The sequence below is a fragment of the Malaclemys terrapin genome, chromosome 9, assembly GCF_027887155.1.
Source record: "Malaclemys terrapin pileata isolate rMalTer1 chromosome 9, rMalTer1.hap1, whole genome shotgun sequence".
NCBI classification, from domain to species: Eukaryota; Metazoa; Chordata; order Testudines; family Emydidae; genus Malaclemys; species Malaclemys terrapin.
Genome location: NC_071513.1, coordinates 104,004,359 through 104,148,537, shown reverse-complemented (window position 1 = coordinate 104,148,537; position 144,179 = coordinate 104,004,359). Strand labels below are relative to the sequence as shown.

At 48.0% G+C, this 144,179-nt stretch overlaps 1 protein-coding gene and 1 long non-coding RNA gene across 2 annotated transcripts; both read left to right on the top strand.

Moving 5' to 3' along the window:
• The first annotated feature begins 68,376 nt into the window (after positions 1-68,376).
• MB21D2 (Mab-21 domain containing 2) lies at positions 68,377-141,760 on the top strand. The gene is made up of 2 exons (XM_054040908.1): positions 68,377-68,822; positions 139,699-141,760. Exons 1-2 carry the CDS (start codon positions 68,618-68,620, stop codon positions 140,961-140,963), a joined length of 1,470 nt encoding a protein of 489 aa, XP_053896883.1. The 5' UTR covers positions 68,377-68,617; the 3' UTR covers positions 140,964-141,760.
• LOC128843796 (uncharacterized) lies at positions 117,200-119,480 on the top strand. The gene is made up of 3 exons (XR_008446340.1): positions 117,200-117,299; positions 117,750-117,909; positions 118,719-119,480. It is a non-coding gene; the product is annotated as an uncharacterized LOC128843796 (long non-coding RNA).
• Positions 141,761-144,179: the final 2,419 nt, after the last annotated feature.

Here is a 144,179-nt window from a genome sequence, read left to right as displayed (position 1 = left end):
CCGAGCACCTTCACCACTGACCCGAGCCTGTGGTCTTTCTGGGTAGTGCTATCGAGGGCTGCGGAACCAGCTATCGCGTGGGGCTGGGATGGAGAGAGCACAGGCGCACCAACTAACAACAGTGGGCGGGTCAGTGGGCGGGGAGCGCAGGCCTGCCCACTCCACCAGGCTCCAGCCCAGGGCCCTCATAGGAGCAATAGTTCGGCCTCCAAGGGGGCTCTGAATTACCCTCCCAGGGTCACTTCGTACTGCCACTTTCCCCTCTCAGCTTCTGGTCCCAGGTAAAGATAAAAGGAAAAAGAAACCAAACCATCAGCCCTCTGCAGGCTCAGCGGATAGTTCTGGTCCCTCAGGGAGACTGCTCTGGCGTCTTTGGCAAGATCCTGCAGGGTAGGCCTGCCGTCCTCCCCTTCTGAGCTGGGTTGCTTCCTTTGTTTCAATCTGTCTCCAGTTGGCACATGCCCTGCAGGGCTGTCTGGGGCCAGCACTGTCCTCTAACCCCTTCCAGCACAGGCTGGGGTTTGTATACTCCCATCTCTCTCACACCTTCACTCGGCCAACCTCACAGTTGCTGAAATGTACAAGCTCTTCACCTCCTCTTACAACCCATTCTCTCTCAGCCACAGGATTCCATCAAACACTATTAAAGGACTAAAAGTAAAAAAAGGAGTTTGCTCATGCCACCTTCCCTCTGCCCTCTTTGGGCAATGCCTCAATAAACACAAACATATACTCGCACTTGGTAGTATAAGTTTCTAGGTTCCAGATCCCGGTGTACATTCACACACTTAGCCGGCTCCCCAGAAAGAACATGACACCTGTACAATAGAAGAACCCCTTCACAGCCTCTTACAACTCCCGTACCCTTACTCACAAGCTGCCATCTCAACCTACACTTCCACTTATCCATCACTGAAGCATTAGAATCCTCTCCTATTCCACCTCACTGCTGACAGTATCCTTTGTAATACAAAGGTTCCCTGCTACCGACATAACCTACCAGCGGTTCTCAATCCCCTGGGGGGCTCCGAGCAGCTTTCAGAAGGTCCACCAAGCAGGGCCAGTGTTAGACTCACTGAGGCCCAGGGCAGAAAGCCAAAACTCTGCTGTGCAGGGCTGAAGCCCAGGGCCCTGAGCCCTGCCACCTGGAGCTGAAGCCAAAGCCTGAGCAGCTTAGCTTTGTGAGGCCCCCTGTGGTTTGGGGCCTCAGGCAATTGCCCTGCTTGCTACCCCCTAATGCCAGCCCTGGCTTTTATATGCAGAAAACCAGTTGTGGTGGCACAGGTGGCCCATGGAGTTTGTATAGCATGTTGGAGGGAGCTCAGGAAGAAAAAGGTTGAGAACCCCTGACTACACAATTGTGCACAGAAATGATGCATACTGCATCCTGAAGGTATATGTGCACCTCTTCCCTTTCCTCAGATCCATCAAAGGGTGCAAAACATACATCTCCTCATGCCACAATCACAGCTCTGTCACACTCCTCAAAGTAACCCACAGCTCTCAAACACCTCTACCAAGCAGAGTGCACTACCACCTCCACCATTCAGTACAGCTACAGCTGACACCGACCACATTCCCTTTACTTGGTGTGCATGCAGATAATAAGTGCTTAGACCACTCTCATAGCCCAGCTTGTTACTGACAATGCGTTTGTAATAGAACCCCTGGGCCCTGCTAATCATAACGTACACAATTCTCCAATGAAATGATTCATACTGGATCCTGAAGGTACACATGCAGCTCTTCTCTTTGCTCAGGCACCTCAGAGGGTGCAGAACATACATCTCCTCATATCATCACAGCTCTGTCATACACCTCAAAGTAATCCACACACATTCTCATACCGACGTACCCCTTTACCAAGCAGGCTCAACTGCCTGTACCATTAAGTGTAGTTACACCCAACACCCTGACTGCACCTGGAATGTGTGCAAATAATTACCATTAGCTACTGCAACAGGGGAACAGAAGGAAGGTAGCATGGGCAACATTTTCCTTTTTGTCCTCTAATAAATGTTTAAATCTATGGTGAGAGTGAATGGGTTGAAACAGGATGCGAAGAGCTTGTATATTTCAGCAACTGTTGGGTTGGCAGAGTAAAGATAGGTGTGTCAACGGGACATATTTGGGCATTGCTTAATGGGAGCAGAGTTAAGGTTGCAGGGGCAACCTTAACTGTGCATTTTCTGATTTTCAGACATTTTCAGAACACTGAACTGAGCAAAGCTCAAAGGGGCAATATACCATCAAGCAACCTTAACTCTGCATGAATGTAGTTTTTTGATACTGAATATACAAATTATTCCCAACCCTGTACTCTGTGCCAGCATGTAACAGCATAGTTTGACCCCTGATTACAGCATGAGAATTAGAGGCGAGAAGACAATCTTTCCTGTGACAAGCCAAAATCAGACAAGAGGCATGTCTGGATGGTACAAAGTACATCAGTCCCATGAGCAATCGTGCCAGCTTCAAACAATGAAAAATCATGAGTCAGGCCTCAGAAATCATGAGTGCTTAGCAATCATAACATCTATTTAATGAGGGGCATTCTTTTTCTGTCTGGTTTTTGAGACGTTAGCGTACAGTCAGGCCACATTTTTCAAGTTTTTTTTCTCCACAACCATGAGAGGTAGAAACTTTTTTTTAAAAAGCAAAAATTATTGACAGAGAGTCTCAGATAGTCACTTAACTCCAGGAGTTGGGGCTTGTAAAAAATACCAAATTTCACAAGATACAAGAAGTAGTCAGCAGCACTACAGGAGTATCTGAGTAAATTGTGGGCAAGGGAGGTGGAGAAAGTTCTCTGATTTTTTTAGCTCTATAGGCAAAGCAGGCTGCAGACATGGGACCCTGAAAACCCTCCCTTGATGAAACTCCTGTTGCTTTCAGTGGGAAGCCTATGGATGCAGGGCTTGTAGTTTTTACTGAGAATTCCCTGAAGTCTTGCTAGAGTATTCCTCAAATATTTCATGCTTTATTCTGGGTCTGCTGAAAATTCTGTAGCTTCTGATAAAACTCCATTTGACTTAAAGGACTAAGGTACTTTCACATAGAAGGATGACTAAAAATATGTCCATGATGAGAGAGGAAATGTTCCTGGAGGTCATTTATAAGAAACAGTATTATTTAAAACCAACATCACCACCTCACAAACAGGTGTGGTGATCAGTGAAGGTTGCAATTGAGAAAAAGGGCTTTCATTATAGCCCAAGTTCTTACACTGGATGATGCTAAAACATAAATTAAGAAAAAAAGAAAGCCAAACAATATGATTCCTTAAAATCTTAAGCAAAATTATGAATGTATGCATAACATTTTGCAGATGTACAACAAACAGCTAAATATTATTACTATTAGCACTTACGGTGCAGATGCTCTGCTAGTTCCATTGTCTGTAGTGGAGTTACAATTTACACTAGCTGAGGATCTGGCCATTGTACTATGGCTGTACATCCACGGATCTCAAAGCCATTTACAAGCGTACTTGTACGATCTAAAGAGCATAGTCATCTACATTTGACAGATGAGAACAAAGAAACAATGAGACTAAGGAAGGTCACACACAAGAACATAGCTGGGAAAAGAGCCCAGATCTCCCAACTCTTCTTCCTGTATCTTAACAGCAGGCTACCCCTTCCTGTATTTTCAAAGCACCCTACAAGCATTTATTTCCAATGGCAAACAGTGGTCGTGTTCCTGAGATGGAGAGTGCCTTCATCTCCAATTTACTTCCCTTGAAGCACCCACTAAGACAGACAGCATGTCCTTCCAATGCCCCACAGAAGCAGGAAGCTATTAGCTACATGTCACAGGCTTGGGAGGAAGGAGTTCAGGAGGATTGAGTCAACCTCTTATGGGAATTGGGTGTAGCCCCAGCTGTGACTCATGAGTTGTCTTGCAGGTGGTGAGAAAAGACCAACCAGAGTTCAGCTGGGGTGAAAGCTACTGGCTGGCCAACTTGCTCCTGCAGGAGACCTCCGGCCAGGCGTGTCTGCAGTGCGGTCCCACAAGGAATGATTCTTGGTCCTGCACTATAACATTTTTATCAGTGACCTGGAAGAAAACATGAGATCGCTGACAGTTTGTTCATGACACAAAACTTGGGGGAGTGGTAAATAATGGAAAGGACAGGTCGTTGATAGAACGCAACCTGGGTCGCTTAGTAAGCTGGGTGCAAGCAAACAATATGCGTGTTAATACAACTAAAGACAATTCTGCATATATGACGTTTTCTGTATTTCTATCTCCTAGTTCTTCTTTCTATGACCATTATTTGTGGATTTAAATTGAGGGAGCACCCAAAAGGTGCTAGATTCATTCAAAATACAGATGAAGGCACAGCTCCTGCCCTATAATGTGTACAGTCTAAAACTAGTTAACTTCCCTGTTAGGAAGATTTTGCCTGAAAAAACAGATCTTCATTGCTTAAGAGTTCCTGTATTATAAGTTCTATAACTAACTAACTTGACAGGTCTCTAAATGAAATTGTAAATAGGGAATAGTCATCGAGCAGGTGTGGTTCTACTAGCATTCTGAAGGGATCAGTTCTTGGCTATACACTATTTAACATTATAATGACCTGGACAAAAACATAAAATCATCCCTGATGAAGTTTGCAGATGACACTAGGATGGGGGGAAGTGGTAAATAATGAAGAGGACAAGTAACTGATACTGAGCGATCTGGATCGCTTGGTAAGCTAGGCAGAATAATAATACGTATTTCGATGTGGCCAGATGTAAAGTCAGACAGCTAAAAACAAAGAATTTAGGCCATGCTTACAGGATGGGGGACTCTCTCCTGAGAAGCAGTGACTGTAAAGACGAGGTGGTTATTAGGGAAGTTGTAGATAATCAGCTGAACATGAGCTTCCAGTACAATGCTGCTGCTAAAAAGGCTATTTTGATCTTTGTGTCTATATAAACAGGGGAAAGGTGAGTAGGAGTAGGGAGGTTCTATTACAGCTGTATTTAGCACTGGTGTGACTGCTGTTGGAATACTGTCTCTAGTTTTGCTTCAAGAAGGAAGTTCAAAAACTGGAGAGGTTCAGAGAAGAGCCATGAGAATGATTACATATTTAAATGCTTTAGAAAAAATAGTATGTGATCATATAAAGACTATCATAATATGTACCCAGAAGGGGGACAAGTCAAGTTTGAATAGGCAATCAATTCTGGCATTTTTAAAGTTTCTGAGTGAGTTTGTAACCTTAATAATCTTTTAATGTAATGAAGTTTCTTGTGTGTAATTTCCTGTTTTTTTTTAAGTAAATTAAAATTAACAAAAGGGACTTTCATGTGGTATCATATTGACACCCATTTGGGTCATCAGCAGGACTGGAACCTCTAGATCCACCACCTACAGCTCTGCAAATTGAGATAATGAAGTAACAGATAGCAGTAGTAGGTTGTCATCCTCTGTGTGTTTCACAGCTATCTGTTGACAGCAGAGGAATGTTGGCACTAAGGAATCTCTGGTTCCATGCCAGGCTCTAGAGGGGTGTGTGCTGTAGTGGGCACAGGCTCTTCTGCCCATTTCCCCCCCAAACTTGATCCTTTCTGCCTCTCCCCTACAAACTGCCCCATCCTAATCCTGTCTCTTCCCCACCCCGGCTCCCCGTCCCACTCCCATTCTCCTCACCTAGACATTTCTAGGCTGCACTCCTCAGACTTCTCATCCCAGTCTCAGTTTCCTTACCCATCCAGCCCTAGTCCTTCACTCCAGACTCCACATCCCAGTCTCCCCTCACTCCCAGTCTCCTTGCATAGACATTCCCAGTTACCTCACCAGCCTCAGTTCTATCCTATCTCATCTGCTCTGCCTTTCTCTTTCTAACTTACCTAATGTTGTCTCCCCTCCTCCATATTTCCTGTCCCAGTCCTCCTCTCTCAGATCATTGTTCAGTATCTCCATGTACCCCTGCTCCACTCTCAACCTCCCCTGGCTCTCAGTCTGCTTGCCCAACTAGTCACTCACCCTCTACCTCAACTCCCAGTGCCAGTTTCCCTCTCCCCTCAGCTCCTTTCCTCTGTTTAATCTTCCTGTCCCCTGGAAGGTCCAGCTCTTGTCCCCTCTGCATTTGAATCTGCCACTTCCTCCTCCTTGCTGCCTGGGTGCCAGCAGGAGGGGCAGGGATGTATTGAGAGGGCTGAAAACAGGGTCTTATAATGGGAAGCGTCTGGCAACCTTCATCATAGACAATGATATCAGCTCCCACCTCAGCACAGGGGCCAGGACTTGATGACTTCTCAAGGTCCCATCCAGCCCTACATTTCTGTAATTCTATGGTAATCACCTACATTTTCACCTGTGACTAGTGAGTTTAGACATCTCAGTTTTTAGGTGCTCAGCATGAGACCCCTCAAAGGGACCCGAGTATCAGATACCATTGAGCTCTGAAAATCAGGCTCTTTGAAAGTGATTCACATGGTTGCACGCATAATCACCAGCCCCCTTTGAAAGAGTAAGCCTTTGTATTTATAAAGATCCCCTGTCATCATCTAAACCATCACTACAGCTGGGGAATGGAGCCTTTCAGCATTCATATCTACGTGTGACGTTATTTTGTTAACTCTCCTCATTTGGCTACAGTTTTCTTACACTAGCCCCTGACCAACAGATCCAAACTATCTGAGAGCAGATCTCAGGTCACTAAACCTTTATACACTTACCATCTTTGAAGGTGCCCTTGTACAACTGCACAGCCCTCATTATGAGTCACATTGTTATCTATGAAATCAGTCACGGAAGTTAGAGAAATAAAGGGGATTTCCCCTAGGTGAATGCTACAGTGCACTTGACGCTTCTAAACAATGTCCTTTGAAATCACATGACTTTGAGCCTTGTTATTGAAGACTTGATCAAAATAATGTTAGCCTTATCAACGGGAATGTGAACCAAACACTTAGTTCGTCAATTTATCTGTTTATTGAGTAAGTGGAATGGGGCAGTGGGTCCAACATTCACCCTCTACTCATTTTAATTTCAATAACTTGATTTGGAAATCCATTGTCAAAGCCATATTTTGAGATATAGCCCACACAGGACACAAGCCATATTTTGACACTGACATATGGCAGAATGGCCTGCCGAATACTCATGCATTTCTCAGGTTTCCATGAAGATTCAGCATCAGTTTGTTTAAAAATGGACTCTTTGCTATGAAGGCCACATTAACTGTTGGATCATGCTCTGAGGTAGTATAAGTCCTTGAGAAAAGCAGTTTATTAAAATATAGTTTGAAATAATTAAATTATAGAAACACAGAAGTTGGAAAAGGTAAACACTTGTTACCCAGAAAGTTAGTCCACCCAGTCTCAGGGCATACTGCCTGGGTTTGTGATCCTTATAGGTCTTCAGGTTTAGATAGGGACATATAGGTATAACTTTATGTATCTATAGATATATAAATAAAACACACTGGCCAAAATTTCAAAAGTGACCAGAGGTTTTGGGTGCCCAGCTGAACACACTTTAAGGTGACCTACTTTTCAGATATCAGAGGGGTAGCCGTGTTAGTCTGAATCTGTAAAAAGCAACAGAGGGTCCTGTGGCACCTTTGAGACTAACAGAAGTACTGGGAGCATAAGCTTTCGTGGGTAAGAACCTCACTTCTTCAGATGCAAGTACTGAAGAAGTGAGGTTCTTACCCACGAAAGCTTATGCTCCCAGTACTTCTGTTAGTCTCAAAGGTGCCACAGGACCCTCTGTTGCTTTTTACTTTTCAGATGACAGGTATTCAGCACTATCTGAAAATCAGACCCCTTCAAGGGGTCTACACTGTGGCTTCTTTTTGAAAATCTTGGTCATAACTTATACGTAATGTGAAGGAGACATAGGTGTGCTCTCTGTATGTGTGTATATATATCTCCTCAATATATGTTCCATTCTATATGCATCCGAAGAAGTGGGCTGTAGTCCACGAAAGCTTATGTTCTAATAAATTTGTTAGTCTCTAAGGTGCCACAAGTACTCCTGTTCTTCTTTTTATAGGTGTCTGAAGTGCTTTGAGACACTTCTGGATGAAGGAGGCTATATAACTATAGTAAAGAACAGATAAACACAGTTTGTTGGGGAAGAGTCAACACAGTTTTGGTAAAGGGAACTCATGCCTCAATCTATTAGAATTCTTTGAAGGGGTCAACAAGTAGATGGATAAGGGTAATGTAATCAGTGTAATATACTAGAATTTTCCATAAGCCTTTGACAAGGTCCCTCACCAAAGGCTCTTAAGGACACTAAGATAATCATGAGATAACAGGGAAGGTTCTCTCATATAGCAGAAACTGGCTAAAAGATAAGAAACAAAGGGTAGGAATAAATGGTGTTTTCACAGTGGAGAGGTAAATCACAGGGTTCTCCAGTGAGCTGTACTTGGACCTGCGCTGTTCAACATATTCATTATGATCTGGAAAAGGGAGTGAATAAGGAAGTAGCAAAGTTTTCAGATAATACAAAATTACTCAAGAGAGTTAAATCCAAAGCTAACAAGGAGTCTGGTGGCACCTTGAAGACTAACAGATTTATTTGGGCATAAGCTTTCGTGGATAAAAACCTCACTTCTTCGGATGCATAGAGTGAAAGTTACAGATGCAGGCATTATATACTGACACATGGAGAGCAGGGAGTTACTTTGCAAGTGGAGAACCAGTATTGACAGGGCCAATTCAATCAGGGTGGATGTAGTCCACTCCCAATAATAGATGAGGAGGTGTGAATTCCAGGAGAGGAAAAGCTGCTTCTGTAATGAGCCAGCCACTCCCAGTCCCTATTCAAGCCCAGATTAATGATGTTAAATTTGCAAATGAATTTTAGTTCTGCTGTTTTTCTTTGAAGTCTGTTTCTGAAGTTTTTTTGTTCAATGATAGTGACTTTTAAATCTGTAATAGAATGACCAGGGAGATTGAAGTGTTCACTTACTGGCTTATGTATGTTACCATTCCTGATGTCCGATTTGTGTCCATTTATTCTTTTGCGGAGGGACTGTCCGGTTTGGCAGAGGGGCATTGCTGGCAAAGTCCAAAGCTGACCGCGAAGCGTTACAGAGGGATTACACAAAACTTGGTGACTGGGCAACAAAATGGAAGGTGAAATTCAGCAGTGATAAGTGCCAAGTAACGTGCACTGGAAAAAATAACCCTAACTACAGATAGAAAATGACGGGTTCTAAATGAGCCGTTACCACCCAAGAAAGCGATCTTGACGTCACTGCGGAGTTCTCTGAAAAACTGCAGCTCAACATGCTGCAGCAGCAACCAGAAAGGTTAACTCGAGGTTCTCAACTTTTTTCTTTTGGAGGCCCCCCCACAACAACTCCATAGCCCAGCACAGGACAGGGGGGCTCTGGGCTTCAGCTGCATGGGTTGGGGTTTCTGCCCCACGGGACTGGGAGGACTCAAGGCTTTTGCCCCACAGGGCGGGGGACTTGGGGCTTCTGTCCCATAGGGCACGTCTGCTGGGGTGGGGCTCGGGGCTCCCGCCCTGCAGGGAGCGTCTGCTGGGGTTTGGGGTGCCAGGGCTTGGGGCTTGTGCCCCAAGGGGTTCTGGGGCTTGGGACTCCACGCTTCAGCTGCCGGGGGCTGGAGCTCAGGGCTCTGAGCGGCCCTGCTTCATGGACCCCCTGAAACAATTCATGGTGAGAACTGCTGTGCTATCAAAATGTTATGAATTATCAGGAAAGGGACAGATGATAAAACAGAGAATATCAAATGCCACTATATAGATCTATGGTGCACCCACACTTTGAATATTGTGTCCAGTTCTGGTTGCTCCATCTCAAAAAGGATATAGTAGAATGGGAAGAGGTTCAGAGAAGAGCAACAAAGATGATCAAGGATCTGGAATAGCTTCCACAGGAGGAGAGACTAAAAAGATTAGGGCTATTCGGCTTAGAAAAGAGACATCTAAGGGGGGATATGATAGAAGTCTATAAAGTCACGAATAATGTGGTGAAAGAAAGTGTTGTTTACCTTTTCCCACCATTAAAAAAAAACAGGGGTCACCTGATAAAATTAATAGGCAGCAGGTTTAATACAAACAAGAGGAAGTACTTCTTCACACAAAGGATTAAAAAAGGAACTGGATATGTTCACGGAGGATAGGTCCATTAGTGACGGCAATTAGCCAAGATGGTCAGGAATGCAACCCCATGCTCGGAGTGACCCTAAAGCTCTGACTGCCAGAAGACAGGCGGGGAAGACTGGGGTGGATCACTCCAGCTGCCCTGTTTTGTACACTCCCCATGAATCTCTGGTTTTGGCCTCTGGCAGAGACAGGGTACTGGGCTAGATGGACTATTGGTCTGACCCAGTATGGAATTCCTTATGTTTTTATGGAATGTAAGTTGCCAGAAATACCTTAAGGTCTTTTGGCTCAAAAGATAGATAACTTTTGATCTGAGATCAAGTTTGTTCATCCATTTGCAGCAGGTTACTTAAAGGAGTCTTCATGTTAATGGATCACATTGAGCAAGACATGCTGTCACTGAATTCCTGGATGGCATTTATAGCATTTCAAATTGTTACGGCTATTGTTAGAGCAGAATTACACCTCTGAAAGGTTTTATAAATTAAATAAATAAATTAATGGAGATATCCTATCTCCAAGAACTGGAAGGAACCTTGAAAGGTCATCGAGTCCAGCCCCCTGCCTTCACTAGCAGGACCAAGTACTGATTTTGCCCCAGATCCCTAAGTGGCCCCCTCAAGGATTAAACTCACAACCCTGGGTTTAGCAGGCCAATGCTCAAACCACTGAGCTATCCCTCCCATATAGTCTGGGTATTGCCAGCAGGGCACATTTTTCTTCCCCGTGGCGTAATATGGACTTCTACGAATTGTTTATAAGCAGATCTGTAGGTTCTCAGCCCTAATTGGAGTTCCCAGAATACCGATACATTTCGCCAATAGATGAATACACTTGTCGGCTAACTGGAAGGATTGCCTTGTGGTTAAGGCACTGGATTGCAAGGCAAGAGGTCTGGGTATAAGTCCTGACTGCCACAGACTACCTGTATGACAATAGGCAAGTCACTTAATCTCTCGGTCCCCTATCAATAATGTGGGGCTAATTATCCTTCCTTTCCACCACCCCTGTCTGTTTAGATTGCAAGGGGGTAAGGATCATGTCTTACTATGTATTTATATGACACTTTGGCCAATGGGGGAACCTGATCTCAGCAGAGACACAGGTAGTCTGTATCTGGAAAGAAGGTTGTGACTGCTTCTTCCTGATATAGACCAAGCCTGATTGCTGGAGCATTATGCACTTCTGTAGAATGCATTGGCAAGTGCAGTTTGAATTATTGTCTTTAATTTGGAAAAACCTACATATAGTTTGGATCCATGGTACCTTAAAGATCAACAGGCTCTCTGCCTAAGCACCATCCCAGTGGAGATAAGCCAGGCTGGTCCTGCTAGATCTGGACATCAGGGAACGAGAGTTCTTGCCAGGGAACCCCAACTTGGAATTCAGTTCCTCTGTCAGTACAACAAGATCCCACTGATCTTCAGGGCCGTGTGCATGGATCATCTTTTGAGTTAAGTTTCTGTCCAAAGGTGGGGATTAATGCAGCTGGTTGCGGGTATATATAGGGTTTATTTTTGTCACTGTTGTGTTAATTTTTAATTTGTATTTGCCTTGTATTTATGTACCTGCTCAGAGGTAGGCTAACATTCTATAAACAGACAAAGTAAGTGCCATAAACTAACATTTATCACAGTCCAGGGCAACTGCCCCATATTTCCCTCTACGGTTCAGCCAGGGCTCCCCCGTGGTCAGCTGTGCTGGGTGAAGACCTGCGTCTCTCTCCCTTCTGACCGGGGTATTCCCAGGTTGAACAGTTCCCTCTCTTCACTGTGTTATTCCCAGCAAAAGCCAGTCTGCCTAAACAAGCCTGCTTCACTTCTCCCCTCAGAGATGGCACACCGTGTAATTGCCAACAGCTGTATGTTACCGCACAGCTCTTCCTAGGCAAGCCTGTTTTATTGTAAGGTAACAGTACTATGGAGAAAACGCATTAAAAACATTATAAGAACTAGGGTTGCCATATTTAAACAGTGAAAAAAGAGGACACTCCACGGGGGCCCCAGCCCCGCCCCAACTCCGCCCCTGCCCCAACTCCGCCCCTTGGCCGCCCCTGCCCCAACTCCGCCCCGTCCCCACCCCAACTCTGCCCCTTCCCTGTCCCCATTCCAACCCCCTCCCCAAAGTCCCCGCCCCAACTCCGCCCCCTCCCCTGAGCACCCCGCATTCCCCCTCCTTCCTCCCGCCCCCCGGCTGCTGCTGCACTGGGGAAGTTGCTTCGGCCCCCGCTGCGGTGGAGAGCGGCGGGAGCCGGGAAAGTTGGAGCCCGGGGAGGAGGCAGCTGCGCGCTTGGATGCCGCCGCCGCCTCCGTGCCCCGGCAGATTGGGGGAGTTGTTAGTTTTGGCTTTGCTGCAGGCTGCAGCCACGCGCACTCGCGGTCCCCTTACCATGCCTCCCTATTTTCCCGGACATGTTCGGCTTTTTGGAAATTCCTCCCGGACGGGGATTTGAGGACGAAAAAGCCGGACATGTCCGGGAAAATCCGGACGTATGGTAACCCTACCCACTTGCTACTAAGCTCCCAGTTTCAACAGGGGCTGTGGCAGGTGATTAGTCCTTCATACCTCACAAAGGGGTCTCATTATAGCCTCAGCTCAGAACCCTGAAAGATTTAGTCCCTCCTTTATTCATTGGAGGCCTTTGAGCTGAAGTTTACAGGAGCAGGTAATCAGTAGACAATGGTGTCAAGTATCGGGGGTAGCCGTGTTAGTCTGTATCTACAAAAACAACAAAGAGTCTGGTGGCACCTTAAAGACTAACAGATTTATTTGGGCATAAGCTTTCGTGAGTAAAAACCTCACTTCTTCGGATGCATAGAGTTACAGTTCCTCAGCATTATGCCTGCATCTGTAACTTTCACTCTATGCATCCGAAGAAGTGAGGTTTTTACTCACGAAAGCTTATGCCGAAATAAATCTGTTAGTCTTTAAGGTGCCACCAGAATCCTTGTTGTTTTAGTAGACAATGGGTTTTTTTCCCCTGCTGTAGTTTCCAAAAGATGGATTCAAAGTGAGTCATTTGCATTCCCCTCACCCCCAAGTATTTCCTAGGAAATCCACTTCACACCTATTGTCCAAAAAGGCCTTTGAAGTTCCCAGTATCTCCCAGAGATTGTGTTAATCCTACTTTCCTGCTAATGAAGTTCCAGACAATCCCACAATAGTGCACAAACATTTGCAATTTCAGTACAGTGGACCCTAAAGGTGCTAAACATAATTCCATAAGGTTGAACTTAATCCCATGAGGTTTGCCCAGGATATTGCGAGATACTGTCATATCTGTTACAATAGTGACTTCCCTGTAGCCGAGCAATCCCTGCCTGCCTGCCTGTAGAAAGAGTGTCTATAAAGAAGAAATGAAATGACAAAGAATTCAAAGCCCAAATATGGGATGTTGCCTTAGTGTGCTAAGTGCTGTAGGTACTCCCCACCTTCCTCAGTATTCCCCTCGAGAACCCTAATGACCTCTGACTCCCAAACTGGAGTTCAAGCCAAGAAAAGCAAACATTCTGAGAGGCAGCACGCAAGAATGTGACCCAGCAGGGTGGGGTGGTTTTCTATTTCCTGATTGGTGGGGCTAGCCAGAATTGATCACGATAGTATTTTTCTTCTAAAGTCATGAGTACCTGGTTTCCTCCCCAGCTGACCTCTCTCTCTCTCTGTATAATGACTTCTAATAGATTCCTTTCTGTGAATAAGTGGAAACTCAGATTTCTGTTTGTGTCCAGCAATCCTTCCAATATTCCTGCAATGAGCAATTCAGGCATTGTTTCTGTAACCTGACATTTACTCCCACTACAGAGTTTTTCCCCTGTATAAATACATAACTAAAAGATCAACAAATCTCTCATCCTTCTGGTTTCATGAGTGTTTGTCTCCATTTAGAGAGACTGGGCAAAAATGCACGTTAAACAAATCTAAAAATAAAAAAAGAGTCCTACAAAAAGTGGAAAATAGGTCAAATTACAAAGGATGAATACAAGTATGTAGGCATAAAATTAGAAAGGCCAAGGCACAAAACAAGATCAAACTAGCTAGAGACATAAGGGGTAACAAGAAAATATTCTACAAATGCATTAGAAGCAAGAGGAAGACCAAGGACAGGGTAGACCCATTACTCAATGGGGGTAGGGGGGAAATAATAACAGAAAATGTGGAAATGGCAGAGGTGCTTAATGACTTCTTTGTTTCGGTTTTCACCAAGAAGGTTGGTGGTGATTGGACATCTAACATAGTGAATGCCAGTGAAAATGAGGTAGGATCAGAAGAGGCTAAAATAGAGAAAGAACAAGTTAAAAATTACTTGGACAAATTAGATGTCTTCAAGTCCCCAGGGCCTGATGAAATGCATCCTAGAATACTCAAGGAGCTGACTGAGGAGATATCTGAGCCATTAGCGATTATCTTTGAGAAGTAGTGGAAGACGGGACGGGAGAGATTCCAGAAAACTGGAAAAGGGCAAATCTAGTGCCCATCTATACAAAGGGAAATAAGGACAACCCAGGGAATTACAGACCAGTCAGCTTAAACTTCTGTTCCCAGAAAGATAATGGAGCAAATAATTAAGCAATCAATTTGCAAACATCTAGAAATAATAAGGTGATAAGTAACAGTCAGCATGGATTTGTCAAGAACAAATCGTGTCAATCCAACCTGGTAGCTTTCTTTGACGGGGTAACAAGCCTTGTGGATGGCGGGGAAGTGGTAGATGTGGTATATCTTGATTTTAGTAAAGCTTTTGATACTGTCCCGCATGATCTTCCCATAAATAAACTAGGGAAATGAAACCTAGATGGAGCTACTATAAATTGGGTGCAAAACTGGTTGGAAAACTGTTCCCAGAGAGTAGTTATCAGTGGTTCAGAGTCATGTTGGAAGGGCATAATGAGTGGGATCCCGCAGGGATCAGTTCTGGGTCCAGTTCTGTTCAATATCTTCATCAATGATTTAGATCATGGCATACAGAGTACACTTATAAAGTTTGTGAATGATACCAAGCTGGAAGGGGTTGCAAATGCTTTGGAGGATAGGATTATAATTCAAACTGATTTGGACAAACTGGAGAAATGGTCTGAAGTAAATAGGATTAAATTCAATAAGGACAAATGCAAAGTATTCAACTTAGGAAGGAACAATCAGTTGCACACATACAAAATGGTAAATGACTGCCTAGGAAGGAGTACTGCAGAAAGGGATCTGGGGGTCATAGTGGATCACAAGCTAAATATGAGTCAACAGTGTAACACAGTTGCAAAACACCTGAACATAATTCTGGGCTGTATTAGCAGGAGTGTTGTAAGGAAGACACGAGAAGTAATTCTTCAGCTCTACTCCGCGCTGATTAGGCCTCAGTGGAGTATTGTGTCCAGTTCTGGATGGCACATTTCAGGAAGGGTGTGGGCAAATTGGAGAGAGTCCAGAGAAGAGCAACAAAAATGATTAAAGGTCTAGAAAACATGACCTATGAGGGAAAACTGAAAAAATTGGGTTTAGTCTGGAAAAGAGAAGACTAAGAGGGGACAGTTTTCAAGTGCATAAAAGGTTGTTACAAGGAGGAGGAAGAAAAAATGTTTTTCTTAATCGCTGAGGACAGGACAAGAAGCAATGGGCTTAAATTGCAGCAAGGGAGGTTTAGGTTGGACATTAGGAAAAATTTCCTAACTGTCAGGGTGGTTAAGCACTGGAATACATTACCAAGGGAGGTTGTGGAATCTCCATCATTGGGGATTTTTAAGAGCAGGTTGGACAAACACCTGTCAGGGATGGTCCAGATAATTAGTCCAGCCATGAGTCCAGGGGACTGGACTAGGTGACTTCTTGAGGTCCCTTCCAGTTCTTTGATTCTATGAAAGCTATGAAAGGGAAATGGCTGAATACACCCAACTGAAAACAGACTTGTTTACCTAGCATAAAAGGGCTTCCCTCCCCGTCCCCAGCTTCCCTTATTCCAATACTGCTGTGCAGGTTTATTCTAGAGAGCATTTCCCATCTGCCTGCTAGAATATTTTTTCCCTCTGAAAGCAGTGGCAATTAGGAAGATGTTAGGCCACGTCTACACTATAAAGTTAAGTGGGTACACAGCCACCACAGTTATTATATTGCACATGCTTCTTGTGTCAGTGATGTGCATTCTCACCAGGGGTGCTTATATTGATGCAGAGCGCAGTGCACCATGGATAGGTATAGCACTCTGCAACTCACCTCCATCCAGCACAGGGTGTTTGGGGCAGTTTTTGAAATGCCTGATAGGGCCAAAATGAGTCATGCCGGGGTCAACTTCCCATAATGCAGTGTTCTCGATCCCATAATTTCATCTGCATCCCATAATATTTTGTGCCATCTTTTCAAAATCCCTGCAAGTGGCGGGTCCATGGTGCAGTTCCCCACAGCTGCCCATGCAGCTCTTACCATGGACAGGTTGTGGACCCCCAGCCAGAGCCAGGTCCAGGTCAGAGCTGCGTGCAGGCAGCTGTGGGGAGCTGCAGACCCTCCTGCCCTGGGTGGGGGGCCCGCGAGGAGGGACATAGGCCAGAGGCTGCTCTCAACCAGGAGCGCCGCCAGCTTTTCTGCCACCCTAGGTGGCGGAAGGTCCCACCCCAAAATGCCGCCCCCCACAGAGGCGGCAGAAGGTCCCACCGCCGAAATACCGCCGCTGTCGCTGCCCCCCAGATTGTAGCGCCCTAGGCAACCGCCTAGGTCACCTAATGGGTTGCGCCGGCCCTGCTCTCAACCCCCTCACTCCAGGCAGGTGGAGGGTCCATGGCACGGCTCCCCACAGCTGCTCACGCGACTCTTACCACGGCCAGGCTGCAGCCCCACAGCTGGAGCCGGATCCAGGTAAGAGCCACACACAGGCAGTTGTGGGGAGCCGCAAACCCACCTGCCCTGGGTCCGCAGCTCCCGGCTCACTCTGTCTCCCGGCTTGGCCAGGGGCGGGGCCTCAGGTGGAAGAGGAGGGGTGGGGCGGAGGGCCCTGGCCCCCCCACTTTTGGGCAGGCTCTGCTGCCCTTGCGCAGAGGTACAATTGTCAGTGTATTCATGATGGAAATAGGAAACTAGGATATCAAACTCACTTCTCTGGATCCCCAAAAGGAATAAGCACTATTTCCTCTTGGGACTGATAGAGCACGGCGCCAGTCGCAGTACCAGCCATGCCGAGTATGGCCCTCAGGGAAGGGGGCAAGCTTAGGGAAGTGAGGGGGAATAGGTCACGTGTATTGTTGTATAGGGCAATGGAACTCACTACATTTTTCCACAGTTGGGGGTGATTTTAGCTCATTTCTCATTCCAGAGTGTAGCAGGTGTTATGAAAGAACTGGATTTGACATAACCCACATCCCTATTGGGCACTTAGCCCACATAAACTGGAAGGAAGCACACCGCAGAGTCAGGAAAAATCTGGCCATGGCTTAGGCAGACAGAACAAAAACATCTGCATATTTGCAGTGTTACTAACTAAAACGGATAATGTGAAAGGACAGATTCATGTGAAGGGTGAATAGCGGACCTCTTATGAATAGGAATATGAACGAGAGGCTGCGAGGCAGCTCTCCAACACCACATTCTACAGGCCCTTACCCCCTGATCCCACTGAGGGTTACCAAAAGAAACCACACCATCTGCTCAAGAAACTCCATGAGAAACAAAAGAAAAAAACTGCACAGACTCTCCCCTAGAACTCCGACCAGGGGTATTCTATCTGCTACCCAAGATCCATAAACCTGGAAATTCTGGAGGCCCCATCATCTCAGGCATTGGTACCCTGACAGCAGGATTGTCTGGCTATGTAGACTCTCTCCTCAGGCCCTACTCTCCCAGCGCTCCCAGCTATCTTCGAGACACCACTGACTTCCTGAGGAAACTACAATCCACGGTGATCTTCCAGAAAACACCATCCTGGCCACTATGGACGTAGAAGCCCTCTACACCAACATTCCACACAAAGATGGACTACAAGCTATCAGGAACAGTATCCCCGATAATGTCACGGCAAAGCTGGTGGCTGAACTTTGTGACTTTTTCCTCACCCACAACTATTTCACATTTGGGGACAATATATACCTTCAAGTCAGCAGCACTGCTATGGGTACCCGCATGGCCTCACAGTATGCCAACATTTTTATGACTGACTTAGAACAACGCTTCCTTAGCTCTTGTCCCCTAATGCCCCTACTCTACTTGCGCTAGATTGATGACATCTTCATCATCTGGACCCATGGAAAAGAAGCCCTGGAGGAATTCCACCAGGATTTCAACAATTTCCATCCCACCATCAACCTCAGCCTGGACCAGTCCACACAAGAGATCCACTTCCTGGACACTACAGTGCAAATAAGCAATGGTCACATAAACACCACCCTATACCTGAAACCTACTGACTGCTATACTTACCTACATGCCTCCAGCTTTCATCCAGACCACACCACATGATCCATTGTCTACAGCCAAGCTCTAAGATACAACCGCATTTGCTCCAATCCCGCAGACAGAGACAAACACCTACAAGATCTCTATCAAGCGTTCTTAAAACTACAATATCCACCTGGTGAAGTGAAGAAACAGATTGACAGAGCCAGAAGAGTACCCAGAAGTCACTTACTACAGGACAGGCCCAACAAAGAAAGTAACACAACACCACTAGCCGTCACCTTCAGACCCCAACTAAAACTTTTCCAGCGCATCATCAAGGATCTACAACCTATCCTGAAGAACGATCCCTCATTCTCACAGATCTTGGGAGACAGACCTGTCCTCGCTTACAGACAGTCCCCTAACCTGAAGCAAATACTCACCAGCAACCACACATCAAAAACACTAACCCAGGAACCTATCCTTGCAACAAAGCCGGATGCCAACTCTATCCAGATATCTATTCAAGGGACACCATCAAAGGACCTAATCACATCAGCCACACCATCAGGGGCTCGTTCACCTGCACATCTACCAATGTGATATATGCCATCATGTGCCAGCAATGCCCCTCTGCCATGTACATTGGCCAAACCGGACAGTCTCTACACAATAGAATAAATGGACACAAATCTGACATCAAGAATTATAACATTCAAAAACCAGTTGGAGAACACTTCAATCTCCCTGGACACTCAATTACAGACCTAAAAGTCACAATTCTTCAACAAAAAACTTCAAAAACAGACTCCGACGAGAAACTGAAGGACTGGAATTAATTTGCACCACTAAATTAGTGGACACCACTAAATTAGTCTTGAATAAAGACTGGGAGTAGATGGGTCATTACACAAACTAAAAACTATTTCCCCATGCTAATTTTTCCCCCTACTGTTACTCACACCTTCTTGTCAACTGTTTGAAATGGGCCATCCTGATTATCACTAAAAAAGTTAATTTTCTCCTGCTGATAATAGCCCACCTTAATTGATTTGTCTCATTAGGATTGGTATGGCAAACCCCATCTTTTCATGTTCTCTGTATACCTACTGTATTTTCCACTCCATGCATCTGATGAAGTGGGTTCTAGCCCACAAAAGCTTGTGCCCAAATAAATGTGTTAGTCTCTAAGGTGGCACAAGGACTTCTCGTTCTTTTTGTTGATACGGTCTAACACAGCTATCACTCTGATAGCTGACCTTGGTCTGGGTGCCTGTGTCTGTAAGTTTTTTGTTGAAATTGCTTTGCTGATAAGTAGAATAATGAATTATTATTCACTGTTGCTAGGGAGATTGCTAGCCTATTAGAGGCCATTATGAGTTATTGGTTTGGGAGAAAACCTTTAACGAGTTTAGTTAGAGAGTGTCTTTTGGAGGAGCTTGGGAGAGAAGTTCGAGGGGGTTCTACAAGTAGACTGACATCAAACTCCCCAGTGGCTAGGAGAAACGCTGGCCACCAGAACCCTGCTGCTGAATCATTCAACACCACCTCAGACTTTGGGTAACTATATTCTGGGGTGTTCTAGTCTATTACTAGGTTTTTATATGTGCTTTAGACTCAATAAAAAGGATTTTGGGGTGAAAGCACTCTTGTGTGTACCAATCATTTATCAGACAGAGGAGCTGTGTCCACGTTGGTTTATGTCCTGACATCGCCTGGAAAACACAGATTAGTTTCCAGAGCTTTGGGTGCAGAAAACCCCAGGTAACACAGGCAGAGAGAGCACAACTGTGGCTGGCATCCTGGTGCCACCCAGGCCTGTATGCTGCTAGCCTATGTACTGCAATGGTGCCTGCTGAAATAATTGCTGAGTGGTGTGGGAAAGTGTCCTGCCTCAGAGGAAGAAATAAGGCAGTCTTCCCCAGAAACTTTTGGCAGCGGATTGCAGAGTATCTCCATCGTCGAGATCTCTACAGAGGATTCACAGGACAACCCAGTGCACACAAACAAACTGCTCCATGAGGCCGGCTTCTGTGGGGAATGAAAAGCAGATAGCAACTCTGCCTCTCTTGGTTGTTTCACTACCTCTTCTAGCAGAAGTAAAAAAAAAAAGAGTAAATTAAAAGATGCATCCTGCTACTTTGGGGGTTTCATCCCTGGAATTTCTAAGCAAACTGCATACTTACCAGAAGTTGCCTCCCCTGTGTCAGGCTTGCCCATGTTCAACTGTCAGGACTGGCTGGACTGCGGTGAAGTCTATGAAGGGCCAAAATTCCTATCATATGTATGTAAGATCTTGACCACAGTCTCTGTTAAGAATCTTTCACATAGGCCCAAACTCCACGGCCTGGTCTGAGGCATGAGGCCTAGTTAACAATGGACAATACATGGCTAAAGAAAAGCTGGGATAAGCAGGAAACAACCTTGTGTGTTCAACTATACATAAAATAAGCTGAGACCGCATCATTCCAGGTGGAGAGCAGTAATTGGGAGGCTTATCATGAGTTATAGGCAGATAATTCACTGAGAGGGGCCTTAAACTCTGCTCCCTGGTGCAGGAGGAGATAACTGTACATACTCCCCGAATGCCGACCAGGGTTCAGGGAGAGGCCTAACATGACAGCCTGAGTTATGGCATCCGTCCCTCACAGATGCCAATCCACGTTTGCAGGAACACATTGGTAAACCATACACGAGTGTCATTGCTGTGTACTGTTTACTGTTCTTTTTGCTTTAAGACCTTCCAGAAAAGTACCTGTGGGCCAACCTGTCTGGAAAGAGCCACCATCATTCCTATGGACCTGAAATCAGGATTTAACTTACACATTGCAAGAGGAGAATTTTGAGGGATAACACGTGTGTATTAGCAAACATGTTAACCTGAGCGATGGGCGGAGCCATTATGTAATCTTTTAGACTATTGGTTTATTGTGCTAATTTTGTCTTGCTGCTAGAAGCTATTCAGGGGCTCGGGAACTCCCACTCCATCACTTCTCTCCACCCATTGGCACCCTATATAATCTATTGTAATCAATTGTTTAGCAGTGTCTCACTGAGCCTAACAAGCGAAGTGACACTCCGCCAGTGCTGTGCATAATAAACCCTCGTGCTTGACTCTACACAGTGTCTAACTTCAGTTCCTTCAGTCTAAAACATGTTCGGGGTCACTGTGCACCTTGATCCCCCAGTCACCTGTCATGGTGGAGTAGAGATGGGTGAACCATTAACAGAAGACAGTTTATCAGAAGGATGTAACCCTTCTTTCTGTTCCGAGATTTTCCGGGCATGTATTCATAGCCAGCAGTTTGCCTGTGTAGCTGCCTTGGCTTCTCTAGTGAGTCTGGCAAGAATTAGGCTTCCACCACTACAGAGAATGATAATTCATTAAGGTTTGTTAGTAGCTTTTCTCCAACCTTCAAAATGGTAATAAAATTGAATAATCAAATTCATGATTCCACCAGAAGGTGGCAGTGTTCAATTTGCAAAGCATACACAGTTCCAGCTGGATGGCAGTTATAAGAGGCTGTAATATCGCAAACAGAATAGACCAACCTTTGAATTCACATAATCTGAAAAGCAACAAGGAAATGTACTTGTGGCACCTTAGAGACTAACAAATTTATTAGAGCATAAGCTTTAGTGGACTTATTGTTAGTCTCTAAGGTGCCACAAGTACTCCTGTTCTTTTTGCGGATACAGACTAACACGGCTGCTACTCTGAAACCTGTCATTATGAAAGGAAATGTTCCTATCACCCACAACTGTCCTGCCTGTCTCAAATACAGTGGGACTCTTTTTACCATGCCCAAAGGGCCAAATTTTTAGAGGGGCTCAGCACAGTCTCTGAACTTTCAGGTGCTATTTCGCCTGGGTATGTTTTTTGCATAAAATAGGACTTGCCACACTTTTCTTGCGCAGAACTGCATCTGGGCACCCCAAGCGAGTAGCTAGCGTTCTGCGGGCTCATGAAGGTCCAGGTTGGCCTGTGTGAAATGAACTGAAGGAATCAGGCTTATAAACAAGAGTCCAAATCTCAATAAACACCATTACTATGGGCTCTGTCAGGCCTCCTGGTCAGAAACCTCAGTAAAGAGCCTGTGGATTGAATGGGCCATGGAGTCTGAGCTCCCTTTTGCCTCAAGTGGTGATCCCTCCACAGCGGCAATGAAGCACATTTGCATGGGCATTGTTGTGGAAGCTCACACTGCCATGGCTTGTGCAGAGCCGGCCTGTGGCTAGCTGGAGGAATTAAGTGTCCACCAGCTGTCAAGCCAGCACTTTTCACCACAACTAAATCCATTTACAATAAATGAAAGCAAAAACAGAAGAGAAAAAACGGTGGAACCTTCCTTGACAGCATAGCACCGGTGAGACCTACTGCAGAAATTCATAGCAATGGGCTGTCTGGGGAAACGCCTTCTGGCCATATCCCAGTTACTCCAAGGGATTCTACTGAGTTGTTCCATATTATAGAATCACTGGGCGAAGGAAAAGACCTTTTAGAGATCTAGTCTATTTCCCTGTCAATGCAGGATTGTTCCCGGTAGTACATTTTCCAGGGACGGGTCCAAGATGCAAAATCTTGTTTCAGATCAGATATTGTACACCCCAGATTTAGGGGGGAGAGGGGTTGAACTGGGGTTTATGGTTCATCTCAATATAGATGAGCCATTTGCAAAATGTTGTCCTGGATTCCAGTTCACATTGTGAAACCCACCCACCAGCCAAACTTAGGGGTGTTCAAGTCTGGGCCTCTCTCTGGAATATTCTGCTGTCCTGGCAATACAAATGCCAGGGAATCACACATGGCAGAGAGAGATCATCCTGTCCACATACCCTAGTGAAACCGCCTTCTGCTCCAAACCAGCAGGCCCAGTTTTACACCCAAAGGATAATGATAGAGGGTCTGTAAGAAAATGAGCCAGGAGCAATTAGGCACATCACAATGCATGAATGGCCATGAGAAAGCAAGTGCCTAAAGCTCCGCCATGAAAATGTAAACCTGCCAAGGCAGCTCACGGGCAGGCTCGCTGGATGTGGAACAGAGGATTACGGGCCCAGTGCCTAAAGGTGGGACTTGGCATCTGCATGGCATCTTCTTGCCTTCAGCCTGGCAGGTGCCGAGTCAGGAAACGCTCTGGTCCTAGCAGTTCGAAGAGTTCTCCCCTGAGCCCTTGAAAGCTTTTCCTGCAGCAGAGCTCAATGGCTCTGTCCCCAGGACACTTCGTTTTGCTTGGGGGCATTCGTCTAGCCCAGGGGTCGGCGACCTTTCAGAAGTGGTGTGCCCGGTCTTCCTTTATTCACTCTGAGTTAAGGTTTCGCGTGCCAGTCAGACATTTGAACGTTTTTAGAAGGTCTCTGTCTATAAGTCTATAATCTATAACTAAACTATTGTTGTATGTAAAGTAAATAAGGTTTTTAAAATGTGTAAGAAGCTTCATTTAAAATTAAATTAAAATGCAGAGCCTCCCAGACTGGTGGCCAGGACCCGGGCAGTGTGAGTGCCACAGAAAATCACCTCGCGTGCCGCCTTTGGCACATGTGCCATAGGTTGCCTACCCCTGGTCTAGCCAGTGCCAGGGGTCGCACTCTCACTGGGATGTGCGGTGCCTACTTGAAACAGCTCCATCGCTGATAAGCATGGGACGAGGACTGGGTGCTCATGGGCAGCAATGGCCCTGATGTTACCAAAAGTTCACATCCTTCTCCAGGCAAGGCAGGGCTCTGTACACATCATGGGGAGCGCCTTTCTTACCACCCTTTGGTGCTTTTGCCTCCAGTACCACACAGATATGGTGCTAAACCCTGTATACAATTATTCCTGTGCTGTTAGCAATGATCTTTGAGAACTCCTGGACAATGGGTGGGGTCCCAGAGGTCTGGAGAAGGGCAAACATCGTACCTGTCTTTGAAAAGGGAACAAAGAGGACCCCGGGAATGATAAAGCTGTCAGTCTAACTTTGATACCTTGAAAGAGAGGGGAACAAATTGCTAAACAATCACTTTGTAAACATGGGAACTAGGGGTGCAGCTGGTGGTGCAGCTCTCCCCTACCCCGCAGGTTTCACTGTGAATAATTATTGCTGGTGCTGTAAGAAGGAAGCTGGCATTATTTCATGATTTTTGAGAATCCCGGAGCTGTGCTGCACCTGTGTGGTATGAGCAGGAATTGCACTTTTTCACATTGCTTTTGAACACACATGGTTACAGTTTCATTAGCTGGCTTTCAGCACCCCCATTCTAAACAATGTCCCAGCTCCACTGTAAGCACTTACTGGATCACAGTGTTCTAAGGAGCAACCAGCATGGATTTGTCCTGCCAAACCAACCTAATTTCCTTCTTTGACAGGGTTTATGCCCTTGTGGTGAGGGTTAATCAGTGGTTTAATCAGGCTTTCAACACAGTCCCACAGGACTGTCTCATAAGAAAATGATGGAAATGTGGTCTAGATGGAGTTACTATAAGGTGGATGCACAACTGGTTGCAAGGCTGTACTCAGAGTAATTATCAATGGTTCGCTGTCAGACAAGGAGGGCATATCTAGTGGCATCCTGAAGAGGTCAGTCTTGGGCCCTGTACTAGTCAATATTTTCACTAATGACTTTGCTAATGGAGTGGAGAATACACTTCTAAAGTTTGCAAATGACACCAAGCTGGCGGGGAGGGTTGCAGGTACTTGGGAAGACAGGATTAGAGTTCAAAATGTCCACAAATTGAGAATTGGTCTGTGTGACTGGGTTTACAAACCCCACACTGGAGGACAAGGGGTTAAAGAGCAACCCTGGGCCCATTGGCCCTGCTCAGCCACACCTGCAGGGCCTGCACTAGCTGGAGGCAGGGCTTTAAAAGGGGAGCAGGCTGCTGCCCTGAGGGGAAAGCGCTGCCCAGGAGCGTCATGCCTGAGGCCTTACTATGCAGAGCAGAAAAGAACCTATGAGAGAGAGGCCAGAGGCCGAATGGGCGGCTCAGAGACCTACGAGAAGTGACTTACTCTGAGGCAAGTAAAAGGGACAAGGTAGGAAGTGTCCAGGGAGGGTGGACAACTTAGCACCCCAAGGGACCAAGTGTGGCCACCCACTGTTGGCCCTGGACTGGGGCTTGGTGGAGAGGGCAGGCCTGGGGTTCTTTACACCCTCACTGGGCCCTTCACCTAGGGCAAAGGGCCTGCTGGAATGGGCCTTGACTACTCAGAGACCCAGCTCCTGCTGCCCCTGTGCAGGAGGGGAGGACTGGAAACCCTTGGAGTGGGAGCACTGAAGGGCAGGACTGAACTGCTAACCCCCCCCCCCCACCACTAGGCAGCACTGTGGGTGGTGGTGCATATTCTACAATCTGAAATCAACAAGATGAAATTCAGAAAAAGATAACTAGGAAGTGCATAACTTACGAAGGGAAAAAAAATCAAATGCACAACTACAAAATGGGGACTAGCTGGTGGTACTGCTGAAGAGAGTCTGGGGGTTATAGTGGATCAAATTAAACATGAGCCAACAATGTCATGCAGTGGTGAAAAAGGCTAATATAGTTCTGGGGTGTATTAACAGGAATGTCAGATGCAAAACATGGGATGTAATTGTCCTACTCGACTCAGCACTGGGGAGACCTTAGCTAGAGTACTGTGTCCAGTTTTGTGTGCCACACTTTAAGAAAGATGTGGACAAATTAGAGAGAATCCAGAGGAGAGCAACAAAAGTGATTAAAAAGTTTAGAAAAATCTGACCTATGAGGAAAAATTAAAGAAACTGGGCATGTTGATTCTTGAGAAAAAGACTAAGGGGAGACCTGATGACAGTCTTCAAATATGGTAAGGGCTGTTATAAAGGATGGTGACCAATTGTTCTCCATGTCCATTGAAGGTAGGACAAACAGTAATGGGTTTAATCTGCAAGGGAGATTTAGGTTAGATATTAGGAGGAACTATAATGATAGGTACTGGACTAGGAAGGTTGCGGTATCCCTGTCATTGGAGGTTTTTAATAACAGGTTAGACAAACATCTGTCAGGAATGATCTAGGTATACATGGTACTGCTTTAGCGTGACCTCTGCTCAGCTTCCAAACTGTTGTGCTGAGTCTATTGTAGGCCATGCAGAGGGCTTCACTTTGAACTCCGCTGAAAATGGATTTAATATTTAAAACTAGAGGTAAGCTGAGTTTTGAATTTGGTATTGTCCAAAACTGTATGGAAGCCAGACAACAAATGAGTTCTCAAGCAGCATTTTGCCAAATAAAAGGAGATGGACACAATCCTCCAGGAAAAAGTTTTGGCTCTGTTCCTCCTTTTGTATTCCAGATTCCTGGCAGCAGGCTAACCACGCTGCAAGAAGTGGAATTTGATAATGAAGTACAAGCCAGAACCTCAGTCGGGGTCCTTGGCATTGCCTACCCAGCATGAGTGGGGCAGGGCAAACTCGCCGCTGGGGAGATTCCACTAAACTAAAAGTTACCTGGGGGATTAATTTGTTTCTTAGTCTGTGTTGAGTGTTAAAATCCAGGACAAATTAAATCCTGATGTAAGCAGGCATAAATCCCATGGAATTTGGCAAGGAGACTGAAAGTACTTGGGGCTCTGTATAGACTGAGATATATTGCTGTAGAATATGCCAATTAATCTACTCCTGGCCACGCAATAGAGCTCCAAAAACTAAGGTTTCATTAAAAACTCTGCTGCATAAAGTTGTGAAGACAACCTTAGTAGGAGCAAATGGAGCCGACTCCTCAGGATTCTTTGTATCTAGAACCAAATGATCCTTTGTGCATGAACCAAAGAGCTTTGTATCAATCGTTCTAGGGACTTGGTACACAGGGTGAATGTTGGTGTCTGACCAAATAATGGAATGTGTGTAACAGATTTACCCTAACCCTACTGACCCATGGCAAATCCAGATGGCCTGGAAAAGATCACTTGTCACTGGTGAGGGATACTTGTTATTAACAAGTCTTTCCTGATTGAGAAGCCAAGATCTCTCTTTTTATAGAAAACGCCCTGGGCAACAATTCCTACTAAGGGCTTAGTTACAGGTATTTTTAGCCTATTGATTAGATAAGCTGAGATACCATCGCAGACCGAATACATTACAGATATCTTTAGCTCATTGATTAGGTAAGCTGAGATGTCATAAACGAGCTCTTCATATAGCTCAGTTATGGGAAAGGAAGTTTTCTTAGTCTTAAAGCCGTATATAAGGATGAGAGTTTTGAGGAGTTAGTTAGGAGTGACTGGTGCTGCAGTCACTTCTCCAGCCTCCAGGTGGCTTTGGTAACTGCAGCCTTCCTTCCTGTATTCTGTTTTGGGTTGTATTCATCTGGGGCTAACAATCATCGATTACAAAATACTAACAGTTGAAACATGAGCCGGGTGTAAATTGAGGAGGTGCCTTCACCTTCCTGCGTCTGCAGACTAGCTGGGAGATCTACCCACTATCCCAGCTGTCACAACAGGAGCTAACACAAGAGCAAGGGAGTTCTCAGCTTCATTTCACTGCCAATCAGTCATTTTAGCACAAACATCCAGCTAATTTACTTCTCTGATCACCCCAAACTGCTTTCCACAGCTCCCCAGGGACCAACACCACCAGCTGTGCACCATTAGATTCCTGGCATCTCCATTCTCGCTCCTGACAGTTTCTGCAGTGCGGCTCTGAGTGATCAGCCCAAAGAGTCTCTGGCACATCAACAATTCAGTGTGTGGGACAGAGTCAAGTGAATTGAATTTAACATCGATCTAAAGAGCATAGGCACTGCCCACTGAATTGTTCATGTTCAAGTGGAAACCTACATTTTTGAAGTTACTTGAATTTTTCACAGAATTTTCAACCTGCTACATTGGAGGGATCCAGAAGCCAGGAGCCCTGGTTGCAGGATATAGGTGTGACAGGTTCCCCTGCGGGTGCCACCTGGAACTGGGGTACCACTGAGTCCTCTGACCCACAGCCTGGAGGGCTTTGTAAGCACAACACACACCGGTCAGAACTAGACACACCTAGGGCCTGATTGCACAAGCCCTTACTCATGTGAGTAGTACTTGCTCCTCCACAGGCAGAGGGACTGCTCATGTGAATGACAGACTATAGGTTGTAGAAATCACCTTGTTATACACATCCTTACTGTACAATAGCACAGTAAGGGGGGGAGGGGGGCAAAAGGCTGCTCTTTGTTAGCTCTGCACTGCTTGGGCCATTACTATAATAGAGCAACACTGTAGGTTTTTTTTGTTGTTGTTTTTTTAAAGGGCAGAAATATATGTAAATAATTTGGAATTATTGATGTCCGAGATGGAAAATTCATTGATTCACAAAGTGTGTATTGTACTCAGCTGAGAGACAGATTGTATGGTTGTGAATGATCTTTGAGATTTTGGATTTCAGCAAGAATGTTGTTAAAAAAAAAGACATTATTATCAAAATGGCTGTTCAATAAACTAGCTGGGCAAGAGAGGGGTGGTGAGAAGGTTCTCCGAAGGCGGGGAAATCCAGACGCTAAGGAACATGTAATGAAAAGAATGTGACTGGAATCTAGCCTGGTTCTGATTATTGCCAGATTGGAACAGCACAAAGGAATCAGTGACCTGCTAAAAGAACAGGAGTATTCGTGGCACTTTAGAGGCTAACATTTATTTGAGCATAAGTTTTCGTGGGCTACAGCCCACTTCATTGGATGCATAGAATGGAACATATAGTAAGAAATATATACACATAGAGAACATGAAAAGGTGGAAGTAGCCATACTAACTGCCACATATTACGTCCTTTAATTAGTTGCTGCTGTTTTCCCTGGGCTTCCGTCCACTGGTCACTTTAACTTAGCCTGTTACCTTCGGGGTACAGTTCTCAGGGCCAGTAACTGCGGCCCAGTGAGCCCCTTCGGCCAGAGAGGAGCCCCTTCCTTGCCAGCCACGCATCGACCTGCTCAGCCCCTACAGCTGCTGTTATTTGAGCCAGCTGGCCTCTGATTGGCTGCTTCCATGCCACCTTTCTAGGCAGACCTGGAGAAGCCACCTTCTGGGCTCTTTTTGTGGGGCAGGGAGTAGTAGGACCACAGGCCCTCCAGCAAGGGGCCACAACGGGCCAGGTACCCCCCATCACAACCCATGTGACCTTCTTCCTTGATTGCGAGATTGGGGCTTTTGGGGCTTCTCACAAAGTGTTCTTAATCAAGTCCCAATTACCGTTCACATTTTTCTGATTAAATTCTTCCTCCCAGCTGATCTGGCTCATAATTGTTTTCAGCTATATGAAACTGGCCCTTTTAAAGTACCCAGTATATGTATCACTGGTCTGGGCATTATTCTGTTTGCATATTATAAATGTGATTAAGTCATGATCATTTGTGCCTAAGGTACCATTCATTTTTAATTTGGTGGTCAGTTCCTCGTCATTTGTCAAGACAAGGTCTAATATAGAATTCTCTTGTGGAGGATGCAACACTTTTGAGTTAGGAAATTCTCATCTATAATATTTAGAAATTCCAAAGAAGTTTTATGCTGGAGGGCTCCCGCTGGCAGTACTATGTCTCAGATTGAAGTCCCCCATGATCTCAGTTTTTCTTCCTACGCATTACAGATAGGTGCAAAAGGAGCTGATCCTCCTGTTCCCTAGTGTGATTTGGTGGTTTGTAGCAGCCACCCATTAAAACCCCATCTTGTGTTTTATTTACTACAGCGTTGATCCATAAGCATTCAAGGTAACTTGGAAAAATATTATCAATGACCCAGGTAACGCCATTTTCGACATAGGGTGCCCCCTCTCCTCCCCTTTTGGCCACTCTCCTTCCGAAATAAGTGATAACCAGTGATTTTAACATTCCAATCATGGGAATCGTCCCAATAGGTCTCAGAAATACCAACTAGATCAAATGTAACTGTGGTTACCCCGTTCCTGCCCTGAAAGGCTTAAAACAGCCCTGGGGGAAGGTTGTGGCTGGGAGCTGCTACGCTGGGCTGATTGGGGAAGCGGCTGCAGCTGGGCCACACCCCAATCAGGCCACAGCTGGCCTGGCTAAAAAGGCTGTGAGCCAGGAGCCCAAACAGATTCCTCTAGCTTCTGAGAGGAGGGGACCTGAGCAGAGTACTTGAGTGGAGCACGGCTGGGGAGGCTCTATCCTGGAAAGCCCCAGGCTGCGGCCTAGCAGAGGGCCCATGGGTACTGGGGGTTGTAGAGGGCAGCCTGGGGGTAGGCAAGGCAGCAGGTCCAAACTCAACCTGGCCTGTGATGAGTGGCTGACACTGCAGTCTGCCCCAGGGCACGGGGACTAGATGGTGACTGGCAGTAGCCCATGACTGAGGCAAGGTGGGGATAGAGGGTTGGGGGTTCCCCTGGGTAGGGAGACTGAGAGAAGGAAGGGTTACTACCAGGGGGCAGCACCCCAGAGAACAGGGCACTGTAGTCTAGGGAGGGACACAGGGGGCCAAGCAGCAGCAGGATGTTGGCCTGCAGAGGGTGCTCTGGAGGCTGGAGAAGAGCTAATTCCCGAGATGACCAGCAGGAGGTGCCACCAGGTGAGTCTGCGCACTGCTACAAGCTGCAAAAGTAGAACTCGGAAATGTATCATGCAATTTTTCTCTTTTTTTTCCTTAAAGCTTGAAAAAATATATCCTGTAAATACATTACAGCTGGGGGGGGGGGGGGGGGAACCAGACAGGCAAGATTTCAGCCCCAAAGAAATTAATTTGCCATAACTATGAACAGAAGAATAAAGGAGGTTAGAATTAAACTTCTGCTACTGTACCTGGTATAATAAACACATTCTGGGTCAATATAATTATATTGAATGTTTGGCTGTGAACACTGCTCCTATTTCTTGCCTGTATTCTTCTTCACTAGCTATTTACATTGCATGTAGTATTTTAAAGCATAATCCATAGCCAGGCTTTGGACTTCATGACATTTGGCAACCAGCTGTAGGCAGCTCTGAGCAGTCATTTCCACTCTATCTGAATCATCACTCAATAGGTTAAGGTTCTCAGGCGGCATGCCCCCTAAGCTCAGCAGTTCTCTTAGCAGCCTCCCTAGCCATGAAATCCTCATAGTCACAAATAGAAAATAACAGGTTAGGGAATATCACAATCTCATTATGGGATGCCATCCAACAGTGCAAATAACTGTTCCCAGTGAATGTCCGGAGAGCACAGCCCACGTGGCCGCTCACATGTGACAGATGTACGGGGTCTGGATTTATAGTGAAACATGATCCACACGTCAGGACAGTGGCAAGAACAGACCGCAGAGAACACTAGAAATACTGTTGAGAGTTTCTCCTTCATGGTCTCTTGGGCACAATAATCTGTGTTCTGAAGCAGGAGTGGAAACTGTTCTCTGCTGCTAGTCTGACACAGCAGAATCTGTGGAATAATGATTGCCCTTTGTATTAACGCCTGTGGAGCTCTCAGCTTTGCCTTCCAGCCAGGAGATGAAAAGAATGTTACCAACATTGAGTGAGTGAGCCTTGCAAAATACTTGTGAGACAGTCTGTGGCTTTTGGGAGTGTGTGAGTGGACCCTGCGCTGAAGCCTGGGCTCTCTGAGATGTTTATTTCACTGCCACCTGGGAAAGGATTGATAACCTCCCGAACACCATCTGAGCACTCCGCTCTAGCCAGGCTGGGAGAAATCCATTCCTAGGAGGCATTGGCTCCTACAGTCCAATACTGCATTCCCTGCACACCCAGGAATTTCAGTCCAAAAATTGGCTTCAGCCCTGGCCCTTGGGGATTTGGGGTGTGCAAAAATGCAGGATGAGGGGCTGCTGTAATCTTTGCTGACTGACTGTCCTTTCTCTGTTAACTGGAATGTAAAATACTCTAGTCACGCCTTCCCTAGGCTCCAACATATCCCCTCTGCCAGGGGCTTCTGGGAGTGCGGTGTAGAAGCAGGGTATGCCAGCTGGGGAGGGCACAGAGTGGCTTTCTTCGTGCTGTGATGCAAAGGGAGCCGAAGGGGCTAGGATTAGCCAATGTGCTAGCAGAGACACCTGCGCACTATGAGCTAAAGTAACTAACAGGTGCTAGTGAGGAAACAGGCACTGAGATAATGATTTGTACCTGGACTGGCACTTTCCTGGCATAGGAACAACTTTGTTTAGTACTTTGTCTCTCTGCTAATCATAATCCCAAGCCCTTTACCGAGGTAACTAATATAGCTGTCAGAGTAGCAGCCGTGTTGGTCTGTATCCACAAAAAGAACAGGAGTACTTGTGGCACCTTAGAGACTAACAAATTTATTTGAGCATAAGCTTTCGTGGGCTACAGCCCACTTCTTCGGATGCATATAGTGGGCTGTAGTCCACGAAAGCTTATGCTCTAATAAATGTGTTCGTCTCTAAGGTGCCACAAGTACTCCTGTTCTTAATATAGCTGTGGGATTAATAAATAACTGAATAGCAGCGCTGGGCGACAGAGCAGCCGTAGGCAGTGGAGAACAGGTTTCTTGATACGTGATTTCAAAACAGCTTGAGAGTGGAGGCAGTGAGGGCTATGGGGAAGCTGTTCCATGTGATAGGCGGTGCAGAGGAGAAGGCTCTTACACCAAGGGTGGGGAGCGTGTGAAGGGACTGGGGGGCAGAGGTAAGGGAGCAGAGAGCTGAAAGGGCAGAAGAGCCAGACACACAAATCCCTTTGATTGCTTGTAATGAGTTATTTTATTAGACTGGAGAGTGACGGTGCAAAAAAATACAAACAAAAAAAAACCCCTCCAATAACCCGAGGGGCTGATTCAAACCCAGGAGGAGAGCGGTGTGTTAGGGACCAGGGTACACCCCTCAGCAGGAGATTCCCCTCTCCTGGCCTCCCCAGCTTGCCCCATGGCTCTGGGGGGGCTGGAGTAATCTCCTGGTTGAAGGCCCGTGGAAAGGGTCCCTCAGGCACCCAGCTCCCAAACCATGCTGGGTTTTTACAAGTTAGAGCCTGGACCTGAAGCCCCACTTGGAAACTCCAGTGCCGCTCCTGGGTGGTCAGCATGGCGTGCGCTCATGGGGAGGACTCCATTTCCGGAGGTGCTGCAGTCGCAGAGCAGAGATGCTGAGAGCACTTGGCAGTTTACCAGAGGGTTACACAGCACAAGCCCTACACTTTGCTTGGTTCCCATGCTAAGCCAGCACCAGCGAAAATCCCCAAACCATGGGAAAATAACATCTACCCTTGGCGGAGGGTGGGTGAGCGAAGCACCGAACGCAGTCAGCACCTTTCACCCAAGCTGGTGCAGGAGGGTGTCATTACAACATTCCCATGCTGACACTTCCCCCTGCACAGCAGGGGAATCCACCTCCGGAGAAGGCAGGAGCACAGCTTCCCAGAGAGTCCCTGCGGAGCGGAGGGAACGCTTCCTGGCTGTATTGGTCCCTGCCTCTCCTGAGCCAGTGCCTGGTAGTCTTTGGGCCAGTGCTGATCCCCCTTCAGGGAGTCAAAGCTGCTTTTTAATGCCAACTTCTCTGCTCTGACAGCTTTTCCACCGGCTGCTAGGGCTTTGTCCTGGGTGGGTTCCCAACAGTGGAAACCAGCAACGCCTGGCTCAGTGACAAATAAAGAGGAACAACCCTCCACAGAGAAAAGGCCAGAGCTAAATGGGTAGTGTTAAATCCCCCAAGAAAGGAAACAACAAAACAAAGCCCAAGGAAACCCAGCTCCACCCAGTGCCCAAAATAAAAGAACAGAGCTCCAGGGGTCTGCTGACAGAGGGGAAATGGCAACAGAGAGTCCTGTGGCACCTTAGACTAACAGATGTATTGGAGCATAAGCTTTCGTGGGTGAATGCCCACTTCGTCAGATGCACAGAGGGGAAATGATCTACTCCCGGCTGGAGGGGTACAGCTTAGCTCAGGGGAGGGCATGGATGTCCCTTAAGGGAAAGTTCTCAAAGCATCAGGGGAACATTCACCCGCTGGATGAGCAGAATCGATGGTGCTCTCACATGGTGACTGGAGCAGAGCGAATAATGGCATTTTTGGTGCTCTGGCAATTCCAGACAATCCAAAAGAGTTTCACTTCAGGTCGAACTGAAAACAAAACTTCTTGAAATGTTCAGTGAATCCAAACGCCAGAGAACATTTAAAGTCAGGGAACAAAATGCTTCATTCGACCCAACTCAGAAATGTCCTTTCGATGAGCAGCATTTTAACAAAAGTGAAGGAGGACGAGAGTCACAAGAGGGCTGCGAAGGAGGAGGCAATGACGGTGGTGGTGCTTAGGGGAAACCGGTTACGGTTTTGAAAAACGTTTTGGTTGTGACAAATTGACAGTTGCAGATGAAAAATTGTAGGCAGCTCTAGGCAGGTGTGTGGTTGTGTTATTTGGAAGAGACACGCACAGCTCCCGTTGAATCATTGGGTACGTCTCCACTGCAATAAAAGACCCCTGGCTTGAGCTGCGGGGCTAGAGAAGTGCAGGGTAGATGTTTGAGCTCTGGCTGGAGTCGGGGCTCTGGGACCTTCGTCCCTCGCAGGGCCGTAAAGAATGTGAGAAAAGCACCGGAGCCAAATGCCCCCAGCTCCCAGCACTGTTCCCCAGAAATATACCGTCTTGTACTGCTCAAGATAAGTGCAAATTTATTAATTGATTCACCACTTCATCAATGGAAAGTGGATCTATACCAACCTTTGCAAAACCTGAGCAGATTTGCCACACACTTCATACAAACTCACTGGTAAAGATAACCAGTAAACTAAGTTTATTGACTACATCAGATAGATTTTACGTGAGAGGCAAAAAGTCAGAGTTAGTTACCAAAAGAAATAAAATATAAGCACGCAGTCTAAAGTCTCAACCCTATTAGACTGGGCAACAACTAGACTAAGCAGTGTCTCTCACCCCACTGGGTACTGCAGTCCTTAATGTGCAGATTTCACCCTTTAAATCTGGGCCAGTCCCCTCAGGTGGAGTCTTCAGCGTGTCCTTGTTGCTTGCAGCGTAGGTGGGTGAGGGAGAAAGGCCAAGCATGGGGCCAAGTCTGTTTTTATACCCTCAGTCCACGTGCTTGGAAAACACAAGTCCAGGCATGTCTGGGGCATTGCTGAGTCTCAGGCCAGGTTAGGCAATTCCCCTGGTGTGGCCTCATGCAGGTGAGTCATTGCATTGTAGCTCCCTTGCTGGACCATGGCTGGTGATGGTTGTTTGACACCCTCCCGGGCGTTGGTTATTTTCCTTGCTGCTGCCTTGGGGGAGTTAATATCTGGCTGATTCCCCAACTCACAGCATGTTTTAGTGACAACCACACCTCACAATTCTCATAACTTCATATGCATTAATGATACACATCTATGGATAGAGAAATGACTTTCAGCAGATCATAACCTTTCCCCGATACCTTACAAGGAATGCTTTCTATGTAATATCACAATTGTATACAGATGAGGAAGATGGGGGATTGCAGGGTGCTCCCCCAAGGTACAGAAGGTCACACACCCCAACTCCAGACCCCTACATGAACTCTGGGCAGGGTCCCCACAGCGCAGGGCTTTTGCGCCTCCGTGATGCATCTCAACACAGACTCCAGCCTGTCCCGATTCTGTGTTCACCCAGCCCAGCTCAGGGAAAACAGAGGCACAGCTGGCTCTAGGACAGTCCCCCTCATCCCCCAGCCTGGGGCCCAATTGCCACTTCAAAACCCTGGCCATTTCAAGCAAAAATGGGTCCTTTCTGGCGTTCCAGAGCGAAGCATCCATGAAAGTCAGGGCTTTTCCCATTCAGAGAGCTAGCTTGTGCCACAGCTGGAGTGAGCCTCGAGCTGAGTTTCCAGGCCAGTTTATGTGTTGGTGATAGGCAACCTCAGTGGTTCTGCATGATTTTATCTTGCACTCAAGCAGCCCCTAGTTTTTGGCTGAGTTTCCTTTGAATTCTAGGGATTGTGCAAATCCTACACTCAGAGTCAAGCACAGTGGGTTGGGGGAGGGGGGGCGGGGAGCGTGAACTCTCACGAACTGGGCCTGAAAAAAGGGTTGGGTGAGAAGTGAAAACCCTGAGTTTGGTGCTCTCCACCCCACCTCATCACCGGTGTGAATGGTATTGGCCCTGGGGTGCAATGCAGTTAGGGAGCCAACTGCCCTCCACATTCCATTTCATAGTTTCTTGGCCGACAAGTCTCACTTGAGTGCTGCTTTGCTCGGGTTATTAAGGGGACACAAAATCAGTGAAGGGAGTGAGAGACAAACTACTGAAACACTGAAGAAAAATTTCTGGAAAGGGGAAATCGATAGCATTGCGTAAGCCACTGGCAGCTGACAGCCGTTTATTATAGGTATCACGCACCACTAAATTGCTCCCCTTTTTTACAGCAGAGCAGGCTCACGTTCATTGTAGAATTCAATTGATTTCCTGTCCCAGGGAGACCGTCACATGATCACACAGCTAATGCCAGAGCATCACGAATGATGAGGAAGCTGCAGGTCATGTACAAGAGAGCAGGCTACCCCTTGTGAGATGTCAAGGAGAACCTTGCACCTTCTTAGGGGCGCCCACATTTTGCAAGATTATGGGCCCTGTCTGCACTTTGCAGGCGCTCAAGGGCCACACCTAATTTTATATCAATGTGCATATTTCATAGCAAAACAAAAATTGACCTACACAGCCCCATGACGGAGCTGTAATCCATCTTGTAGAGTGCGCACACGAGAACTGTGCTGTTAGTACTTCACCTCCGTATCTCATCTGCTAGAGAGAGAGAAGTGGGTCTTGAGCTTTGATCATGGGCTTGAAATACAGGCCTTTCTAGTCCAATCCACACGTTACCACTGGCTCCCTCTGAGCCTTGGCACTCCCAGTGCTCGGCCCTCTTGAAATTTAGACCATTTATTGAGGTATCTAAACACAGACTTAGGAGCTTAATTTTATGTATTCTGAGTCAATAAAAAAGACCTATCCAAGGCTCGCCGTGTGTCCTTAACATTACAACAAACCCAGCAGCAGGAACTCCTCCATTGACTTGCAGGAAAGCCCTTTCCACCCTGCCCCATTCCGGGAATAGGCCAGCACCCCACTCCAAAATCCCTTGTCAAACACACATCTCTGGAAGCACTCCGTTCCCACTGACTTCAATAGGAGCCCAGGGGCCTCAGTGAGGTGCAGGATTGAGCTCAAAGTGACACCTGATAAATCCAGAGCCAGGGCCGGCTCCAGGCACCAGCCCTCCAAGCATGTGCTTGGGGCGGCATTTGGAGCGGGGCGGCACTCACCGGGGAGAGCGGGGCGGCGGCCAGGCTCACCGCCCTCCCCCCGGCGCTCCGGCCGGTCGGGGGGAGTGGGGCCCCGGCCGGGCTCGGCACGCTCCCCACTGGGGGGCGGGGGAAGGGTGGGGTGGCGGGAGGCTTTTTTGCCTGCGGCGGCAAAAAAGCCAGAGCCGGCCCTGTCCAGAGCAGAAGAGAATGCAGACCTCCTGCCCCGCGGCCCTGTGCTTTGGCCATAACACCATTCTGCTGGGCCTTTTTACTTGGTTACTTTGATGTAGCACTGCAGATTTCTGGTCCTGCCTCCTGATACCTTATCCAAAGCAAATTGAAATCAGTGGGTTTTGCATCAGGCCCTAAATACACTGGAGACAGTTCCTCAATATCATGTACCTTAATGCCTCCAGGCCAAAATATTCATATCTTGCTGCCTCAGGTTAGGCTCTTCAGTCTATATTTAGGTGTATTAGTGGATCTGACCAGAGTACCCAGAAAGCCATCTGAAGTCAGGGGAGCTCCCCGTGACCAGAACGACTGGAAATCTGCTTACTTCTGCTTAGGTGTCTAAATATCGATTTAGGAGTCTGATTTTGGACATATGCTGGAACATTTTAGGACTAATTCCTGCTCTCCAGGAATACAGCCATGTTGTGGGTTTGGGTTTTCTGGGGAGGGAGCAGTTTATTTTTTTACTATTTCAAGGTTTATAATGCAGGAAAAGGCTGTATTTTATTTATTGGTAAAAAGGCCTATGAATAAATATGATCATTAACTTTCATAATGCTGACACTTTTTTCTGCTCTGCAACAGCAACAAAACATTTTATGTCCCTCTGAAATATGGCCAGGGATATATTGGCCTTCTGAGATCCTGGAAGACTTCCAGTGTGCGAGTATTTTCATTGTCCAAGACCAGAAATTGGCATGGTGTGCTGCAGCCCTCACTGTCTGACTGTACATTTACATTAGAAAAATGTTTGCAGTGACACCTAATCTGTAAAATGGAGCGGATATTACTACCCCACCAAGAAGCTGGGAAGATGAATTGTTAAGTGCCATGGGAGGGGCTCAGATACTGTGGGGAAGGGATGGGGTAGATTTGTTTAAGGCTTCACTGAGGATTGCAGACCTTTCCGCTAAGCCTGGGGACAATGTATGGTCTCACACCCACATTATGTGAAACTAAAGAGACTAAGAAAAGCCTGGTGGGTTTGGCTGAGTTTCATCTCCTGAAAACACTCCTTTTCCCTGATGCCAAAAACATAACTGCTAGGCAGCTGGTATCCCCAGCCCTCTCTCACCGCAGCAGCCTGGGGCAGGGGGAGAGGTGCCTCTCCCCGGCCACGGCAGCTCCGGGGCTGGGGCCAGAAGAGGAGTGCCTCTCCCTGGCCACAGCAGCTCCGGGGCTGGGGCGCCTCTCCCCGGCAGTTCTGAGGCTGTGATGGGGGAAGAGGTGCCTCTCCCCATCTGTGTGGCCCTTGATAGTCTGCTGCATGGCTGTGCAGCTTAGAGGGAACTTAGTTTGCTAGGGTTACCATACGTCCGGATTTTCCCGGACATGTCCGGCTTTTGGGGGCTCAAATCCCCGTCCGGGGGGAAATCTCCAAAAGCCGGGCATGTCCGGGAAAATCGGGAGGGCTCGGCCGGGGCCTCTTTGTCTGGGGTCAGCGGTGTGGGGCCGGGGCCGGTGCGGGGCCGGGAGCCGGGCGCGCGGTGCCGGGCCGGGGGCCAGGCCGGGCCAGGGTCGCAGTGCCGGGCTGGGGGCCAGGCCGGGCCGGGGCCAGGGGCCGGGAGCCGGGGGGTGCGCCGGGCCGCCGGGGGTGGTCGGCCGGGGCCGGCACCCTAGGGCCCGAGCCGACCCAGGCTGGAGCCGCCGGGGGGGGCCAGCCTGGGCCGCGCCTCCTCCCCCACACCCCCCTTACCTGCTTCAGGCTTCCCGCGAATCAAATGTTCGCGGGAAGCAGGGGAGGGGGCGGAGACTTTGGGAGGGGGCGGAGTTGAGGCGTGGGCGTGGCTGGGGGCAGGGCCGGGGCCCCGGGGAGTGTCCTCCATTTGGAGGCACAAAATATGGTAACCCTATAGTTTGCAGTGTAAGCTCCTTGAGACAAGGACCATCGTTTGTTCTGTTTGTACAGCACCTAGGTCTTGGGACTCTTATGCACTACAGTTAAATTATATGTATATCTCCCACTTGGATATCAAAATACAGTTGAAGTGGAACTCAAGTGGTGCCTGGGTATTGTGCTAGACATCTGCATAGGAGTGATTCCACCCTTGGATTGATTTGATCTTTGTTCACATAATCTCCCCCCACCCAGTTTAAGCAGTCTTTGAGCAGCACCCTTTGCTCTCAGGAGATCACAGAATCATCATAGAATATCAGGGTTGGAAGGGAGCTCAGGAGGTATCTAGTCCAACCCCCTGCCCAAAGCAGGACCAATCCCCAACTAAATCATCCCAGCCAGGGCTTTGTCAAGCCGGGCCTTAAAAACCTCCAAGGAAGGAGACTCCACCACCTCCCTAGGTAACCCATTCCAGTGCTTCACCACCCTCCTAGTGAAATAGTGTTTCCTAATATCCAACCTAAACCTCCCTCACTGCAACTTGAGACCATTGCTCCTTGTTCTGTCATCTGCCGCCACTGAGAACAGCCGAGCTCCATCCTCTTTGGAACCCCCCCTTCAGGTTGTTGAAGGCTGCTATCAAATCTCCCCTCACTCTTCACTTCTGCAGACTAAATAAGCCCAGTTCCCTCAGCTTCTCCTCATAAATCATGTGCCCCAGCCCTAGGGTGACCAGATGTCCCAATTTTATAGGGACAGTCCTGATTTTTGGGTCTTTCTTAGGAGTCTATATATTACCCCTCACCCCACCCCAATTTTTCACATTTGCTGTCTGGTCACTCTACCCAGCCCCCTAATCATTTCCGTTGCCCTCTGTTGGACTCTCTCCAATTTGTCCACATCCTTTCTGTAGTGGGGGCCCCAAAACTGGATGCAATACTCCAGATGTGGCCTCACCAGTGCCGAATAGAGGGGAATAATCAATTCCCTCGATCTGCTGGCAATGCTCCTACTAATGCAGCCCAATAGGCCATTAGCCTTCTTGGCAACAAGGGCACGCTGCTGACTCATATCCAGCTTCTCGTCCACTGTACCTTTTCTGCAGAACTGCCGCTTAGCCAGTCGGTCCCCAGCCTGTAGAAGTGCATGGGATTCTTCCATCCTCTGTGCAGGACTCTGCACTTGTCCTTGTTGAACGTCATCAGATTTTTTTTGGCCCAATCCTCCAATTTGTCTAGGTCACTCTGGACCTTATCTACCTCTCCCCCCATCTTAGTGTCATCCATGAACTTGCTGAGGGTGCAATCCATCTCATCATCCAGATCATTAATTAAGATGTTGAACAAAACCGGCCCCAGAACAGACTCCTGGGGCACTCCGCTTGATACCGGCTGCCAACTAGACATCAAGCTGTTGATCACTACTCATTGAGCCTGACGATCTAATCCGCTTTCTATCCACCTTATAGTCCATTCATCCAATCCATATTACTTTAACTTGCTGGCAAGAATACTGTGGGAGACCATATCAAAAGCTTTGCTAAAGTCAAGATATATCACGTCCACTGCTTTCCCCATATCCACAGAGCCAGTTATCTCATCATAGAAGGCAATCAGGTTGGTCAGGCATGACTTGTCCTTGGTGAATCCATGCTGACTGTTCTGATCACCTTCCTCTCCTCCAAGTGCTTCAAAATGGATTCCTTGAGGACCTGCTTCATGATTTTTCCAGGGACTGAGATGAGGCTGACCAGTCTGTAGTTCCCCGGATTCTCCTCCTTCCCTTTTTTAAAAGATGGCCACTATATTTGCCTTTTTCCAATTGTCCAGGACCTACCCCGATCACCACGAGTTTACAAAGATAATGCCCAATGGCTCTGCAATCACATCAGCCAAGGTCCCTCACCAAAGGCTCTTAAGTAAAGTAAGTTGTCATGGGATAAAAGGGAAGGTCCTTTCATGGATTGAGAACTGGTTAAAAGACCGGGAACAAAGGGTAGGAATTAATGGTAAATTCTCACAATGGAGAGGGGTAACTAGTGGTGTTCCCCAAGGGTCAGTGCTCAGACCAATCCTATTCAACTTATTTATAAATGATCTGGAGAAAGGGGTAAACAGTGAGGTGGCAAAGTTTGCAGATGATACTAAAGTGCTCAAGATAGTTAAGACCAAAGCAGACTGTGATGAACTTCAAAAAGGTCTCACAAAACGAAGTGATTGGGCAACAAAATGGCAAATGAAATTTTATGTGGATAAATGTAAAATAATGCACATTGGAAAAAATAACCCCAACTATACATACAATATGATGGGGGCTAATTTAGCTACAACAAGTGAGGAAAAAGATCTTGGAGTCATCGTGGATAGTTCTCTGAAGATGCCCACGCAGTGTGCAGAGGCGGTCAAAAAAGCAAACAGGATGTTAGGGATCATTAAAAAGGGGATAGAGAATAAGACTGAGAATATATTATTGCCCTTATATAAATCGATGGTACGCTCACATCTCGAATACTGTGTACAGATGTGGTCTCCTCATCTAAAAAAAGATATACTGGCACTAGAAAAGGTTCAGAAAAGGGCAACTAGAATGATTAGGGGTTTGGAACAGGTCCCATATGAGGAGAGATTAAAGAGGCTAGGACTCTTCAGCTTGGAAAAGAGGAGACTAAGGGGGGATATGATAGAGGTCTATAAAATCATGAGTGATGTGGAGAAAGTGGATAAGGAAAAGTTATTTACTTATTCCCATAATATAAGAACTAGGGGTCACCAAATGAAATTAATAGGCAGCAGGTTTAAAACAAATACAAGGAAGTTCTTCTTCACACAGCGCACAGTCAACTTGTGGAACTCCTTACCTGAGGAGGTTGTGAAGGCTAGGACTATAACAGTGTTTGAAAGAGAACTGGATAAATTCACGGTGGTTAAGTCCATTAATGGCTATTAGCCAGGATGGGTAAGGAATGGTGTCCCTAGCCTCTGTTTGTCAGAGGATGGAGATGGATGACAGGAGAGAGATCACTTGATCATTGCCTGTTGGTCCACTCCCTCTGGGGCACCTGACATTGGCCACTGTCGGTAGACAGGATACTGGGCTAGATGGATCTTTAGTCTGACCCTGTACAGCCGTCCTTATGTTCTACAGCACTCTCAGATGCATTAAATCTGGCCCCAGGGACTTGTACATGTCCAGCTTTTCTAAACAGTCCTTAACCTGTTCTTTTACCACTGAGGGCTGCTCACCACCTTCTCCCCATACTGTGCTGCCCAGTGCAGCAGTCTGGGAGCTGCTTGGCTGTGAAGACCAAGGCAAACCACCATTGAGTACTTTAGCTTTTTCCACATCCTGTCACTAGGTTGCCTCTAGGGTCCCAAACTTTCCCTGACCTTCTTTTTGTTGCTAACATACCTGAAGAAACCCTTCACATCCCTTGCTAGCTGCAACTCCAAGTGTGCTTTGGCCTTCCTGATTACACCCCTGCATGCTCGAGCAATATTTTTATACTCCCCCCCCCAGTCATCTGTCCAGTCCTTGTAAGCTAAAGAATCAGTCACTCGAGGTAACACTCTGACGTGTATTTTGCCCCAGAGCATCTCAGTCAGATCCGTGGGAGAGGCTGAGTAGCTTTTGTTCTGCCACACTTGAGAGGAGAATTCTCATGTATAGTTGAGAGGCCTACCTAAAAGCCTACGGGTCTAATCCCCCTCTCACTTACACCAGGCTACATCCAGAGCAACTCTGTTGAAGCAAATGGAATTTGCACCAGCGGGAGTGAGCGCAGAATCAGGCCTTACGATCTGTATGTCACGGCAGCAAAACTAATTTCCTTTAACACTGGCATTAGCCACGTTAGCACTCAACCGGCATCACCAAAGTGTTGATACCAGTCTAAACAGCCGTATCCTCCCCTGCTGCCCTGGCTTGATCTGGGCAAAGCTGACATCAGTCCTGGAGAGATTTCACAAGTTTAAGTGCTTGTGACAGAGAGAGGAAATTGCACGAGTCCCTGATAAAGCTGCCATGGGAGAGGGGGCAGAGCGCTGCCAGTAGCAAACATGCACATCCTCAGATCCAGGGAAACAAAAGGAGATGGATGTATTGCTGCTTTTGCAATTAAAGAGCCATTGTAATCATTTAGGCCCCACTTGGACTGATCTTAGCATGATTCCCTACAGGACTGTTTAAGGTCTAGACTCCAAGGCCTCCAATTTCAGACTCAGCTCAGCTGCCACTCTTACACCACACAGGATTTCAGGCTGAAATAATTGCAGGAGCATCTTATTGGACTTATGGGTCTAAACAAGTGATTTGCAGGTACAGTCAGGTAGGTAGTAGTCTGCCTGAGCTATCCAGCTCAGCTTGCCTGCTATGCTCATCGCCGTGTTACGTGAGCACCTTCCAACTGCTTTAAAATTCTCCTGCAAGAACTTGCACCCACAAAAAGTTGCCCTTGAAAAATCTGCCTGAGACTGCCAAGGAGGTTGCCAATTGTGTTCCCCACTGAGCTGAGAGAATCCCCAGGTAGCCAGAAAACCCAACTTAAAACCTGCTTTGCACTTCTGGGGAGTCCTAGATCAATCTTAATGGCCCAAACTGTGATATGGTCCTCTGGCCAAAGAGGTGAAAGGAAGACTATTGCCCTATAGTCCTTTTGCCAATGAAGTTTGTTTAATTTTCGAGTCAACAGAAAACCAATAAATACCAATGCAAGCCCCACTGAATGGGCAGTTTTCTGTTACCACTGAAGTCTGGAAGCACACATCTCATAGTGGGTCTGGACAACACTTCAGGACTGAAGAATGATGCATTTGTTATTTCTTTACTTGAGATTCCCATCTCAGGATCCTGTTGGAAACTACAGTACCATATGTCCTGTGTTTGTGTGACATGCCACCCCTGTCCTGGAGCTTGATCATACGCATCTACTGTCTGATGATAAGACCCAAGAAGGGCAAAGTCTCCAAGATTGATATTCAGCCTGAAATCCTCAGTGGTTTTTGCTTGGGATACAGGCTGGTTGGCCTGATTTATTAGAACATTATCAGTAACATTTTACAATGGATTCCTGGTTTCCTTGATTTATTCTTCTGCCTAGGGATGATCGTGTCTTTCTTCATGCACTGGTTCTGTTCTTATGCACTGGCAGCACCTTGTTCACCAGATCCGGGTAGAAGAACTTGAGACCTGGCTGATTCAGGCTGAGTTTGACTTCTGCTCTTGTCACCTGCCAGACTCTCTTTAAATTTGCCCAGAAATTTGCCCAGGCCTTTTATAATCCACCCCTGACAGTGCTCTGCTCGTTGGCAGGATCAGATCAGGATGCAACCTGGGACCTCTAGGGTCAAAGCCTCTGCTGGTGAAAACTGGCATCACCCACTGAAGTCAATGTAGCGGATTTATACCCGTGGACAATGTAGCCTATAGTCCAGTGGGTCTCAAACCTTTGCACTGGTGACCCCTTTCACATAGCAAGCCTCTGAGTGAGACCCCCCCCCCCCCCAGCCTTATAAATGAAAAACACTTTCTATATTTAACATCATTATAAATGCTGGAGGCAAAGCGGGGGTTGGGGTGGAGGCTGACAGTTCATGGCCCCCCATGTAATAACCTCACGGCCCCCTGAGGGGTCCCAACCCCCAGTGTGAGAACCCCTGCTACTGTCCCTATACCCCCAAAGACAGACACACACAGAGCCAGGCTCATCTCCTCCAGCAGGGGGCAGCAGGCACACAGACAGACAGCCCCAAGAGATAGTGTCAGCCTTTGGCCTGTTCCCCTCCCCTTCACCCTGCTCTGGCAACGTAGCTAGAGACCCCCCCTCTGAGAGCTCCCCCGGCAGGGGGGTCTCCCCAGCAGGTGTCAGTGCTCTGCACCAGCCCTGCTCCCAGCCTGTGGAGCACGGAGTGGATGGCTAGACTCTGATTTCCCGCGGGGGGCCATAGCAGGCCTCTGGATGGCCCTGGGGTATGGGAATCACAACACCCCTCCCCTGCATCCCTGCCCCAAGTACAGGGAGACTTGGGTCCCTGAGCACCCACAGCTCCACCAGAAACCCAGCAGGCTGGCCGCACTCCTGAAAACTCAGACCTTAAATATCGGAGGTGGGCACCCACCCCTGGAACACCCCAAACCAGTGAGATTTGGGGGTAAAAGACATCTCACACCTCAGAGGGGATGAGTATCAGAGCCGGGGCTAGAACTCAGCAATCTTGTCCTGCCCTCAGGCCGCTGGACCATGCCTGGGGGAGTTCAGCCATCTCAAGTGGATGGATTGAACACTTGGCCTGGATTTCAACTAAACTCCCCTCTGGTTTCTTCACAGTCCACAGAATGAGACCCAGAGAGGCCACCAAACGGCCACGGGGATCACTGCGCTAGGTTCAAACTGACAATCTAGAGGTGAAAGGTTTCTCTCCCTTCCCTGCTGGCTGATGAGCCGTTTCCCTGCGCAGTGCCCACAAGGGATCCCGAGCACTCATTCTAGGCTAGTGCATGCATGCTGTGACGCTGAAGGGCTTCCCTTTGCACAGGGCGAGGGGTTAGCGCAGGGGCTGCATTTGCAGTAACAGTGACATGCTAAAGATTTAGCTAAGGATTTAATGCAGCTTGTGAATGCCGTGGTGCTGCTCAGATGAGGAAGGGGGAAGGTTTAGCGAGCAGTTCGATTTGTTCAAACCCACGTGCTGCCTCTTGCCTTCCTACCCCTTTACAACGAGCAACATTGCTTTGATTTTCTCCAGCGTGGTCCAGCAAATGTCGACTGAATGCACAGACAGCCTTAGAGAATGACCCCCCTCTCCAGAGAACAGGTGGGAGTGGTGCGAGCTGCACCTAGAGAGAGCCGCCCATCAAAGTGCTGCCACCAGGATGTTAGAAAAAAGATCATTTCATTTCTGTACCAATCCAGTCCATTTTCCTCTTTAATCCAAAGCTCAGTAAACTCAATGGAAGGTGCAATGGTGGTTTGAGTGACATGCATGCCTGGTCACTACAAACTGGACTGAGACCAGCAACTGGGTCACAATAATCCTCAAGATATGAGTTACCTCACACAGTTTAATCACAAGAAGCCCAGCCCTGCCCCCTTCAATTCCGTACTCCCCACTCAACTCCCTGTGGAGTCCATGGGACTTTTTCTACTAATGCTGATGTCAGCTAGGTTACCCTGCAATGGACACACTCGCCATTAGAGACAGGAGGAGATGTTTATGAAGGCTACCTGGCTATGACCATGAGAAAAGATGGTGCCCAGCTAAATTCCAGCTAGGTAACTTTCTTCTTCCTGCCTAGGTTCCTCCCGTGCCATCGTCCTGGGAAGTTCTCTGGCCTGTGGTATACAGAAGGAAAGGCCAGATGATCACAATGGTCCCTTCTGGCCTTAAAATCTATGTCTCTATGGACCTATAGTTCCAGCATTCTTTCATTATCCTCCCACCACCATTTGAAATCTTGTTGTGTGTAGCTACTGCAATTGCACCCCAGAAGCAGCTGCATTTCACTGGTGGGCAAGGTGATCCATTTACACTTACAGCCTGATGCTGACAGATGCGAAGTTCCAGTGTCTACCCCCTAAATTTGTTGGTTTATTCTGCAGGAGCCAACGGGTGCTCCAGGATCTCAGGATCAGGCTGAGAGGACGAAAAGGGTTTGGAAATGAAGGAAGGGCTACCCCTTTGGACTTGAGTCACTAGCAAAAAATGTGGGGTCATGCAGGGTGTTCCACTTAGGAGGGAAACTGATGATAGTCAGGTACCTTTGCTGCAAATCTTACTTCTTTACAAGGAATGTACAAAGTCCTGTTTCCCTGAACACAGGAGGAACCAAACAACGTTACCTCATAGATCAGGGGTAGGCAGCCTATGGAACTAATGCCGAAGGCGGCATGCCAGCTGATTTTCAGTGGCACTCACACTGCCCAGGTCCTGGCCACTGGTCCGGGGGGCTCTGCATTTTAATTTAAGTTTAAATGAAGCTTCTTAAACATTTAAAAAACTTTATTTACTTTATATACAAAAATAGTTTAGTTATATATAGACTTATAGAAGGAGACCTTCTAAAAACGTTAAAATGTATGACTGGCACGCGAAACCTTAAATTAGAGTGAATAAATGAAGACTCGGCACACCACTTCTGAAAGGTTGCTGACCCCTGCTCTAGCCTGTTCAAAACACTGGAAAGCGTGTTGCAGGAAAGAGGCTGTGATGGGCAAGTGCTTGTCCCACTCTGTGTCCTAGGTTTCTGTGACTACTAATAAAGGAAAAGGCCACATTTCCAAAGACTGGGGTGAAATTCACCCCAGCACAGAGGGCCAGCCCATGTCCTCCCATCCTTTCCCACCCGCCCTGTCCCTCCAAATGGGATGGAGGGGGCACCTAGGCCTGGTGCTGGCTCACCTCATGGTGTGAATCTCACAACCTTGTGTGCGACGTTGACATCTCCCTGCCAGGACAATGGCAGTCCTCCTCCCTCAAATAACTGCCCTTTCTCAAATGACAATGATTCCTAAATTAACACCAGGAAAGGAAAATATTCACATGTCTTTGGGGTCTCAGCCAAAGCCCACTGAAGTCAATGGGAGTCTTTAAATGGGCAGACACCCTTGAAGAGCTCCCAGTGTAGTACAGTAGCCTAAGGCATCAGAGCATTCTTCCGAGAAGGGTTTCATTCTAACCAGGGACTGCGTTCTGGTGCTGATGGGACGAAATAGGGGGGAAGCACACCAATAAAAGTATTTCCCTTAGATGTGGCGTGCAGTCCCTGAGAGAACAATAGCGTCGTTTCTTCTGTGCTATTGTTACAGGACAGCCCACAATCATTTAAGGAATGGCAAGCATCATCTTGAAATGAATTGTGATGCAGGCACTGAGGTGGAGTGGGGTGAGGGTGGGGGCCATGCTGGGATGTAAAACAGCCTGATCTCCAGATATTATTTTGCAAATTATAATAACAGAATGGAAGACATGTATTAAAAAAAAAAACCTATTGTACTCAGTGTATTAGAGCAAAACGTCCACCCCTTTAAACTCTCATTAAAATGCAGCAATTCAGAAATAAGTTGACTATGGAGAAAGGGGAAAGATGTGAATCCTCATCTGCTGGAAATGAAATATTAGAGGATTGAGATACTATTTGCTTACTCAGCACCTGTCATCTGGAGATCCCCAAGTGCCTTATGGTGAAGTACATTCCTGGGCTGATACAAGACTTGTTTGCCACAAAGATGGAACTTAACTCTTCAAAACAAGGCTTAAGTAGGACTCTTCTGGAGCCTTGGCTTTGAGCTGGCGTTCTGCACTGGGAGGAACTTCATCTGTAGGTTACTAAGACTCCTGTTTAGCCACACACTTAAGTTCTTATGTCCTCCGCAGGCTTTAAGCATGGACTTAAAGTTAGGCATAGGCTTAAGTATTTTGCTGAATCAGGGCCAATGCCTCTCACCTCCTCCCCAAGCAGATAACATCTTGTTTTGTAGGTGGGGAAACTGAGGCACAGAGCAGTACAGTGACTTGCCCAGGGTCACACAGCAAGTGAGGGTGGACTGTAGACTAGAACAAAGATCTCCTGACTCCTAGCCCCCTGCTCTAGCCAAACAGGCAGCACTGTCACAGTCTCCCTGACTTTTGGTCTATGAAACAAGTTCTGCTAATTTCATAAAGCATTCAAAAAAGTCTTTAAATGAACAGAAGTGGAAATAGCAATACTCCACATGAGCTCCAGTCTTTGAGGATTTTGGAGCATTATGTTGGCATTTTGTAGTGGTTCTGCCGGGATTTATGGCCTTGCTCCCTTACACAGAGCTACCACGGATGCTTTGCAGCAAAGATTTAGCTTTGTAAGCCATTTGTTTCTGAACTCCTGGTGACCTACTTACTTTAAGTTTCTGTTGCTAAGTGGCTGGGATTAAAGATGGCTGGAGCAATGATGTAATCAATGTCAGACTTTGAGGCTTTGTGGCAAAATGGGACACCAATATCAGCTGTAGGTCGGGGCATTTTGCAATGCCCTGCCAGGTTAAATCAATCACTTTGCAATAAAGATGACGAGGAGCCAGCAGGCAGGTATTTTTCACATGGCTAATTGCTGCAGTAATTCCAGCAGGAAGCCTTGCCATTGACAAGCGTAGGCTACACCTCTCCATAACAACTGGAGACACAGCAGTAATGAGCATCTATGATAGCACATTATCTGCAGCCTTCATTTCTTCAGTAGTGCAAGAGAGTGCTTCTCGAAGATAGCCCAGTTACTAATTAGCTTCACATAGCATCAGGGGGGTTTTATTTCCACATGACTGGTAGGACCAGGAAGCTTCCAGTGGGAGAGGTGTACTAGCAGGAGGTAAATGAACTGGGCAAACAAATATGTACACAAGACAGCACAGAGAGTTATGGAGTCAGAACTCCTGGGTTCTATTCCCAACGCTTCCACTGGCTTTCTTGAGTGAGTTATTTAGCTCCAGCACCTCAAAAGGCCTTAGGCACTGAACTCCCATTGAAATAAATGGGCGCTAGGCCCTAAATCCCTGTGAGTACCTGGACCTTAGCTTTTCTGGGTCTCTGTGAAGCTGGGGCAAGGATATTTAGCCACAGGCTTATAGGTCTGCAGATGGAAAGTGCTACACACTTTTATTAACGTACTATAGATAACACTCAATCCAGGCGATAGGATAGGATGGGGGGAGGGACGGAGGGAGGGTGTTTCGGTTAAATGGACGAGGCTGAAGAGGCAGGCATGACAAAGCACACAAGGCAAGTGTTTCTAGTAACAGAGCGAGGACACCTGCATTTGGCAGTTCTAGTGAGTAATCAGATTTAGAACAGAACTCTGTACCATATGGAGCTGCCATCCATAGTCAGTAGTAATCCTTTGTGCTTTTAGATCACAACCTCTTTACTTCCCAGAGGAGAGAAGTCACAACTCCAGTTTTCTAGCTGGGAAGCGTGAACCCAGAGGGTCTGTCTACTTGCAGTGTGCGCACCGAGAGGCTGAGTGACCTGCCCCATTTCACACAACAGGTTGGCGGTAGAGCCAGGAACAGAATCCAAGGGTGAAATTCTGGCCCCCCCATGACATCAGTGACAGAACTCCCATTGACTTTAATGGGGTCAGGATTTCACCCCAAGAGTCCCGACTCCCAGGTCCAATCTCAATTTGCTAGCCAAGTGTTTAGGTCCCATTCCTCCCAGGTATAAGCCGTGGAATCACTGGACCTTCCTTGGGGCTGTAACTCCAGGGATGAACTTGGCCCTGTATTGCTAAGCATGCTATAGATGTTATTTCAATGTTTTAACGAGGCTCTGTTTATTTTTCATCCCCCATTTGTCCTCTCCCTAAGGCTACCCATCAGGTTTCCTTCAGTGTCTATCAGGGCCACTCCTGGGTCAGCTCAAGGATAAAGCAGCATTTGCTCCCCACAGGGGCTGAGTGCAATGTACTGGAAATATCCGCTCTGCATTGCGGACAAGGTATTCATAACACCTGGAGGAGGGACGGCTCTCTGAAGGGTCCTCCCAGTGCATGCTGGGACAGGGCGCTTCAGGTGTTTCAATTAGTATTCTGGAGGCAAGCCAAGCAAAGTGCCCTTTAATTCTGAGCCATCCCGTGCATTAACAAACAGGGCCTCAGCCAGTGAGTCACTGAGCTTGCACATGGCTCTACTGGAGGGCAGAGTTTGGGGTTTGCTCTAAAAATCAAACCTTGGACCTAATAATCCTGGGGCCCACACTCTAAGTCAAGCTAGAGTCTGGCTAAAATCCAGGGGAGTTTTGCTAAAGGAAAGACTCCTGCAGTCAGCTTTATGGTTTGAAAGTAACAGATTAATGTAAAGGGCTTGGTTTTTCCCATTTGGAAAAGTCCTGTGGAATGTAAGAAGGGAGACGCTGAATAGGCTCTAAAGCAGTTACAGAGCGTAATAGAGGAGGAGATCCTTGCTAAAGATTTTTGGAATGACCCTATGGGCTTTGGTAGCAGGGAGCGAATCCTCTATTGAATTCTATAGAATGGGCATGGGGGGAGCCAATAGATAGTGGTCACTTTCTATTAAAGTCTAGAGGGCTTGCCCATAAAAGGTATTTTAAAAGCTATTTACTTACAAATACTTGCAGGATTCTTTGTAATTAATCCAAAGCTCTCTTTAGAGTGGGAGTTAACCAGAGTAAGGAAAGCAAAACCAGAAAGGGAGGCCAATGGTCAGGTTTCAATGCTAAGTGAGAAAGTCCCCACTTACTCTGGGCCAGCGTGCAAAGCATGAGAGCCCATGTCCATAATCCCTGTACACGTCATCCCATGGCCAGGCTAAACAGAAATAAACTAAGTCCCCAGTGGTGCAGGGGGGCTCTGTGCAGGCAGACCCCTGTGCCCATGGCTTGGAGCACCCCCTTGGCATCACCCCTTGCTGGATTGGGATGTAAATGGATAATATTGAGCCACATCGCTCCTGTGCATGTGCGTGGGGAGGAGCCCTCCTTGCTGCTTCCCTCCGCATCTGTGCAGGAGCGGGGTCAGGTTCATGCACTGCGGCAGTTCCGTGTGAGCCTTGTTGTTCTTCACATTGCTAGTATTAGCACCAAGCATTATTAACAGCAGCAATTAAAACTCTGCATTCCCACGGCACTTTAGCTATGGCTCTCAAAGCGTTTTACAAAAGAAGGGAAGAGTATCCACAGCTTGGAGATGACTAAGTGACTTTCCCAAGTGCAGGCTGTGTTTCAGTGGCAGGACTGGGAATAGAACCTGGTTCTCCTCAAAACCACTGTCCTGGACTACCCTTAGAATCACACACAGTCTCCAGCAGCACCTGGGCCCAGGCCATGGCATCAGAACCTGCAGCCCTTCCTTTGCTTCTGGTAATCTTAAATGTTTAGAGCCAAATTCTTCCCTCAGTTACATGGGTGTAATCAAGTAGCAATCTGCCACCCAGTCAAGAGTGGACAATGACACATGGACACAGGGGATCAGCCTCCAAATACAGGGTAGAGTCTGGCTCAAACCATAAACCATTAGGGACATGGGCCATCTCCTTATAAAGCTCCTAGAACAATGAGACTTTGGTCTCTAGGTGCTATAAATAATAAACCCCCCAACTGGGGCAGGTTGTACCTGCCTCTGGCAGATGCTGCAGGGTCTGTTTCTATATTACACTTTAGTCATGCTAACAACATCTCATTGAATTGGTGCCCCCATGAAACAGAAAGCAATGTTGCTGTGTAACTAACATACCTCCCCTTAGTGGTCTCTTTTCTAAGCTGAACCTCCTATGGAAGCTGTTCCATACCCCTAATCATTTTCCTTGCCCTTCTCTGTACCTTTTCCAATAGATCTTTTCTGAGATGCGGCAACCAGGACTGCACACAGTATTCAAGGTGTGGGTACCATGGATTTATATAGTGGCATTATGGTATTTTCTATCTTATTATCCATCCCTATTCTGGGAGCAGAATTTGGCCCTTATTTGTGCAATGATTTGTGATCTATTCAGTATTAACAGCAAGGTTCTCTCTAATTGAGGCATTTGGAAGCTGCCTAGCATTATCCAATTCCTCACTGAACCCCCTGCATCTTCCCCTCCCTTTCTGGGGAATCTCTTCTGTACCCACCACTTTTCCTACCAGCGTGGGGCACATGCGGTACTCAGCCCTCCAGGTCAGATCCCACTATTATGAACTCCTGGTGCCTTAATGACCTTAGTGCTTCAGGGCATGGCACTTCTGATCGGGAGATACTTTGCAATGTCAAAAAGAACAGGTATCAGAGGGGTAGCCGTGTTAGTCTGAATCTGTAAAAAGCAACAGAGGGTCCTGTGGCACCTTTGAGACTAACAGAAGTACTGGGAGCATAAGCTTTCGTGGGTAAGAACCTCACTTCTTCAGATGCAAGTAATGGAAATCTCCAGAGGCAGGTATAAATCAGTGTGGAGATAACGAGGTTAGTTCAATCAGGGAGGGTGAGGTGCTCTGCTAGCAGTTGAGGTGTGAACAGGAGTACTTGAGGCACATTAGAGACTAACAAATTTATTTGAGCATAAGCTTTCGTGGGCTACAGCCCACTTCTTCGGATGCATAGAATGGAACATATAGTAAGGAGACACACACACACCACACAGAACATGAAAAAGTTGGGAGTTGTCCTACCAACTCTAAGAGGCTAATTAAGAGAAAAAACTTTTGTAGTGATAATCAAGATAGCCCATTACAGACAGTTTGACAAGAGGTGTGAGAATACTTAACATGGGGAAATAGATTCAATGTGTGTAATGGCTCAGCCATTCCCAGTCTCTATTCAAGCCTAACTTGATGGTATCTAATTTGCATATTAATTCAAGTTCAGCAGTTTCTCGCTGGAGTCTGTTTCTGAAGCTTTTCTGTTGCAAAATTGCCACCTTTAGGTCTGTTACTGAGTGGCCAGAGAGGTTGAACTTTTCATGTTCTCTGTAGGTGTATATAGATCTCCTTACTATATGTTCCATTCTATGCATCTGATGAAGTGGGCTGTAGCCTACGAAAGCTTCTGCTCAAATAAATTTGTTAGTCTCTACGGTGCCACAAGTACTCCTGTTCATATTGTGGATACAGAGTAACACAGCTGCTACTCTGAAACCTTTGCAATGTCACTTCTTCAGCTAAATGAATGACAGCAACATCCTATCTCAACATCCTATTTCTGCTCGGTTTTAGTTTCCTGGGCTTTTCTAGGAGTTTCCTGCATTCCGTGGTGTCACGGGGTGCAAGAGCACTGCCAGGTCTCAGTGCCATAAGGGGTTAAGCGCAGCACCTCTTCCCGCTCCCCTTGCACGAGTGCTCAGAGTAAGGGCTAGAAAGTGTCTGCCTGATGCCTATGGGAGGGTCAGGCTCGACAGCTAGGCTCACATGCCCTGGGTCAGGCGGTATTTCTGTTCCCTTTTCTGCATATGTTAATTTATTTTGCTTGCTTGTTATAAATATTATCCCTTGAGGAAAAGACCTTGCTGACTGCAGCTGTTTTCTTTTCAGCTGGCTCATCATTCCACCGGCTGCCGGGGCCACACTGAAACAATGTCGCCTCACTCTAATGTTCTGCCAGAGCTTCTCCGTTTGTTTAGAAACGGCACCTCATGCCAGCAACAGAACCTGGACGTGCTGGTAACGTTCAGAACAATGCAGCTGCCACTAAACTTCCGGCCCTCTTCCCTGTGGCTACAGGAGGGGCTGACGAGGAAGGGGGAAGGCTGAATTTGTGTGTCAGAGGGCTGAGGTTTGGGCTCTTCCGGCCAGGTAATGTCCACATGCCATGCTGGGAGAACAGCAACAACTGGATGCATCTGGCCTGTCAGCTCACTTCTAACATCATGGGAGTCTGGTTTTTGCAAAGATAATTAAACCAGGGAAAATGCTACAAAGTTCATGCTGAACGCCGGACATTCTGTTCCTGTAGACTGAAAACCAGTGTGTCGCAAATGCCTGGCCTTGGATTACAATAGCTTGGAATTATAGAACATCTCTTGTTCCCAAAGGGACTCTTCCAAATGTAGGGAGCTCACCTACCCAACAGCCTGCAGAGACCACTTCATCCAGCACATTCCATAGCCCCTTCTACAGGGCAGCACAGCAACATACATGAAACGGCGTGGCACCCACCTCTTGTGAGCGCCCCCTTCTGGCCAGGTGTGTCTGCACGTCTCTCAGTTTATGGTGAGCCCTTCCAGCAGTTTCTCTGGAAGCTTCTAGTGACTCAGCCCTCTGGCCAAGTCACACACAGTCTGTACAGAGCACAACTCAAACAGACCCCTTCTGGGGGGATTAGTCCAACAAAGTCTTTAAGGACTCCCAGCCCTGGTCGGGAGCTGTGCCCCCAGCACTTCCTTCTTGGAGGCTCTTCACCCACTCTGGTCTGTTCTGGCCCCCGCTCTCCAGTTGGACCTCAACAGTTCAGATTCCCTTCTGGGGGTTTATTGCTGTCCAATTGTAGGCCACTTCCCCAGTGGCCTACGGGGAGTGGGGGAGAAACCTAGGCCCAACCACTATTCTGGGTCACTGCCCAGGGAAAATAGGAATAGTAGCCACACACCACCGTGTCCTTTTAACAAAACTGCTTTCAATGCCCTGGACCACTTCCCCACAGCTCCAGCCTTCACCAGTGCTTCACCCTTTCCTCAGGGCCAATGTTCAGGCCCGGCAGCCAACCAGCCAAGAGCTCCTTCTCGCTCCCCCAGTCCCTGCCAGCACTTACCTGTCCACGATGGTGCAGTTCCCTTTGGCCAGCCAGGAGAACCCTCTGGCGCCAGCAAGGAAATGACTCTGTGAGGCACTGCAGCTCATTTTATACTAGCCTGCAACCCTCTGATTGGCTAGCCCCTTGCAGTCTCCCCTCCCAATTGGCTGCTTCCTGCGCAGTCTCTCTAGGCTGCTTGGAGGACTTAGTTCTACTGCTCCTTTCCTGGGATGGGTGTGACAGAACCCTGAGGCCTCCAGCAGGGGTCCTCTGGGCCTGGTCCACCCCATCACAATATACAATACTTTAGTAAAGGAAGTGGAAAAGATTCCCTTACGTCATTGGAGTTATAATATAAACTGAATTGAAGTACACAGAATGTAACCATACAAATTAGAAGTTTGGCCAGGGTCAGGGCTCTGTAGGCCTACTGTTATGAAAGCATTATGGGCTGGGTATTCCCCTGCTTCGCACCTCGTGTCTTCATTCGCCCCAGTGCAAAGTGAGTGAGAACTGTTCCCAAACCAGAATTTGTCACCCACACAGAGGTCATGCTTGGCATGCACTTTGCACAGGCATGAATAGGGGTAATAACAGGAAGAACTGGAAGTCTTGGTACACAAGCTAAATTATTACTTAATTGGCATCACTGATGGTGGGAGTAGGGGAGTCCAGCTTGTTCAGGAGGAGCAGGAAGGGACAAAAGGGAGGAGGTATTACCTTATACATCATAAGAACACAAGAACGGCCATATTGGGTCAGACCAATGGTTCATCTAGCCAGTACCCTGTCTTCCAATGCCAGGTGCTTCTGAGGGAATGATCGGAACAGGACAATTATCAAGTGATCCATCCCCTATTGCCCACTTCCAGGTTTGAGCGGTCAGATGCTTAGGGACACCTAGAGCATGGCATTGCAACCCTGACCATATTGGCTAGTAGCCATGGATGGACCTATCCTCCAGGAACTTATCTAATTCTTTGTTTAACCCAATTATAGTTTTTGCCTTCACAACATCCCTGGCAACAAGTTTCACAAGGTGGCTGTGCATTGCGTGAAGTACTTCCTTTTGTTTGTTTTAAACCTGCTGCCTATTAATTTAATTGGGTGACCCCTAGTTCTTGTGTTATGTGAAGGAGTAAATAACCTAGGGAGGTGGTGGAGTCTCCTTCCTTGGAGGTTTTTAAGGCCCGGCTTGACAAAGCCCTGGCTGGGATGATTTAGTTGGGAATTGGTCCTGCTTTGAGCAGGGGGTTGGACTAGATGACCTCTTGAGGTCCCTTCCAACCCTGATATTCTATGATTCTATGATAACACTTCCTTATTCACTTTCTCCACACCAGTCATGATTTTACAGACCTCTATCATATCCCCTCTTAGTTGTCTCTTTTTTAAGATAAACAGTCCTAGTCTTTTTAATCTCGCCTCATATGGAAGCTGTTCCATACCCCTAATAATTTTTGTTGCTCTTCTCTGTACTTTTTCCCAGTTCTAATATATCTTTTCTGAGATGGGGCGACCAGAACTGCATGCAGTGTTCAAGGTGTGGGCGTATCATGGATTTATATAGTGGCATTATGGAATTTTCTGTCTTATTATCTAGTCCTTTCCTAATGTTTCCTAATGTTCTGTTCGCTTTTTTCACTGCCGCTGCACACTGGGAAGATGTTTTTGGAGAACTATCCACAATGACTCCAAGATCTCTTTCTTGAGTGGGAACAGCTAATTTAGACCCCATCATTGTGCATATATGGTTGGGATTATGTTTTCCCCTGTCCATTACTTTGCACTTTTCAACAATGAATTTCATCTGCCATTTTGTTGCCCAGTCACCCAGTTTTGTGAGATCCCTTGGTAACTATTTGCAGTCAGCTTTGGACTTAAGTGTCTTGTATAATGTTGTATTGTCTGCAAACTTTGCCACCTCACTGTTTACTCCTTTTTCCAGACCATTAATCAATATGTTGAACAGCACTGGTCCCAATACAGATCCCCAGGCCCGCCGACAGGAGGGGGCAAAGGGGGCAATTGCCCTGGGGCCTGGGCAATTTAAAAGGGCCCGGGGGTCCCCAGCCACCACCACCACCAGCACAGTGGGGCTAAGGCAGGCTTCCTGCCCACCCTTGCTCCGCGCTGCTCGTGGAAGCAGCCAACACAGCCCTGAGGCCCTGGGGAAGAAGGGGGTCTCTGTGCGCTGCCTCCGCCCCGAGTGCCGACTCCGCAGCTCTCATTGGTCAGGAACTGTGGCCAATGGGAGCTGCAGGGGTGATGCCTGCAGGCAGCGGCGCAAGGGGACCCCCTGGCCCTCCCACCTAGGAGCCACTGCCAGAGGGATGTGCCGGTCGCTTTCAGGAACCACCCAAGGTAAGTGCTGACCCCCTCCCACATGCAAACTCCCTCCCAGAGCCCTCACCCCGCAACCCTCCTGCACCCCAAACCCCTTCCCCAGCCCAGAGCCCGAATCCTGCACCCAAACTCCTTCCCAGAGCCTGCACCCCGCACCCACTCCCACACCCAAACTCCCTCCTAGATCCCAACCCCCTCACCTCTCACGCATCTAAACTCCCTCCCTGCACCCCAACCCCCTGCCCCAGCCTGGTGAAAGTGAGTGTGGGGGAAAGCGAGGGAGGGAGGGAGGCGGGATGGAGTGAGCCGGGGGTGGGGCCTCGGAGAAGGGGCAGGACAGTGGTGTGGCCTCAGGGAGGGGACGGGGCAGGGAGCAGGGCAAGGGTCTTTGGGTTTGCACAATTAGACACTTGGCAACCCTACCGGGCAGGCATGTGGAAGCCCTGGCCATGCCAGAAGAGCAGACGGCGTCTGCACAGGTGCAGCTTGTGTGTGCGCATGGGGGCCCATTGACTGTTCTGCCCTGGGGCCCAAAATTGCTGTCAGCGGGCCTGCGGATTCCTGGGGGACCCCACTATTTTCCTCTCTCCATTCTGAACACTGAGCATTTATTCCTACCCTTGATAGGACCTTCCCTCTTCCCCCATGACTGCTTAATTTGCTTAAAAGCCTTTGGTGAGGGTCCTTGTCAAAGGCTTTCTGAAAATCTAAGTATACTATATCCACTGGATCACCCTTGTCCACATCTTCGTTGACCCCCTCAAGGAATTCTAATAGATTGGTGAGGCATGATTTCCCTTTACAAAAGCCATATTGACTCTTCCCCAATAAATCATGTTCATCTATGTGGCTGATAATTCTGTTCTTTACTATAGTTTCAACCAGTTTTCCTGTACAGAGGTTAGGGTTACCAGCTTGTAACTGCCAGAATCGTCTCTAGAGCCTTTAAAAAAAATCAGGATATACAGACTTGTTCTGAGGTCCAGAAGGAGGTGAGAGGCAGACCAGTTGAAAGTCTCTGAGTGAAGATACAAGAGGAAAAACCAGGGGTGACATCATGGTAGCGGTCTACTATAGACCACCAAATCTGGTGGAGGAGGTGTTTCTAGAACAAATAACAGAAATATCCAAAAGACAAGACTGGTAGTAATGTGGGGGACTAACTACCCATAGATCTATTAGAAAAGTAATACGGCAAAACACAAAATGTCCACTACATTCTTGGAATGTGTTGGGGACTTCTTGTTTCAGATGATGGGGGAAGTAACCAGGGGGACAGCCATTTTGACTTGATTGTGACCAACATGGAAGAATTGGTTGCAAATCTGAAGGTGGGAATGGAATTTAGGTGACTCTGAGCATGAAACAATAGATTTCATGATTCTAAGAAAAGGAAGGAGTGAGAACAGCAGAATAAGGACTTCAAAAAAGCGAGCACTGACAAACTCAGAGAACTGGTAGGTAGGTCCCATGGGAAGAAAATGTAAGAGAAAAACGAGTTCAGGAGAGCTGGCAGTTTCTGAAGGAGAAAATATTAAAGGCACAACTGCCAACTATCCTGACGTGAAGGACTGATAGGAAGAAGCCAATATGGCTCTTTACCGACTGAAAATCAAAAAGGAATCCCACAAAAAGTGGAAACATGGACAAAGTGCTACCAAGGAGTACAGAACAATAGCCCAAACATGTAGGGACAAAATCAGAAAGGCACAAAATGAGTTACACCTGGCAAAGGACATAAAAGGCAATAAGAAGAGGTTCCTTAAATGCATTAGGAAGAAGAGAAAGACAAAGGAAAGTGTAGGTGTAGGTCATCTACTTAGTGGGGAAAGAGGGATAATAATAGATGACATCAAAGATGGCTGAGGTGTTTATTGCCTATTTTGTTTTAATCTTCATTGGTTAATGGTTACCAGATACTCCACATGATTAATATTAACAAGCAGGAAGGAACTGCAAGCCAAAATAGGGAAAGACCGGGTTAAAGAATAGTGAAATAAGTTAGATGTATTGAGTCAGCAGGACCTGATGAAATTCATGCGAGGGTACCAGAGGAACTAGCTGAAACAATCTTGGAACTGTTAGCAATGATCTTCAAGAGCTCAGCGAGGACTGGGAAAGGCAAACACAGTCCGATCTTTACAAAGGGAAACAAAGAGAACCCAGGGAATTATAGACCAGTCAGCCTATCTCCTATACCTGAAAAGATACTGGAACAAATTATTAAACAATCCATTTGTAAGCACCTAGAGGATAATAGGGTTATAAGGAGCAGCCAGCATGGATTTATCAAGAACAAATCATGCTGAACCAACCCAATTTCCTTCTCTGACAGGATTACTGGCCTAGTAGATGGGGAAGCAGTACATGTGATAGATCTTGATTTCAGTAAGGCTTCTGACATGACATACTCAGGAGCAATCTAGGGGGCTTTTTGTTTTTATTCATCTCTGAGGCTACCTTCCTGGAGTCTGAACCCCCCTGCTGGGCAATGCCATACTGAATGCAGCCCCTCATTTACCCAAAGCCACAGGCTCTAGATGTCTGCCTAGAGACATGCTGGAGTGGCCCAGAGATGCATCTTGTGCCATCAGAGACTGACAGGTTCTTGGAGAAACAGGGCATTTAAATGCACTAGAGCACCGATTGCTTTTCCTTTTGTGTTTGAAAGCAGAGACACCCAGAGAGCGCTTAGATTTTCATGCTATTAAAAGGGAAAAAGATATAAAAGGCAATGGCTTTACAAGCAATCTGTCACAGGCTAGACAATTTTGAACAGAAGATACATTGGGGAGGGTTTTACTAGACACATACTGGGGAGAAGGTAGAGCTTACAGCCTTTTAGCATTGAAAGCACATCGGAGGACAGTGTCTTATGGCGGTGCCCATGGATGCTGTTAGAATTTCTGGAATGTCAGCACTTCCCTAACCATCCTCCCCACCCCCTTTCCACGCCTTTAGATCAATGTGTTTTGCAAAGCACACATTCAGGACTTCAGGCAACTGGAACTTCAACTTTCTATATTGATGCATCTCCTGTGGTTACACCCCATTACACAACAATTAGGAGACAAAGCTGGGTCCCCTATTAACCTGATGCTGGATTTTATATAACTAATGATGCAGGGATGATTATTTTACAAGGCACTGAAGAAACAGCAGATATGGCTAAATCACAGGAAAAGTTGCCAGCTGTCAGGAGAGTGAAGTGTAACGTTTAAAAATCTGGCCAGGGTCAAGCACCGCAGAATGGTCCCTGGAGCCTGGGGGCTTGGGGACAGAGCCAGCAATATGCGTGTCTCCTTGATTCCATACAGAGCCCATTTGTAGGCTCTGGTCCTTGGATATACATTTCTCCTAGCCTGGGAGTTGAGAGAGGATCTTGGTGGCATTTGGCCTTTGTTCCTAGATTTGTTAATATAAATTAGAAATGCTAATGACAGGCTTTCATTATGTGTCTGTACGGTGCCTAGCACAGCAGGGTCCCAATCCTTGACTTAGTTCCGTGTTACCACTCTACAAATGAATTATAAGATTAATAAATGCTCTCTTGCTCCACATATGTACTGCTGTAAGAGAGCTTATCTTGCTGATTGTAGACCCTCCCGTATGCTACTGGAGTTGTTTTATTATACAGTAACATGGGTGCATACCTAAACACTGGGTCTTTCTGATCTGGGGGAAATTAGGAGATGGATCTAGGTCAGGATTTGAATTTCACGTTGCAGACCAGAAGATCAGCTCCAAAGTGCCTTCAAACCCTGGCAGAGCTCAGTTCTGGATTCAACCTTTGCAGCTTGAGTCATCACAACAGTCAAATAAAAATAAAAATTTACTCAAGTCACAGAAAGAAACTGAGCAGCAGAAATATGTCCTGACATCATTCACGGAGGCCCTGTCCCAGCTCCCATTGAAGTGCACAATATTCCGGCTCACACTGACTGCAATAAGAGTTGGGTCAGGCCCTAACTACCCCTTGCAACACCCCAAAGAGGTAGGCAAGTGAGTAGTATCATTTGCATGTCCCAGATAGGGAAACTGAGCAGAGAGCTGAAGTGACTTGGCTGGGGTCATGCAGTGAGTCGTGGTCAGAGCTGGCTTGAGAAGCAGGAGCTCCTGATTCCCTGGACAGGGCTCAGACTCCTAGCTCACACACCGAGGCTGCTATTTAAAGTTCCTTTAAAAATGCTCTTGCGTGACATTTGCTTTGCTTAGAACATGGACTACGCCTCTACTATTGATTTAAAACCAACTATTTTAAACAGTCCAATTGCTGATGCTCTGAGGTTGGCGACTGCCCATGCAAAGGTGTTTTTCCAAGTGATTTTAACGTCCGCTCTTCAAAGGGGAAGCCAGTTTTTAAATCCCGATCAGCCATTAGGGTCTATTGAGAGGACACCAAGCGCATTTTTAAATATGTCTAAATACCGAGGTGTGAGCTGCAGGCGAATGGCTCCAGAATGAGCCTTTGTGTGGACCAAACAGATGGGTCACAATGGTCTAAAGGCGCATGTACACAGAGTCATGGAGAAGAAGGGTGTTCTGGTGGCTAAGGCACTATGGGGAGCCTACTCCTGACTCTGCCACGGACTTGGGCAAGTCTCTTGGGCTCTTTCCCTGGGTTTCCCCTGGGATCTGGCCTTAGTCTCTCTGGCCCTGATTCTCCAAGGTCTTTAGGAGCCTAACTCCCATGGAAACCAATGAGAGTTAGGTGCCTAAAGGCCTTGGAGGATTTGGGCCTCAGTTTCCTGGGTGTAAAATAGGGATGACGGTACGTCCCTGCCTCATCCATGTGCAGTGAGAATAAGCTAGCTGCTGGCTGGGGAGTGCTCAGAGAAGATGCAAATTGACGCTGTCCTTGCTTGCCGGCTCCTACACCTTCTAGCACCCCCAGCCCCATGATGTCTGACCCCTTACAAACACAGGCAAGCTACGCCTACTGAGTGTGCTACTCTGGCCCCCTCGACTCGAGTGGTTTTTAGGCCAATGCGAGCTCGATGAGCTTGCTACAGCCTTGGCTGAGATAGGTCCGGAGGTCCTATGGTCAAGTCCCACTGCCAACAGCCTTCCCAGGGGTGTCAGTTTAACATCTATCAAAGGAGCATGAGTCAATCTGTGTGTCTCTCTGCTCTCTAGGGTGTCTCTTCGGTATGTGATGTAGGGGCATCGGGGAAGGTTGGTCGAAGCAGTGGATTTTGCCAAAGGCACTGAGGTTTGTAGCTACTCTCCTCTCGTCCAGGTGAGAGTTCCAGTGATGGGACAGTTGCTGTGTCCTGTGCATACGGATCTCATTCCTGAAGCGGACATCTCATGGTTCCAGGGGAACAGAGTGAGGCGAGAGGTCAGGATTATGCAGACTGGGCCAGTGCCAGGGAAGGGGACACCTGGACTTGGTATTCAGCAACTAAAGAAGCAGAGTATTGGGGTGATGGGCTGCTTTATGGGGGAGAGGCAATGTGGTCCAATGCATTGTGCAATGGCCTGGGAGTCAGAGAACTGGCGTCTGTTCCTAGCTCTCCTGTATGACCTTGGGCCACTCAATTCACTTCTCTGAGTCTGTTTCATCTCCCACCCATTGTCTGTTTAGACAGCAAGTTCTCTGTGGCAGGCACAGTCCCTCACTTACAGGTTTGCACAGGGCCTGACACAATGGGCCCCTGATTTCGGTTGCTAGGCGCTATTAGAATATAAATAATAATTCGCAGGCGCTGTGTTTGGAACCAACGGCAGCATTTACAGCCAGTAGTTTAATTCCTAGGAACAGAGCATGGCAGTATCACAGATACTCAGTGCGAGTCTGACAGGAGGGGGCACAGTCTGCTAGCCTGGGCTGTTTGGGGACCCAGGAGCCAAGCTGCACACCAGGCTGTGGGCTGCGTGGTGGCAAAGAGCACAGGCCCTCCATGTTAGGGCGGTGGTAAACAGGTTCTCTGAAGAATGCTCCTCTTCCCACCGCATCACCTCAATGCTTCCTAGATTCAGCTTCAGCCAGGCCCTGGAAGAGCTGGGGATGCTGCTGCTTGTGGCTGTTGTAAGGATTAGAGCTGGTCAGGAATTAAATGCTGATGTCTCCAAACCCCGAACCGTTCCTGGGAAAGGGCCGGCGCCAAACCCGAACATTCGGGGGAAAGGGCCGGCGCCAAACCCGAACATTCGGGGGAAAGGGCCGGCGCCAAACCCGAACCGTTAACGGGAAAGGGCCGGCTCCAAACCCGAACCGTTCACGGGAAAGGATCGGTTCCAAACCCGAACCGTTCATGGGAAAGGGTCGGTTCCGAACCGTTCACGGGAAAGGGCTGATTCCGACAAACGTTTCAAGCACCAACCTCACCTGACCAGCCCAGCAGCCTGGCATAGGCTGGATGGCCCTCAGGCCAGATTCACTCATGTTGGTGCCAGGAGATTCAGGTTGCAGCTTCCTCCTTGAGCTTAGCGAGCTGTGCCCCAGGGAGCGGGATTCACTTGAGGGCAAGCAGGGAGCAAGATCGCAGATCCTGGAGTCAACGTAGCCCTCCGGCTTTGGTACCCAGGCAGTGCACTGGGCCAAATGCATCCTGGGAGTAACGCCAGTTACTTCAGCTGGTACCAGTGCATTGTGCCAGGGATTAATTTGACTCAGCCTGTGTCTGTGATAATCATCTCCAGGGTTGTGCAGCACTTGCCTGGCACAGCAAGGTGTGCTGAGGCGGTTCAGCTCAGAGGGCCAGCTAATCTTCCTCATCTTGCTCCGCTTGTTGCACTCAAACAGGGCATTGGACTGTGAGGGTAGTAGGCAGGGAGCCAGAAGCACCTCTCACTGCCACTGGCGTAAATCAGGAGAAACTCCATTTACGCTAGTGGAGTGACAGTGGTAAAACAAGTTTCAGAGTAACAGCCGTGTTAGTCTGTATCCGCAAAAAGAAGAACAGGAGTACTTGTGGCACCTTAGAGACTAACAAATTTATTAGAGCATAAGCTTTCGTGGACTACAGCCCACTTCTTCGGATGCATATAGAATGGAACATATAATGAGGAGATATATATACACACACATATATATCTCCTCATTATATGTTCCATTCTATATGCATCCGAAGAAGTGGGCTGTAGTCCACGAAAGCTTATGCTCTAATAAATTTGTTAGTCTCTAAGGTGCCACAAGTACTCCTGTTCTTCTTTTAGTGGTAAAACACTAGAACAAGAAGAGATTTAGGCTCTTGGATCATCCAGTCTGACTCCTGTATGCTGGAGTTATTTCTTGTTTGTAGCTGTTGTCCTCAGTTTCCCCGTTGCAAACTGGGGGTGGGGAATTCATACTCACCTGCCACACAGGAAGTTCCAAGTGAGAAAAGCACTTTGAGATCAGGTAATGCTATATACATGCAAAGCGCTATTTTCTTTAGCATCATTGTTCTGCAGGTCATTATATTGCTAACTGCTGTGGTCTCATTTTTGTTTATTTGCTCAGATAATCCCCACTGCTTGGGTTTATGTAAGGGCTGAATTAACAGCGTATTTATTTAGAGATCTTAAATTGCCCTGATGTGATGAGATGAGAATTGCAATCTTATGCAATTGCAGAGGGGATTAACATATACAACATGGTGGTGTAACCACGCCATGCCTGGCAGTATGGTACACCCCATGGCCACTGGGAACTTTGAAGTGCAAGTGGAAACAGGATGCGGTTCTCTTGCAGAAGCCCAGTCTGCTGCTCCTTGAGCTGAAGGAAAATCTGTTAGAACTGCAGGGCCGACATTTCTGATTGAGAAACTGTATAAACTCGAGATGGGCCAAAGCCAAAACCGCAAACCGAACACGTTTGAATATTTTGGGTTTCCAATTCCTGGATCCAAACCTACCTCTGACTTTAATTCTGGTTCCAGATCAAATCCCAAAGGAAAAAGGACCTGTTTCTCAGTTCTGATTAGGCTGAGGCCTGAAAGGCCAGCATTGTTACAAGATCAGCTGTACTTGAGAAATGCTCCCCCTCAGTGTAGACCAGGCCTACGAGTAAAGGTGCAATGTAAATGAATCCAATGTCATAGATTTGTGAATTTCCCAGACAGGAAGGACAATCGGGAGGATTTGATGGGCCAATGGGTGGGCCAAGGTAAAGAGCACAGTCTACAAGGCAGATGATCATACAAACCCCAGGACAGCAGACATACATCCTCAGGCTGAAACATTAGGCATTAAAATATATATATTGAGAAGAGAAGCAGTGGGGTCTAGTGGACAAAGCACTGGACAGGGCGCCAGGAGACCTGGATTTTATTCCCAGTTTGGCCAAAGACCTGCTGTGTGACCTAGGGGCAGTCGCTTCCCCTCTCTGTGTCTCTCTCCTTTTATCTTGTCCTTTCACCTGTGCCTCCCACCTTTCAGCTTGTCTGTTTAGATTGGAAGCATGGCACAATGGGGCCGTGAGCTCAGTTGTCCCTCTAGGCATTATCGTCATACAAATAATAAATAATGTCCTATAGAACAGCAGTTCTCCACCAGTCATTGGAGTCTGCAGACTATGTCTAAGGCGGTGGTGCCCAAACTTTTCCTCTCGCGCCCCCCCCCCTTACCTGTAATGGAATGTGTCTGGGCCCCTCCCCGCCCCCCACCGCAGCTGGGAGTGGAGTCGTGGCTGGGCCAGGGCCAGGAGTGGAGCCACAGCCAGGGGCCGGGGCTAGAGCAGTGCTGGGGGCAGAGTGGGGCTGGGTGGTGCTTTTTCCCTGCCTCCCCATGGGGGCTGGCCCAGGCCCCATCACACCCCTCAAACCTTCTTCCCTAGGGAGGCATGCTCCACAGTTTGGGGACCACTGGTCTAAAGGGTCTGCAAAAAATATAGACTGAAAAGTATTCATTTCTCTGTACCGGGCGTGGCCAAACTGGCTTGTGAACCACATGCAGGTCTTTTAAAGTTAAAGTGCAGATCACGGAGCCCCTCACCTCCTCCCACACCTATTGTATAACGCTGTAGCAAAAAAAGCCAACAACACTCTGGGCTGTATTAGCAGGAGAAGTAATTCTTCCATTCTACTCTGCGCTGATTAGGCCTCAACTGGAGCATTGTGTCCAGTTCTGGGCGCCACATTTCAGGAAAGATCTGGACAAATTGGTGAGAGTCCAGAGAAGAGCAACAAAAATGATGAAAGGTCTAGAAAACATGAGCTATGAGGGAAGATTGAACAAATTGGGTTTGTTTAGTCTGGAAAAGAGAAGACTGAGAGGGGAGATGATAACAGTTTTCAAGTACCTAAAAGGTTGTTACAAGGAGGAAGGAGAAGAATTGTTCTTCTTAACCTCTGAGGACAGGACAAGAAGCAATGGGCTTAAATTGCAGCAAGGGCGGTTTAGGTTGGACATTAGGAAAAACTTCCTAACTGTCAGAGTGGTTAAGCACTGGAATAAATCGCCCAGGGAGGTTGTGAAATCTCCATCATTGGAGGTTTTTAAGAGCAGATTGGACAAACACCTGTCAGGGATGGTCCAGATAATATTTAGTCCTGCCATGAGTGCCGGGGATTGGACTAGACGACCTCTCAAGGTCCCTTCCAGTTAGGGTGACCAGATGTCCCGATTTTATAGGGACAGTCCCGATTTTTGGGTCTTTTTCTTATATAGGCTCCTATTACCCCCCACCCCCTGTCCCGATTTTTCAAATTTGTTGTCTGGTCACCCTACTTCCAGTCCTAGGATTGTCCACCTACCAGACTGGGGGCGGAGGAGCGTGGGGTTTCTGCCTTAGGGCGGGCAGGGCGGTGGGGCTCAGGGCGTCTGCCCACAGGAGGAGCCTGGCCAGGGCTCGGGGCTTCAACCCCACTCCGGCTGAAGCCCTGAGCACCAGCAGGTGCCTCCCCCGAGGCAGAAGCCCGCAGCCCTGTAGCTCGCCCGGCTCTGGGACCGCTAACGGGTATCCCATGCGGCTGGGAGCCCGGCTAGAGACAGCGAGTAGCTTTGGTGGTGAGAAGCGGGAGAGCCCCGCGGCTATCGGCCAGACCGGGGGGAGACCCGGCGATGCTCGCTCTGAGGTTTAATTACGAGCCGTAGCCCGGGCCCCAGGCGAGTCCCTCGGCCAGGGCTAACACCCGGCGGCGGCGAGCTCGGGGCTCGCCAGGGCTGGGGGCGCCAGCTCCGGCTTCCCAGGCCCGGTCCTGGCAGAGGGCGAGGCTTGGAGCGGCACCTACCAGCAGCCGCAGGAGGAGTCGCCCCGCATCACCCCCGCCCCGGGCTGGATTCGGAGCAGGCGCCGCCGTGCACACGGGCCGGGCTCCACTTCGCTCCGCGGCGCGGCCCCTTTAACGGGCTCGCGTCGGCACCAGCAGCCGCTTGTTGCGCGGCGCGCCGGGGACTGTCACATTGTTTCCAGCTCGCCGGCGGGCGGGGGGAGGGAGGCTCGGCTGCCGAGCTCGCCGCCGCGGGGAGAGGCTCGCCGCTGCCGCTCCAGCTCCGCTGGCTCGTGTGCGTGAAGATGGCGGCGCCGATCGGCAGCAAGCCCGGACCCCTGGGCGCTCCCAGCAAGCCCGCCGGCCCCGAGCTCGATTTCAGGTCCGGAGCCCGCACGGAGGAATTGAATAAACTCATCCAGGAATTCACCAAGCACGACCAGCGGGAGTACGACGACCAGCGAGCCCTGGAGATCCACACGGCCAAAGACTTCATCTTCTCCATGCTCGGTGAGCGGGGGGCGTGGGGGGCTCGGCAGAACCGGGGGTCCCGAACCCGCCTGGGCCGGGGGGTGGATTTGTGCCAGGTTGAGGTGTTTGTTTTTCTCCCTCCTTTTTAAATTAAAATTCTCTTTTCTCCCCTTCGTGTGAGTGTCAGGCACACCTTCCTTCCTGGCTGGAGGTGTGCAAACACACAGCTGGTGTGTGCCCGACTCAGACGCACACTCGTGGCCTTGGGCGGGTGGGGGTCTGGCGAGGCCACTGGCACTCTCCGTTATTTATTTATTTATTTTCCTGTATGGAGACTAGTGATATAGTTGCAGATCAGGGGTCGGTCTAGGTGTAGCCAGATGGTTTAGTTGCTAGCACACCAGCACTCCCGTGAGCTGTGTTTCTAGGCTTGGTTGCAAAACTTGTACCCTGTGGAACCAGGCACAGTGGCTGGGCTGGAGAATTCTAGTTTGCGTGTAACTTTGATTCATCACAGGTGTGGGGATCCTGAAACGATACTCCAACAAATGGCAGCCACCCCACTGCATAAATCACCCAGGCTCTTGGGTGACAAAGAGTTAGCACAGATGAAATGCAGGGTGACTAACATTTGAACTCCACCTGCAGTACAGTCACTGATGAATATTTACCCTGCATTGGTTAAAAATTATGAATCTAAGCAGAAATCTTTAATATAGAAAGGATCCTTTGTAATGGATCTTGACATCAAGCTTTTGGGTTTACATCAGCATCACAAGCATTTTTTCATTAAAATAACAGAAGAGTGAAACATATATGTGGCAGGTTCAAAGTTTTATCTGATATTTAAGAGTCTGAGGTCAAGCCATTGAAATGGAATGTAGGGTCAGTAAATAGCTCTGTGCTTCAAGCAGTGTGTCTTTCTTTCTTTCTCTCCAAAGCATATATGTAACGAAACAGGTAAAGTACATATGCATGTGCGGGGCTGCACAGAATCAATTGATTAATAATTAACCTATACCGCATTTTGATATGAAAGCGTGATGCTATCATAGTCCAGAAATCACTAACTGATCACTTCCTCTTTAGTCATAAATGCACAGTACTTACGTTAAACAAGTGACTACCTGCTGAACTCTGGTTATCTAGGATGACTAGCTAGTGGGTAATTGCTTGCTTTGGGATTCAGATAGTCCAATATATATATTTTTTCTTTTTCATATAAGGCTGGAATGGATGTAAGTCACTAACTTTAGCTTGAGAACAAGGGCCAAGTGTTGAAATGTTTAATGGCACTGGTTAGAACTGCGGTTTTTGGGAGGGGGGGTTTCCTTCTTCCTTTTTAAAAAAACAACAACCCTCCCTGCATGGAATTCTGGCCCCACTGAAGTCAATGGGAGTCTTGCCATTCTCGCCAGTGAGGCCAGGGTTCCACCCACTATCCTGATCTGACAAACCTCTCAGTTGGGATTGTGTGGGGAAAACATCAACAGGTAGAAATGAGCGACCGCCTCACGATAGCTTGTCTGCAAAGCTCTTTGGTTTGTAAATAACTACACAGCATCTTTCCAAAGTGCCAGGCAGTGCATTTCTTCACCTGTACGTCTCCCCTCCCCCATGCAGACATTGGGTGTGACGGTGGCACAACACCTTCTGTTTCTTCCGAGCCAGCCTGATGGCCAGCTGCTCAGAATAGATCGGGAACTCTTGGCTACTTGGTGCTTACACAAATTAACAAAGCGTCCTGGCCCGTATAATGCACAAGGGGGACTGCTTCAGCTATAATCGTGGAGTCTGAAATATGTCAGAATATCCATCAGTCTCTTTCTGTCAGAATGCTGTGTGTACAAATCTGCAGGCTGAAGCATGCTGTTAGCATACTGACGTGGGGTGTTCACAGAAGTGATGTTCTCGCCTACGTCGTGTCGGGCGGGTTTTGCTTGAGTCAAAATTAAACCACTTCCAGTAGAAGGAATTTTGCCAGAGAAAAGACTCCAGGCCCAGGCCCCATGGAGGAATACCCTCTCTCACCGGTCTTTAAAAGGTTGAGTTTCGTGCTCCCTGTCTCATACCCTTTTTCTCCCTAGCTATTGGACAGCTGAGCACTGGAAAAGTTAATGAACTGCTGTTCTGTTACCTCAGACCTGGTATCGTGGTCCCAACAGCACGTGTCCCTGAAAGCTAAGGAAGATGTTTGTAGCTGCAACCTTATGACTCTGACCTAGATGGAGCAGGTGTTTGTTTATATAGTTGTTTGGATTGTGGTAGCACAACTAGGCACTCTCCCAAAGAGCTCGCAGTCCTGTTAATGTTGTAGCACTGGAAGTGCGCGTGCTGGGGAGCCCCTACTGGGTACGTTTCCCTGTTTATGCTGAGCGTCACTTGAGGATTGTTTGAAGTTTAGCTGCGTGGTTGTGTCCTCTGTGTGTTAAGTGATGGAGATGGGTGGGGCTTGCATAATTAGGGTCCTAAATGGGGAAAATTGGGGAGGAAGAATGGTCTCGTACTATCGGGACTTTGGAGATCAGGGTCTAACTTTTAGCTCTGCCACTGACTTCTTTGAGACCTTGGACAAGATGCTTGTACTCGCTCTCAGTTCTCTGCTGGTAGGATAAGGAAAGCAATAGTTCCCGACCTCACGGTGCTGCTGTGATGATGAATTCCAAGCGCCTGACAAGTGTCATGGATACTGTTGTGATGGCGACCGTATTAGTATCTAGATAAAATAGTCCTATTGGGGTGTCCATCCAAGGCAGGACTGTTCCCACTTTATCAGGCCGTGAACCCCAGAGAGAAATTAGCTGTGTATCAAGGAAGATTCTACGCAAAGCGTTTAGAACAAAAGAAGAACTGAACTGCTCTGGCTAATGTAGGAGGCGGCGATAGCTGCAGCTCCGGCTGTTCGTGATGCACAGATGTGCTGTGAAATTTTAAAAACCTACACTGGGCTCTTAGGACTAGGCCCTGTGGTTTAGCACTGAGTACTAAACCGACCTCTGAAATTCCCGGCGCTGCTGCTGCTGCCTCAAGCTAGCCTGTGGCTTTCTCTTAGGGGTCCTGACTCTTGGATTCTTTTCTTTTTAGGGGTGCCGACAGCCTTAAGGAAATCTGTAACTGTCCCTTTGTTCCAGGTGGGCTCAGACTTGCTTATAGCCATATAGAGAAGGGGGAGTGGGGGTTATTCATCTTGATCCTTTAGTGAGGCCATTTTCACAAACCTCGACTGTTTTGTTTGTTGCCTAAATAGGTCTAATCTCCACAGGAGTCTCCACAGGAGGGAAGGGACAAAATCTCAGCTCCACACAACCTTTTCGGGGGTGTGCAAGTCCAAACATTGCAGCCTCAGTCCATTGACAATCTCACGGGCGTTCTAAAGGGTGGTGGTTGTTCTGTCCTCTGACACTGGGCAGGTGGTGGGGTGGGTAAGATTTTCCAAAGCAGCTGATGAGTTTGTAGGTTGAGTCCCAGTGACTTTCCGTGAGACCTTTGGCCTTGTCTACATTTACAAGGGCTTACTGGGATAGATGTACTGGGGGAGATATTCCAGAAAACCTCCCCAGGCGGGAGAGAGCTCAGCCAAGCGAAAGGACGCTCCTGCTGGTCCTTTCCTGGTGGTGTGACTGCAGCTACACTAGGGCTTTTGTTGGCATAGCGATATTGGTTAGGGTGGTAGTCTTGCTACACCCTGTGGCCCCGTCCCCCCACTAGCTTCTAACAGGTACAGCTAGGCCAGTAAAATTGTCTCATGTAGATCAGGCCTTAGGCTTCAAGGCACTTCTGTTAGGCACTCTTGGAAATGTTACTCTCTGTCTATGGTAGGTGGAGAGAGACTTTGATTCTGGTGCTGTACTGAGGAGCAGAAATAGCTACGGGAGTAGAATGATCTCTCTGGAGTCAAGATTTTGTCCCTCCCTCTTTTTCAAGAGAGGCCAATCACGATAGGCGTCTCCTTGCTGATGTGCCCCTGTGCAGTTGCATACATACCACACAGCTGTTAAGAACAACCTTATTCTGCATCACAGTATCCTTTGTCTCTGGCTTTTGCTGGGTCCCTCTCCCTGCAGGCCATGAGTGTCTGGGTTTATGTTTGAGGCTCTGCCTTGGGTGCAGAAAATGGTAGCTATCTCAATGCAAAATCCTGATGGAAACAAAGCACAGGTAGCTCATACCTCGATGTAGCTAGTTGAAGTCAACCCTATCCTTATGGCGCCCCCCCGGAGAATACTGGGATGTGGCTAGTCAAGATTTAAAAGCCGTGCCTTTGAATCATAGAATGTCAGGGTTGGAAGGGACCTCAGGAGGTCATCTAGTCCCACCCCCTGCTCAAAGCAGGACCAATCCCCAGATGGATTTTTGCCTCAGATCCCTAAATGGCCCCCTCAAGGATTGAACTCACAACCCTGGGTTTAGCAGGCCAATGCTCAAACCACTGAGCTATCCCTCCCCCCCTTGTCTCCTTTATCTCCATATAAACGCCCCGCACCTTTTGTACAGTGAAGACAGCCTGAGAAGCTTTGTCCTAACGGCCTCTGAGACAGTTGAGCAAACGAGCTGGAGAAGTCACTCAACTACTATTTTGAAACGTTAGGTGGTGACGCAGGCTGTTTAGTTTACTAGCTAAGAACATGTCTTCCGGGCACACAAATTCTCAAGGCGGGATTGTCAAGTACTTACCCAACACCTGTTCTTAAAGGCCGGGGAAATATTTGTAAAGGATTTTGGGAATACTTGCCAAGCCCAATTTTGCTTTAAGGGCAATTTATAATTCTGTTCCTACAGAAGGATGGTAACTAGGATACGAGAATTGGTTTTTTTTCTTCCACATGACTTTGCATGAACACCTAGCGCGAAAGCAGCATAAACAAGACAGATGCGACTACCAGACTTGGAATATTTCTAGCCTGGAAACAAGTTGTTCAGCTTTCTCTTAGCCAGCTGATTAGTTTTATTTAGTAGTTCAAAATCAAAGTGGAAGTAGAAATGAGGAACAATGACACAAGTGGTAGAGTTGCTTAGGAAGGGGAGTTAAAACTTTGCAATTCTAGGAAACACCTCCACTGGAAGATTTTTTTTCTCTAGTATGCAAAAATGTGTTTCTAGGAAAGCTCTGACGCTTAATGGGCATTTCTGGGGGCTCTACTCTGCAGCGTGGCAGTTATTTCTCTTGTTAATCATTGCAGAGGACATGTTTGATTTAATTCTCGCTTTGAAGGTTTTCTTTTCACTCATTCAGACACATGCAGTGTCTCTGCTGGTCCGTACAAGATCTGTCCATGTGCAGGGTTTCCTTCGGGGTCCACGGTTATAATCGCACCCCCCTTCAAAAGTATTTGACGATTGGAAAATGGGGATCTAGCCAAACCACAGCTTGTTTGTCATAGAATCGTAGAACTGGAAGGGACCTGGAGAGGTCTCTGGTCCAGTCCCCTGCACTCCTGGCAGGACTAAGTCGTCAGTTATCAAGTGACCACAACCAGAATGGTCTGTCCCTCCTCAGGCTCTCAAGCCCCGAAACATGGGGGAGGGCTGGGTTATATGGAAGGCAGATTTGAACAAAACTTAATTTTGACTTTGCAGACACCAAACCTCTGCTGGTTTTCCCTATCACAGAACACTGTACCAAGTCCACGGACAAGTGGTATCTAAGCTGTGTCTAAATCTTAACAATTCTGTCTGCATAACATCTCTGAGGCCTTGTCTACACTACAGGGAAAAGTTGATCTAAGCTATGCAAATTGAGTTATGTGAACAGTGTAACTCAAGTCAACGTAGCTTAGATCTTTTTACTGGGGGGTCCACACTATGTGATGTCAACAGGAGACGCTCTCCCGTTGACTCCCCTTACTCTTCTCGATCTTCACTAGACCTGCTAAATCGACTGCTGATGCATTGATCCCCCCGTAAGTATAGACAAGCCCTAAGATACAGCTTTTACTGTCCACACAGCTAAAACTCCTTGTTCTGCCTCTCATCTCCTGTCTTAATTATCACAACATCCTTTTCTCTGGCCTTGACAAATGCAGTCTTGCCCCGCTCATCCATTCAGAATGCAGCTGCAAAGATCGCTTCCGTAGCTTATGGCTTTGAGCATGTCACCCACTAGTTAAATTTTCAAGAAAGCACCATCATGTTTTCTCCCATGTTGACCTGCAAGCTGGTGAGGAGGTCCCTGTAAACATCCACGAAGCTATCTTGTTATCCTCCTTCAGATTCCTCCTGGAAACTCTCCTTGTCCGTGATACCTACAAAAAACACGAGTGATTAGGCTGTTGGTATGCCGAGGCCACGGCCTCACTTGCTGACCACTGCTGTCCCGCTGTTTCCTTGTGCTCCTCCATCCATCTGTATCCATCTGTTGTCTCCTTGCCTTTTACTTAGGTTATAAGCTTTGGGAGAGGGGACTGTCTTTTTCTTCTGTTTTTACAGTGCCTAGCACAGTGGGGTCCTGGGCCACGATGGGGGCAACTATGTAGTACAGTAATACAAAGAGATAGTGACAACGTGTCCACTTGGAACTTCATGGCAGCAGCAGGGGTAAAATCCAGATCCCATTGTTTTTCAAGCACAATCCCTACCCCTTGACCTAAGGAAAGTTACTGTCGTGCAATATAGGGCCTCTGCCCCAGAGTTGAGTGATTCTGATTGTGTCCAGGAGACGGCAGTGATAGATGCTATCCTGCTCTTTGGAATACATAGCTCACAGATTAAAACAAGTCATGGAACTACCAAAATGAGATTAATGGTTTGAGGAGGAAAGGACCATAGCCTTTGCAATTCTTCAGCCCTTCTTTTCAAGCAGGAGGAGATCCTTCCTGAGCTAAACTCCCCTTGATCTGAATTAGGAAGGTGGCGGGGGGAGGGGAATCATGTTGCACACTTTGAAAAAAATGCACCTGAATTCTGCCTCACTCTTCACCACCAGTTGCCAACCGTTCGTCTAATAAGGAGCTAGATCTCTCTCTTCCCCCCCCCCCCTTTAACTCTGGGCAATGCTTTTTTTAAATAGCCTCTGATTAGAAATGAAAATGTAATAATCTTCTGTTTGGTAAAGAAGTTGTGTGCTAGCTTAGTTGAATTATTGGGGCACTCCGCAATCGTACGGGGCCGTGTGGCTGGAGTGGGTTGGGAGGGACAGAGCCAGGCTGCGGCTCGTTCCGAGGCGGCGCTGGGGAGCTGTGATGGGCGTTGCAGCACAGGGGCTATCTTGCAGCATGGATGTGCGCACACCGGAGCTTACTGAGGGAGGGCGAATTGGCCCAGCTGGCTGGTGGATTTGGTGGATGGGAAATGACTCTTGGGCAGATGTGTCAAACCGCCAGCCCAGGACTCAACTTGGGCACTGAAATGTGATATGGGCTACGTGTGAGTTCAAGAGACACTCTGAACACGGACGCTATTGGAATATGTATCTACACTCCCTTCACTGGTCAAACCAATTCAAACGCTTTGGGGATCTTTTCTGAACTGCATAGTTCCTGTGGATGCAGAGGCTGCAGGTTTTAATAATAAAAATCTATTTGTAACCTTAACGTACCAGTCACAGAGATGTGGGCGTTGCTGCTTGTCTGCTAGTGCAACTTGTAACCTGGTTTCTTCCAGGCCTTCAGAATAATTCTTCCAGCAGCTGCTGCTGTTCTGACTGGCGGATGATGGCGTGGTTGCGCTCTCATTAACGGAGAAACTCCTGTGCTGCTCTGACGTGGTGCTTTTGATTGCAAATAGCAAACTGCTCTGCCGTGAGTGGGCAACCGTATCCTTGCCCTCCTTTCAGACCTCTGATCGGCGGGTCTGCGTGCGCAGCGATAGCGAGCTCGTCTGGCCTGATCCCTACACTGCGCGTACTCCTTTGGGATACATCCTCTCTCATTTTCAAAAACCTGTTTCAATGGATCGCCTCTCTCAGACAGTCTTCTGCAGTAGCTTCAATTAGAAGGAACAAACCTTCCTTGAACTGATTTGTTAAACACAGGCGTCAAAGGTACCCTTGATGCTAAGTAAAGTACAGTGGTCTTATTAACGTGCTGTCTTTCATCCGTCCGACAGTATGCTTTAGTCTAATTTAGAGCATTAATTACTATATAGTTCATGCACTTTGTGCTGATTGGGTTGGTGTACAGTGTTCAGAATGAGGGGTGATTACTAATGTTAAGGTGCAGAAACCACGAGGCTGGGATCTGGGCTACCTTTTCTTCCCTTCTGTTCCTTTCCAGGCCTCTTTGGAGAGGAGGCTGCTAATAGTGCTGTGCTGTGCTGCGTGGCTTCTGGGCATCGAACAATGGAGACTGATGAATTTGAATCACAGCCTCATAGATTGTAGTTAAGGCATTGGACTGGGACTCCTCTGACCTGGGCTCAGTGCCCTGCCCTACCCTAGCTGGGCAAGTGCGTGAGTCTATTGACTTTCAATGGGATTGAGGCATTTTTGGAAACTTTACCTGTCTGTGCCTCAATTCCCTGTCTGTAAAATGGGGATAATAATTCTTCCTCTACTTGTGCAACCTGTTTGGCTTGGCAGTGTCGGGCTGGCTTGGTGTGTCTATGTATGGCCTACTGCCAGGGGCTGTCATCTTGGTTGAGGTCTCTGCGGACTGTTGTAATGTCAAAAATGAGGTGTAACTGCAGGAATATGACAGTTGTGGCCCAGAACTGCTAGTGAGCATGTTCCAGGCGATGTTAAAAGGGAATAACATTTTGAAGACTAAGATCATGACCTTTAAGAAGAGTACTTCAGTTTGCTGTAGTATTAGTCTAAAATACAGCAACTCAGCGTTGCATTGCTGCAGGCCTTGAGCACTAGGATGCTGTAGGGCAGTTCTTTCTGCTAAGGCAGGGGTGAGGCCATATCTGAGATAGGGCATGCAAAACTGACCAGCAAGCTTCAGAAAGTATTCAAACAAACACTGTAGGAAGGTACTGATGCGCTCTCCTTGCGTGCTGATCAAGCGGCTTGGCCTCAGAGAGAGGTTATAAAGTGACCTACTTATTAAGGTCTAGCAAATAATTCCCAAAGCTCCTTACAAACTACAGTTAAAAGTACAGTCTGGCTTCAGCCAGAGCTGGTGTGGAATGTATGGTCCAAGCTCACCGAGCAGCAGGGTGCAGCAATCTGGGACAGAAAGTGACAGCTATCCTATATTGTTGAAACCACGGATACCGGTGTGGGTAACCACAAGGACCTAGGAAAGAGTGTAATCACACTGTGTGACACGCACACAGCCTGGGGTTGTGATTTGAGAGATGGAAAGTAGAAGTAGTTGGATGTAGGATTTTTCCTTTCCCAAGTGCATCTTGCTAAGTGGAATACTCCCACCTCTCGACACAGTGGGCGCTCATGAATGAAAGTCAGCTTGTCCAGAATAGCTGAGTATGTACAGAATATTGTTGCTGGATGCAGCTACTGAGACGTACAACGTATGTTCCTGCCACAGAGCAGGAGAGCTTGAACTGAAATGCTAGCCCGTGTGCTTTCGTTCTAAAATGTCTCTTGTCTTAAGCCATGTCTACGCTAGCAATACCGATGCAACTGTGCCACTGTAAGATCGCTCGTGTAGCCGCTCCATGCTGGCGGGAGAGCTCTCCTGCCGACGTAGCGCTGTCCGCACCAGTGCTTCTGTTGGTGTAACTTTTATGTCGCTCGGGGGGAGGGGGGGGTCATACCCCTGAGCGACATAAGTTATACTGACAAAAGTGGTAGTGTAGACATGGCCTTAGCTTTTCCATGCATATGGTGGGACCTTTTGATTAGTAATGAAACACAATCAGTCTCAAAGGTTAAGACAAATGCAATTAACTTCTCTGCTTCTCTTCTGCCCCTTAAATGACTGCTTCTTGGAGCAGCTAGTCCTGGAACCCACAAGAGGAGAGGCAGTTCTTGATTTAGTCCTATGTTGAGCACAGGATCAGGTCCAAGAGGTGAATATAGCTGGACTGCTTGGTAATAGTGACCATAATTTCATTAAATTAACATCCTGTGGCTGGGAAAACCCACATCAGCCCACCACTGTAGCATTTAATTTCAGAAAGGGGAACTACACAAAAATGAGGAGGTTAGTGAAACAGAAATTAGAAGGTACAGCACCAAAAGTGAAATCCCTGCAAGCTGCGTGGAAACCTCTTAAAGACACCATAATAGAGGCTCATGTGTACCCTAAATTAAAAATCATAGTAAGAGAACCAAAAACGAGCCACTGTGGCTAAACAACAAAGTAAAAGAAGTAGTGAGAGGCAAAAAGGCATCCTTTAAAAAGTGGTAGTTAAATCCCAGTGAGGAAAATAGAAAGAAGCATAAAACTCTGGCAAATGAAGTGTAAAAGTATAATTAGGAAGGTCAAAAAAGAATTTGAAGAACAGTTAGCCAAAGATTCAAAAAAATTAATAGCAGATTTTTTTTTAAGTACATCAGAAGCAGGAAGCCTGCTAAACAACCAGTGGGGCCACTGGACGATCGAGATGCTAAAGGAGCATTCAAGGACGATAAGGCCATTGCAGAAAAACTAAATGAATTCTTTGCATTGGTCTTCACGGCTGAGGATGTGAGGGAGATTCTCAAACCTGAGCCATTCTTTTTAGGTGACAAATCTGAGGAACTGTCCCAGATTGAGGTGTCATTAGAGGAGGTTTTGGAACAAATTGACAAACTAAACAGTCACCAGGATCAGATGGTATCACCCAAGAGTTCTGAAGGACTCAAATGTGAAATTGCAGAACTACTAACTGTAGTTTGTAACCTGTCATTTAAATTAGCTTCTGTACCAAATGGCTGCAGGATGGCTAACGTGACGCCAATTAATAAAAAGGGCTCCGGAGGCGATTCCGGCAATTACAGGTGAAATTCAATGTTGATAAAGTAATGCAGATTGGAAAACACAACCCCAACTATACATATAAAATATTGGGGGCTAAATTAGCTGTTATCACTCGGGAAAGAAATCTTGAAGTCATTGTGGATCGTTCTCTGAAAATAGCCAAGCTCCATCCTCTTTGGAACCCCCCTTTAGATAGTTGAAGGCTGCTATCAAATCCCCCCTCGCTCTTCTTTTCTGCAGACTAAATAAGCCCAGTTCCCTCAGCCTCTCCTCATAAGTCACGTGCCCCAGGCCCCTGATCATTTTCGTTGCTCTCCGCTGGACTCTCTCCAATTTGTCCTCATCCTTTCTGTAGTGTGGGGTCCAAAACTGGACACAATGCTTCAGATGCGGCCTCGCCAGTGCCGTATAGAGGGGAATAATCACTTCCCTCGATCTGCTGGCAATGCCCCTACTTATACAGCCCAATATGCCATTGGACTTCTTGGCAACAAGGGCACACTGCTGATTCATATCCAGCTTCTCGTCCACTGTAATCCCCAGGTCCTTTTCTGCAGAACTGCCACTTAACCAATTGGTCCCCAGCCTGTAGCGGTGCATGGGATTCTTCTGTCCTAAGTGCAGGACTCTGCACTTGTCCTTGTTGAACCTCATCAGGTTTCTTTTGGCCCAATCCTCCAATTTGTCTAGGTCACTCTGGACCCTATCCCTACCCTCCAGTGTATCTACCTCTCCAGCTTAGTGTCATCTGCAAACTTGCTGAGGGTGCAATCCATCCCATCATCCAGATCATTAATGAAGATGTTGAACAATGTTGGGAATAATTAACAAAGGGATAGATAATAAGACAGAAAATATCATATTGCCTCTGTATAAATCCATCGTACGCCCACATCTTGAATATTGCGTGCAGAAGTGGTCACCGTATCTAAAAAAAAAAATATTAGAAAAGGTTCAGAAGAGGACAACAGAAATGATTAGGGGTATGGAACGGCTGCCATATGAGGAGAGATTAATAAGACTTGGATTTTTCAGTTTTAAAAAGAGACGACTAAGGGGGGATATGATAGAGGTCTATAAAATCATGACTGGTGTGGGGAAAGTGAATAAGGAAGTGTTGTTTACTCCTTCACATAACACAAGAACTAGAGGTCAACAAATGAAATTAACAGGCAGCAGGTTTAAAACAAAAGGAAGTATTTTTTCACACAATGCACAGTCAACCTGTGGAACTCTTTGCTAGAGGATGTTGTGAGGGCCAAGACTATAACAGGGTTCAAAAAAGAACTAGATAAGTTTGTGGAGGATAAGTCCATCAATGGCTATTACCCAGGATGGGCAGGGAGGGTGTCCCTAGCCCTTGTTTGCCAGAAGCTGGGAGGGGGCGATGGGATGGATCACTTGATGATTCCCTGTTCTGTTCATTCCCTCTGGGGCACCTGGCATTGGCCACTGTTGGAAGACAGGACACTGGGCTGGATGGACCTTTGGTCTGACCCAGTTTGGCCGTTCTTATGTTTTGTATGTAAAACCTGCATTTAAAGCTGCATTTGGCTCTAATACATGAGGCGATGTTTGGAGATGCTTCAGGTTTTTTTTTTTGAGTTCCTTTATTAAATCTGTAACTTAGAAGAGCCGGAGAGCTGCATTTGCTGTCATTTCATGATGTAATGATTTAATCCGTTGTGACACGTTACTGCTGAGCGTCAAAGTTGATAACTCTAATCTCCATCCTTGGCTTAGTGTGGCAGGACCTGAACTACAGGGCACTTTTCAGGAACCTGCAAACTCTCATGTGTGCAGTGAGATTGACATCCATAAACTTGTTTTGCTGCTGCTGCTGACTGAGTTTCTCTACAACACAGCCCAGTGCACTGAAGAATCTGGAGTTTACAGCAAAGAAGAAAGAAGCAATTGAGTGCAAATTAAGTAGGACTTTGTATTTGGGAAATGCCTGAATCTCCTTTTAAATGCACTTCATTTGCCAACATTCAGAGTTATACCATTTCTGTGGCTCAAAGGTGTCTGAATTCACCTCTCTTCCTTTCTCACAATTCTTACAACCACCTCTACTAGACCTGCACATTGGGATAATTGTTGTGCTGCTTCCAGTTTTTTAATTGCTGAAATATTAGAACTCAGACTCGCTATACTGCCTGTACAGATCGTCAGTGCATGGTGAATCACTGCTATTCAAGACTCAAGTAGTTTTTAATAACTTCATATTGTTTGCCATGCACAAAGAGGTGTTTGCATTTATATGGGGAGACAGGTAAGGACTGGCATTCCAACAGCTCTGCAGTCCTTTTTCCCAACTGAGCAGTAGTCTACTTCCCAAATCTTCCTTTCATTCGCTGCATATAGTGCAGTTTTTAAAGATAGTAGGTATCCCTCAGCTCACTGGGCCAAACCTGAAGTTGATGGGGAGGCGCTGCTTGCAGACATCTTCTAGCCAGATGCTAAATGACTTCTAGATTCGAGACAATAACAAGAAAGAACACAAGTCTGAGTGCAGATTGTACAAGCTGCAGCAACTCGGAGAACTAAATGACTGCTTTCTCTGCATGTAGAGGTCTCAGAAACTTAACAGCGCAGTACACAGAAAACAAAGGCGCGAGGATTTCATAGCATTAATCTATCGGAGGGAAGAATTTCACTTGATTACATTTTTTAGAGAAACCTGACCAGAATCGCTCATTAAAGTGTTCAAGTCCTTGATGCTGCATTTCTAATGCGAGTCAGATTCCCTAGTGGCCCTTGTGGATATGTAACGAATGCAAGGTTTCATAAAAGCACATGTTCCCACTGAATATCTTGTTTTGGGAATGCGTACACTTTTAGGGTGTCTGCCCCCCGGATTGACAGCAGCATTGTCAACCTGAAGGCAGCACCAACCCCAAACAGTTACAAATCAGAAGTCAGCTCCCAAAATCATGTGGGGTTTTTTTGTTTCAAAAGGCGGGTATCTTATTTGCCTTCTTCACGTCTTCAAACTTTCTAATGCTCATGTTTGCTAATTCTAATTGGCTTCTTAAGAGCTGTTTTCAGCTTTTAATGCAGGCAGATAAACTTGCTTCTCTTATGATGTATCTATTTTAAGATGACAGTGTTAAGAGGGCACTTCTGTATATTGAATTTTGCACAATGAATTCACTTGATCTTTCCTATTTGATTAAACACACACATCTTGCATCACTTAAAACCAACAAAAGAAATCACTTATTCAGCTGGGGCCTGATCCTACTCCCACTTGACCCGGAGTGGCAGCCCCGGATGAGTCCCTCTGGAAAGGGATGTATTTCTCTGATTTGGGGTCTGAGTGGATGGAAGTGGAGAGGTGTTTGTCCTCAAACAGGCTCAGCCCACCCTGGAACTTCAGCCCCCTTTCCCGCGGCTGCATTTGGAGAGAAGAAAATACAGCTTGTCAAGGGACCTCCTGTTGTTCTTAATTTGCCTCTCTAAATAGCACTGCTTCCGCCCTTGTGCACCAAGACAATAATAAATAACGATCCTCAGCATTTATATAGCACTTTGCCATTTTCAAAGCATGCTACGTACATTAACCAATTTATCTAAGATGCAAATGCTCCCTGAGTGAAGATACTTTTCCTTCTCCCTAAGGGAATCCACTATTAGAGCTGGATCCAGATTCCCCCGCAACCCCCCTTTCTTTAACTGCAGCTGATAGGCACCAAAATTCAGTGAAAGGATGATTGCCACATATGCAGTGCCGTACAGCCCATGATCCATGAGCGTATCCCCACTGTACTGATGGGTAAGCAAGGCGCAGCAATTGAATGACTTACCCAAGGTTGTGCGTGGAGTCAAGGGCACCATTAAGAGTAGAACTCAGGCGTCCGACTCCCAGCCCCACAGCTCTAACCACTGCTAAGCACTCAGTAAATGTGTAAGTGTCTGGTGGGGAGCTGCCAGGGAGAGGCATTGATGAGGGCCTCTGTTCATGCCCAACACCATCTGCCTTTGAGGCCCCGTGGAGCCGGAGGGGATGAGTGTTGGAGGCCCCAAACCAGTGCCCAGGCGCCCAACTTGTGCCACGTGGGTCACTCGTGAGCCAGGCAGCAGTGACTCTGGTCACTACCGTTTTGTGCTGTGAACAGCTCTGTAACCAATCATCAGCCCGCCCAGCAACCATAGGGTCACCAGCTTTTGCAGGACAATGACCCAGTGGGTGTGGTAGTGCCATGTGGAGATCTTGAGCCTTTAGCATGGCTTGGGAATGGTACGGTAATAAACCAACCCCGTTTAAAAAAAAAAAAAAAAAAGTCTGTCCCAGTAGGAGGATAGAGACTCGCCAGGTCCCCAGCAGGACGGAGATGGTTCTGCCACAAGCGAGGTGGGGTATAACTTTAGGATGCCATGGAGGAGGAAAACCAAATTCCTGTATGCTATCAGGCACAGCTCAGTGGGTGCTCCCTGCACCCCAGCACATGGAGGGGGGGAGGAGGTAGAGTGCCTGGGAAGGAGAGATATGGATCAGTGGGTCCATAGCTAGTGTAAGCTGGTCGCTTCCTCACCCCGGGAGGGGGGGGGGGGGGGGCGCGAGGGAGAGGGTGCGGGGCGTGTTAGAGCCGCAGCAGTGTTTACAGCGCTAAGCTGCAATAGTAGCTGCAGCGCCCGGCTTGGGATTCCTTTTCTTCCCAGCTTGGTGCAGAGAATAGAGGTGTCCCCGAATGCACAGAAATCTGGCATTTCCATCCCAACATGCATGGACGCTTCAGGCTCTAGCCACTTGTCTAGTTTGTTCTACCACCAACTTTTTTAATAGCTTTAAATAACATCTGTTAACTAAAGTGAGGTGTTCGATGAACCGTGTGCCTGCAGATCTGCACCGAAATTCCCAGAGACGCTACTGGACCCGAGCTAGTGTCCCACTCTCCTGGGCCAGTGCGCTGTGCAGAGGATACAGTTAAAAAACACAATCGCTGTGTCGGCATGTTTCTAACACACAGGGAGAAGGAGCAAGGAGAAAGTGGGCAGACTATCGGCAGCATTTCCCCATCTGCCAGCGGCTTAGAGTGCTCCCCGTCATGGGCCAGGGGCGTGGATACAGCCAGCTGACTGCAATGAACAGGGAAATGAGGTTGGGGAGGGAATATCTTTTTTGTTGTTGTTGTTGTTATTGGACCAGTTTCTGTTGGTGGGAGAGACAAGGTTTCAAGCTTCACAGAGCTCTTCTTCAGGCCTGGGAAAGGAACTCCCAGTGTCACTGCAAATTGCAAGGTGGAATAGATTGTAGGTAGCACATATTGTAAGGGACCATTCAAGGCAGAGAGGCCCGTTAACACGTCTGCAGTCGTAGGACAAAAAGAGAGGGTTAGTGGGTTACAGATTGTTGTAACGTGTCATAAATCCAGTATCTGTTCAGTGTGTGATTTTTGGTGTCTGGAAGGGTAATGAATTTAAGCTCCCAGGCTTGTCTTTTGGGTGTTGTGCAGGTTTCCTTTGAGGATGAGGACTGATGGGTCAGGTATAGAGTGATGGCTTTAGGAAAAGTGTTCACCCACAGGTGATAGGGTGTTTTTGTCTTTCTATCATTTTCCTGTACGAGTTCATTCGAGAGTGCAGTGATTGTCTGGTTGTATCCACATAGTTCTCGTTGGGGCGTTTAGTGCACCGGAGGAGGAACACCACCCATTGTTATGATAGGCACGTGTAGGATGCCTGGATCTTGAAAGATGTGTTTTGGGGAGGTGTTGATGACTGAAGCAGTGGAGATATGTCTGCAGGGTTTGAGCACAAGAAACCTTGAACAGAGAGAAGCACCATCACAAGTCTTCTCCTGCTCCCATCAGCCAGTGGCAGAACTTCCATCAATGTGAACAGGTCCAACCTGAGCAGCTAGAAGCCGTCCAGAGTTAAGCAAGACAAATCAACATTCGAGTGCTATGGAGGGAGGGAACAGGGGGAGAATGTAGGTTTGTCTCTGCCTTTCCTGCTCCATTCTCCCCACAGACCTTCCCTTTTTACCTCCTTCAACAGAACAATGAGAGCAATCCCCTATTTAAATTACCTCTGTGATTTGGCATTAAAATGTTAACTGCAGCCTCTTCAGTAATTGCACTGACGTCTGAAAGCTTCTAAAACGCCGGGGGTGGGGAAAGAATCTACGTTGTGCTGGGGACGGCGGAGAGGCCTCTAAACCAGCCCTTTGATGCTGGGCCCCTGCTGTTCCAATGCAAATAAATCTTCCATTAAATAACGCTGTAAACAGTGACCATGGGATTTCAGCGCCAAGATCGCTGCCCCATTGAAGCTTTTTACATTTTTCAGTCAGAACGGAGAGACTAGAGGCAGCCCAGGCCACATTCCTCAAATACCACCCCAGAGGAGCTGTGCGGAGAGTGGGGTGTGGGTATATTTAACCCTCTGTTTGTGAGTTAGGACCCCACAAGATGATGGGTTAGTGTGCAAATGCAGGCAAGCTACTCATTGTCTGTTGCCTAAGGCACAAAGCCATGAACTCCTGCTGAGACTCATGCCGCAGGGCTCGGCTCGCTCGCTGGAGCCCGTAGGCTTGGTTCGCGGGCTCTAGAAGTGGGGGCCATCTTTGGTAGATTCATTTGCAGGCCTGAGTTTGAGCCGCCAGAGGGAACAGCCAGTGTGGAAGGATTTCAGGGTAGCAGCCGTGTTAGTCTGTATCCTCAAAAAGAACAGGAGTACTTGTGGCACCTTAGAGACTAACACATTTATTAGAGCATGAGCTTTCATGGGCTACAACCCACTTACTCCCTGGCCACTTTGGCTGAGAGGCCAGCTGGTGTTCCCAGGGTGGCCCATTTCATGGACACGGAACAAGCCAGGGTTCACAAACACATTGTCCCTCAGACTCGGTCTGGGTGCCTTTGATGGGAACATTTTGCACAGGGCAAGAGACTAACCACTTTTCCCAAGACGACTGCTATATTAAAAGGAGCTGAAGGGCCTTCTCCACACTGAGCCAGGCCATCAAAACTTACGGTGCTATTTCAAACTGGTTAAAAAAGGCTGCGTGGAAGTTTTTTTATTTCAGTTTAAACCAGGTTTGTTTCTGTTTAGCTGGAGTCAGCTAGGAACAGGTGTAAGCTAAACCAAAATAAATTGCTCTTAAACCAAAATAAGATTCCCACACAGGGGCCGACACTGGTTTAACTGAACTGCTGCAAAGGCAAGAATGAAATTGCATTGTTCATGGGACCATTTCCGGGCCAGCACACAGCCTCTCTTATCCCCTACAGATAACTCTGCTTTGGCAGGGAACTCAGCAGGAGGGATTGGGGAAAGGAGAGGTCTCAAGGTCTGAGCGCCTTCACACTCCCTCCCTCCCCTCCTTCCCTGTCCCCCCAGGCCACTCAGCTCGTAGGATATTTCTCCTTAGCATGCTCATGAACCGCTCACCAAGCAGCGTCTCCACAGGGATGGCCATAGTCAATACCAACTGGGGCAGAAAACCCCAAGACCCTGCCTTTTTCTGTGCCTGGTGCCGCTAAAATGTGGTCCGTGCAGAATTGCATAGGCCACTGCAACACACTCACAATGGATCCGATTTGGGTTTTTCATTCTTTAAATAATTTTCTAACGTCACTGTGGCAGAGAAAAGCTTGAAAAGTGTGACCTGAGTGCAGCCTAAAGGCTTGAAGAAAAGAGGAGACCTAGAAGAACAATTTTTTTTAAATCTCATAATTTTTTTGAATTTTTGGAGTTGACCATATTGCTTCTCTGACCTTCCAACCTTTGGAGAAGAAATGGGACATGAACCAAGTGGTCAGATAAAACGGCTTGAGTTTGGACTGTCTCTGAAAAGGAAATAAACTAACTCCTGATACATTTCAAATCATTCTGCTCTTTGCGGTTTAGGCATGAGCACGAGAGATGCATAGGACTCCACTCTTAAAGTCAAGAAAAAAAAAAGTGTGAAGTTCCCAATACACCAAGCCTTAAAAACAAATCTAAGAACTATTTTTAACAAGGCATGGAATTGAAAGATGAAATTTGTACAAAATAATTGTGATTAAGAAAGTCTCCAGCAAATTAAATCCCAGCGTTGCAGTTCAAATCACTCAATTCTTTCTTTCTAAGTCACGCTGGTCCAGTGTTTAATGGGAACATTTTTCACTGTCTTCGTCTCCATGCTATATTTGGAAGCTACAAAGCTAATAAGCTAATTTAAAATCCTCTTTCTCCTGCAGTCGACCATCTCCATGAAATGTCACATGTCAGAAGCAAATGTTCTGTTTGGCCAAGGCAAACACGTTACACGCAATACATCATATGCAAAGGCAGCTCAGGCAATTGCATTGTGTGATTGCCTCTAGCAATCTCCATCGGAACCACAAATCTACATATATTTAGAGGGTTAACGTCATTGTCAAAACCTATTTTTCTCTCATGTACAGCTGGACAGAGTTCAGGAAAAGTCATAGCAAACAGAGTTTTGATCTCAAAATTCACTGCTATCTCCCTGTGCGATTATATCACTAAAGGGTTAATAGCATTGCTGCTTGCACAGAGATTTAATTTAAAAATGACTTGTTACTTTGCAAGCTTGAGTCTAAAGTTTAGCAAGACATTTCAGTCTTCTTTTTCCTTCTACCCTTAGTTAAGTGCCAGTGAGGTGCCACTCCGGACAGTAAGGTTGCCAGGTGTCCAGTTTTCGACTGGAACACCTGGTCGAAAAGGGACCCTGGCGGCTCCAGTCAGCACTGCTGACCGGGCCATTAAAAGTCCAGTTGGTGCGGGATTGGCAGAACACTGACTTAGACCACAATTCCCTTTACTGAGGCTTATGGGACAGACCCCTTGTATATTGACAGAGGAACTGGAGAAGAGCAAATGTAATACCTGCCTTTAAAACAGGTGACAAAGACGATCCGGGAGAATTATAGACCAGTCAGCCTAACTTCGATACCTGGGAAGATAGTGGAAGTTATTAAACAATCAATTTGTAAGCACCTAGAGGATAATATGAATAGAAGAATAGCAAGTATAAATTTGTCAAGAACAAAAACATGCCAAACCAACCTAATTTCCTTCTTTGCTGAAGTTACTGGCCTAGTGGATGGGGGAAGCAGTAGACGTGATATATCGTGCTTTATTTATTTTATTTATTTTATTTATTTATTGTGTGGAGTTTGTAGTGCTGGTGGTGTTTTGTTGTTTTAAACTAAGGCTTTTGACTCGATCCCATGTGACATTCTCACAAACAAACTATAGAAATGTGGTCTAGATAAAACTACTATAAGGTGGCTGAAAGACTATACTCAAAAAGTAGTTAGCAGCAGCTTGCTCTCAAACTGGGAGGATGTATCTAGTGGGGTCTCACAAAGGTCAGTTCTGGGTCCAGTAGAATTTATATTTTGATTTAATGACTCGGAGAGTATGTTTAGAAAAATCTCTGGATGACACCAAACTTGGAGGCATTGCCAACACTTTTGCAGGACATGATTCAAATTCAAAATGATCTTGACAAATTGGAGAACTGGTCTGAATTCAACAAGATGAAATTCAGTAAAGCCAAGTGCAAAGAACTTCACTTAGGAAGGAAAAATTAAATGCACAGCTCCAAAATGGGGACTAGCTGGCTAGGTGGTGGTACTGCTGAAAAGGTTCTGGGGGTTGTGGTGCATCATAAACTGAACATGAGCCAACTACGTGATGCCGTTGCAAAAAGGCCTAATATCACTGGGGTGGGAGAGCAGTATTAACAGGACCGTCATCTGTAAGACACCAGAAGTAATTGTCCTGCTCTGCTTGGCGCTGGTGAGGCCTCAGTTAGAGTGCGGTCTCCAATTCTGGGCACTGAACTGTAGGTAGGATGTGGATAAATTGTAGAGAGTCCAGAAGAGAGCAAGAAAAACGGTAAGTTTTAGAGAACCGGACATGTGAGGAAAGATTAAAAAAAAAAAAAAGCAGACTCGGGGGGGGACCTGATGAGTCTTCACCTGTGGTAAGGGCTGTTGTACCGAGGACAGTCTATTGATTTTCTCCATGTCCACTGACAGTGGGACAAGAAGTACTCGGCAGCAAGGGAGATTCAGGTTAGACAGTAGGAAAAGCTTTCTAACTCTAAGGCCTTGGCTACGCTGGCGCTGCACAGCGCTGCAACTTGCTGCGCTCAGGGGTGTGAACCCTCCCCCCCCCCCCCCCCCCCCCCCCCCCCCGCCAAGCGCAGCAAAGCGCCAGTGTAATCAGAGCCTGCAGTGCTGCACGCTACTCCCCTCGGAGAGGTGGAGAGAGCTCCCGCAGTGCTGGCGGTGCGACTACACTCGCGCTTCACAGCGCTGCCCCGGCCTAAGGCTAGTTAAACTCTGGAACAGGCTTCCAAGGGAAGTGGTGGAATCCCCGTCACTGGAGGCTTTTAAGAACCAGCTGGACAAACACCTGTCAAGGCTGGTCTAGGTTTACTTGGTCCTGCCTCAGCACAGGGGGCTGGACTTGATAACCACTTGAGGTCCCTTCCAGTCCTACATTTCTATGGTTCTGTGACACCCCCAAGAGCCCTACCTCCTTTGGACTTGTCCTCGATGGACTCTCTGAGAGCTGATTTGGAGAGCTGAGTGCATCATTTCCCTCAGTCTGTCGATCTGACTTCAGTCAGCTCAGATAAGCCTAGCATCTGCACTGAGCATCCCCCTGGCTCGATGCACGACAATGGCTCCATTTCCTTAGTGGTGGCCAGATAGCAAATATGCACGAGAGGATTGGGCTGAACAGCCAGGGAACCAACTGCTTGGAGAGACGCATCCAATTTTAAGTGTTTCTACTGACTCTCTGATTTTAAACTAGTATGAAGCATCACTGACGTTCTTGGCTCTTTCCTCTGTGTCTGCTAGCCCACTGCACTCCTCCGTATCACTTCACTCACTGCCAGGCAATGCTGGCTTTCTGGGCACTTGTCAGTTAAAGGGGGCAGAAGGGACTCCAGAGATGCTACTGTAGTAACTTTTAACCTGACGTAAGTCACATAATCACAGCGGAAGATGCTTGCAAGATTAAAGCTACAGGGCTCATTCTGAAATTTGGCTAGATTCACATGTTGCAACTCATTCCATCCTGAGCACAGTAAGCTGTCGTTTAGAGCAGGCGAGAACATGTTCATGAAGTTCCTGTTGTATTAATTTAAACGGAATACATGGGCCAAAAGTGTTAACATAACCCAGGCAAAAAGTGATAAACAAGGTTCGGAGTTTTGCATACAGAGACTTCAGCCTGCTTGGCACCATGGCACTCCCATTAAAAATCTTTTTAACCTTTCATTAAAGATCCAGAAAAGAAGGGAAAACAGTTAAAGCATTGAAATGTGCAGTATTAAGGCTTTCATTTTAACTGCATCCCTTGTCCCCTTTCTTTTTAGCTGGAGAGTTTTTTAGAAGGAAAAACCCCCTTGTTTGACAGGCTCTTAGATGGTGTTGGAGATTGTAATAATGGTGCTTTGGGGGAGAAGAGAAGTTAGCTGAGATGGGCCAGAGCTGCAGCTGCTGTTGTTAGTCTGATCCCATCTGGGTACCTCTCTTTTGCCCCTCTGGTCAGGGCATCACTGGAGATCGGGATGATGAAGGCCCAGGGACTCAGGAGATAGTGAAATGTGCTCTAATAGCCACTTTTTCTCCTCAAAGTCTTTCTTTAAGGATCCCCAAAGGGGGTGATGAGTGCAACTGCGAGTCCCCTCATTACTTTGTCCACCAATTCGGCCTAGTTTCCAATACACCAGTTTTGGTTCACGGATTTCGGGTCCCACATGTCTCTTTTCAGGGTAGCAGCTGTGTTAGTCTGTATCAGCAAAAACAACAAGAAGTCCTTGTGGCACCTTAGAGACTAACCAATTTATTTGGGCATAAGCTTTCATGGGCTATGTTATAACTGTAAAGGGAAGGGTAACAGCTGTCCTGTGTACAGTACTATAAAAATCCCTCTTGGCCAGAGACTCCAAAATCCTTTTCCCTGTAAAGGGTTAAGAAGCTCAGGTAACCTGGCTGGCATCTAACCCAAAGGACCAATAAGGGGACAAGATGCTTTCAAATCTTGGGGGGGGGGGGGGGGGGAGGCTTTTGGTTTGTGCTCTTTGTTTGGGAGTTCGTTCACTCTTGGGACTGAGAGGAACCAGACATCAATCCAGGTTCTCCACATCTTTCTAAACAAGTCTCTCCTATTTCAAACTTGTAAGTAAATAGCCAGGCAAGACGTCTTAGTTTTACTTTTTCTCAACTTGTAAATGTACCTTTTACTAGAGTGTTTATCTTTGTTTGCTATACTTTGAACCTGAGGCTAGAGGGAGGTCCTCTGAGCTCTTTAAGTTTGATTACCCTGTAAAGTTATTTTCCATACTGATTTTACAGAGATAATTTTTACCTTTTTTCTTTAATTAAAAGCCTTCTTTTTAAGAACCTGATTGATTTTTCCTTGTTTTAAGATCCAAGGGGGTTGGATCTGTATTCACCAGGGAATTGGTGAAAGGTTTCTCAGGGCTACCCAGGGAAGGGAATTAGTTTTTGGGAATGGTGGCAGTGGACCAGAACTAAGCTGGTAGTTAAGCTTAAAAGTCTTCATGCAGGCCCCGACATTTGTACCCTAAAGTTCAAAGTGGGGAAGCAGCCTTGACAGGCTAAAACCTACTTCATCGGATGCATGCAATGGAAAATACAGTAGGAAGATATATTTACACAGAGAACATGAAAAGATGGGGTTGCCATACCAACTCTTAACGAGACAAATCAGTTAAGGAGGGCTATTATCAGCAGGAGGAAAAGAAGAAAACTTTTGTAGTGATTATCAGGCCTGCGTTAACACAGCCCTTGAGTTCTATCAGGAGGCCTTTTTGTTTGAACTAATTCAGTCTGTCTCGCTTTCGTACCTTTTACCATCAACATTTATTTGTACAGGCTTTGTGACATCTTATGAACTTTCACTCTTCCCAGTTGAGCTCACAATTAGGGTAAATTTGTAGACCCAATTATTGCAACAGTCCTGCCCTCCTAATGTTAATATCCCAGGGTGCCCTGCTTCATCTGCTAAATCCTTAGGTAACAGGAAGAGTTGCCCATTAAAGTAGCTTACCAGATGGGAACCTAGATTTCTTAAAGCACCCAGGAGTTGTGTGCATGAGAGCAAGGGGCTTAAACCAAGAAGGTGCAGTAGCAGACTGTGCAGAGCACTTACCGTAGAGCCTCCGCTGGGCTCGGCTTCCCCGTCAGGAAGTCCTGTGGAATTGAAAATAAAAATAAAAACCACCTACAGAATCTTCAAGAGGGGCTATAACACTAATAGAATTCTCTTTTTGAATCTATAGGCTCTAGTCTATAGGGCACCCTACGTAACTTCTGTAGAGTCCGCCTGCTTTCACCTTTATAGGATGACTTCATACAAAAGTCATTATCTGGCTTCCATGCATACAAAACGTACCTCCCCTGTCAGGATCAGGCCACATACGAGGAGGTGGTAAACGTAGCAAGAGCTAATGCCTAGAATGAACCTTTGGAAAAGCTGCAACATGCGCCCCATCTTTGTTTAGGAAGGAGTTGGGAGCGTTGCATGTGTGACGCTAGGCATCACGAGATGGAAACGCTCGGTGTATCTAGCTATGACCGGGTCGGCAACCTTTCAGAAGTGCTGTGCCGAGTCGTCATTTATTCACTCTGATTTAAGGTTTCACGTGCTCCACTGAGAGAATCTCCACACCCATGTGTTACTCCATCGACTCCACTGGGTTTGGCCTTGGAATTAATCTGGTGCACGGAGGAGTTTTAAGGAAAAAGATTGGGAATCTTGAACCGACATTAATTGAGCTTCCTGTCTCGGACTGATGTAATCAGGGTCAATAACTTGCATTTTAGAAACCGTTGAGTTCTGCTAATCGTCTTTATCCTTGTAAATTAAAAATCTAGAGAATCTACAAAGAAACTGGTTATTTGCCAGTAGATCTCCTGGACACGCCTTGGTCACTAATATCTGATGCTATTAAGGGCATGACTAGAATCCAAGAACTTGCGGCAAATCTTGCGGGAAGTGGACCCCACCTCTCACCAGGAAGATCAGCGGGCTAGGAGCCAGGAGCTTCTGAGTTCTAAAGCTGGCTGGGACAGTGACTCGCTTTGTGACCATCTCTCTGCCTCAGTTCCCTGTCTGTAACCTGGCGGGTGATAGCACTTGGATTAAATTAGGTAACAAATGGCTCTGAAGATGTAAAGTGCAGCGTGATCCTATGAGCACCTCATAGGATGGGGCCTTCACAGGTGTAGCTCTAGGGCCCAGCTGAGTCTGGAGCCATAGGATGTTTGGCACTTGCAAACTCTTCATGAGAGATGGCACTTTATGCCAACAGAGGGTCGGAGAAATGAAATGCTGTTATCCCCACTGTAGGGGGCTAAGGCATGGGGAGATCACAAGACTGTGTCTCTATTGGCATAAATGGGCGATGCTACGCTTGAGCTCCGTGACGCTCGGCTCGTGTACAGCACGAGAGTTAAATCCTGACTTGCAGTTGCTGACAGCCACACAGGGGCGTCTTGTGGAACACCTGGGCACTGGACCCTGATCGCCCGAGTCCCGGTGTGAACCTTCATAGCCGCCTTTGCACTGACCCCAGCATAACCTCCAGCTGCTAATAGAGTAGGTCGGGCGCTTGAGATCACCTTTTCATTCTGAATAGTTTCCCCCAGATTCCACCGCCTGCCCCCACTCCACCCCTCAAATGTTTTTTCTTAGGCGTTCTTTTTGCCCTGTGTTTGATTTGGACCCTTTTGAACATGGAAGGGGTCCTTGAACTTCATTGGGGAGGACACGCTGTGACGCTAGCGGGAGAAGCCACTTCCACTAAAGAAACGTGTTTGTAAAATGTTTATCATCAGGTCAGGAGAAATAGAGGCCGTCGTACTTTATTATTTTCACAACCACCACCAAACAGCGGCAGGAGAACGTTCTAACTGTATTCTGTAGCTTAGTCTCTTGGTAAAGAAGGAGGACAGATGACCGTGGATACCATCTGAAGTGCGTGCCTCTGTCTGTCTTCTTGTCCCATCAATTAACCAGCCGCTGACATAGATATTTGAAGGTCAGCAGTTTTATAACCTAATATTACCATATATTTTTTCCCCTGGGCCTATGATCTCCTTCCAACCTGCGGCTCCGCACCATCTGGTGTGAGCACACAAGGGAGAAAGATTAGAGAGGAGTAAAGCGGCTTTGTTCGTTTCCCCTCACTGGTGCTTGAAGGAGGAATCCGCACTCTTTTATGGGGTGGGGAGGGACTGTAGCCCCTTAGCTGGGGAGGGGGAGTGGTGAATACAGCTAGAGGACCTATCGGCAGTTATTAGTGATCTTCCAGAGAGACTGTGGAGCTCAGTGACTAGGCAGGAGTCTTTCCATAACTACTGAGCACCATCTACAAGCCTTGTTCTGGTGGCCTACTTTACCAATAACTGTCTCTCCCTCCTGTCAGTTGCTGAAGCACTTCTAATTATCAGCGCAGTGGGCTAGTGGTAGCCAGAGCAGACTGCAGTCCTCCTAGGACATGCACCAATGGTCTTTTTAATCCCCTTATACTGGACAAAATCACCCCGACGGGTTCAGTGTAAATGCATTACATTGCATGGGGACATCCGCCTGATGCTGATCACAGCTAGTCCAGGCTTCTAGGGCCAGCTCCTGGGAGACACTTAGCATCTCGGACAGGCTCTTTGCTTTCTAATGTACATATGGGTTTGGATCCAGACTCAACTTTGGACCTTGGTGTAGAGCTGGCAGCAGGGGATCCTCTACATCCAAACTGGGTGGGGTTATGTAAAAACAAATGGCTGTTTCCTTACTCCAAGAATAGAGAGGGGTCAGGAGTGCTTGTCTCCCTGACTTCCAGCACTCGATAAAGAAAAAAACTATCCTCAAACGTTGAGACGCCGGGTGGCAAATCCTGTGTTTGATTGCTCTGTTAAATCAAAACGTCTCTGGCCATAAATAGCTAACTTACATTTAGATACTTAGAATAGCTGATTGCCACATGCATGAAGCCACTGATTTAGACGTCTATTCTGGTGTCTGTTAGAGGTGGGGGTACAAAGAGAGAACACTAGATCCGAACATCCAAGCCAGGTTTTGAGGACTTGCAAATTGGGGATCTAACTCCATGATTTGGGGGGAGTTTGGGTGTGTGTAGCAAATAACACACATTCAGACTCTCTCCATTTATCCTTCACTTCAGTATAGGAAAGAGCCATGTTGCCCGCTGTCCTGATTCTATTGTGAGTGGCAGGATATTTGTTTTATATAAATCCTCAACTCCTAGAGACAAGTACCTACATGAGAATTTCCACTTCCATTTGAAAACAATAAAGTGAGTTTGCAGGGGAAGACAGCTTGAAAAGGCGAGTCAAGTGGAAAAGATTAAAAAAACCAGACAGCAAAGAAAAAGGACTCGACACCACTATTTTGGGGATCACACTCCAGGTTTTTCAACCTCTGGGGCTAGCAGTGCTGAGTATTTTTCTCATGCGATCCTCACAATTGTGCTGTATGCTTAGCAGATCACAAAATGAAAAGTGTATTAGGGTAAGGGGGAAACAAGTCAATTCTGCAGCTGAGGAGAGATACTTAGACCATCTCAAATATGGTGTCTTGTACATGCCCCCACCCCTCAGCAGAAAGGAGCCTTGTGCCTGAAGTACAGTCAGGGAATAGGCTGAACTCTTGTTCCAAACAGTGCGATTTTTCCATCCCATGTGAACGCTCAGCACCTTTTGCTCCCGGGTATAAATACCTGACTTAATGAGTTTTCATGCTTAATTACAGCCCTTAAGATGAGGTGACTTGAAAATGAAACTGGTAAATGCATGCACAGCCTGCCTTTCGATTTGACTACTCTGACTTGATTGCTTTTTTTAGGTCACTCTCTCAAACTCTGCAAGCTGTGTAATACAAACCAGGATAAGAGTAGCCCCAGAAAGGGCAATATGCCAGAGTGTGTGTGTTTTGTCTGCATGACTGTGTGTGGTGCTGCTTATGGAATAAATTATGTTAAGGAAACTTCTAAGGTCAGCTAATTAAGCAGTCGAGTCAGGAAATGTCAGAATTCAGATTTCCATGTACATTCTACATTTTTGCATCCCCCTTTGTGTGTATGCTTTGATACAGCTCCATATGCTGTAATCAACATTATGTCCTTTTAGTTCCTATATACAACAATGGAATATACAGAGTTTTCTTAAATGTTAGATAAATGTGCAGCATCTTTGCAGCATACCATGAGTTCTGAAGATTGTTTGTATTGAAGACACATGATAAATAAGGCAAGAATTCCGAACCTTCCTTACAAGGTTGTAGGAATAAATTGTGCTTTACCAATGGTATATGATCACTTAATAGGACTGTCCCATAAATACAAAGGAGCCGAGTTAAGGGTACAAGTGTATGTTGAGCACTTGCATTTTGTGGATGTGATGTGCTTAACCATGCAGCCATAGCTTTCTAGGAAAGTGAGTGTCTCTTTCTCTTTAAATGGAGCAGAGGGGTTTTGTGTGTGTATGTGTGTGTTCATTACATTCCAGTTTGCAGTTTTAAACCAACATGCACAAACTAGCAAGACGCATCAAAATTTAGAAGAATTGTTTTTTAAATGGTTTTAAAAAGCAACCTTTGATGGAATTCCTTTTCAGGTCTTGCTGCCCACTGTCATCTACATCAGATATCCCATCCTGTTGCTGTCCCTGGTTCAGTTCTATTGCACATTGCTAGTGCAGTATGGGTGAGGGAGTGTACTTAGACACAGTGGAGGAACGCGGGGTCAGAGAACAAGGCGGCTGAAATATTTGTATGTGTGAGCATGTGAGTGTTTAAACAAATCCTGTGAGTTATGCAGGTGTAATTCCTATGGACTGGAATGAAAGTTTTCCATGGGCAAGGACTGGAGAGAGATAAGAGAGTCTGGAGCTCAGGACTGGACCCTTGGGTTGGGTTGTAAAACACTCCCTGGTGTGTTCTTCTGGTAGAACATAGCTGTATAAATGTTGTTCCTTGCTGTGACTCCCCTGGAGAAGGGCTAGATGTGTCATTGTGGTTCCCACACCTGTTTTAGCCGGCAAACCCCTTTTTAAGAGATCCTCTTGTTTCGTAGCCCTCTCCTGTAACTAGGGCATCAGCTTTTCTATCACTGCTTGCCAGGGAGGTTAACCCTAGTGCTCTTTCAGCAAAAGTGGATTCAGCCCAATGACTTCACTATATGTCTAATACGCAGTACGCTTCCCCCCACCCCCGGCTCTCTGACTGTGAGAACGTTGCCAGCCCTTCGAAATTGCCATCAGCAGTCTCCCAGTGGCATTACTGATTTGTCTTTTTCTTTGCATTCAGTTTCTGTTTAAAATGGTGCTTGGTCCTCGTGCCTAGTTCTTTGCCACTGCTGTATTCTTGCCTAGTGCGTGGGTAAACTCCTAACTCGGCAGCGTTCTACGTTACGATTGCTCAGCAAGGAAATGTTACTCTCATGATGATTAATTGGATTAATGGATTTAAATACAACATTAATATTCATCTTGTCTGACTTGTGCTGCTTATACCGTCAGTCAATCCTTTTAGCATATGGTGATTGACATGCTCTGTCTTCAGCAACCGGGTTTGCCTAACTCAAGGCCGTGTTAACTGCTTGCCATACCTAACTTGAATAAAATGGATCAGATTGCAGGTACTCTTCACTTCAGCTGAGATGGGTCCAGTTCCAAGCCCTGGATCTGAACCTCCCCACAACCCACCGTCCCAAATTCTGTAGCACTGATACACCCTTTCTAGTAAAATGTATAACTTCGGGGAGCTGGCCCCAAGCCCCAGGTTTAACAGTGGGATTAGCAATTGGTTTTCTCTGAGCAGATCTTCCAGTCTCTGTTTCAAGGACCGCATGAGATGCTTCTATGGCTGGGGTCTGTGGGGGAAGGGAGGGTCCCATAGCTCCTCATTCATGTTTATCTTTTCAGTCTCTAGTTTTCCTCTTTCCTGCTGTTGAAAGGACTCCGTCAAGGTTGATGGGGACAAAACTTAAGCAATAGCTGTGAGAGACTGAACAAACTGTATGAAATTAAGTTAAATCTTATTGAACTAGGATTAATACTTTGGGGTACATTGTGTTAAAAATGCAGTTGGGTATGTGTTTGTGGCATTGTCTGTATCTTTTCTAGTAGGGAGGGGACGCCAATATATTTCCTCCATGATCAGCCCTTTGCAGCCACCCCCCTCGAGAGGTGTGGATACACTAGTTCAAACTGGATTCTCCAGGGACCAACAGACAAAGGGTTTTTCAGCACATAGCCTGGTTTTAAACTAGCTTGGGGCCTTCTTCCCGATCACACAAATGGACAGGACCCCTGGTCCGTCAAGGGCCCCAGCCCTTAGGGAGTGGTTGGAAGGACTGAGCCCTTTGAGTGCCATGAGACTTCTGAGCTGAAGCGGGGATGAACTTGTAACCACAAGAAAGCCCCTTGGGTGGGGATTTGAAGGACTGCTCCTGCCAGAGCCATGTTTAAAGCAGGGGTGAACTCTGGTAAGCGTATTAGCCTGCGTGTAGGTTCTCTTAGGCTTTTTTTAATACAGTTTCTCTGTCCTGCTTTTTGCCTTAAGGGTAAAGTGGGCTTGTGTAGAAAGTGCTGCGTGGTACCGTATAACTGTAGCAATGACACCTGTTAGCTGTCTCTGACGAAAAAGCAGGGAGGTGTCCTTGGGCAACCTGTCTGTGGTAGGAATAACACCGTGACGGCAGGGGACTGTTCAGCCTGGAGAGTCCCTTCTGGGCAGGGAGAGCGATGCAGGTCTCCACCCCAGAGAGGTGAGGGCCAGGGAGCCCTGGCTGGACCTCTGAGGGGAAATACAGGCACAGTTGCCCTGAACTGTGATGGTGGCCAGTCCCCATTCCAATCTCCTGTTTTTAATTTAGGAGTGGCTGGGAACAGGCAACATTTCTAATTTCGTCCCCAGGCAGCAAGAAGGTTTAATCTGCCTTTGAGGCGAGGGCAGCGTGGTCACTGCACTGAATGGTGTATTGTATCCCTGGCAGTGCTGACGAGAAAGGGTCCTGGGCCACTCTCCTCCAGGCTCCACGTTCTTCCTCTGTCTGGAGGGGAGGGGAATGGATGTTGACTGAGTGTGGTTCCACCAAGACCTTCTGCCAGGGTCTGAGCCCCCTGCAGCTGGGGTCTCATAGACTCCTATGAAGCCCCGGTTCCTGCCCTGAAGATGTTTTTAGAGTGTTGGTAGCGGTCGTTTTTTAAAAAATGGTTCTAACCCTTGTGCCCCTCTGTGAATTCGCTTTTCACTGGTACGGAGCATTAACTCGATGATTCCTCTTTGCCACTCGCATAAAAATCCCCACTGTTTCATCGTTCCTCTTTGTGTCTCACGTAAAACTCCGCACTGTTCCTGTTTCGGGGTCTGTCCTGCTCCTTTCAGGAAGTTCTCCAGTTGTGTTTTGCTGCTGCTAGCAACCACCGTGGTGGCTTTCTGAGTTATGGGAAACAAAGTGAATTGATTTCCCCTTTTGCAACCTGGGATAGAAATTGTGATTTCCTCTGTCTGCTCTGTGCTCGAGGCTACTATCCATTTTACTTGCTCCTCCTCCTGTGCAATGGCTGTAGAAAAGATGTTTTCCAGATCATGTGCGTGGAACTGAGGTGGTTTGTATTACCAGATGAATTAGATAACCTGGGTGCCAAAACATATTCTCGACTGGCTGCCTGGTTGAGTAACTCAGTAATGCGATTTAAAATACTGGCCAATGCTTGGCTCTTGATGTGTCTCTGTAACTGCATGCCTGCCAGTCCCATTCCCTCGTCTAGCCCCAGTCTAACAAAGACGGAAAGAAGTAACCAGAGTGAGGAACACATGCACACGTGGGCTCATGGGTAGCTGTGGCTCACAACAAAGGCTACGTCTACACTACCTGCCTGAATCGGCGGGTACAAATCGATCTCTCGGGGATCGAATTATCGCGTCTCGTCGGGACGCGACAGTCGATCCCCGAATCGACGCGCGTACTCCACCAGCGGAGGTGGGAGTAAGCGCCGTCGACGGGGAGCCGCGGAGGTCGATTTTGCCGCCGTCCTGACAGCGGGGTAAGTCGGCTCCGATAGGTCGAATTCAGCTACGCTATTCGCGTAGCTGAATTTGCGTATCTTAAATGGACCCCCCCCCCCGCGTAGTGAAGACCTGCCCAAATATTGATCGCTTGTTACCACTAAGCACTCATCAGTCTAACCTGTCACTTTTTCTAAGGTGCCTAGTGCTGTCAGTACTTCAGCACTCTGCCAACACTGGTCGAATCCTGAAAAGCTCCCACTGAAATCCATTTGGCGGTGACGGTGGGTGCTCAGCTGCTTGCAGGATCGAGCCCATTATTAATGAAGTCTCGTAACATTTCTGCAAGGCAGGGAAGCGTTATCCGCTCTTTGTACAGCAGGAAGAAAATCAAGGTGAAGCGCTGTAGTGCCTTGTCAAAAACCAGAGAGGACATCGGTGTTGGAGTTGGTGCTCAGCACTTCTGGGCCTCGGTGGCTCAAATGGGGTACCCAAAATGGAACTCTTTGGCCTCTATTTCCCCACCTGTGAAATGGGGATAATAGTCCAGCCTCACCACAACCTTGGGAGGAAGCAAAATTAACTAATGTTTGAGGCCCTTAGCTGTTGTTTAGTTACAGTGTTTTCTGTGTCGCTTATCAGCATAATATCGATGTGTTATTGCAAACACCCTTGGACTGGGCATGTGAGTAATACAGGTGCACACACTCATGTCCAGATCCATACATTGCTTGCTCCTTCCCTCCTCAAAGCATTCATTTATCTGTGAATCTGGGGGAAACACCAGCACCACAGGGGTTAATCAGGGACTCTCCAGCCTACTGCGTTTCCTTCCAGCTTCTGTTCACATGGAGGAAACTGTTTTCATACATGAACATTTGATGAGCTCACTTCTTCCTATCAAGCTGGCAGCCTCCCAGACACCAGCTGGCAGAATCGTTTCTTGGCCTGGGCTCTTGGACAGGCTCCTGCCAACGACGTGAATGTGCAGCTGTTCTGAAAGTCCAGTATTCGAGGGGAAGTGTGTGTGGTTGTGTGGTTGTTTTAAAAGGCCCTTTGATGTTCTCTGGAGTCTGGGGAATGAGTGGAGGTGCAACTGTAGGGTGAAGCTTTCTTCTTAACTTTATTGCTGCTGCTATAAATCAGGGGCACTTTAACCTCAATCCAGGTTAAACTTTTACCCTTACCCCCCAAGGCCCCTGTGTCACCCCCGTTGCTGCCTGAGGGAGTCAAGCTGAATGAACGCTGATTGGCTGCTGGAGCCAGTGATTGCTAAATATTAAGCTGGGATGCTGTGCTCTTGGTTTCTACAGCACAAAGGGCACTTGTGATGGATATGACATTGCAGGGACTTAATTTAGCATTTGGTTAAAGAGACACTGCCAGGCTTTGGGTTTGCAGACTTGCTGTCCGAAATAGTGCTGGTCTGGATGGTGTGTGCCAAGGGGTGGAGAACTATTACTGATTCGCTATCCGCCCTGGGAGCCAGGTCCTGTTAGTCTAACATAGGAGCATAACAGGGCTTGGGTATCTCTGGGATTGCGCTGGGAAATTCATAGGAACATGCAAGCTGTGGCAAAAGTTTAGATTGAGGTTTTTACACTGTTAATAAAGGAAACCTTAGGAAGGGGATAATTTTTGAGCCAGTTATGCATATGGGCATGCTATGTTAGGAGCAGGGTGGGAATGCCACATGTCTACAACACACAGCCCTCTTCCCTTCCCACCCCACCCCTTTTTTTTTTTTAAAGGGATATCCTCTGGTTAAAATGAGATGATTGCTCCGCATCTTGCGGGGCTGGGGTGGGGGGAGGTTTGGCACTCTGTACATGCCAAGGAACTGTTTTTCTGCTACTCTGTATTGCAGCTGTCTCTGGGGTGGAGCATGGTATGTTAGTGCACAGCGACAGTAGCCAGGTTCCTAAGGAGTAGTGACTCTTTTCATGAAGCCAGAGAACTGTCTTACTTTAGAAATCAGAATCACTTCCCACCCCAACCCTCCACTTTCAGCTACAGTATACGACTGAATGAGGCCAGAGGCGTCCTACTCTGTGAACGGCAGACTATGTGGCTTACCTCCAAAGAGCAGAGCACGAGGAACAAAGAGCATGTGATGTGCTGGAAAGAATTAGGCGGTTGCCCTCTGCTGTATTCCACTGTGGGTAGTGGTGGTGGAAGGAATGGACAGTGCCCCCAACTGTTGAGGCTGGTGCCTGCTCTGACCCAGTCTTCATCCTGAACTTGCCCTGAACAAGAGCTGTGCACTCTGACTTCTCTGAGCAGGGCATGTGCTCTCTTAAGCTGGGAACTGGGACCTCACTGCCACCTTGGCCGACTGACTTAACCTCCGTCTGTGCCTCGGTTTCTCCTTCTGTAACATGGGAAGAATACTGGTGCACCATGTCCGTGCATGATTGTGTGTAGTAAACACTGTTGGTTGGGACCTAGCTGTGAACCTGTGGCTTTGTTGTGTAAAGAACAACAGACACAACAACTGCTCACGGAGTCTCCGTAGTGACCAGAACTGGGGCTTTCAGAGCGGGCGGCTCAGTTCTATCCTTGCTGTCACTGCAGTGCTGAGTCTGTTGTGTGCAAGTGTAATGACAACCGTGAAGTCCTGGGCCAGGCCTACACTAGGAGCGAGTTCTCCAGGGGACTTCTCTCCCGATCCTGCAGTCCACTTGGCCAGCCTCTTACAAAGGGGGAAGAAAGGATGTTCCCCAGTAAACGATACAGGCTAACAAGTGAATGTCCAGCACTGAAGCTCTCCTCCTCTTACCCCCCCCCCCCGCCAAATAAATAAATAAATAAATACAAAAGCACAATGAAGACATCTGTTCCTTTGAACCCACTAACAGACTTACTGGTAATAAAACAGGGGAGAGGAGAGCCTGTCCTGGGCATTCAAGTGGCTGTTAATCACCGATTGAGTGCCCAGGGGGGTGAGCTGTCATCACAGTGACCCTCTTGGGGGATGCTGAAAGAGGCTGGCACCCAGCTAAGATTTAAACCAGGGAAATCCGTCTCTTTTGTGCCCTGTCAAAGGGAAGGTTTGGGCATAGCTCTGTTGGAACAGGAGCACCGAATGGGCGGGCTGCTTCTCTTTGGCTGCGGTGGCTCTGTCTAACTGCTCGGGCAGCATCTGTCCCTTGTAAATGGGCGGGCTTGTGCGGGAGCTGGCAGGAGGGCAGTAAACCAGCTGATGGGCTCTGCAGACAGAAGAAGCCTCTTGTCCTCTGGATCAGATGCTCGCTGGTTGCCTATGACTTCCCCCGAGGATTTTAAAGGCTTGTTGTCACAGCCAAGCTGCAGTGCCTGTCTCTCCCTCCCCTTTCTCGCCTCAGCACCCTGCATAATCTCATTCTCCTCCTTAGTCACAGGAAAGACCATTCTAATGGGTTTAAGTGCCCCCACCCCTCCCTGGGGCTTTGGGGTATATGGGTGCTTTGTTTGGGATGGGATGGTTGGTTTTGCACATTTTTGGCTTGAAAGCACCATTGTTGTGTCAGCAGGTGTGCACATGGATTTTGGGTTTCCAGCTTGAGTATCACACTAACAAACCATAGCAGTGTGGGACACGCGCTCGCCACTTGCTGTGATGACGATGCACTGCTCTATTAGCCGATATAATCATGTGACTTTGAACAGTCTGGTGAGTTACCTAATGGCTGCAAATGCAGCAGATCTCCCAGGACTTCTACGTGGGTTTCTGGAGAGCACCAGAGCAGAGACTGCTCATCGTGGTACTTATTAGTGCCAAAGATGTAGCAGAGAAGACCTGAAAACGACACTTAAATGATTGACTCAGCACACCTGGGGTAACTTTCTCTGGCATTCTGACGGTGCCACGCAGAGGACCCATTAAATAAGGGAAAACTTCAGTATCAGAAATGGATGAGAAGAGGGGGTAAAGTGAGGTCTTAAATTCTAGGTGCTGCAATGTTTAGGAATGGGCCCCACCTTTACTGCTCTTCCAGAGAAACCAGGCCCCTGCCACGGAGAACTGAGGCTGCTTTGTGTGATTATTTAAAGGAGGAGCTTGGGGCGAGCTGGCAGGGGTTGAGTGCTGAGGTTGGACAAAGACGTCTGTTAGAGAGGAGACAGGAACACCTTTGTGTCACTATCAGAGGCAGGCTGCGAGCAGAGGCAAATTCCAGCCAGGTTCCACGGTACCAAGCTAAGCGATTAGGCTGGTTTGAAAATGTGCCGTAAGTGACTAAGGCTATGTCTACGCTATAGCCCATGTCGGCAAAGCTTATGTCGCTCAGGGGTGTGAGTATTCCACCAGTGCTTATGCCGCTCGCAGAGGTGGGTTGTTGGTTTTTTTACACCAACAGGCGAGCTCTCTCCCATCAGCATAGAGCGTCTTCACCACACACGCTGCAGCAGATGTGCATGTAGCCATGACCTTAGCAGCACCAGTCCAACTGAAAGTCCCTGGGACTTGTCACGTAGATTCTTGACATCCAGCCATTAAATAATGATAGGCAAAAGGCCAAAAATGTATCTGCACCAATGTGAGAAGCAAAATGAGGTGAACTAGATCGCCTGGCAGTGGAAGCGGGCTCTTGACACATATGTGATTGTGAATGACTAAAATCGATGGGGGTAGTTTATAGCCATGTGTTGCACTACAGGTCGTAGATGTGAGGGAGTAGCATTCTAGCTAAAAAGACTCTCTAGAATCGAATGAGAGCGGTTCTGAGCAGAGAACTACACACCCAGACCTGTAGGGATGCAAATCCCAATCCATGAGAAGACAAGTGTACGGGTAGGTAGGGTTGTATCATCAGGAAGGGATAGAGTGTGCATTGCTGAGCGGGGGATCAGAAAGGCAAGTAAATCTAACCAAATGTAAGACAAGAGAAGAGGCTAGTCCTGACTTAGTCCTAAGTAACGCGTACGTTTGATTCAAGAAGTAACTGCAGTTGAGCCATTGAATATTAGTAACCGTGACAGAATTAAGTACAACATCCTTGAAGGATGGATCATCCCGAAAACTAACACGCAGACAATGAACCCTAAAGAGGAGAAGTAAAAGAACAAAATTACTCCTCAGTTAGACAGTACATTTTAAACTCACAGATTCGGCCTAGTGGCTACTTAGTCCAATCATAAGCCTCTCAGAAAGCAGGCTTGCCTGTGAGAAGCAGGAAAACAAGATTAAAACCCAGTATGGCTTAAACTGCATGGTTCGAGGTCATTTCAGATAGCAGGCACTCTCCAGAAAATGGAAATCCACGGGACACCAACACAAATAGGGCTTGTCTACGGCAGGTGGCCATCAGCAAAGAGCCCAAAACAGGCAGGAAGATCTATCATCGTCAGGAGGAGGCCTGCAAGAAAACTGTCGGGTCCACAGGACTGTCTGGGGTAAGGCAGCAGTTAAGCAGGATAAGGACGCTGCAGAGCACCAAGCGAGGTCTGATGGCAGTGGTGCTGCCTGTTGACCTAGTTTCTGGGATGTTTGCTCTATGAACCTATTGGTTTAGTGTAGTAGGAGGCGGGAAGGAAAAGCCATCGGGAAGGAAACCGTGGCTTGAGATCACTTCCATAGAGTAAATGCTTGAATGTTGTTTCGGGATAATGGCAGAGCCGTTGGCATTGAGGATTCTGGCTCCACTGCCTGGTGAGCCCATCAGAGGTTTGGATGAGTGGGGCCAAGGCCCGGGAACTGACCGTGTGAAAACTGGCTGGGGGTAGGGAGCGAGAGAGAGAGAGAGCGAGAGAACACAATCTCTCTGACAGTATGCATCCGAAGAAGTGGGCTGTAGTCCACGAAAGCTTATGCTCTAATAAATTTGTTAGTCTCCAAGGTGCCACAAGTACTCCTGTTCTTTCTCTGACAGTAGTTATCTGGGGGCTGTTCAGTGAAACCAGACTGGCACAGACTCTCCCTTGGTTGTCTGAAGAGCCAACTATGCCTGGTCACAGACCCCTGAAGGGAATTGTCCCCAGTACCAAACCCAGTCTGACCTGCTGGGTAGGTACAGTTGATCCACGTGGTGCTGTAGCCCAGGGCGAGTAGGAGAACTGCGTAATTCCACCCCAGGAGAGGCACAGGCAGGTGGTCTGGTGCGAGAGGGGGTGTGGTGGGCTGAGGACTTAACAGGATTCCCAAAACAGAAGCAGTTCTTCCATCCAGGGCACTTCGGGCCCCAGGCTGCTGCCCTCTTCGCGAAAAGCGGAGGAGAAGAATAGCTTCCAGGGCTTTGCTTTAGTCACCTATAGTTGTGCTGGGTTAACAAAATGAAATCTCTTGTCCCACTTCTAAGTGCAATATTGGTGCATGGCCCAATAGGAGAGAGGAAGTGCAAACAAAGGATCACCAGCTGCTACATAAGCTACTGTCTGGTTGGCTTATCATGGCTTTCTGACTAGCAGGAGTGATTCTGTTAGTTAGCACTCAGCACCGTCTGAGGTGTGAACTTTGCTGTTCACACCCGTGAGTGTTGTGAAGAAACCCTTCAGCAGCCGTCCCTCTGGTCTGGTCGGGAGAGAGGTTTTTCTTTCCGTTTTGTTTAGTCCAGATTATTCAGCGTAACAGACAACTCTGCAAGCTAACGTGCTCCTAAGGGTACGTCTGTACTATGGGGCCTATACGGGCATAGCTCTGCTGACATAAACCCATCGTGTAGATGCAGTCTACACCGACTTCCCTCTGTGTAGGAACACCCCCTCCCTGAGCGGTGGTGGCTACTTTGACAGAATCGTTCTTCTGTCAACGTAGTTACATCGACACTGGGGACTAAGTTGGCATAGCTGCGTCAGTCGGGGTGGATTTTTCACCCCCCGTCCAGCGTAACTATGTCAACCTAAATCTTCAGGGTAGACCAGGCCTCGGTAAGTAGTTCAGTGAATTCAGTGTCCGCACGCTGGGGGAGAAGGTGCCATGGGCAAGGGTGATAAAACTGGGCCCTGGTGTCCAACTTCACCTCTGTATATAGTTCTGGGGCTTTAGGCCACTTTTGAAAATGCTGGTGTGCCTGCAGTTACCGCTCGTATTCAGCGGCTGGCTCCTGGGGTCCCTTAAGCAGAAGCAAATGGGGCTGCGTGTGAGAGTTAGGCTGACCAGCCGGAGAGAGCGTTTGTGGGCAGGCTGGGTGGGTGTCTTTCTGGCTCCCTGACCGCTAGCTCTGCCAGGTATGGATTTGACAGGCCCTGTCTCGGAGTCCTGCAATGGCTTAGACGGTTTTAGGGTGAAATTCTCTGCTCATGCAGGCAGCAGTCCCCTCCACAGAGCTCTCATTAATGGGGAGCAATATCCGCCATGGAGAGGTGAGAACACAATGTCTGCTCTTGGAGATATGTGTGTGGGGGGGGGCGAGGGGTGGGATTCACTGCCCCCAAAGCTACAGTAAATCTGTGGGTAGCATGTGGGGCAGCTCTGCAGACCTCATCCACCCCAAAGGTGGACTAGCAGGTGCTCCTCCGGTGGGGTCCCACGAACTGGATCAATGTAACACTGCTTTGGACCTGACACACAAGGTGGTGGTGGGGGGGGGGATGGGGGATATCTTTTATTTAGCCAACTTCCATTGGTGAGAGAGACAAGCGCTGGCGCTGGGCTAGCGCTCACCTGGCAGGGCACAGGGTATGCAGAGCCTGCTTGCCCAGGGATGTGCTGGATTTTCTGCAAGCAGGAGGGCAGGCCCGACGCCACCCCACAAGCTTCATGGCATGAGATCAGTCCCCAGAAGTCAGGAAGAAACTTCTTCTGGTGGCCCAGTATTGTGGGAGCAGGTCACCGAGTGGTATTACGTTCCCTCCTGAAGCATCCAGGTTGCCTGGCTTTGGAGGCAAGGTAACAGACTCAAAGGGCCATTGCTTCTCTTTTGGTGTGACAGTGCCTATATAGCAACATATGGACTGGGGCATAGCCACCAGGGGGCTGACAGGCTTCCACTAACAAACCACAGTCTCTTCCCCCATCACCCTGCCAACGTGCTCCTAACATAACTTCTCTTACAAATTCCCCAAATATCAGTTTGAATTTAGCAACAAACCAACCCGACAGACTAAGTTTGGCAGTCCTTTCCCCCGGAGCAGAATTGGATTATCCAGCGGTGCTGCAAGGAACGTGCATGTCACTGTCTCTCGGCTCTCCCCTCTTTCCCGTTATGCAATGGCTTTGGCTGGACTGGTAGTAATGATATCATTTACTGGAGCCTTCGGCCTCAAGCTGTCATTGTCTGGTAGAGAAGACATAGACTGGGGTAGGCAACCTATGGCACGGGTGCCGAAGGCGGCACGCGAGGTGATTTTCAGTGGCACTCACACTGCCCGGGTCCTGGCCACCGGTCCGGGGGGCTCTGCATTTTAATTTAATTTTAAATGAAGCTCCTTAAACATTTTAAAAACCTTATTTACTTTACATACAACAATAGTTTAGTTCTATATTATAATATCCCATCTCCTAGAACTGGAAGGGATCTTGAAAGGTCATCGAGTCCAGCCCCCTGCCTTCACTAGCAGGACCAAGTACTGATTTTGCCCCAGATCCCTAAGTGGCCCCCTCAAGGATTGAACTCACAACCCTGGGTTTAGCAGGCCAATGCTCAAACCTTATAGAAAGAGCCCTTGTTAAAATGTATGACTGGCACGCGAAACCTTAAACTGGAGTGAATAAATGAAGACTCAGCACACCATTTCTGAAAGGTTGCCGACCCCTGACGTGGACGTTTTACTTTCGGGACTGGATCTTAATATAATCCTGCTTTTTCTCTTAAAGTGGGGGATGGGAAGGACTCTTCCGTAAGGCTCCTGCTCTATAGAACTGGAAATGGTTTGAAATACGGACCCTTTGCCCTGTGGCATTTGTTGCGGGTTCTGGAATAGAACGTCCCTTTCTGCCGATCTGTGTCATCCCTTTCTCTCAGGCCACCACCGTCTGCCTCACTCTGAGCTCTTGCTTGGGCACCTCTGTCACAGCTACCCCAGTTGAAGACGTCTGCGTGATGCTCCCAAATCGACATTGTTAAAGTGAGCCCACGAGGACGCTCATTCTAGGGTAGGTTGGGGGGGGGGGGGGTCTGACAAGCAGACATGAGTATTGGGAGCAATAAGTGTGTCTAAACCCAGTCTCCTCGCATAGCCACAGATAAGCGATTTTGCTGTTTCTCCCTGGTGTGAGCATGTCCAACATGACCATTGGCACAGGATTTAGGAGTCGGACCCTCCCCTCATTTCTCCTGTCTTGCTATCATTGTCACATCAATGATATCAAAATGCTTCAAAGAGATTAAGCCTCTCCGCAGCCCTCTGGAGTAGGGAAGGGTTATTACACCTTAGTTTATAAGTGCGAAAACTCAGGCACGGAATGGTTGTGAGTTACCCAGGGTCACCCCCTGAGCTGGGTATAGAAAGCCCAGGTCTCAGCCCCGTGCAGTCGTAACCAACTGCCCACTTGGCGTTGGCCCTATGCTAGTATCTGAGTGACTGTCTTGTGGAGTGGCCACAATGCCCGCATTGCATCCGTCAGGGAGGTTTGCATGACGGAGGGGGCAATGAGTGTGCAAAAGGTTCACAGTGAAACTCAATACTTTGCAAAGCTGGCTTGGTTCTGGGCTATGCATGAGCTTTGTGAGCCAACGTGATCAGTTCTGAGCAAACCCCGTGGGGGCAGGGGGGAGAGGGGATGGGACGGGACGGACTCATTTCTTGGTTTTGTTGTTTGTTTTTCATTAGACTGGAGATGCTGGTTTCACCAGCCTTTCACTCTGTTGCTTTGGGTCTCTTTGTGGGAACAGCCCCTTTCTGGAAGGAGGATGGTCCACATTCCAATGTGTATCCAGTACCCAGTGGCTCTGAGATTGCCGGTTGTGACGGGCTTGTCGATTGCAGCTGCTAGGAACTGGACTGAAACCTACACAGACACATCTGGTTAGACTGCTTGGCAGCCATTGGAGGGCAAAGACTTGGTTACTAAGATCAGAGGGGGAGCTGTGTTAATCTGAATCTGTAAAAAGCAACAGAGGGTCCTGTGGCACCGTGGTTACTAAGAGTTTGCTGGAGGTATGAAATGTGCCTTAGCAGTGCTAGATGAGGGATTTCATATCCCAGTATCACAGGGAAGGAGTCTGACATGGCGTGTGATTATGCAGCTGGATTTTTTGTTTTCAATTGTCTCTTTATTATTTAATGCTTTTTCCCCTTTGTTCTGGGCCACTGTTCACACCCTGGCCCTTTGTGCTTTCTTTGGTGCAAGAATCACGTACAGTTCAAATAACGGTTTAGAAAGACTGCTGCATTTATTTGGAAGGTGCTGCCTGCCTGTTTGGGCTGCAGTGTCGAGCTCACAGATAGCACCTTTTGCAAATCAGAGTCTTTTTCCTTGAGCATAAAGGCCACAAACATCAAAGCTTTTGCTTTGAACTCCTCTTTAAATATTCCATTAAAATGCCACTCTGAGCGCACATTGAGCATGCTCGCCAAAGCTTCCCACACCAAGGGCCCTGACATGCATGATGCAAAAGGAGATGTTAGTAATTGTGCTCTCACCCTTAGCTTGATCCCGGTCCTTTCTGTGCAATACCTAGCTATGAATCCTCATCACTGGTCTTATTCACTTCTAGACTGGGGAAAATAAATGCACTGTATATTACTGTAACCCCTCCATATATCTATTAACTAGATATAGGGTGTACACACCATGAGGTCTTATGTAGTCTGGTATGATTAATTTTTAGGGCCTGATTCAGTTCCCACTAAAGCCATTGGAAAAATCCTATTGACTTCAGTGGGGTTTGGATCAGTCCCCTAATCCTATCAAAGAAAGTGGCTGTATTCTTGTGATGTTCCTAGCATGACTGCATGCTGAATACCATAATGACTGTTGCGATAATAACCCAAGTATTTTCCATCTGGGTGTGAAATCATCTTGATGTTTGAAACCGTTCAGATATTTTTCTAAACCATTGCTTATCTCAGCATGGGAGTGTTGTCCCATAATAGCCTTGGGGTGATTGAATATTGCATGCCTCACAACCATGAGTTTCCCCCGTAATCCACTGAGTTCCTAGGGTCTTTTTGAAAACTTGGGTAAGGAAAGGGGAGGAGGATTGGAACGAGACTTTAAAAAGAATCTGTAATGAACCTTCACAGACAGAGAATTAAGCATTGTAGGTCTGTTAGTGTGGCTTTCGGCCTCCATTGACGTCTTACTTTGAAGCTATTTTGTAGATTTCTATCATTTTTAATCTTTGTAGCATTACTGAAGTGTATCTAAAAACTATCAGGAGGTCATCCCGATTCATAGAGCTTTAGGCCTTTGTTGGTTGTGTTTTAGTAGGTTGACCAGACAGCAAGTGTGAAAAATCGGGACAGGAGGTGGGGGGGTAATAGGTGCCTATGTAAGAAAAAGCTCCCAAAATCGGGACTGTTCCTATAAAATCGGGCCATCTGGTCACCCTATGTTTTAGTAGTGATATTTGCATATGTTTTGTCTCATGAAGACGAAAAAACATTTTAAAAACAATTTTCATTAGGTGTGTTATTAATGACCACCTTCGATATTTGTAAAAAACCCTTTCTGTGTGAACAGCCGGAGTTCTCTGTCTTCATGGTGGCAGGTTTTACTCTTTGCCCTTCACTCATCTTGGAGAGCTAAGCACAGGCTGACCACGCTCACTTCTGGGGTAGTCAATTTCCCTTTCCGGGTTTCATGCAATGCTAGCACAACGGTTACTAACACTGCAAAAAGACACGACTCCTTTAATGAACAGTCTAATAAAAACAAACAGGCAAATCAAAAAACTTTCTGGAAACGTCTTGTTGCCCTCGTATTAAAAACGGGTTTGTTTTTAACCAAGTTTTTACATCATGAAGTGGATGTACTTTGCATAGGTGACCGTTGTGACTGACGGGCACAGCTTAATGTACGCTTTTGTGAGGGGAAAATTCCTTGCAGTATGGTTGTGATGTCGTTCAATTCTCAACTGTTTCTGATACCCATTGGCGTGGAAGGGGGAGCACTAAATGCCACACGCTGAGTGAAGTAAGCCGGATAACAGTGAAGCAGCTGAGAACTCTGGCAGAAAAGCTGGTGTATCCCACTTGAACTAGATTTTGGTCTTTTTCTCGCTTGCGGAACAGTCTCAGTGACTGGCGGCACGACAACCAGAATCTCCCCACAAAGGGACACCATCTTGGCACTGTTATTTGTCCCTGGCACTACTGAAATGCGGCAGCCTTCCGCCGCTGCTTGGGCTCCCTGCTCTACACCGTATGTTTCCTGGTGAAAGGTGGATGTGAACTGAAGTGCAGAGACCTGTTAGCTGGTATGGAGGGGCCAATGAGTGCCTGACCTCGTCCCATGACTGCCCTTCCCCGGCAGGCTTGCTCTTCTAGACTCCTGTGTCTCCCAGCCGCCCTGAGCTCCAGAGCCGGCTCCTTTCAATGCAGCTTCCAGGGTGCTGGCAGTGACAGCTTGGGAAGATGGCCAAGCTGAAGCCCTACTACACGCATGTTGGTGCCAGATGTCGGCCTATTTCTGATGATGGGAGTGATGCCAGCTCCTGGGGAAGGGATGGGAAAGAAATAGATTTGGAGGGGAGGAGAGAGACTACTTGGTGGGGAGATGGTTAGGGGTCAATCTGGGGCTAAGCTATGGTGCTCTGAGGCAAAATCTAGACTAGCTAGCTCCTGAAATGGCAGATTCTTGGAGCCCAAGTGCTGATCTCTGCAGAGTATGCATGAAAGGTTTACTGGCTTGTGTCTGCAGCCCCTCAGCAGCCTCTGTCCCACTGTTTTAACCCTGGGGCATGTTATTGAGATGAAATGCGTGAATTCTGAGGCTCTGCCAAGAACGTCAGCGCAGTTGAATCCAGATCCTGGGGTCATTCAGTGTAGCAATTGGTTCCTCCCTGTCGCACCTTGGAATGCAAGCAGTTGTGGTGACGTCATCCTGCATTCTGATTTCAAGTGGGCGTTAATTAGAGAGCCAGGAATGCTCCGTCTGGCACTTTAATAGGTCCCTGTGAAACTCTAGCACTCACCCTCTCATTAGTCTGCCTTGCTGCCTGTCACAAGCCCTGCTCCGGCTTGCACGAGGCGTGTGAAAAAGCTGGTGACCAGAGTGGCCGAGCTGGCGGCTTTTTCAGTATTAGCCGCCCAGGGTTAAAACCATCCCCTTTCTCGGAAACGTTAGACCCTGAAGCAACGACGCGGCCCCTCCCCTTCTATTTCGTGCAGTCCTTGCTGGGTTGCTGCTAATACCAAGAACTGCCTTGACTCTCCTCCGAGATGCACACCACTCAGCCGGTGTCAGGGAGCCCCTTAGGCCAGCACCTGGTTTGATGTAGGATCTGCTGCAGGGGAATCACCAGTGGCTGGGGAAGCCAGCGTTGGGGCAGCCGTGTGCTGCCTGAGTGGCCTTCGCATAGGGACCCTGGCCCAGTGCTTGAAGTCTTGCCCCATGGGTCCCCGCTGGGCTGCCTGGCGCTCTGGCTCGCTCGTGTCTGTTTGCAGCTGAATCTGGGGCAGAGGTTTGGGCCTGGTCAGACACGTCAGAAGTAAAGAGGAAGCCGCCCTCTCCCCCAGAGCTCCTTGGGGAATCTACCCACCATGCCAACAACTAGGCCAAATGAGAGGAGGCAGGAGGGGCCTGTGGGGCTGGGGGAGAGAGAGATGAGGATAAGAAAGGGCCTGCTGCGGTGGTTGCACTAAAAACCAAGATCTTTCTTGAGTGGTAACAGCTAATTCAGACCCGTTTTTTTGGTATCTGTTGGGATTATGCTTCCCGATGTGCATCACTTTCCACTCATCACCATCGACTTTCATCTGCCGTCTTGTCACGCGGTCACCCGGTTTTGAGAGACCCCTTTGTAACTCTTCGCAGTCTGCTTTGGACTTTACTATCTTGAGTCATTTTTATTGTCTGAAAACTTGGCTACCGCCTGTTATCTGTCGTGACACCAGGGACCTCTGGCTGTGTGCCCTCCTCCATGGGAACTGTCAGGGAGCCGTAGGGACGCTCCTTTCTTATTGCCCTCCAATTCCTTCTCCCCACTCGTTTGGAGATTTCCTTCTGGCGAGGGTCGTTGGCAGCTTGCCCCAGGCCTGGTCCAGCTCGGTCTCCTTTATTTCAAGTGTGCCTGGGCAGTCAGGGCTGGCGGTGGGTGCCTGGCGTTCCTGGGGCGTTCCTGGCCTGGAGCCCTCTGTGGAATGGGGGAGAAGGGGGGTCACTGAGTTGCCTGTCCTCAGTGAGGTGTGGGGTGGGGATGCACACCACTGCCCTTCCGAGTGGTTGGTTGGCTTACAGACGACAAGAGCGTGCCCGTGCTGCCAGCAGCGAAGAGATTGCCCTCTTAGTCAAGAGAGAGACTTTTGTTTTGGAAGCCAAAGGCTGCTCATGGAGGTATATTCAATACCGGATTTGTTGACTCAAAGTACCTTTAAAATGGAGTAGGTCGGCTTTTGCCTTTGGGCTCGTAATAAAACGCAGAGAGGTCGAAGCAATGTTGTGATGCTGATCAGAGACTGGTGCCGCAGGGCTAGGGCCATGTTCTCTAACCCTGCACTTGTGCTGCTGCTGTCGGTGGTGGGAGCCACCTCGGGCCCATCTGAAGGCAGGTTAATCCCTCAGGGCCAGATTCTGTGCTCGATTGACCCGGTGTCAGCACAGAATCCCCATCTTCCCACTAGTGTAGCTGAGAGCAGAAGCTGGCTCCATCATGACGACTCTTGCTACAGTTTAACCTACTTGGGCAGGAGTTGTAATAGTCACGTTGTGGGAAACCGAGTGTAAAGTTGGTCTGACAAGGAACCACTACAAATAAAATGGCTTTAAACCCCTCCCAGCTAGTCTGCATTAGAATAGAAACGGACGCTTCCTGTGTTGGCGGAAGGTAACCCACCTCCCCGAGCAGCACCAGCTAGGTCTATGGAAGAATTCTTCCATAATCGATTTAGCTGCCTCTATGCTGGGGGCTAGGTCAGTTTACCAAATGACACACCCCGAATGACATAGCTACGTCAGTCTAAACTCGAAATATAGACCAGGCCTCAGATGCATTCTCTGTTCAGACACAGGCCAACTGCAGCCCTTGGACTTCAGTGAGTGAGCTGCATTCAGTTAGCAGAAAGTAGAGTTACTCCCTGTAACGTAGGTTGGTTCAGTCCAAGCCCCAAAGTCTAAAGTACCAGTTGTAAAACTAGAGAAGAGTTTGCAAGAATCTCTTACATGTAGTTAACTTTACACTGGCTTTATGGTCACAAACTCTGAATTAATTTTAAAAAACAGTTGCTGAGAATTCAGATTGTGAACCTGGGAGCGCACACTATGCCAAAGCTGGGGATCAAACCCAGATCTCCTGAGTCACCGTTCAGTGACTTAGCCACCAGACTGTCCTTCCTTTCAAATGTCGTGCTCCATGGCTTAATACCTCTTAACTCCATTTGTCTCTCTAACTCCGATCGATTCTTTAATTTTGCACTGCGTTTGGAACATGCCGCGTATGAAAGAAACTGCACCAGATAAAGCCGTGTTGCAGTAACTGCCCGTGGATTTTCAAATGGTGTGGGTGTGGGTGTGTGTGTGTGTGTGTGTGTGTGTCAGAGTCACCTGCATTCCCAGCTAGGCTATTCCTTCAGTCCTCAGCCTGTGACATTCTTCTTGAGACATGGGAGATTAGCGCTGCGCTGTCAGGTGCTGGGAATTAGAAAGAGATCAGCTGACTCCGGCCAGTTTTGCATAATTCCTTCCTTTGTTGTGACTGCTCTGTTTCTACCTGTGCTCAGAAATGCCCGGGCAGTCAGCTTTCCCTGGGTACCTACCTGCGTTCTTCCTTTCTCGCAGTTGTTGGGTTGCTTCATCTTCTGTGCCCATGAGCCCTTCCCTGCCTGGCAATGCTCCTGGGAGGGGCTGTGTTTGTACTGTAGGGGGATGTTAATGGCAAACAAAAGAGGGTTCTGCTGTCGCTCTCCTTCACTGAATCCCATCTCTGTGACGGGCACAGGGAGGTAGAAATGCAGAGGGAGGTAGAGAGGAACTGGAGGAGGAGGAGATACTCCGGCAGGTGAAGGCAAAGAAAGGGACACTGTGGCCTGAGCACGAAAGCTTATGCTCTAATAAATTGGTTAGTCTCTAAGGTGCCACAAGTACTCCTGTTCTTTTTGAGATTTCTCAGGATTTCCTAGGGAAGAAACTCCCTGCTGTACCTTGGTGAGGTCCTGTGCCCTTAAAGCAAAGCTCTCGTAATGCACCTTCCTTCTGCTCTGTCTTGCATCAGCCAGTGTCTGCTTCCGAGCTCGATGGACCACTGATCGATAGGACCATTCTTGCATTCTCTATGTGTATCTATTTTATGGTTCCATTGCTATTACATTTCATCTGTCCCTGGTGTGTGTGGGGACCTGAACAGATCAGGGTGAAGACACAGGCCTTTCCCAGAGTCTGTTTTTAGCGAGAACATTGCAAGCTTATAACACGTGGGAGAGTCAGGAGAGAGAGCAAAGGTCACCGTGAAGAGTGAGATCATGGGATTTTTCTGCAAATGATGTCTCTTTCCTGTTGGGAGAGGAAAGAGTGTAAGGGGGATGGCCTTGGCCAGCGAGAGGAAGCAGGGTGTGAGACGACATCTCTGAACAGGGAGGAAGGCGACAGACTGCTGTTTATGCCGAAGTGTGATGTCGGAGACGGGATCTCTGCTGCTCTGCTGTGTGTTCGTCCGGTAGGACGGTATGTGAGAGCAAAGTGAAGATGTTAGTGGTCGCAGCCAGTGTGCGATGTCCCACATTTCAAACCTGGGCCCCCTAGCGCTTTTAAAACCACAGTTACCGTTCACTGAGGCTTGAGCGGAGCTGGCTAGGTCAGGCCTGGGAGTGAGACAGTGAGTCCAGCCCAGCGCAGTCAGGGTGCTGCGAGGTCTCTGACGGCTGCTCAGCCGTGTCCTGCTATGTGCACTAGGTTGGGGGTCTCAGTGCATTTCTAGTGGCTTTGCTCATGAAGCAGAGATCAGCGAAGCGAGCTCTCCTGCGGAGAGGCCAGTTGCTGAGCTCGGAGCTGGCATGGAACCTGCCCTGCCCTGTGGCCCCTGGAGCTGCGGGAGGTCGGGTGAAGTGCCGCGTGCCCTGCAGACGAAGGGGCTGGAATGGGAGGTCCTAAATGCACATCTCTCTCTGGCTGCAGACTAACCCCCGCCCTGGTTCAGTGCAAAGCTGGCTGCTGCTGCCCTGAACACATCTGAACGGATTGCTTCAGAGCCGAGTCCAATCTGTGCATGTGCGGGGGAGAGCGACCGCCTGGCCGGAGCAGCAGACCCAGGAGGGACTGTGTGTGAGCGTGGCTGGTGAGCAGATGGGAGGGAGTGCACCTGCAATTCCCAGCCCAGCGTGTCCCTGGAGTGCCGCGCTCCTGGCAAATGGCTCACTGCAGCTCTGGGTGAATTGTGCTGTGCTTTCTGTCACATGCAGACTGCGGGGCCTTCCGGGCGGTCCCTGTGATGGAGACGTCCCCCCTTCATTCCCTGAGGGAGTTCAGACTCCCTCATTCTCCCCACCCAAGGAAGGGTACCTCTCTCTGTTGTGGAAATAGACAAAGCAGAGCTCCCTGTTTCAACATGCACCTCTAGGAAACATCAAGCCAGTGCGCTCAGCTATTGAATCTAATAAGAACCTTAAGGATGTTTAAAGGAACTACAGTACATCCTGCTCCCCAAAGGGGGAAAGGAAACTCTCAATCTTACGAGACACCTACCCTCCCGTGGCCGCTCCTTGAATTGCAAACAGCCCTGGCTGCAGAGGGTTTTGTGCTGCTCGTCCCCTGGGGATTGTGGTAGGCCAGACTCTGAGCAGCTTCTCGAAGGTGGTACCGTGTAACCCACAGCTGTGCTTACCAAGGGTGGCTGCTCTGCACCCTGGCTCCACCACGCCTAGTGAGTCAGGCCTCTTGCGCACTTCGCTGGCCTGCACAGTTGCCATTACCAGATCAATCTGAGGGCATGGATGGGTGTCGTCTGTCCGGAGGGGGAGTGTCACGGGGAATTGGTTACTGGGTGCAGCGTGGCCAACCCCAGGCAACCAGGAGTCCTGAGTTGGGCTCTAGAAATAAAAATACCTCTGGCTTACTTTATTTCCTTCCTGCCCTCTGAGCTTTCAGGTCTCACTCAGGTCGTGTTTTCAACGTTTCTCTGCCACCAAGAGGGCTCGAAACGGTTTGCTGGTAAATGGAAGCTGAGATTTGCACATCATCACCTGACTCCAGGAGCTGGGGCTTTGAGCAAAGCACCAAAGACCATGAGACTTGCGAGAATTGGCAACAGGCTGTGTGTGTTAAAGGTAGTCAGTGCACGTGCTCATTGGCGAAAGCATACCGTCTCCCAGGGTCAAATCCTGCTGCCCAAGAAAAGGATGTTGGGCCCCAAACACAGTGGCAATGATGCGTTTCTGCTGCTCAGGGGTGCAGGAGTCTGCACTCTTCAGAGCACGGCCACGTGGATGGGGGGAGGACAAAGGTGGCTCTCTAATTACAGGTGTGCCTTTTGTAACACCTGACAAAATTTGGCTTGGAACGCTCCCACCAAACGGCCACTGTTGTTACAGGACAAACGACGCACCTGCTGCCGGACCTGGGCACCGAGGAGCCCAAAACACAGCTCCACACCAGGATCCTGGAACCCGTCTCTCATTGCCATGCTTCGAGATTCCGGAGCTTGTTCCCATTCACGCAGGAGGTTCAGATGCCTGCAGATCAAAGGGGTGTGATAACTGGGCAAGAGAGAGCTGCTTGTTGTATAAGTAATGAATGCAGAGCTGATGCTGGGTTGACTGTACTGAAGGCAGAAGAAATTTAAACTATATATCCGGTCTATAAATAAACACTTGCACTTAAATTCAGGCTTCAAATAGCTTTTTCACATGCCCCTGGGAGCCTGGGTTACAGTGAAATGTGGAAAGTTACTTACGAAAAACGACCGAGAATAAAGATCAGATGGGAGAGGGAGGGCGTGATGCAGTGTAGGCTTGTCACATGTCTAGATCCCATCCTGCAAACATTCACATGTGATTTAACTGTGCATGTGAGTGAGTGCAGTGAGATCAGGGGTGTGCCCATGAGCACATATCCATGGCATCAGAGTCCTACTTCAGAGAAGCAGAAGAGATCCCCGAAGTTACTGAAATGAGTTGTGCTTGCATTTGCTGCAGCGGGAAGGGTTGACTCTCCAGCCTAATGCAATGGCTATGTCCTTGGTACTGCGGGGTTGTCCATGTGGACATGGTGGTGCACGCGGGAGGTAACTGCATGCTGGGTTTACTCCAGAGGGAACTTTGGCACAGGGTTTCTAGAGGTTCCAACGTGTTAGACGTTCAGCTGGGTACAGGGTGAAAAGACGTCACCTGACACTGTTGCCATCTCTGGTAATATTGGGTGTTTTCCTTAAAGTTCCAGATCCTGGAGTCCTGGGACTATGTGGGAATCTGTTTTCACTTTACCAAAAAAAAAAAAAAAAAAAGTGGCAGCAAGTTTGCAGCCCTCATGGTTGCAGAGAAAAGCTTGAAAATGTGACCCAAGTGCATCCTAAGGGCTCAGAAAGCAGCAAAGGGCAAGAACCCAACTTCTTCGTTTTAATTTGGTAATTAAGCCAGTCCCGTGGCGTTCGGCGGCCCCGCTCCTGAGGTTTGAATGCTGCGGGTAGGTGATTCTGGTTTTGACTGGGGCCAGCTGCAGTATGCTGGTTCCTGATTGAAAATGCAGAGTGCGTCCGGCTCGCAGGCCGGATAAGAGCGCCGAGCTTGTGGTGCAACCTCTGTGGATTCAGGTCACCTTGGTCAAGCAGAAGTAGTAACAAATGCAAAGCTGACCGTCGCCTAAGCCATTAATACAGGAATGCGATGGCTTGGGGCGTGCTAAAGCTGGGGCAACGTTAAATGCTGAGCCTAGCAAGCATCCCAGGCAGGCGAAGGCCGGCTGGCTCCCAGCGTTCCTTGCTGGGTTCCTGGTAACGTTAACTGTGTTCTCTTCCCCACTTCCCCTCCTCCTGCATTTCCTGCTTGGAGTGTTTTAAGCAATCTGCCTCTTCATAGTGACCTGGATCTGGATGTTACACAAGCTCTCACTGCTGTGGTCTGGATTCCTAGCCCCGTGGCCACAGAATAAGTCGCTGCCTCCTTTTCCTTTTCCGAGGGTATTGCAGCTCCACAGAAGGAGATTGAAATGAGGAGCCTAGTCCCTAGCACAATTGTTATAGGCCTAAATCTACCTTGAGAAACCCTAAGAATCTGCTCCCGGACTGTACGACCCCACTGAGCTCACTGGCAGCTTCACCTGTGGCAGGGCTGCCAGTTTTGTCTCTGTTCACATCCAGTTTACTGTGGCCAGACGCGCTCTCCACCCCTGCAGGTTTCCCTGTGGAATGCCTGGCTCTAGGGACTTGTGCACGTACTCCAGGTGCACAAAGCCCAGGCTGGTGGTCCAACTGCTGATGGCTGATCTGAACACACGGGCTCCCGCTCATAACATGCAGACCATCCTCCTGAGAACAGACCACGCAACGGTCCCTGAGACCCACAGAATACTGGCTCTGCCCCACCCCGAGGTTAGGGGAGGGTTCCAGAGACAGATGCCCTGGTACCTGCCTCCTCCCTTCTTATCCTACAGGGCTACCACCATGGGGGAAAGGAGGGGTGGGCACAGGGACCCAACCCAGGGTAGCCTTGCTCTACCCAGGCCATGTTGCTCACAGTTGAGATTCTACATTTTGAATTCCTCTGAAGTCAGATTGGCAAGATTTTAATATAATTTATTTAACTAAAACGCTAATCCTGGCTCCCAAATGCCTCATTAAATTAGATGCACTTTTAATTAATTTTATTTCAGAATCTCTGAAGTAATTGAAAGCTTTATAGACTGGATTCACACATTTACTGTCAATCTCTCTCTCTCTCTCTCTCTCTCTCAATTGTAGATTATCAATTCAGTGTAGAACCAATGAACTCCAAAATCCCTGCATTTTCCTCCGGTTTATAATCCAAGCCTATGTGATAAGTAACAGCTTGCAGTAGTTCAACAGAAATAATGTTAAATCTCTCCTTTCTAACTCATTATTAAAGCTGTGTGTTTACTTTGTCTGAAAAGAGTGAAATGCGACCAGACTGAAGTGAAAGTGACTAGTGGGTCTATTTCACTTTCTCAGTGTTTGGGCTGCAGTCACTTCTATTTTAAAATAACCAAAATCACTTGCTTCCACTGAAACTCTGAGCTATTTCTCCTGCTAGGTTTTTGTGAATGCTTGACTTTTATTTCTTAAACAACCTCTACCCTAACTTGGGATCAAATTTCACTTGCAATTGCCCCTGTAAAGATGATCGTTTCTTTTCATAACTTATTAATATGCACTTGCAATAAAGTCTTAACAATGCTGCTATAAACAACGCTTGTTCTGTTCTCTCGCTCTGATAAACAGTGTCAATTGCCTGCTCCCTGCTTGGATTTTATGATGCTATAAAACACCATAAAGTGGCTACTAAATACTAAAATAAAACCAACACAAAAAGTGCCTTGTAAAGGTGGTTTGGCCAAAATACCAGCCTTCCGTGACAGTTATTCTGTATGGACATTCTTCAACTCATTTGCAATAAACAGGACGCGTAGTTAGGTATGCTGTCCATCACCTCGCCACCCCCGACTCTTCTCATCACCCTATGCGGATGATACCAAACTGGGAGGGATTGCAACTGCTTTGGAGGACAGGGTCATAATTCAAAATGATCTGGACAAATTGCAGAAATGGTCTGAGTTAAACAGGATGAAGTTTAACAAAGACAAATGCAAAGTGCTCCACTTAGGAAGGAACAATCAGTTTCACACATACAGAATGGGAAAAGACTGTCTAGGAAGGAGTACGGCAGAAAGGGATCTAGGGGTTATAGTGGACCACAAGCTAAATATGAGTCAACAGTGTGATGCTGTTGCAAAAAAAGCAAACATGATTCTGGGATGTATTAACACGTGTGTTGTGAGCAAGACACAAGAAGTCATTCTTCCGCTCTACTCTGCTCTGGTTAGGCCTCAACTGGAGTATTGTGTCCAGTTCTGGGCACTGCATTTCAAGAAAGATGTGGAGAAATTGGAAAGGGTCCAGAGAAGAGCAACAAGAATGATTAAAGGTCTTGAGAACATGGCCTATGAAGGAAGGTTGAAAGAATTGGGTTTGTTTAGTTTGGAAAAGAGAAGACTGAGAGGGGACATGATAGCAGTTTTCAGGTATCTAAAAGGGTCTCATAAGGAGGAGGGAGAAAACTTGTTCATCTTAGCCTCTCAGGATAGAACAAGAAGCAATGGGCTTAAACTGCAGCAAGGGAGGTTTAGGTTAAACATTAGGAAACAGTTCCTAACTGTCAGGGTGGCTAAACACTGGAATAAATTGCCTAGGGAGGTTGTGGAATCTCCATCTCTGGAGAGATTTAAGAGTAGGTTAGATAAATGTCCATCAGGGATGGTCTAGACAGTATTTGGTCCTGCCATGCGGGCAGGGGACTGGACTCGATGACCTCTCGAGGTCCCTTCCAGTCCTAGAATCCACAAATCTATTCGTGCTGCGCCTCCCCTCCCTCCAGCCACACACAGGGTATCATGGCACTAGCTAAGGCACTCTCATGCTGGGAGAAAACCCATAATGTCTCTGTGATGACCTGACACTGTAGGTGTTTTCCGTCTCCACCTGCCATGATTTGGTGCAGCAGAACTGATATAAAATGCTCCTTAAACCTCCAATAGGTGGGGATCTGTCCTAGCCTTGTCCTAGCCTCCTCCCTTGGCAAATGTTCATCACTCAGTTATTCTGTCCTTGTAATTCTAATATGTTGCCTTAGTGTTTCACCTGGATTTCCTTGCCATGGCTTCTAACTTCTGTTCTGGGTGATTCCTTCATGGTGGGGGGAGGGGGTGGGTGGTGAGAGAGAGATTTCTCCTTCCTTCCCCAGAAGTGCAGGAGGAAAAACCTAACCCCCCTTGTTTTCAGCTCTTCTCCAACCCCCCCTCTCCTTCCACACATCCGCTGCTCTCTGCAGCCTACAGTAAAACCAATGCATTTGCTCCATCTGCTGATAGAAGAGGTAATTTCACAGTAAGGAAACTGCTGTCTTCTTGCTGTATCTTTCACAAGTGCCATGGGGATCGCAGACCTTCAGTGAAAGGAGAATATACCTCTGATTGTTGGGGGGGGCGAAGATTAAGAAATGGCTTGGATATTTTCCCTTCCTTAAATCCTGGATTTTAACCTGTTTGGATAATAGGTATGAGATTAGCAACCGTCTATGAAACTACATATTTTGCATGCTTGTAAACTACCCATCAGTCTGGAATGACTTGCAAAATAACTGACAAGTTCCCAGGTCGGGTACTTGGGTGGATAGGGAATATAGACAGTACACACGCACGAGCTCTCTCGCTCTCTACTTTGTGATGTACCCTGAAGGCCAATATGATCATGCCTTCGTCCCATCAGAGGGAACCTGCTCCAGGGGCTTTGGACCTCACTGTCTCCCCATAGCAGTTCCTCAGAAGTCACCCCTCCCCCTTCCCTGTGATCCTTTTGGGAAGGGAGGGGACTAGAGCAAGGCACACTTGTGGCTGCGGAACTGGAGTGAAACTTAAACATGGGTTCTAGTCTCTGTTCTTGGTGTGTCAGGTCTCCGGGTCTCATTTCCCCATCCCCGGTACTTCCCTGCTGCTCAGAGTGTTGTGAGGACAGGCCCATTGAAGTGTTTTCGGGGACTAATGATTACACTGATGAGCAGCATAGAAAAGCCTGTGAATGGATAAATAAACAGGCTGCTGTGTTTTATTGTGCACTCTGGTTTTGTTCTCTCTGTTCTATGCTTTGGCCCTGCTGATGGCAAGGCTGGCCCTCGAGAGCTCTGTACTTGCAGGGCCATGGGTGCTGTGAGAACGTCTCTGCTCTGCGTGGGTGTGCCCTGACGCGCTCTGCGTGTGTGCAGAACAGAAAGGAAAGCCTGGGACTGTGGACAGCTGTCTGTCACAGCAGGATCTCTTCAGCTAGGCAGAGCGTGGCGCTCAGTACATGACTTGTGTTTGCTAGCTCCTATTTGCACATTGCTTTTATTTGTATCCACTAAAAAGCCAGGGCTTTGTTCTCTTCTCAACCCTTCCCCAAAGCTGTCATGATTGAATAACCAGGATTCTAGACATGATTTGTGCTTCCTCATTTTGATTTTTCTAATACAGTGCCCGTCTTAAGGGGCCAGTCTCAACGTTAGTGCTTCTGCTTCTGGCACACACAGTTCTGTTGATGAGATAGAGAATTGGGGAGGTCTGTGGTCTTCCTCACCGGGGGGTCCAGTTGTCAGCAGGGGACTGGTGAAGTTGCTGTTATCTGATGCCGTATATGCATCAGAATGTTCTGCTGACACCTGTGTCCCTTCTGAGGGACAGCTTCCGTGCCGGGGATGGTGAGTGCTGCAGAAACACAGCCTCCATAAGGGCACTTCCATCAAAACAGCTATAAAAACTAGACCTAAAATGTTTGATTTCTTTGAGGTTCCTAATTTTGGTTATACCTGTAAAGATGATCGAGATCTGTCGTATACCTTAAGCCTTTTCGTCCGCCTTCTCCATTGTACGCTTCTTGTGAGCAAAGCTTTAGGTTGTATTTGTTTCGTTATTAACCTAAATCTAGAATCTATTGGGGTTGAATGTCTCGCAGCAATGCTGTATAGTGAAAAAATATGGTCTTGTGGCTAAGACAAATTAAACTACATCAGCCAATCTGGCAATATTTGATGTTTTTTCGTGAAGCCCCAGCTTCTGGAGTCTCGAATTGCGATTGCTCCTCGGTCAGAGGTTAACGCCGCAGCTGGCGTGTGCCTGTCAGGCCATTGTTCTCAGGAGTGATGGGCGGCTAGATGGAGCCAGTGGCACGGCACATTCTGCCACATCCTCTAACACAGGGATTCTCAACCTTTTTCGTTCCGAGGCCCCCCAGACATGCTAGAAAAACTCCCTGGCCCACCTGTGCATAATAACTGGTTATCTGCATATAAAAGCCAGGGCTGGCGTTAGGGGGTTGCAAACGGGGCAATTGCCTGGGGCCCCACACGACAGGGGCACCCACAAAACTACATTGCTCTGGCTTTGGCTTTAGCCCCGGGTGGCAGGGCTCAGGGCCCCGGGCTTCAGCCCCATGCGGTGGGGATTCAGCTTTCTGCCCTGCGCCTCAAGGGAGTCTAAGGCAGCCCCACTTAGTATAACCTTAGTACGAAAATTGGGCAGACCCCCCAGACTGGCTGTATGTTCTATCATTCGATTTCACCAGCCCAGTACAGATGTGAACACCTCAAGCAGTGTAACCGCCTTACCAGACAGTCCCCTTGGGCACTCCGGTCTGTTGTGCCACTGGGTGGTTGCTGTGCACCAGAGGATCACAAAACCTTCAGGTTGCCCTGTCCCAAGAGACCAGTCACTTACCCCAGCTTGGTTTGTACCTCAGATCTCACACCAAAGACAACACGAACAGTCCAATAGTAAACTAAGAGTCTGTCTACACAGCAAAGAAAAGCCCGCGGCTGGCCTGTGCTAGCCGACTCAGGCTTGTAGGGCTGTTGTGGTGCTCTGTAGGCTTCTGGGCTCGGGGTGAAGTCCAGGCTCTAGGGCCCTCCCACCTCGCAGGACTCAGGAGACCTGAGGTCTGTTCTTGGTTCTGCCACTGGCCCACTCTGTCACCTCTCTCAAGTCACTGCACCTCTGTGCCTCAGTTTCCCTATCTGTAAAAGGGGGAAGTGAGACGCACTCATTTTACCCAGGTGTGGGTTTTTCTCTGCTGTGTAGACATGCCCTAACTAAGGCTTTATTAACTAGGAAAAATAAATGAGTTATTTACAGATTAAAGCAGGCACAAATGAGTTACCATTGATGGTTCCAAAAGGTAACAGAGTTGCAGTAATCTGTCTGCTCTGAATGTCTTCTAGGGCTAACCCAGGTTGATTCCGGCATCTCTGCTTCTGTTTCGTAGCTCCAGCCCTGTCAGAGTCCAAACAGCCAAAGAGATGATAAGTTTTCATGTCCACTATCTTTATTTCCTTCCAGAATTCAAGCTGATGGAACAAGCCCTTGCACGTAGCCTGTGCAGGGGCAATTAGTGAAGTCTGTATTGTGACGTCGCACAATGGCCCATTTCGTTCTGAGAGCCCTTCCTGATGAGCAAGAGGCGATTCCTTTCATAGGGAGTCAGCATTTAAACCAGTCTTAGGGCTGGTCTACACTAGAAAGTCCGGTTGACCCAGGTACTTTGGTCTGGGATGTGAACAATCCACATGCCTGAGTGACGTAGTTAAGCTGACCCAAGCCCCAACGTAGCTCGCGCTAGGGCGATGGAAGAATTCTTCAGTCAACCTAGCTACCGCCTCTTGGGAAAGTGGATTTACTACAACGATTGGAAAAAACTCCTCCCGTTGCTGTAGTGAGTGTCTACACTGAAGCACTGCAGCTGAGCCACTGTCGCATTTCTAGTGTAGACAAAAAGTTATTCTTGTCAAATGGTTTATGAGAGAATTTGTGAGGGAAGGACCCAGCTGCTTGTGTTTCCCAGTAGCCGGGAAGTATCATAGAATCATAGAATATCAGGGTTGTAAGGGAGCTCAGAAGGTCATCTAGTCCAACCCCCTGCTCAAAGCAGGACCAATCCCCAACTAAATCATCCCAGCCAGGCCTTTGTCAAGCCTGACCTTAAAAACCTCTAAGGAAGGAGATTCCACCACCTCCCTAGGTAACCCACTCCAGTGCTTCACCACCCTCCTAGTGAAATAGTGTTTCCTAATATCCAACCTAGACCTCCCCCACTGCAACTTGAGACCATTGCTCCTTGTTCTGTCATCTGCCACCACTGACAATAGTCTAGATCCATCCTCTTTGGAACCCCCCTTCAGGTAGATGAAAGCAGCTATCAAATCCCCCCTCATTCTTCTCTTCTGCAGACTAAACAATCCCAGTTCCCTTAGCCTCTCCTCATAAGTCATGTGCTCCAGCCCCCTAATCATTTTTGTTCCCCTTCGCTGGACTCTTTCCAATTTTTCCACATCCTTCTTGTAGTGCGGGGCCCAAAACTGGACACAGTACTCCAGATGAGGCCTCATCAATGTCGAATAGAGGGGAACGATCACGTCCCTTCTATCGTTTCAGAATAGGAATGTATCGGTGGTGGGTGTGGCGGGCCCACGTTTCTAGGAGTTGTGACAAGTTGCCCCTGGAGTGCCACCTGTAACAGGGATACCACTGAGCCCTCTGACTCACCAGCCTGGGCTCCCTCTCTCACTGTGCTGCTGTGACAAGCGGCAGACCCTCTCCCAGCCTACACTTCCACCAGCATACCCACAGGTAGGGACACCCCCAGCTGCAGTTACATGCAGGCTGACCAGTCCACTGCATGAACCAACAATAGAGAGGCTACGGCCAAGATAATCCCCAACCCCCCAGGCACACACCCAGAGTAAGCCCATTTGAAATACAGATCACTAGTCAATATTTATAGCTTTGTATACAAAAGCGATACATGCATACAAATAGGATAATCACAGTCAGCAAATCATCACTTTTCCAATGACACCTCACATGATCTGTCTTATACAAAATGCATCGTAATTATGCCATAATCGTAATAATACTACTAGGAAGAATATGGGATGCAGTGTCCCAGTAGTGTCCGTAGAGAACCGCCAGACTCGGGTACGGAAGTGAAATGTCATGGCTGGGTCATTGGAGACAAAAATTATGCATGCTAGATACCCATGTCCAGGCCCAACAGCAGCATAACAATGTCTAGTTCTTGTATAGAAGTTTTCATCAGCGGATCTCAGACTGTCGTACAGAGGGAGTCCAGTATCCGTATCCCCATTTTACAGATAGGGCAACTGAGGCACAGAGGTGAAGTGACTTGCCTGAGATCACACAGCAGGCCAGTGGCAGAGCCAAGAATAGACCCTGGGTCTCCTGAGCTATCTCTAAGCCGCACTGCCTCCCACGTTCGGTGCACCCCTGGTTTCACACCGACTGAAAGGAGGGGGGCACACTGGGTGTGGCTGCGTTTCTGTGAGCACAGCCCACGTGAGCTGTCTGCAAACAGGGCTCTGTGGATTCATTTAGCTTTTTGTGCCCCTAGGGACTAGAAGACAAATAGCAAACGGTATGTCCCAAGGGCAGTAAACCATCCTGGAGAAACCCCACGTGCTGTGCGTACTCTGGTCAAAGTCTGACCTGACGGGCTGCGTGCCCCTCTCATTGGCGTGACCGGGAGGCTCCCGGGAGTGACTGCGAGCAGAATTTGTTCCTTGTGTGTGTACAGAATTGCTGTGACCATCACTGGGAGGCTGCTGGACCTGCCAGCAGAGACACCTGGCAGCGACCGGTCAGTGTGGAACCTGCGCTGGGCTTTGAAGTCAGACTTCAGTGTCTTCCCAGGTGCAGCGGCAGCAGCCCTCCGATGCCACAGGAGGGCATCTCTCACTAGTATCCCCTGCTGAACCGGCGGACTTGGCATTGGCTGGGTGGGGAAGCAGAGAGACTGTCCACAAGGTGGGGCTTGGTGCATGGTAAAGCTGCATCACGGGGAGCTGATGAGCTGCAGACCAGGGCTGAGTTAACGCCGCAGCAGCTGTCAGGACAGATGACTGAGGAGCTGGTCAGGGGTTGGGAAGAGCAGAGATGCTGCTAACAGTGCAGGGCTTGGATGTCCTGTATACAAGTCAAAGGGGCCCAATCCTGCAAGCAGCTGCTGAGTACCTCCTTCAAAGAGCTCAGTCACCTTGCAGGACTGGGCCCCAAACGAGTAAACTCCTTGAGTCTCTTCCAAAGCAAAACCTTCTGGGCTGAATCCTCCCCCTTGGTCCCACCTGAGCAGCGCCCCGGGGGTGCACGTGGGGGCAGAACTGGGCTCTCTTTGCCCACCAGGGGCCTGGGTGGGTTCTAGTATTACTTCTGGAGCTTATTTGGGATGCAATCTCTGCAGCCATGCTGAGAGGCGGGAAGAATCAAAAAAGATAAATGCTGTACCAGGGCACCAGTTGTGGTGCAAACATCTGTAGCGTGAAGTAGTTAGTTGGAGGGCGCAGTGATTTGGGGTGAATATTTCTTATGAGACTTTTGTTTAATGAAAATGCTGCCCAAAATATTTACTAGTGCAGTCAAAGATCAATGAAATTCCACTAACTGCTCTGGGTCCTAATCCTAGAGCTGCATCTTTATTTTGGGGCGGGCGTGTGGGGGAATTGGATGGCTGGCCTCTCCAGCTCTTGGCTCTTTCCGAGTCATCATTTCTTTCCTATTGGCTCGTGCTCCTTGCATGACATTCCACAAGGTAGCAACGCCTGTCTTTTGACGTGAGGTTAAAAATAGTTTCCCAAAATAATATAAAAAACCAAAATTCTCTCGAGCTCTCCTTCAAAGGGCAGGTTCATTTAATGACACACACTTTGCAAGAAAGTGGCAGTAAAACACATTCTAAAAAAAGAGGCCGAGCAAGATTACCAGTGCCTTGTCTGTAAAAAGCCACTTTTTGTCCCATCAAATTCAACAAAGATTTTTGTCGGAGACTTCAGTGTTTTAGCCTAGCTTTCTTTGGCTCCTGACCGGGGAATTCTAGGTGTGTGGGTTTGGGGTTTTTTTGTTTGTGTCAAAGCAGCCCACCTCATTAAGAATCATGTTTCCTGCCCTGCTGAATAAAAGCTCCCTTTTGAAGTGGGTCACAGAGTTATCCTAAGACAGAATCGTCACCACCTTCTCTTTGGTTTGTAAGGACCCGTGCGAGTTGTAGAAGGTGCATTTCCGTCAGGGGAACAATGATGACTGAGAAGGTAACTTGAGTGTTTATGAGAAATCCTATTCTGGTTAAATAAACGGCGGCCCAGGGTCAAGGAAACAAATGTCAGGGGTAAAATATACGATGCTTTCTAACGTTAACCAGAGTACCATCAAGCTACTTGCTGTTTTTATCTTTTCTATCCATTTGCTCCTCTCCCCTGCTTGGCTGCTGCCCTCCGAACTCATGGTCAATATTCAGGCCATGATATCCCTCTGTTCAATTTGTGATCCTCTTTCTGTGCTTTGCTTTCCGGGCCAGATTCTGATCTCCACTTCCCTGGTGAAAATCTGGAGTAACGCCATTGGATGAGCAACGTGGTTCCTGCACCATGAGTTGGTGATCAGAATCTGACTCCCAGAATCTAATTTACGTTTTTCCTGTCACCATTAGGCCTCGGTGTACAGTAGGGATTCTGACAGCGGCATGCAGTTAAACGAAAGAAGTGTCCCAGTTTCTTCCTGCTCTTGTAAAGAAAGCATTGAGATAAAAGCTTGACTTTTAAAACAAGAGTGCTAGTTACCTGCCGTGTGTTCTGCAGCCTGCTCACAAAAGATGTCTAAAAGGAGAAAAATCTATAGGGCTCCAGCATAGCAATCTGCAAAGAATTGCTTGCTTGGCTTGCCTCCCATATTGGACTAAATTGGCATCACAAGGTTTATTCTCTCCATCCTGACCTCCCACCCCTGCCAAGGGTGCTTCTGTCAACACTCCCCTAACATGCGCTTTGTAACTAAAGACTGTTTTAAAGAGCTCACTCTTCTGTTTGCTCAATAGAATGAGAACTTGCACTGCTCACAGATAGATTTACAATTAGCAACAGGAATGAAAGAATCTGTGCACACCTTCCCCGAGTGCACATTGCTTGCACTAAAGCAGACACATCAGCCTCCTTTAATGAAGCCCCTGGAATTAGGTGCAAGTCACTGTAGGGCAACAAAGAGTCTGGTGGTCTCCATGCATCTGAAGAAGTGAGGTTTTTACCCACAAAAGCTTATGCCCCAAATAAATCTGTTAGTCTTTAAGGTGCCACTGGACTCCTTGTTGTTTTTGTGGATACAGACTAACACAGCTACCCCTTGATACTTTAGGGCAGTGGTTCTCAAACTGATTTGATCAGGCCCCACTTCTTTGTGTCTGTAGTTTGTTTATGCTCTCCCCCGCCCCACAAGTACCTATAGTGCCACCCAGCTCTGAAGGCAGAGCCGAGAGCAGCGGCTGCTGGCCGGGCGCCCACCTCTGAAGGCAGGGCCGTGGCAGCAGCAGCACAGAAGGGAGGCCATTTGAAAAGTGTTATCTGTCAATATCACTTTTCACAGCAGACTTAGCGCCCCATTGCCACCCTTTCTTCTGTGCTGCTGCCACCCCGGGGCTGACAGCCAGAGCCCAGCTGCCTCCAGGTTGAGGGATTGGATGGGGGAGAACCTGAGAGGGATTGAGGAGTGGAGGGGGGAGGGCTATTGGGTGTGCACGGCCCTTTGGCACGGCCCCCAGCACCCAGGGCTGACAGACGAGGGGTGGAGGGAAAGAAGCACACAGCTCGCGCCTCCCGTGACATGTTTCCACGCCTCCCTTGGTGTGGTTCTCGTTTGAGACCCGCTGCTCAAGGGGCCGTTGGGAGAATGCTGCCGTGGGGTTTCCTTTGCAGAATGTTCCTTCCTGCAACAGGGAGAACAGTCCCCAGGATTCACTGTTTGCTGTGGGATTCCCAAAGAACTGCAAACCGCCGGCACTCGCGCGCCTGTAAATGACCATGGACCTGCCTGTGCAATGAAAGCTGTGCACTGGCTAACCTGCCTGAGCTAGCTTGAATCACGCAGCGCACAGTCAACTTGTGGAACTCCTTGCCTGAGGAGGTTGTGAAGGCTAGGACTATAACAGCGTTTAAAAGAGAACTGGATACATTCATGTGGTTAAGTCCATTAATGGCTATTAGCCAGGACGGGTAAGGAATGGTGTCCCTAGCCTCTGTCTGTCAGAGGGTGGAGATGGATGGCAGGAGAGAGATCACTTGATCATTGCCTGTTAGGTTCACTCCCTCTGGGGGAACCTGGCATTGGCCACTGTCATAGACAGGATACTGGGCTAGATGGACCTTTTTGGTCTGACCCAGTACGGCCGTTCTTATGTTCTTAATCCGGCTAGTGCGGGGAACAGTAGCGGTAAAGACAGTGCAGAATAGGATTCATAGAATCATAGAATATCAGGGTTGGAAGGGAGCTCAGGAGGTTATCTAGTCCCAACCCCCTGCTCAAAGCAGGACCAACCCCAACTAAATCATCCCAGCCAGGGCTTTGTCAAGCCGGGCCTTAAAAACCTCTAAGGATGGAGATTCCACCACCTCCCTAGGTAACCCATTCCCGTGCTTCACCACCCTCCTAGTAAAATAGTGTTTCCTAATATCCAACCTAAACCTCCCCCACTGCAACTTGAGACCATTGCTCCTTGTTCTGTCATCTGCCACCACTGAGAACAGCCGAGCTCCATCCTCTTTGGAACCCCCCTTCAGGTAGTTGAAGGCTGCTATCAAATCCCCCCTCACTCTTCTCTTCTGCAGACTAAATACCCCCCATTTCCTCAGCCTCTCTTCATAAGTCATGTGCCCCAGCCCCCTGATCATTTTCATTGCGCTCCGCTGGACTCGCTCCAATTTGTCCACATCCCTTCTGTAGTGGGGGGGACCAAAACTGGACGCGATACTCCAGATGTGGCCTCACCAGTGCCGAATAGCGGGGAATAATCACTTCCCTCAATCTGCTGGCAATACCCCTACTAATACAGCCCAATATGCTGTTGGTCTTCTTGGCAACAAGGGCACACTGCTGACTCATATCCAGCTTCTCGTCCACTGTAATTCAGAGCGGGTTGGCAAGCAGAGTACGTACCTAGGGTCTGTGCCGAGCTGGTACCTGCCCACGCTGCCCTGTCTTCCCTGTTGTTACCTACCCTGCTGGATTCGAGCTAGCTCAGGAAGGCCGGCGGGGACACAGCCCTTGCTCTGTAGACAGAGCTGATGTTTTGGTGATTAGTCTGGAGTTTCACGGCATTTCTCCCCGCAGCCGAGTGTGAGAATTGCCTGGGGAAGTGAAATGGTTTTATATGAAAGATGGGGGGAGTGAGGCAAGGAGAGGCTATGTGTTGTGCTTGAGGTTACACAGCGAATCAGGCAGAACTGGCAGAGAACCCAAGAGTCTGATTCCCAGTTTCATGCTATAACCCCTAGGCCGTGCCAGACCATGGCAGTGGGGGGCGGGGGAAGCTCCCCTCTCATCCAAGGCACAAGAGGCAGCAGCACAGTGTCCCTTTATCTCCCCAGGAGCAGCAACAGGAATCCCCTCCCCTTGGGGGCAGCAAGGATAGATATCTGCAGGGTCACCTCCTCCCCTAACTGCCTAAAGGGGCTGGGGTGGAAGCCGGCAGTTGTACCAGTTCGTACTCCAGCGGCTGTGCAGTACCTGCTGGGTGCGGGGACTGGGCACGCTGCACTTTTCCCCACCGGCCACACACAGCCTCTGCTGGGTTGGAGTTGGCAGGACACCTGCATGGCCCTGGGCCTGGGTGTTAACACCCCATTGAGATGCATGAGGCAGGCCCAGACTGTTCCAGGCTCTGTGCAGACTCAGGCAGGCACCTCTGCCTCTTCCACACCTGGGTCCCATGGTCACGCTTTTCTTCCCAACACTGTGGCCTAGAAACGGGCATTTCTGTTTTCAAGGGAAGCCGAGCTGTTGCTTTGTGTGACTTCAGGAGCAGTGGCTGTAGGTGTGGGCCAGCAGTGCCTTCGCGCTGTCTCATGAATGGTTCTGGGAGTGTCCCAGGGTCAGTGAGTCTCCGTAGAACACACCCACATCCTAGGCCAAACCCGTGCAGCCAGCAGCCGTGGTGCTCTGTGCACACGCCGGGGGGCTGTTTTTTCAAAGCTAGACGAGGGCTCGGGCAGAAGCTGGGTGATTAACATGTGGTGCAGCTAAGCTGATGCTATGTGGCTCTGTGCTTCGCCTCAGGGCAGATTTGATGGCGAAGTCAAGAGGTGACTGGAGAAAGGGCAGTGGCCAGGACTAATGGCTGGTTAGCACAGCTCTCTTGTTGACCTCAGCGCACGGCTGCCAGCGGGCTGCAGGCACTCACTTCCCATAAACTCTCATTCGTTTTCTTCTAGCAAGTCTCTAAGCTCGTCCCTCCTGACCAGCCCCTGCCCGCCCTGCAGTCCTGGGTTCGCTGCTGCTGCTGCTTTCAGAGCAACCCTTTACCAGCTCTGGGCCAGCTCGGGCTGGCTGGTTTTCAAACGCTGCAGAGTTCAGTGGACTAGTGTTTGCCCTGTATCCTAGTCAGGTATAAAACAGGCAGGGGTGGGGGAAACAATCTGATACGGGACTATGTTAACGCCTGGTTTAAGACACAGTGTGGGGCCCAGCGGGTGTGGCAAGTCTGCTGGGAAGGGGAAGATAAGGCGCCTGCTGCCTGGAGGAGACAGTCCAGGCTGAGCAGTGGGGGTGACACTGGATCGGGGGGAGCTCGGCCCAAGGTACACATTCGCTTGGTCTGTCCCTTCTGCTGCTTCCACCAGCAGGCCCCTAAGGATCTGCCACGCAGCTTTCCCTGCTGCCAACCTGGCGGAGATGGAAACGTGGCCGATCTAGCCCCTGGAGCTCCAGCTTGTCCCAGAGAAGCGGTGCATGTTCTGATGCTTCTCCAGAGTACACAAGGGACTGGGCTGTATGTTCTTCCTCTGCCCCAGGCAGCCGAAATCTGGCTTTTCTGGGCACTCTGTGGGCTGCACTGGAGGTCACAGGGTTTAACCTGATGAGCCCAGGTTGGTCTTACTAGCATAGCCTACCTCCCTTTTTCCGGCTGGTGCTTGCTTTCCTTACTCTCTAGCTATAGCTGCTTTAACGGAGACATCAGCACTAGAATGGATGTCTGCAAAGACGCGGGTGCTTTATTTCATGGTCAATTTCTCTATAGAGGGAACTGTACGTCTGCTTATTTGCATGAAGTATTTCCTTGGGTGGAAGCAGAGCCCTACACACACACTGGCTGCTGTGAAATCAATTCACATTGAAATACCGTAATGGGTTGAGAGCGTCTCTGCATTACTTCTTAATATACAGGATATGGTGTGTCTTGTGCCTCCAAGCATCCCAGTTCATTCGAGGATATAGCCCAAAAGGAAAAGTTAGGTAAAACTCACCCCTCCTCCTCCTCCTTTTGTAATGCTCTGCCCTCTTTCCCTTGCAGGATGTGGGAATAAAAATAGATCACGTTTCCTGCTATTAAAAGGACAGTGATTTATTTTAACAAAAAATAATCTCTCTCGCGCACGCAGTGTAGCCTAGTGGAGGATGCGCTAAATGACAAGCTCTGTGACTGTGGGCACTGGTCCCAGAGCTTCCACTGACTGCTGGTTTTAATACTTTTATGTTTAACAATCCTTATGAGGAGCCAAGATTTCATACCTTGGGGCAGTACTCGCTAATTTCATAGGTAAGAAAACAGAGTTTCTGTGAGGTCACCTCAGACAGAACGGGGAAAAGAATCCAGGTCTCTGAAGCCACGTAGCTACTGGCCAAACAAGCTTTCAGAGGGAACATGCCAAAACGAAGTACTTCCGTAATCCACTCTGACAACGGCTGGCTCTGTGTTACCGTCTAGCAGCAAGGCCATAGATCGGGGTCTAGGATTCCTCTCCTGCCTTAATGTTGAGAGATCTGATCTTTGATCCCAGGTGTAGATGCTTGTGTTTTTGCACCCACAGGTCCTGGGTTCAGTCCCTGAAAATGATTCAAACAGGGACCTTGTCATATTTCACTTTCTGTAATCTCTAAACGACAATCTGCTCCTAGAGCCAGGAGTCCGGATGTCTGGCCTTCCACTGTCGTCTCTCAAATACTAGGACTTTGGTTCACTTTGACCATATCCTGCCTCTTTAATATTCCCAGCTTTGCTAGGCTCGATCGGCCTGATTCAGCTGGGTATACATTGGCTACTTTGGATACGGGTATTTGGCCCAATCAGTTGTGAAGCTTGATGCCAAAATAGGATGCTCGGTTTACTGTTTGCATGTGATATTCCTTTATATATCTTCAAATAGTCAACAGAGTTATAAACAACAGGGCTGGTTTGAGTTCTTAGCAAAGTCCATAGGCTGCCTAAAAACCTCGCTGAATCTTGTACGTGACCAGCTCTGCTCTTCACAGAGCCTTTCATTTATGTCTTAAGTAAATTTTAAATTGAGGAGACCCTGTTTCAGACCCCTGCTTTGTGGTCTTCAAATGTGGCAGCATTGCTGGTCCTGACCACTCCTGAAGATTCCTTCTCTAGCTGAATGCTGGAGCTCCTGCTATTTTTGGTCAGCGGATGCTCGTGTTCCAGTGTCCGGAGGGGAAAGGATGGGCTTGGATTTAAAATCTGCAACTCTCCAGGCAGAGAGATTTTGACAGCCCGATGGTTCATCTCCTGTAGCCTTTGTGTGGACATTAATGCTTCACAGCTCCCCATGGGCTGGTAGATCCAGATGTCTGCAAGGAAAAGAGTGGCTGGTGATTTATTACACTTTCTCCTTTCAAATTTCTGAGAACTTGCAGACTAGCCTGGTAATGGAGCTCACACACAGGCTCTTATCTCTAGAGGAATTGCACACTGCTTATCAAAAGCTTTCTCTGGCTGCCAGCCTTTCGGACGGCTTTACAATGGGAAACGAACACTTCCAGTTTTGTTTTACCAGAGGGGAGCAGAGGGGCCTCGTCAGCTGGGGTGCGAGATGGTCAGGGGTACTCTCGCTGTCCCCAGGGGGCTTCAGCCCTATCGAAGCTGCAACTTCTGGTGATTGCACCACAGCCTGGGCTCAGAAGAGGCTTCTTCCCAGCTGAGCCCAATCGCTGCTGCTGCGAGCCCTGCCACATCTGGCTCACAGATGGGTCCATCTTCCCCTGTCCAGCTGTCACCCCTACTGAGCCCCACAGGTTTGAAGGTCGGTTGGTTTTATCCACCACTGTCCCCTAACATGAGACAAGACAAATGACAGCTTGTAAAGCATCACAAAGTGTGTGTGTCTATGTCTGTCTCTCTCTCTCGCACGCGCACACACTTTAATTCTGGATGTGCTGAATATTGGTGGGTTTAAACCTCAGATGGGGCTGGTGTTTGTGTATTTTGTTTTTTAAATATTTTTCTGTCTTTGCAGCCAATTTTTTGTATTTTTCTACAGAGAAATGGCCAACCCCATTTGCATTTATATAGAACTTTCCAAGTGAGTCTGGCTGGTTGTACATCAGATGCAATTAGTCAGTGATGCTGAAAGTGCCAAATAAGTGTTCCGTGCTAACATGCTTAACTGGGCACAAGTCTTGAATGTAGATTTAAACAGTGAAATAGTCTTTCTGTTTGGAAGATTAGATGGAGTACTATTCTACCCAGAGCCGGGGTGTAACAGCCAGGGGCTCTGCGCTCCACAGGCCTACGTTGTAATGCTGTGATCACTCTTGTACTGTACATAGGTTTTTGGGGCCATCCTATAGAATTTAATAGATGATTTTTATCCCTCCTGTGGCACAGTTCAAAAAGTATTTAGGAAATGTATATTTATCAACTTCTGCAGGTTTTAAGAGTAATTTCCGTAGAATTCTCTTACATCCTGACCCCAGGAATATCTGAAAACTTACCCGTGGGGGGGATACATTGTGGTCCTGAGTGTCAGAGGGCGTGTTTGGACCAGCCTATGGGCAGGACTGGTATCTAGCGACTTGTCCTGCGTAAGGGGCAGTGTGTAGGGCAGCACAGGACCAGAGCAGGGATCCAGTTCATTGTGTCTGAGTCACAGTTCTGGCCCTGCTCGCTGGGGGGGTGCAAGCTTTGCCAAGCTCACAGCCGATGCAGGTTGCTTCTCCCTCTGCCCTGGCTAGGCACTGCTGGTGGGTGTGTTGTGGGGGCGAAGAAGGGGAGGGTGCATTGGCTGGTGTGTGGAAAGCGCAGCTCCCAGTCCTGAACCTTTAACAACAAGACCAACTCAAATAGTGACATTGACTTTCGAACAGTGAATAGTCAAAAAAGAGCTACATTTTAAGCCTAAAATTTTAAGTTGACTTAGAAATCGAGGGCAATGTGGTGTTTTGTTCTTTTGAACGTTGCAGTGATTAAGTCTCTCCTGTTGTTCTTAATTAACAGTTTTAAAAACTCGTCAAACATGAGAAATTTTAACTTCTGCACTGTATAGGGGGCAAAAGAGTGTGGTGTGATTTGTTTAGCAATGACAGTACAAGCTCAGTATTCACATGCCCGGCTTGGGAGCTAGGGCAGATAATTCAGGGAATGCCACCTTCATTGCAACCTGAAGGATTAGTTTCTAAATTAAGTTAATCAGGGTGTTAGAGTGGAGTTACTCTGTGAAATTCCCTCCCATAAAAGATGGCAAAACAACCCCAGCCCTTACTGAATTCAGAACTAAATGCAAAATCCCTGTAAGTTCCACAGAGACACTCAAACACAAACCAAAAACCCACCTGCTAATCCAGCTCTTTCCCCCTCCTGGGGAACAAGAGGGGTATGGACAGAGAGGGAGGCAGTGTTAATGTTCGTATTTTGAAATTCGTGGGAGGTGCTTGGCTACTCAGCGACGGGAGCCCTAGTAGCTAGACAGCTAAATCCTGGTTTTGACGGGGCTTAACAGGAGTTACATTTAGGCCTAGAAATAGCTTGACGATGTTTTGCCAAAGCCCTTTGCTCTTTCCATCCAGTACTGCTAAGTACGACATTCAGAATCAGTCTGTTTTAACTAGACCACATATCCCTGCATTCAAGAGGGGTCCTGCTGTTAACTTCTGTGGGAGCAGGGCCTGGCTTTATCCTTGGCAGGAGCACATTGTCCAAGGGCTGTCAGGATAGAGAGTTAGCATACGGCAAGCGGGTCTGTCCATGTACAGTGCAGTAGTCTGCCACACACTGAGCATCCATATGGACCATGCTTTCGCGCACTGAAAGTTCACTAGCGTGCATTGACCTGCTGCTGGCCAAGCATGCTGGGGAACTGTTAGTGTGCAGTAGCGGGGTCCACAGGGCCAGTTAGCGTGTGGCACACCAGTGCGCTATAAATTTCCACCCCAGCTTGCTACACTAACTCTTCTAGACAAGACCTCAGACTCATGTCTCCTGTAGCATATGTGAGCAGTGCTGGATTTCCATGGTGGTTGTGTGTCAAAGATAGCTTTTGATGTGAATTAAACATGCAATCCAAAAAGTCTGTCCCGCTTTCTGAAATGACTCTGGCTTCTCTTTCAGGGATGGTGCAGAAGCTGGACCAAAAGCTCCCAGTAGCCAACGAGTATCTGCTCCTTTCAGGCGGGGTCCGGGAAGGTGTGGTGGATCTCGATCTCGACGAATTAAACGTTTACGCTCGAGGAACGGACTACGACATGGACTTCACCCTCCTGGTGCCAGCGCTGAAACTGCACGACCGAAACCAGCCGGTCACGCTGGACATGCGCCACTCAGCTCTGTGCCATTCGTGGCTCAGCCTTCGGCTGTTTGACGAAGGGACTATAAGTAAATGGAAAGACTGCTGCACAATTGTGGACCATATTAACGGGGCTACCAATTATTTCTTCTCTCCTACGAAAGTGGCGGACTGGTTCTATGACTCCATTAGCATCGTTCTGTCCGAGATCCAGAAGAAGCCGCAGCGAGGGATGCCCAAAGTAGAAAAGGTGGAAAAGAACGGAACGATCATCTCCATCATCTTGGGAGTGGGCAGCAGCCGCATGCTGTATGATATTGTCCCCGTGGTGTCTTTCAAAGGGTGGCCAGCGGTGGCCCAGAGCTGGCTGATGGAGAACCACTTCTGGGATGGGAAGATCACAGAGGAGGAAGTCATTAGTGGGTTTTACTTAGTGCCTGCCTGTTCCTACAAAGGCAAGAAGGACAATGAGTGGAGGCTGTCGTTCGCCAGAAGCGAAGTGCAGCTGAAGAAGTGCATCTCCAGCAGCCTGATGCAAGCCTACCAGGCCTGCAAAGCGATCATCATCAAGCTACTCTCCCGCCCCAAAGCCATTAGTCCATATCACCTGCGGAGCATGATGCTGTGGGCTTGCGACCGGCTACCAGCCAACTACTTGGGTCAAGAGGATTATGCTGCCCACTTCTTACTGGGCCTCATTGACGATCTGCAACATTGCTTGGTCAATAAGATGTGCCCCAATTACTTCATCCCCCAGTGCAACATGTTGGAGCACCTGTCCGAAGAGACGGTCATGCTGCATGCCCGGAAGCTGTCCTCGGTCCGCTCGGATCCTGCAGAGCACCTCCGAACTGCCATTGAGCACGTCAAAGCTGCTAACCGGCTAACTCTGGAGCTCCAAAGACGTGGCAGCACTAGCAGCATCCCCTCCCCGCAGTCAGACGGAGGGGACCCCAACCAGCCTGACGACCGATTAGCCAAAAAACTGCAACAGCTGGTGACGGAGAACCCGGGGAAATCCATCTCCGTCTTTATCAACCCGGACGACGTCACGAGGCCCCACTTCCGAATCGACGACAAATTTTTCTGAGCTTTCGCCAACGTTTGTATTTGTTTTTTGTTTTTGTTTTTTTTTTAAAGACTTTACAACGTGTAGGTTGTTTTTTGGTGACACGGTCCCTTGTTTTTTACATATCCAGTGTAGATTGGATCTGTCAAGAACAAAATGAACACGTTCTAATTCCTGGTTCTGCAGGACAGTGCAGACTTTGAAACAGTATATTACTATTTCATATGCTGCTTTGATTCTCACCCACCCCCCATTGGTTTTGTGTGTAGTTTTTTAAAAGGAGAACTTGAGCCATAAACACACATGCCCACGTCATTTTTTTTTTTTCAAGCTTCCATAATTATGCACAACTTGTTTGGGTGGGAGGAGAGAATTCACCTTCCTCTATGTAAAAAAAATTTAGTTGCTCTTTCCATGAGCTTCCATCACCATAAAGAAATTGGGTGAGATTCCGGATTGGGAAGCGCTACTTGGCATTTTTTGCTGGCCAAACCCCGACTTCCCCCCATGGTGAATGTACTGTGTATCTGCTCTTCACACTTTTTTCACACTGAGGGAGCAAGGAGACTTGAAAAAGCTGATGATGCAACAAACAATTGTTTGGGTTTTTTGGAAGCCACCTCTTCTTGAATGTAATTGTTCGTAATTGGACTTTGTCGGGCATGGAGGGTTTTCTGCCGTTTTTTCCTTGCGGAATAAGGTTATGGAATGTTAGTTTTAGTGTGTGTAATTATTCAAAGCCTTATTTAAATTCTCTATTAAAGAACATACCATTATAAATGTTAATTGCACTAATGAAATCTTTTGCCATTACCTCAGCACCACTGTTTGTGTTTCTTTTACGATTAGCATCGATTCTTAAGGCCTTATTCTGCAAGTTGCTTAGCACCCTCAACTCCCCCTGTCTTCAGTGGCACTCCTACCATTGGGCCTTTCGAGAGGCCTCTGGCTTGTCATTAGTCCTGTTACACTCAAGAACACAAGCCTCCTGCATTGGTGTGGTTCTCCTTTAAATACTGTGTATCACGTGTCACTCGCGTTTGCTGCCACTGTAAAATATATGATTAAATGGTGTCCTATGCAAAGTGAATCATCCAGACCAGGAGAGAAGAGTAGAGTGTCTTACACCCTGATTGCTGCTAAGATAAAACACACCCTGGGCCTGGTTCTCCTCTCCCCTGTTTCTGTTCCATTTTGACTTCAGTGGTGCCACTCGGGATGTGAGCTCCGAGCTGGGCCTGCTGTGCACCAGGGTTACTTGCATTCTATTCCACTGCAACCTTACATATGTAACACAGCCATGATACTCTGCAAAAGAAACCTGGCTCCCTTTGCAGAAAGTAGGTTACAATATACAGGAATGATGATGAATTTGAACGGAAATGTGTCCACTCTGTCCTTGTGCGGCTGGCTCTAGGTTTTCTGTCCAGCCAGACCATAACCCGGACCGTGCTTTAGATCAGCAAATTGAATTTGCTGATCAGACCAGAACAACTCCTCCAGGAGCAATTTTGTGCGCTCTTTAAAATGTGATGATTAGAGCTTTGAAAAACATGTCCCTCTTTTTGACCCCCTCTCATGAATGAGTGACCAGTTTCCTGGCACAGCAGAGACCTGCTTTAAAAATTACCTTTTGTCTGTTAGATGATAAGGGTCACATTTTTCAAAAGTGACTTTAGCGCTTAAGAGCCCAAGTCACTTTTGAAAATGGATTTAGGCTCCAAAGTCACATAGGCATTTTTGAAGATTTTTACCCTATACCTGCAACAGGTAAAACAAAAACCTTCTGAAACCTGAATTAGATAATTACCTGATGGGAGCTGTTAGCCCTGCTGGCTAGATATCAGTATTTAGCTTCAAAGGTGCCAGGCTGAGAGGATTAAAAATGAACGTTAGGAGATCCCAACACTTGCAGTCAGTAGGTGTAAAATGATCCACAGTGCTCAGAGCCCCCTCCTGTCCCTCTCCCCCAGGTTGGAGAACATCTGACTTGCATGGATGCGAGAGTGCTCAAAGTGCAGATCCCAATAGAACAACTGGATCCTGGCTGGAGACGTCGTTCCCCCCCCCCCCCCCCCCGGTGGAAGTTGGGACCCTAACTTTTGGGGAATCAGAATCTGGATTCGATTTTACTACTTGGCCCAATCTCGGTTTGACCCAGACTGATCTAAGCAGAGATCAGTGCAGGCTGGAACCTCTGTAAAAATCAGCTGGTTGTGGCTGACGACTTCTCTCTCCCCGCCCCCTGGCACGGCTCCACTGCAGCCGTTTCTCAGAAGTATTTAAGCACCGAAGGGAGTTTTCCAAAGCACCTAAGCAGGTGCTGTGCCCAGCTCCCGTTGGTATCTCACCACGCTCCATTGATTTCCATGGGAGTTGGGCACCTTGTCTTTGGTGTTTTTTGAAACCTCCGCTATGCACTTGCCTGTGCTGTTAGAGGCCTAAAGATCTTGGAAGATTTGGCCCCTGGAGCTGTAAAGGAGCGACTCTGCCTTCGCTGAACATCGGGAGGGAGTTTCTGTTTGACGTGGGCAGACTACCCACCTATTCTTCCCCTGGGAGATTTCACCCCGTGTGCTGACTTTTGAGGCCTGATCCTGAGCGTTGCTGAGCTCCTTTGGAGGGAGCCAACCAAAGATGCTCAGCACCCTTCTGGATTGGCTACGCTAAGGTGCACCCCTTGTCGGACTGGATGGGCTGGGCTCCCTCCTCCTCAGACACCGGCTGCCTCTCTGCTCGTCCCTGCTCCATTCTTGGCTTCAGTGGGACGGAGGTGATGAGGCGGGACCAGATGCCAGCTGGAGAGGGGGCAGGGGTTCTCCGCCTCTGCATCGTCACTGCCCTGCCCATTGTGCTAACGGGGCCAGGGCCCTGGTATGGAACGGGTTGAGAGCCACTGGTAGAACAGAAGCCCCCTGCGGTTTCTGCTCGTTGGGTGCTGAGTGAGGCTGTCTCTGCCCTCCGGCCGTGATCTCCACCTTCCTGTGCCAACCCGTTGCTCCTCAGGGCGTTTGGCCCTCGGCAGCGGGAGGAGCTGCCACTTTGTCCTTCCATCTCTCACATTTACCAAAGCATCTACTTCTGCCCCTGGGAAAACTGGCACTGTGCAGGGGGGCTGGCCAGTCGATGGAAATCGTAGAGGGGCATATTTCTCTCCCTCTTATTTTGTGGCGATCTCTGGTGCCTTGAGTTAGGAACAGAGCCCGGGTGTGCAGAGGCAGCCCGGTGAAAGGCTGC

Coding starts and splice junctions, on each gene's coding strand:
- MB21D2 (XM_054040908.1), top strand. CDS start 68,618: ATGGCGGCGCCGATCGGCAGCAAGCCCGGACCCCTGGGCGCTCCCAGC. Junction 68,823..139,698: donor CTTCATCTTCTCCATGCTCG/GTGAGCGGGGGG, acceptor CTTCTCTTTCAG/GGATGGTGCAGAAGCTGGAC.